The sequence below is a fragment of the Myotis myotis genome, unplaced genomic scaffold (assembly GCF_014108235.1).
Source record: "Myotis myotis isolate mMyoMyo1 unplaced genomic scaffold, mMyoMyo1.p scaffold_m19_p_2, whole genome shotgun sequence".
In the NCBI taxonomy this organism is placed as follows: domain Eukaryota; kingdom Metazoa; phylum Chordata; class Mammalia; order Chiroptera; family Vespertilionidae; genus Myotis; species Myotis myotis.
The window spans coordinates 74,960,817-75,104,995 of NW_023416324.1; the positions used below are offsets into that span (position 1 = coordinate 74,960,817).

At 40.4% G+C, this 144,179-nt stretch overlaps 1 long non-coding RNA gene across 1 annotated transcript; it reads right to left on the reverse strand.

The window, feature by feature from the left end:
• Nucleotides 1-7,349: 7,349 nt before the first annotated feature.
• LOC118676782 lies at nt 7,350-106,837 on the reverse strand. The gene is made up of 5 exons (XR_004974222.1): nt 106,605-106,837; nt 104,706-104,939; nt 12,240-12,283; nt 8,873-8,913; nt 7,350-7,605 (listed from the first exon to the last, which is right to left on the reverse strand). It is a non-coding gene; the product is annotated as an uncharacterized LOC118676782 (long non-coding RNA).
• Between the last annotated feature and the right edge of the window lie 37,342 nt (nt 106,838-144,179).

Sequence of the window (144,179 nt, forward strand, 5' to 3'; positions counted from 1 at the left end):
AGGCTCTCAAGGGAACATTGGTACATTTTCCATGGTGTGCAGAGAGCCACTAAGTATAGAGACATTATACATGGTATGGGAATTGCAGCTCACTCCCATGGAACCCAGGGCTCGCCAACCCCTGCCCCCCCCCCCCCCCGGCCTTCCTAATGTATGTCACAGACTTGTCCTGAGGGAAGGGGTGGGATAGCGTTTCTCAGGAGGTTCTATCCAATTTCCTAGCAATCTCAACACAGGAAAGAGCTCTCTGCAGTCTGCGGCTGTGATAGAAATGCTTCTCACAGATCTCTCGCCCTAGACAAACGAACATCCCGCTAAGCGGAGCTCAGCACATTCCCTGAACAACTCCAAGGATGGGACTGTATGGCAGTGCCCGTGGAGAGCACTTAGTTATCTTTTATTACAGAAGCTGCATACCATGAGTACCCCTCACTGCCCATCAAACACGCCCACCCACATCACTGCCTGCCTCTCCACTTCTCAGGTAATGAGTATGTCCACAACTCTACAGGCGTTAGATGACCAGAACGTCGGTCAGAGCCAAACCACCAAGTTCTCCCACAGTTTGTCCTACATGATAAATACAACTCCTTCTTTTCCAGAAAATCTACTCATTCACAGACTAAAACCAATAAATGGGGGGGGGGGGGGGGGGGGAAGGATAGCAGCCTTACATTTGAACATACAGCAACTTTAATGATAAATTTAACTGTCTAGGCAAAATGGCATTCTCAATTTCTATACTTTTTTTAAGTTTAAAATTTTAAATCACTGTGTAGCAGCATTAATTCTATCAATAGTGTTTTGTTTTCTGCACATAACACAATATTTGCTTATAATTTGATTTTAGAAGTGGAAAGTCCTAAAAGTGAAGACTCGTGCATGCTAATAGCTGCTGTTTATTGAATGAGTGGTAGGTACCAGGCACTATGCTCAGTGTTTTATTGCATTTAATTCCCTCCACCCGATGGAGGGACTACCAGTGTCTCCACTTACAGATGAGTACGTGACTCTACAATAAATAAAACATTTCCGTAGTCAGCAAAGCCAGAGGAGGCTGAGCTGGGATCTGGACAGAAGTCGAGCTGACTCCAAAGCCCGTAACGATTTCTAGAAACTATCCCAGCAGTTATGTATCTTTTATAAGAGAGCAATGTGCTGAAATACCACTTCCACCACCATTTTCAAATAAGAAGAGAGGGAATCTGAATTCTTACTTGGCTTTTACCCTAAGGAAAGTATTTGTGTGGAGTAGTGATGAGTGTGGGGCTTGGAATCTTGTCTCTGATATGAAGTGACAAACTTCTGAATCTCTGAGCACCATGTTCTCGTCCACACAAGAACTCTGACCTTGAAATTGTTGGGGGGGACTAAAGGAAACAGCCTATTAGGCTCAGAGCCTGCTAGCTTTCTTCCTTCTCTCACCTCCTATTCACTTGACTAGGGAAAACAGCCCTTATCATACCACTATGACAGAGGTCCTCACAGAAAAAAATTACTTAAAACATGATTTGAAAAGTGAAAAGGTATGTTCTAGAGAAGCTCTGTTTCTGGTCGTTAACCCTTTGCTGTTTACTGAGTCCTGAAAGAAATGTGACCACTGAAGTCACACCGAGGACCTCCGATTAGGAAAGTGAACCTTTTTGTTATTTGGAAAGCACACTATTCTGGCCCATCTGTTTTACAACTCCACAATGTCTATTTGGCTTGGCTTTATTTTGGTTTTGACTCTTATACTTCCACAGGTCATTATTACACACCCATGAAGTGCTCAGGCCTGTAGGGAATTTTTTTTATTATTATTATTCTGAAGATCAGATTCCTACCCTTAAGAAAGGTATACTATTTTGGTTGAATTTTCTTGAAAGTAACACATATAAAAATCTGTGGATGAATTGATTAATCAGTGCTTGCCAGTGGCTAGGATTGGGAGGAGGGTGTGACTATTAAAAACGTAGCAGAAAGAAGTTCCTTTAGGGTAAGGAAACAGCTCTGTACCCCAATTGTGATGATTACTTGAATGCACCAGGATGATAAAATTTCACAGAAATACAAACACGAGCACACACACACACACACACACCAAAAAAGAATGCGTGTAATAACTGGTAAAAATCCAAAAAAGGTCTCTACTATATCAAGGTCAATTTCCTGGTTTTGATGATCTGCTATGGCAGGGGTGGGGAATGTCCAACCCGTGGGCTATATACAGCCCTCAAAATCATTTGGTCTGGCCCTGCCAAGGCAACCCCAGGGCCAGACTTAACAAAATTCAATAAATCTAGGAGCTTTTTTCATAGCAACATACATTTATATTAAGCGAATTATATTAAGTGAATGATGCTATAAATACCCAAATGGCCCTTGGCAGAGAAAAGGTTTCCAACTCCTGTGCTATGGTTTTGCAAGATTATCTTTCAGGGGAAACTGAGCGAAGGGCACACAGAAACTCTGTACTGTTGTTGCAATTTTTTGCGAGTGAAGCTATTTTAAAATAAACTAGCATTTAAAAACAAAAGCATGAGAAAGATCCGTATAAAATTAAATGGGAAGATCTCTAAGATGCATTGTTAAGCTAAAAAAGGTGGGGCGGGGCGGGGGGGGGGGGGAGTGCACACTGTGTGTAATATGCTACCTTTGGGGTAAAAGCAGGAAGTACAGAATTGCTATCACATTTCCTTGTGCAGCATAAAGAGCCTAGGAAAGGATACATAAGACACTAAGGACGGTGGTTTCCTGTGAGAACTGCACAGGAGGGACTTAGAGATGAGCACAGGATGGAAGGGAGGCTTATATACTTTTGGTTTTGAACCATGTAACTGTGATATTACTTAAACCAAAAAAATAAAAAGACAAAAATAAAAAAATATCGTAACTTAATAAATGATAATATCAATGTAGAAACCTATGTCAAGTTCTTTACTGAACAATTTACATACATTATTTTTAATCCTCAAAAACATATCAAAGTGAATGATCTCTCTTTTTACAGAGACTAAAACCAAGACTTAAGGGAAATTTTTAAACCTTTTGGGTAGGCCTATGGTCTTTACACTAAAATCAACTCCCTTCCTATTTAAGGTTTGCTGAACTATCATGCTGCTTCTTTTTTAAATTAAATTTATTGGGATAACATTACTTAGTAAAATTACACAAGTTTTAAGTGTACAATTCTATGATACATCATCTGTATATTGTATTGTGTGCTCACCATCCAGAGTCTGGTCTCCTTCTGTCACCGTATGTTTGACTACCTTACCTTCTCCATCCTCCTTTCATTCCCCTTCTCCTCCGGTAACCACCCTAATTTGTCTGTTCATTTGTTGCTTTCTGCTTTACATCCCACATCTGAGTGAAATCATATGATTCTTGTCCTTTTCTGCCTACCTACAAGGGAAATGCAAATCAAAACCACAATGAGATACCAGCTCACACCTGTTAAAATAACTGTTATCAATATGATAAGAAATAAGTGTTGGAGAGATTAGAAGAAAAGGGAACAATCACATACTGCTGGTGCGAATGTCAATTGGTTTAGCCTCTATGAAAAACAGTATGGAGGCTCCTCCAAAAATTAAGAATAGAGCTACCATTATGACCCAGAAATCCCTCTTCTGGGTATCTACAGAAACATTTGAAAACACATATTTGTAAAGATATATGTCCCCCTATTTTCATTGCATCATTATTCACTGTAGCCAAGACGTATTAACAAAGTGTTTTTTAATGGATAACCTGATAAAGATGTGGTACATATACAGTGGGGCCTTGACTTAGGAGTTTAATTCATTCCGAGACCGAGCTCGTTAAGGAGCTCGTTAAGGAGCTCATTAAGGAGCTCGTTAACTCAAATTACTCTGTCAACTCAATGAAAAAAATCAGCCAAGAGACAGCTGGTATCTCAAAAAACTCGTTAGTCCGGACACTCGTAAGTCAAGACCCCACTGTACTCTGGAATACTACTTAGCCATAAAAAAATGATGAAATATCACCATTTGCAATAACATGGAAGAGCCTTGAGTGTATCATGCTAAGTGAAATAAGTCAGATGGAAAAGGCTAAGAATTATATGATTTCACCCATGGTGCTTATCTCAGTGCCCTCATGCATGGCTTTTCCTTTGCCCAAAACCACTCACCTCTCTCACTCTACTTTGTCTGCCAGAAAACTCCTATTCAAGCGTTAAAACTAAGTTCTTGCCCAGTAAAGTTTTCTTCAAACCACTTTCCTCACAGAATAAATATTTCTCTTCTTGGTCTTCTATATTTCATACTTGGTTAAGAATATCTTAAAAGTATATAACTGTCTTTAAATCCCCAGCATCTAGCAAAATGCCTGGCAACTATAACTGTTGCTCAACAAATGTTCCTTTAGCTATAGAACACTTCATAAACCTCACCATGAGAATTAAGAGGTCTTCAGAAGAAATAAGACCTGTCATTACAAAGATTCATATTCACTTCACTTGCTAACTACTAAAATGGTAGTCCTATTATTTTTAAACAAAAGTGGCTACAAGAAATTTTGAAAATACCAATTATCTTATATTAAGAGAAATAGCTCAATAATAAGTGGACGTAAGAATATATTCCTTACACACGCTTCAATGCCAAATTTCTGAGTGAGGCTAATTCCTAATACATTTTATAAATTCTTTATGAAATATGAATTCATTAAAAAATAACACCTTTTATTTTAAAATGTATTAAATTTATTAAATTTCTCTAAGCATGGTCTTTTTAATTTCCTTTTCTATGAAATGCATTTGCCTTTAAAGGTGAAATGAAGGACACTGTGTTCAGAAGAAAACTTGGTCCTTTGGTGCTGAACTTCTAAACTTCGTGATCATTGACTATGGCATGGGTTTCTAGAGAGACACACAGAACTGACTTTCAACACTCTGTTATTCTCCTCAAAAAGACTGTCTTGAAGGTGACATTGTCCACGTGGTTCATTAAGTTAAACCAACAATCAAGTGCCAGGTATGGCAGAGTGGTCAAAGATTCCCAAGTTCAAGTCTTGGCTCTCGCAATTCCTGTGTCCTTGATCCAGTTAAGTCCTCTCATTTTCCACATTTGTAAAATGATGTTATATTGGTATCAAATACATCGAGATGCTGGGAAGATTGAATAACTTTTGACACATATAAAGAGCTCAAAACAGTGCCTAATATGTGCCAAGGATTGAATACATATTAACTACTAATATATAACTCTGACATATAGTGTATGCCAAATAAATAGCATTAATTCAAGAAGGAACTTGTCTCTGTTTAATTAAGCTTAAGATATCTGAAAGAATTATTATCTCAGGGTCACTTTAGAAGATAGAGAAAACTTCAAAAACACTAAAAATGTAAGGATAGAATGTATGTCTTCGGCAGTATGTGCTAGCAATACGAGCTGTTAATCCACTTTCTGAGAGATAAGCCTGACTCTCTAGAGAAGAAGACTCACATCCCAAACCCCAAATTGTCTTTGCTTTGAGGACTGATTGACCAGAAAGTTTAATTTTCCCAGATGTTTTGTAGCAACATTTATTTAACAAATATTCCAAAATACAGATCTTGACAATAAAACAGATTTTTTTAAAAAGAAAGTCTATTCCAATGGGGTCTTTACCAGAGAAAGTGGGTCATAATATCTAGTTGGGCACGTTCAAAAGGGTTTTCGTTGCCATTTGTTTAGCTGTCCTCTCGTGCTTTGAGGGGACAGACCCTTCATAACCCAGACCCAACATACTAATTACAATTATGCTATATAAAAGGCTTTCCTTGTTATCAACAATATTTAAGTCTTTATAATCAGTATCAAAATCAGCAACTGGGTGTATTAAATAATCAGCAAAACACCTTTTATTTTCAAGCAATTCAAAAATATTGAAGAACTTGAACAGATATTTGTATTCCCATATTCTTACTGGTATTATTCACAATAGCTAAAAAGGAGTATTATTCTGTCTTAAAAAGGAAATTCTGATACATGCTACATGGATGAACCTTGAGAACATTAAGTGAAATAAGCCAGTCACAAAAAGACAAATACTGTATAATTTCATTTATGATATACCTATTGTAGTCAAATTCACCCAAACTGTATACTCAACATGATTAAAAACGGTGAATTTTGTTATGTATATTTTAATACAATAAAAAAATATTATTGGGCTCCTGCAATACATAACATAGAAAAAGGAGAAACAGGTAGTAGTTACCAATGGACTTGGCGTGAAGGAACAGTTCAGCTAGAAAATTGAGCAAGAGAGACCCTCAAAAACTATCAACACGCCTTTAATTCTCTTTTTAAAATGGGGGGCTCCTCTTTGTTTTAAAGCAGAGATGGGGGGACATTCAGCCCACAGACCGTATAAGGCCCTTGAAATCATTTGGTCTGGCCCTGCCAAGGCATTATGGGTGAAGTAATTAAATGTTTGACCAAATATAGCTAAATTTTTAAGCTGATAATTTTGTATGGCCCACAAATTATGTTATAAATATCCAAATGGCCCTTGGTAGAAAAAAAGTTCCTCACTTCTGCTTTAAAGAGACCTCACTTTAGACTGAAAAAGGTAAAAACAAATCCTCAAAAATAGTTAAAGAGGAAAATATTAAAACTCTACTCATAGTCCAGCTCTCAATCCCAACATTCAAGCTTTGTTTGGTAGCTTGGATATTTTCAGCACAGCAACAGCAAAAATCACAGGAATCAAAGCTCCCATCTCAAAATGGAATTTGAGCCATCCATAATCTTTACTGTCAAAGCAATTCCTAATAAATTTCAGTTAGGTTAATCCCATTAAGATTTAACATTGTTATCCTTTTTAAGTGAAAACACATTTAATTAGTTCATAGGAACGAAGAGGCAGTCTGGTTCTGCCACTTCAATATCCGTTTCTCAGACCCTATGGACATGACATGAATATGGATAGAACTATTTGCTTCTGGTATTTCATTTTTCTTTCTTTCTCTTTCCCTCTCCCTGCAGCCCTACTTATTGAAATTTTACAGTACCTTGCTACCAAAGTGCTTGCAAGGGGAGGGTAGCTCTTCAGAAATAAGAAGATCAGTGAATTATTTCCTGTTACTACCGAATCCTTCATGACACACCTTCAGTAACGCAGATTCAAACAAGGAGCCTTTCTGTAGTGAGCCCCAAAAAGCCAGTCTGCTACAGCTCTGACCATCTATTTATTTTGAAATACTAAATAAAAGCTACCGGGCCAGCTATCTTCATCCCTAGACACTAGTAGGAATATACATTGTAAATTTGATCTCAGAGTTGAACAGGAATAAAAAATAGAAAATGATTTCATGGGCAGAAAGATGGCTAAGACAGCTGAAAAGTCTTGTATTGGTTTTGATAAAGCAGATGCTTTATTATGACAGGTTACATACAAATAGTCATTGTCACAATAAAAAAAATAGAAAATAGAAGGTAGTATGATATACAATTGTTAAAGTTGGGGAGTGCTAGAAATTAGGATGACCAGGATCAGCTTATGGGAAGTCTAGCAGGTCTTTAACTCAATTCATTCATCTGCATGAAATGTATCTACTTGGTAGAGTCAACCCCTTGGCATTTATGTCCTCATCTGATGCAGCATGATCTGGAAGGATAAGCACACAACGTTTCAATAAATTTGAATTACTTTTCTGATTCGTCAAAGGTAAGGTATTTTTAATTTCATTCTAATTATAGGTTTTGCAGGAATTAAAAACAGGTGGCACATGAATATTTGGTATTGCTGGCAACGAGTCTGCATATCAATAGAAAACAAATTTTCTAATCACATAAATCATATATTGTAATCACATGAAAAATAGCTCTTTCAATTTGTCTTAGTGAGAAATGTTTTTTTAAAGCTTTAAGAATCAGAAAACCTCAAGCCCAACACCTCAATAACCTGCTATGCAGTGATGAGTCCATAAGAGGTTTGGGAAATACATCAATGTATATTTATTTTCCTAAAAGGCACATTAAATAGTCAACCGTGACCAATCAGGTTTTAAACGTCTGCTGCCAATTAAGAATAAATTCCTGAATTGATTAAATTTTTCCCATTTTGGAAAATGAAATTGGGTCTTTATTTCTGCCACATCTGCCATCAGCAAGGAGAAGGAAAGGGCATGAAATAAAATAAGCACTGGCATCCAGAAAAACTTACCTCCTCCCCATATTTTTTTATTGGAAAAATAAAATTTGTTTTCCAGTGAGATATTTCATTTTTTTAAAAATCTGTTTCCACTCAAGGCTAGAGTTCTATTTATTTTTAAATGAGGCCCTCGATACCTCCCAAGTGCGACTTAGATTTACATCTGGCTAATCCTCCAAATGCGAGGACCAAGTTCATGCTGTTTATTTCTAATGAGTTCTGTGATTTTTGGATAACACGAGTGAGAGATAGCAAATTAACTACTGCTAGTCAGCAGCAAGCAAGCAAAAGATGTCTTGGGAAGCTAGTGTGAGCAAATCCTACAAGTCAATTTCTAATCACACTTGCCAGAAACTTGGGGGGCGGGGGGAAGGGAGGTGATAAAACCTGCCAAGAAAAACAAGTGGTAGAACTTGTTTCCCTTTCCTTTGTCCATGGAATTTTTCAACACTCAACCAACAAATACAGCTCAATCTTTCCTTTCCATAAGTCGGGACTGCAAGGAAGGCTCTGGTCCCATTGATAGTCTTAGAAAAATTAAAATGCCTCTCACTGCAAAATGTACCCTCAGTCTCTGGAAGTTCCCTTACTGGAGCTGTATCCACTTACATAAAGGGAACTGCAGAGGTGAGGGAGTAGGTCACTTGCAAGCTATAGGCACAAATATATTCCCAGAAGACACGTACAGGGGAGCAGACAAATGGTAGTCAAATCTCCTTACCTAGAGCTGGTCAGCAATATTGCGCAACATGCCTGCACCAGCTGAAAACCAAGCAACAAACAGGTAAAGGAAGAAATGGCAGAAAAAACACTCCCTCATATCCAGTCACTAGTAGCCTGGGGAGCACAGTTCTAAAAGCATTTACTCATGTGCAGGGTAAGACCCAGAGGGTACGCTCTTGCAATGTATGTCCACCTTATTTCTCATCTGAATCCCAAGCCAAACACAAGTCTTAACTAGTGGTTTTGAACCATGGCTATAGTTAGAATCACCTGGCCGAGGCCGGTTTGGCTCGGTGGATGGAGCGTCGGCCTGCGGACTGAAGGGTCCCAGGTTCGATTCCGGTCGGGGGCATGTGCCTGGGTTGCGGGCACATCCCCAATGGGAGATGTGCAGGAGGCAGCTGATCGATGTTTCTCTTTCATCGATGTTTCTAACTCTCTCTCTCTCTCTCCCTTCCTCTCTGTAAAAAATCAATAAAATATATTTAAAAAAAAAAAAAAAGAATCACCTGACAAGCCTGTAAGCCATACTAATGCTGGGATCCACCCCTTTCACCACCCTTGCTACTACCCCTCACACCCCCCCACACACACCCAACTCAAATGAAACTGGAATCTCTGGGAGTCAGACCAAGTGACCAGTGATTTTTAAAAAGCCACCCAGGCGATTCCACGGTGCAGCCAGGATTGAGAACCCCATTAGAAGCATAGGCATGCCTCACTTCATTGCGCTTTGCTTTATTGCACTTCACAGGTGTTTCTTTTTTCACAAATGGAAGGCAAGAACCTACCCAGCAAAAAGTTTTTGACTCGTTTCATTGTGATACTTGCTTTATTGCTGTGGTCTGGAACCAAACCCACAATATATCTGAGGTGTTTCTGAATGATCTTTTAAAAAACAAACCAATTTCTCTAGCAAGTACATTAAATCTCTCATTTCACTCAGTCTGTCCTGTCCCAGAAAGTCCTGGTCCTGACCTCCACCACCAGCCCACACAGGCTTCCAGATTCGGGAGCAGGCTGAGTGGGAGGCCCTCTGCAGTTAGAGGTGGAGGCACACTTGAGACAGGCCCCACCAGGCACAGAAAGCTTGACTCCATCTTGGTAATTAAAAGCAAAAACTCCCCCTTTCTTCTACTCAACACTTCTGACATCAAATGTGTGGGGTTTTTTGACACCAAGCAATTTTCCAATTCAATGCTGACACTCACTGTCCAAAGCCAATACAGACCCCACTGGATAAGGGCTCAGTCCTACAGGATTGCTCCCCACTTCAAATGCCAACAGCAGCCCCACTGGCTAGCTCAGTTGGTTGAGCATCATCCCGTGCACTGAAGGGTTGCCGGTTGGATTCCGGGTTGGGCACATGCTGCTCTGGGAGTGTGCAGAAGGCAGATGGATGTTTCTCTCTCACATCAATGCCTGTCTCTTTCTCTTTCTATTTCTCTTTCTCTCTCTCTCTCTCTCTCTCTCTCTCTCTCTCTCTCTCTCCTCTCTCTCTCTCTCAGCATGTCCTCGGGTGAGGATCAAAATATATATATACACACAAATGCCAACTGGAAGTCCAGATGGTCTTCCTGAACCTCCGACCAACCAGCTGTACTAAATCAGGGATTTCCACAACCCCTCCCTCTAGTTCTATAATCTACTAGAACAGCTCTCAGAATTCAGGAAAACAATTTACTTACCAGACTACTGGCTTATTATAAAGGATAGAACTCAGGAACAGCCAAATAGAGGAGATGCCCAGGGCAAGGCGTGTGGAGCCTCCACGGTCTCTCCAGGAACACCAACCTCCCGTTCAACCCGGAAGCTCTCCAAACTGCTTCTTACAGGGTTTTTATGGTGGCTCATTAAGTGGGCATAATTGATTAAAGCACTGGCCAGTGAGGATTAACTCAGACTCCAGCTCCTCTACCCTTCCTGGAAGTCAGGGCTGAAAAGTTTCAATCCTCTAATCACAGGGTTGGTTCCCATAGCAACTAGACCTCATATTTGGGGGCTTCCAAAAGTCAACCTATTCACATAAACTCAGGTGTGGTTGAAAGGGGCTTATTGTAATTAACAAAAGATGGTCTTCGCACCTTTATCACTACAGAGCTGTGTCAGGAGCTAGGGACAATAACCAAATATTACAACAAAAGGTACTCCTATTGCTCTAAGAAATTATAAGGGTTTTAGGGACTTTAGCCAGGAGCCAGGGACAAAGACCAAAATATATATTTCGTAGTATGTCATAGTAATCCAGGTGTTAAGTATTTTGAGTGTCTCGGGATTATGTGGTTGTGTTTAACACAAAGACAAGTGTAAAAATAGGGTGTGTAGTGAGCATACATTTTGGTTTTCTTTAGGCCAGTGGCTCCTTAACCCTACTGTGCATTAGAATCACCTGGAGGGCTTGTTAAACCACCCCCCAGAATCTCTGATTCAGTCCATCTGGGAGATGGTCCAACTATTTGCATTTCTAACAAGTTTCCTGATAATACAGATGCTACTGATCTCAGGACCACACCTTGGCAATCAGTGCTCTAGACCAGTGGTCAGCAAACTGCGGCTCTCGAGCCACATGTGGCTCTTTGGCCCCTTGAGTGTGGCCACAAAGTTTCAATCGCATTGTACGTGCGCGCACGCACGTGGTATTTTGTGGAAGAGCCACACTCAAGGGGCCGCAGTTTTCCAACCACTGCTCTAGACTGAACTGCTGGCATCTTGAAACATTGGAAATAACAAATGGAGATTTGTTTTCTTTTCCCCAAATTTTATTGAGATGTAATTAGCATATACACTGTATAAGCTTGAAGTGTACCACATAATAATTTGACTTACATACTGTATATTGCAAAACTATTACCACAGTAAGTTAATATCCATCATCCCATATAGGTACAAAAAGGAAGAAAAAGAGGAAAACAATGTGGTTTTTCTTTTCCTTGTGATGAGAACCCTTGAGATCTACTCTCTTCACAACATTCAAGTATACCATAGAGCAGTGCTAACTATAGTCATCATGTTGTCCATTACATCCCTAAGAGATCTGTCTCTACAAAGGGGAGTACTGAACACAAACTGGGTATTTGATTTGAAGGCATTATAGTTAACTATTGTTTTAGATGTGAACATAGTATTATCTTCAAAAAACAAGGAGCCTTACCTTTAAGAGATAAACATTGAAAAAAAAAAAATTTTAACAGGACGGATAGAATTGACATGTGTCATAAACCCAGCCTCCCTCCAGGGAGGCAAGGAGAGAAGAACCGGGGGGAACAGTGACCAGTAGGTTCTTTGGAGAAGACCAGGAAAGAACAACCACCAGGCTGTACCCACAAAGGGAATCCGTGCGAATCTCCATCCAGAAAGTTTCTTACCTGAACATGCTGGGTGTCAATGCTTCTGTAGGCTCCTGAGAGTGCTAGGAGAGAAGAGGAAAGTGAGTCAAAAGTTGTAAGAGTGTACAGAAGGACACAGTAGAGTACGGTTTCAGTACACATCTCCGTCTACCTACAGGCAGTTTTGGAAAATTGTTTGCTTATTAAAGACTGGCCTGGAACTTCACGGCTCTGGAGCCAGATGAGGGACTCACTACAGAATGGTGAGCCGTCCTCTGACCTGGAGAAAACTGGAAGCATCTAGAGATGCAAGGTTTCAGCACCAAGTGCTGCCACTCTTATTCTAAGGCACTGCAAGCTCGTGATTCTCCCTTTCTGGGTCTAGACTTCATTCTCTGGAATGTGAAGTGTTTTAGATATTCTCCATAGTGACTCCCAAAGCTAAGAGGATAGTACGACATTTGGAAAAAAACTGGCTCTAGGATGTAATCAGAAGAAAAGAAAGGGAACTAACACAAATTTATATGCCAGAGCCTAGTTATTTCTGTAGCTTATTTTACGTAACCTCTAAAACGGATTTTATAAAGTTCATCGCAATAGCAACAGAAGGCTATGGACAAAGAGACTGTGGCTGACACTGTGCAGTAACTTGCCCAAGGTCACAGAACTAGCTGCAGCAGAGCCACAGATCAAAGCCAGAAGCTGGCTGATGCTAAGGAAGAAGTAAGCTCCGCCCACTGCACCAGGGCGATTTATATATACAGCTGGTACAGTCACATTAAAGCTGTGGTGAACTTTGACTCCAAGATCTTAACAAGGATTAAGTTTGTTTTCTGTGCCCAGGCTTATCTTTTTTAAAAATTCTGATATTTTGTGAGCATGTATAGGGTATCCAAAAAAAAAAAAAAAATGTATGCACATTTAGCAGCTGATAGCTCAATTGATATTTCTTTTCACATTTAACCCACTGGAATTAATAATTATTCAAAGGGTGTACACATTTTTTGGGACACCCTGTATTTGATTATAAAATAACTGCCCAATAGAATACCCAGCGAAGTTAGCTTATAACAGTTCAACCTTTTTATTCAAAATATTTATATTTGCCTCTCTATAGAATTTTGGGGGGAAAAAGTTGATAACAACAGGTTATGTCTGCATACAAGGATAAAGCTTAGAGGTTTTGCTCTCTCTTAAAATCTGTAGAGGCTAAACCCCCAAATGCTCATTTTCTAAGCACCTGGTTCCAAAGTTCTTGGCAAGTCATGAAAGATTCACCTCCTTCACACAGAGGCCATTTCTTTCTCTAAGGAGAAATCTGTGCCAAGGCCCAGCACTAGACCACATTCCTGTTAGGCCGAGCCAGAGGCACAGCCTCCGTGGATGAGCACATTGCATCAAGCCACTGTCTGGCTCACAGGGGCTCAAGGTCATCTTTCTCTCATATAGGAATTCACATAATTGGCTGTGCACATTCATCCCGTGAATCAGGTGACAAGACAGCCTATTAGATAGATCAGTCCTCTGATCCGGGACACAGCTGCTCTGCTCCCTCCAGGCTCCAAATAAGTCAGCACTATCAACCTCCCCCATTAAGTACGATTAATTGTATGAAATGGAGAGAATGAGCGTGGGTAAATAAAATGGCTGACACACTTTGCACGGCAGAAAACACCGACCGTGCACACTGCGCCAGCTGACTCCCAGGTGCAGATGAGGGCGCTCTGGGAAGCCTGCATTAAATGGTAGCCTCCATTCAGCCAGCCCTACCCCCAACCCAAACTTTTCTCCCGCATCCCACACCGCAGCAGGAGGGCCTCCCTAATTGGAATGTGCTGAGCAGAGGCCTGGAACATGTTTCTGGGCAGCACATACCTCAGAGCATCCTGGATCTCTCTCTCTCTCTCTCATACACACACACCACTCAGATTTCTTAGCTCTTAAAAAATCTAGTGTACAATCAGAAATGTGGTTTTAGAAGTTAAAGTGCATGTTCCTGCAATGGTTTAAAAAACAACCCAGGTGGAGATTGCTTTTATAACACATTTCCCCTTAAGACCGGCGGTAATGACCAGACAACGAAATGACAAAGGTGCCTGGTGAAAGAATCACATTAGCTCGCGGTTCTAAAGGAAGATGGTTGCTCTGAATTTCCCTTTATACACAGCAACTTCAAAAAAAAAACCCTATTTTTTTAGTACATCTTTTTGTAGAGAAGCCTGCGTGACTTTGAAGCCTCGACACAAAACAAACAAGAGTCTTTACAAGTCCTGTCTGACCACCCAGTGAGAATCAAATAGTATTTTTTTTCTCCAGTAGGCCACCCCAGGATACCACGAATAAAAAGGAAAATGAGGAATTCATCATGTAACTGGGATGTATTTTTCTAGTGTAGCTACTACCCTGCTTTAATCTAAATATTATGGTATATTATTCACTAGCAAGGCCAAAGGAGAATGAATTATTTGTTTATTGAGCAGAACTTTTGAAATAGCAGAAAACTGGTGAAAATCAAGGGATCAGTGGAGAAAAGGAGGAGTAGGAACTTTCTTCTCAACGTCCCAAGGCCTGAGCAGGGGTTTCTGAAGTGCTGATGCACAGGATGGTGGAGCCAGGGCTCGGTGCTCTTTACTGCAAACGCCTGGATGGACCTCTCCCAGGCTTAGACCGCAGGAGACATTGGGGAGGTGTTTGCTCAGCATCACAGTTAAGCGCTGAGTTCCATGAAAGTATTCTTACAGCCATAAACATCCTGAAATGTATCCCTCTAATCATGCCCCGTCTCTGCACAAAATCTCCACGTGGGCCTAATAAAGACCAGATCCTGTAGAGCCAGTCTCTGGAGCCTCTCCTTCAAACCCCAGGCTGCCTTCCCAGGCTAAGTTCCTGCTATTACCATGGGGCACCATGCTCCAGGGCCCCTGACACCCCTGGGGCAGGCACTTCCCCCTGGCCCCGCCAGTGCGGAAGGGCTTTTATTCACCTGAGATGCCCCACGACTTCATCGCTTTACCGACTCAACCTTCAAGAGGTAAGGATGAAATGGGATTAACAGACCTCCTCCTGAATCGCAGCTCTGCCGAACAACAGTTGGAGACTTTGGACATTCCCTGCCTCGGTTTCTTCATCTGCTGAATGGAGATAATTTAGCCTATCTCACTGTTGTGAACTTTAAATGAGACAAAGAGGATAATCAACTGATTCTCGTCAACTTAATGTGTCACTTCCCTCCACTCAAATGAAATGCCGCCTTCCCCCAACCCCGAAGCCTTCCTTCCTTAACACTGCAGCTAAAAAGATCTGCCCCTTCTCTAAATTCCCCTCCCCAGTTCACTGCAGTGTGTCTAGTTCCTGGTCACTCCCTAGCTGCATTATTGCTGGCCCTCCAGTTATCAGCACACCTACCAGACTGTGTGCCTTCTGGAGGCAGGACTCGGGTTTCATTCATGCGGGTATTCTTCCCAATGTCTTACACACAATCAAACTGTAAGAATCTCAGAAATCTAGCGTTAATATGACCCTTTATATAACCTAGACAAAACCCATTATTCTATAGATAAGAAAACTGCATCCCTGTGAGACGAATGACCACACTGCTGGTAAGTAAAAGAACCTCTTCCTACCTGACAAACACGAATTGGTGGATGGATGGACGACAGATGGACAAATGGACATATGGACAGACCAGCCAGCAATGAGCTACAGAATCCAAGATACTGTCAGCAATTCAAACTCTGACCCACCCCATATTGGCCACCTCACCGTTCATGCTTTCCTCATCAACTGTAATTCTTCTTAATACCATGTCTTTAAAATCCATGATGAAATCCAGATCAAGGAAATTCACCATGCAAAAGGATTTGTAATAATATGCCTCTTCAACAACAGGAGCTCTTAACATAAAATATTCAAAACTTCCAAATAAACAGCAGCTCACCTTCACCCTGTATAGCTCATTCATGCCCCAACTTTTACTGAAAGCCAATACCATGTGCCAGTCACCCTGTGCCCACAGGAAGCTCACAGACAGACCATCCCTGTGAAGAGCTCACAGTTCCATGTCACTCACTTATTCTTCTCCTCCATTCTGTCCCCTCCATCTGTCCCACCGTTTATTCAGTAATGTGCTGTACCAACATGATAAACCCTATCACAGACATGAAGAGGGAACTATGGGAAGACAGATTGCAAAGCACTTGGCAAACACTTCAGTCTGAAGGTTTTGGATACAGGAGCCCATTTCCCTTCGCTCTAAGGTTCAGGAAGTGTTGCAATCCTCTCAGATGGCAGGTAGCTCCAAAGACTTGGGACATGGGAAGAATTCCCAGGATGCCTCCCTACAGAGCCGCACGAGTGCCAGGAAATGGCCTCTAGTGTTGCTACATGTTCAAAAATGCCCACCTCTCTCCAGACCTCTTAGAACTTTGAAACTGACTGGAAATGCGATGTGCATAGCACACCACATAGAAAATGACGGTGTGGGACTGTTGGGACTGGAGATAAAATGTGAAAGCAAGTTCACAGCCGTTGAAGACAACACACAAAACAAACTGCCATAGCATTGTGCCAGGCATTGTCCTCGTCCTGGCCAGCTTCCAGGGCACGCCCGGGGCATCTAGGGTAATTCAGGGAGGGCTGCCCTGTGGTACGGATCTGTCTGGGATGACTATGAGGATGGTTCAAATGTCACTTCCTCAGAAGTGGCCTCTGACATCCCGTCTAAAACAGTACTTCTGGCAGCATCTCTATCACCACACTCTGCTTTATTTCTCTATAGCAATTACGATGACCAAACATTAAATTATATCCCTTTTTTCATCATTGCCAGTCTCTCCTCCCAAAACATAAGCTTCCTGAGGGTGGTGGCTGTTTTCTTCACGTCTCTATTCCCAATACCTACAACTGTACCTGACACAAAGTAGGTGATCATGAATATCGATCGATGAGTAACTGAGATCCACTTCCCAGATAGAAACGGATGACTGGAGACACGGTGTCATTAACAATGGTTCCTCTTCTCCGATACAACAGCATTGGGTATAAAGTAACACCCAGTGTGAACCTGGCCTCTCTCTACTAAAACCAGAGGTAACTTGGGAAGAAACCCGGAGAATGAAAGAGGTGCTTCTAATACTTACCCTGGGACAGCAGGTGTGCAATGCTAGTGTCCTGGGCAAGCTGAAGTGTAGAGTCACTTTAATCCTGAAGCAAAACCAAATTGGAAGTGGGACACCATTGACTAGAGTCACTGGGCCACTGCAGATGCAAAGGGCACGGCCTGTTGCTGGGAACCAATGGGCTAGAACTGAAAGACGCCCTCCTGCCTATGGCAGCAAGCAAGCTGCCAGGGGTGACATTTTCTATCTGTGGCCACCAGGGCCCCACAGCATGCACAGTGTAGGACAAAGCCAAAAATGTCCTAAGAAAGACTACACTGGGGACAGAGGCAAAAATCAGGTTGGAGGCCTTCACTTTAGCCAAAAGTGTGCTCCTTGATCAACATACAAAGTAAAAAGCCCTCACTGAGCAGAGCTCTGTGAAGCAAATGGGGGAAAAAGAACATTTTTAAAATAGGAATGTCTAAAATCACAGTCATTTTTGCGTGTGAAATACTTTGTGTATCTTTCCTTCCTGTTATTAAATCCTCTTTTCTGCAAAAAATAGAACCAGCAATATACATGCTTTTCAATTCTAAATTAATTTAACTTTTTACAAGTACATTTGTGCAGAGTAGAAGTTCAGTTCAGTTGCAATATACTTTCTGAGAGAAGTTCTTTATTTTTCTTGCTAATTCAAGAATGATTCAACAATATAACAATTGCATACTAGATTCCATTCTCTATCTTTTTCCAAAATGAAAATTTTTCTCAACAAAAATGCTTTTGAATGAATACATTTTTAACAATAATAATGAACTGTGATACTTCTAGAGTTCCTATTCATCCTATAGACAGGGTGGTCTGTTTTCGTGCTTTCCCATCGTATGTGTGGCAAAAGGCAATATGCACATTAGAAAGAGTCGGATTCTCTGTACATAGCAAGCCTCACCTTCCGCACGCCTGAGAAGGCTGATATGAAGTACTCCCACCTGGCCTGAAATGGTCTCCAGCTATGGGAAGGCTAAGAGTGAGATCTTTACAGTACAGCCTAGAGGAGAAACACACACGAAAGAAGTAGTTGAGGAAAAAGGAAAGGGAGGGATGGAAAAAAGGAGATGGAAAGGGACCGAAACAAAAGCCTAAGCAGGGTAGGCAGACAGCAAAGCCAAGATAGAATTCAGCCACAAAACACCCTTTGCACGTTAGTCACAGCAGAGACATCAGACACCTTCCAGCCAGGAGCCAGTTTCCCAGCAGGGGGCCAGGACACTTCTGGAAAATCATTCGAGACATTTTTTTCTTTTTCTTAAAGAACAGCAGCAGCATCTGCCAAAATATGTCCTTGACCTGCCCATCTATCTTTTTCTTCCTCCATATGAACTCTCCCTCCATCTAGCAGGGTGAACAAGCCCCTCTGTTCCTCATGCTACCCCGTTTCAACCATCATCATCAAAGACTTTATGAGGGTTTGCCCACCCGTGGCCCCATGCTCCCCACTATACAAACAGAAGTTAACTGACACAGTGTCATCTTGGAAGGACTTCCCAAAGAGATTACCATTTGGTTTTATAAATTCTACCACCAGAAACACTCAAGGTACATGTCCTATTAACAGCAGGCCTGTGGCTCTGGGTACACATTTTTAAGTCCCTGTAAATCCAAGTGAGTTCTCTCTCACTCAGGCACTGTCTGTCAGTGCAAGCATGAAATAGATTCCTAAACCATGAAACCAAATTTTCTTGAGGAATGCCCTCCTTTCTTCTTGGTCCAAGGCATCGGAGTTGCTTTTGCAGTCCTGAAAAAGTACAGCCTTGCTCAGGACACAGCCAACCAGAGCTCAATAAATATCCGAACCATGTCTGACTCACATTAAGTAATTATGTCCCAGGGTAATTATGCCAGACACATCACTTCACACAGGGAGATGTTCAGGTGCAAAAAATACTAAATGGAAAACAGAAAGGGGCCCTATGGTTTCTGCTTTTCAAGGGCAGAAGAAGCCTTCCTTTCAGGAAATGCATATGTTCAAAGTTCATTTTTCTTCAACACATTTCTATTCCCAGGTTTTAAAATGCCGTGAGCTCGGAATTATCTTAGTCTAGAAAATAAAATTTTCTGGGATTTTTCTTGTGGGGCAGTTCAAATGATAGCAGCACATTTGATATGTTCGGTTTTCCTGAAGATCTGAAGGACTTTCAGAATAATGCATTTTTTTCCCTCTACAAAGGCCATCTGCAAAGCCTAGTCTGCTGAAAAGAATCATTCTGACAGTCTTAATGTATTCTTTTCAGGAAAGCCCTGTTCAGAGAATTCCGCAGAAAAAAACACATCAGTACCCCAGGACAGCAGCAATGTGAATCATTACAGCTTCTTGTAAATAAATGAGGACAAAGTATTTTCAATATAGTCTAGATATTAGATTGAGGGGGGCATGGGAGTGATAATCTTGAATATTATATATTTTTTCACTTTCCCTTGATGGATCAAGATTAAAACAAATATTTGAAAGATCTTCCAATGTTTCAAAGGACATCTCACAGGCAAGGCACTTTCAGAATCCTGCTGGAAGACAAAAATACCCCTAAAGTCGGAAATACAACAGTAGGTCATCACTGTTAACTGAGAACAATAACCACAATAAAAAATAATGACCGTATGATACTAATATACCCACGTACCTTTCATCCAGGACTCAGAATGTTTTATAAACATTCTCTCTTGCTGAGATGACACAACTAGGAAATTCAAATACGAGGAATTTTAATGACTTGTCTGGGGTCACTGGTCAGCTGGAGTGTTAGACCAAAATGCAAATACTTTATAGTGGTCTACTGATCTAAAAGAGTAATCACAAAACTTGTAATTGCGATTTTAGAGTATCCTATTTCAGAACTATTTCCATATCAGTCCTTCCATTAAATTCTGATTTTTCCCCTTTTTCTGTTTCCATTCCCCTCACCGCACCACAGGTATGGTGTAAGAACACTGGGGAAAGTTAATCTCACTGCCTGGAACCTATACTATCTACTATCTATCTATCTATCATTTATCTATCATCTATCTACCTATTATCTATTTATCTATCCTCTATCACTATCTCCTGTATCTGTCCAGCACAGGAAAAAAAGCAAACTTCCTCAAACACTGATTCTATCATATTCTGCTCCTAGACAGGAAGCAAGATTGTTCCCATTGCCTATCAGAATATTTAAATTTCTCATCATCCACCTCATGTTTTGGTCATTTCTCAGCACACACAACACAAAGACATCGGTCCCCAAATGTGCTGTCCCTGCTGTAGTTAATCTGCCTATAAAGCCACTGTATTTTTTCTTGCCTGAGTGATGGAGAGACTAAATTGAAAAGAACCTTGGAGCCCACTTAGTCCAACCCTGCCACTCTCCCCACACAGCCGGCATTATAGACACCCCACTTCTCCTTCACACTTGCAGGGATGAGGAGCTCACCACTCGGAAAAAGAGCGCTCTGTCAGACATTTCAATTATGAGACAAGGCTTATCTGAATTCTGAATTCTTAGTCTTGTATGCCTACTGGTCTGGGCCATCCACCCAACAGGTCCAGTATTGCACCCTAGATTGATCTGTAACAAATCAACTTCTTCTGTAACAAAATGGCCCTTAATCTTCTTGGCTCCAAACACAGTTGCTGCTGCCCTTCAACTATTCCTCACGGGACTGGTTTTGAGACCCTTCACCATCCAATAAAACCCTCTAATTTGGTGCTGCCTAACTGCTACTCATATCCTGTGCAAGGAGAAAATTGTTGTATCTGTACAGCATCTGGGGAAAATAAGACACAGGTTTTGAACAGCAGGCTCAAGCCCCTGCCCAAGGTTGTAGGGATGGATAGAAAGCGTTTTGCTAATTTTTTAAGTTACTCTTAAAATCTGGCACCCAAAATTGAACATATTCTCCGCAGACCACCTAACGTCCTATTTATATCATCAAACTGTTCCCCAATAACTAAAGCCAAGACTCACTTTTCCTCTAGCTGATTACTAAGTGGGTAATATCTGCTTGAACTGAACTTGAGACTTGACATCATGACATTTGATTATATTTACTTTAGGGTTTTCCTAAATTGAGCATCTTATTTCATGTGTGTCAGATTCACTTTCTCAACATGACCACATAAGGGGCTGTATACAATCACCATCGTCATTATGCCTACAAGTGCACAGGGCTGGCTTGGGCACATATAGTAGGGCCTCCTTTAGGTATTTGCAAAACTGATTATGCAGCCTCTGGACCGGAAAGCCATTGCTTAGAGGCCATGGTCTGGTTCAAAAGATATAAACCTCACCTGAAGAGGAAGTTTATCATTCTGCCTGTTTATTCAGGCAGAATCTAAACAATGACACAGACTTGCAGACTGGAAAACTTAGTACAAATAAACGCTTCCAGACAGGTCCAGATTGGGAAGGAGGGCCGCGGATTCCTTATCCTATCTGTGTTATTAGGCCCAGACACTCGTCACTCAAGTTGTAAACACTATTAAATGACACGGCATAGTTTTATTTAAAGCTATGTTTGCTTTCAGATTAGACTTTAACATTTAATAAATTTCCCACCAGAGTAGGGGAAGAGTGGAGAGCATTTTGATTTAAGCTTTACTTCAAGTATGAAACTCAAGCTGTGCTAGTTAAAACAGGCTCTAGTTATAACGCAGCCACATAGTAAGGTCAAGACTCTTGGATTCCCCTAATCCTCTTCCTCTAGGGCTAAAATGCCTGGGAATTCAGTTAATTTACATATTCTTCCTTACCCACAAAGCTGAATCCCAAGGTCCTAGCCAAACTCCCTACTCACTCCTCTGGACTCAAGCCCACGCAGCCCCATACCACCCAGCCCAGAATTCACCTTGGAGAGAGCGAACCTTAAGGTAACCACCCTGCCCCAGAAGCAGAGGCAGGGCCTCCCTTTCCTGCACGTGAGACCTCACTCTTTTCCTTCCCTCTCCCACCTGGCGGTGCAAGTCTGTGGATGTGAAACTCCGATAGATTAATGAGAAGTCAGCACTGGTCCCTCTGGACGCGATCCATTTTTAAGTGAGCTATGAGAACTTGGACAGTTTACAGATCCTGGGAGAGTGAAATATGAGGAGAGAAAGGGAAGCTTGACACATGCAGAGAGACTGATCTCTGGGGCTGGGGAGAAGCTAAGAGAAGAGAAATATTGAGACAGGATGCATAATACAAACCGAATTGACTGATCGTGCCACTGAAGAAGAAAGGCTGGCTTCTCCATTGAAGTTGGAAAGCTGAGTAGTTAATGTAAACTTATAATTTCATGCAAAGAAAAAAAAAAATCTCGTGGCTAAGGGCAGATGAAGGACTTTAGTGCTGCCCTTGAATTCATCTTCACGTTCGTTCCCTCTGCTTGTCCTGTCTATGCACGGTGTTAGGATAAGAGGAAAAGGGAATTTTACATGGAAGGTAAAAGATGAGATTAAAAATAGTTATACTGTGAAACAGACCAAGTTTGCCCTTCCTGCCTTTGTGAATCCCAAGCAGGAAAAAAAGTGATAATTCTGGGATGACCTGGGGGTAAGGGCAGAAGAGGCCTGAGGCAAATCTTTAAAGCAGATCTTCAGGGGGAAATTAAATCCCAACTCTGATTCTATCTCTAAAAACAGAATTCCTCTTCTGTTCCCTAGAAGCCAACATTATCCTCAAGTGCCACCAAACCATGAGTTTGGCCAGTACTGAAGGGTCTACTAATTTTAATTCCATAGTGGTGCCTTTAAAAGTCAGAAGGGTAGATACCCAGCTGGTGTGGCTCAGTGGTTAAGCTTGGACCTATGAACCAGGAGGTCAGAGTTCAATTCCCTGATGGCACATGCCCAGTATGCAGGCTGGATGGGAGGGAAGGGCAGGGCGTGCGTGCAAGAGGCAGCTAGTCAATGGTTTTCTCTCATCATTGATGTTTCTATCTCTCTCTCCCTTCTCTCTTCCTCTCTCTGAAATCACTAAAAACATATTTTTTTAAATGTCAAAATGGTAGAGGGTGTGGAGACAACGAAATTGTTTAGTCCACATTAATATAAGCATTAAGCAACTGGTCAACAAAAATCTCCATCCTGTCTACATTAATATCTGTTTTTTTAAAATCAGTAAATAACATAATTTGAAAGAAATGAAAATAATGCCAGGTTAACACAGAGCGAACCACTGATTTCTTAAAAACATCAGAATTTACTAAATAAAGGCAGTTCCTCTTCATGAGTAAGGAATAAAGAAAAAAAAGAAGAAATCAAAATTATATTAACACTGAAATCTTTCACAGGACCATGACCACGGGTACTGAGAATCTAAAATAGTAATAAAAACAGTTCATGACTCACAGTACTTACGCTGCATCTCTTTCAAATTAACTGATTCTGTAACTGGTTGCATCACCACTGAAATGCAAATGGCTCAGGAAGATAAATGGACCTTGTGTGAGCTGAACCAAAATGGTGAGGCAAAGTTCTTTTGAAACAGTGGGCAGTTGGTATAAGTGCTATATGATAACCCTAAGAGAAATGTCTTCAAGCAGGCCACCTTAGTATGAACTGCTGTCAGTACAAGGATTTTCTGAGAGCGCATAATTCTCAAATTGTCTCCACTCTCTACCAGGACTAAGATTAGCTCCCTCTTCTTGCCTTTCTACAATCTGTTTTTACTGATTATTGTCTACGGGGCCTGGTTTATAATTTTTTATTGTTTTCTACAGAAATCCTCCTTCATGTGTATATCTTGGTGGGGATATCACTTTACATTTAGAAATAAAGCAATCTTTTCTAAATTACTTAGCTACACATCCATGGAAATATCTCCGCTGAGGTAAGCACTTTATAGTTTTCTCAAGTTCCACTATTTAAAAGAAATTAAATTTTTATCTTCTCACTGACCCACTTTAATTTTTTTAAGGCACGGGAGTTGTGCTGTATAGGGTTGCACTGTGCTGTCTAATGATGTCAAACAAAATAAGGCCAAGTGCATTTCAGACAAAAGTATCAGACTTCGCCTGTGTTTTAAACAAAACAAAAAAACAAAAAAAACCCTCTCCCACTAGAATAATTCAAAAGGTAAGATTAGTTCTGTGTATCTCCGAAAGGCTGTATTTCTCAAATCACAAAAGTGACTCTGGTAAATTCCTAAACAGATGACATACACCACATTTCCTTCTCGGCAAGGCCTGCATTGGATTTCCCAATAAATCCATTTTGTTAAAACACTTCTCACTCATTTCAACTTTGGGGCTGAAAATAAAGATAAGATATATTGCTCTTTATTACATGAAAAAAAACAATCTTCAAATCACTTTTACATAATGATGTTTACATAGATTCAAATAAATGAATTTGAAATTTCTGGTTCACTTAGGTAAAATAAAGTAAATCAAAATCATCAGGTTCAGGCAGACCAAGTCATCAAGGTGTTCAGTGTGGTCAAGAAAGCAAGGATTGAATATTCTCTGAAAATAGGACCACGTCTTTTATCAAACCTTCTAGAAGAATGGCTCCAGTCCTATACACAATAAAATAGCAAACTCTGTCTTAATGGAAGATGCCCCGGTGGGCAGGCTTCCTCAGACCTTCAAGACACTAAACATCCCCAGGAAGCCTGCTGGCTCTGAGAGCCTAGGGAGGGATGTGCTCCCTCCGCGACTAGGGAGAGCCATTAGGGAGCAAGAGCCTCCTGGGAGTGAAGACAGAGATGAAGGGCAATGGACCATCTAAAGCAGATTCCTCCTTACAGAGAACGGCCTATAGGCCTGCCCAAGCCACAGAGGACTGTGGGGCAGCCCATAGAATGCTTTGTCTTGTCACTGTGTGTGGACCTGTGAAGACAGAAAAAATTTTGTCCTTCTGGGGTGCTGTTCACTTCAGATTTTCTATTTGAAAAATGTTACATGCCATATCTAATCCATACACACAAGGCCCCCTAGGACTTGTGGAATTCTTTAAATAAATCAACTAAATCAAATATTAAACGCCTTCTCTGACTCTAATTTAATTGGGAGAACTGGTCAGTTCTGCTGCATTTTTTAAAAAGAAACTCCTTGAATAAGTTATGATGCATCCATTCCATTCCATCAAGTACCACACTGCCATCTGGAAGAAGGAGGAAGATCTAGATGTTTTGGCATGGAAAGATAATCGTAGTATAATATATGGGCATGTGGGGGAAAGGCAAGTGTCACAAGAAGAGGATGAGCCACCCACATACACCCAGCGTGCCTTACATGGTAAGTGGGTGTAAACATTTAGAGGGGGGGAGGGAGGGAGGGAGGGGAGATGGATGGATGATGTTTTAAACAACTGCTTTATAAGTTGAATAACTGGTTCTCCTGTGAACAATTTGAAGTGTGAATTTGGTCAGTAGTGGAAGAAAAATAGTATGACTGAACACTGCATTGCAAACACTCCTTCACAAACAAGTTTAACCTGCTCAGCGTACCATTTCTTTACAATTGACAAAAAGATTCTTCTTTATTTTTTACTTATTCTATGACACAAGTAGAAGAGCTGGGGGTCTTCTCCCCTTTCTGGCCCCTCGACACTATAATTCTTAGGCAATTTTCCCATACAAACTAATTTTCAAAATTCATCCGAAGAATTTTTTCAGACCAGCACATTCCAGAAAGAAACAGGAATTTAGTCCTGCTTCTTTATAAGCATTTAAAATAGGAAAGCCCAGGCCCCCTGGCCCACAGGAACTCAAAATCACAGTTTTATGTCGTTTCCATTGTAGGCCCTAAAGCAATTCTGAGGAGAAAAAGAAAATAAATAACCTCTAAGTAGGTGCTCTGAGTTGGGTGAGAAGGGAAGTGGACAAACCTTATTTCTCTTCTCATCAATCAGAACTTGCAGCTTGTCTAACAAGATAAATAGTCATAAAAGTACCCCAAGTATCTCCCTTCCAAAAAGGTGTTGGCTATAAACAAATAAAATATTTATAGGGTCTTAAAATTCATATTATTTCCATTTTTGCTCTCTTGGTAGCAACAATTTTGAGACACTTAGTCTTCATTATCGGAACAATAACCACCCATCTGAACAGCTAACACACAATCCTTTGCCAATATTTAGTGAATAAATTATGCTGGATCATTTTACACTAGAGTTATGCCAACGTCATTGATCATTTCTTCTTTTTCTCATCCTCTCATTAAAATAACAAAATTTTACTTAGACAAACTCTTAGTTCTAATGTTTACTTATCTTCTGGAAGGTACGTATTTTCTTTTAAAACAAGCCTTTTCTTACACTAAACTTGTAGCACTTTGCCAGAATCCCCAGTTTCAGTGCTATCTCACTTTTAACTGTTCGGAATCCTACCTATCTTTCAAGGACCAGCTTAAATTATACCTTACTCCCTAACAAGGCTCCCTGACCCTGAGCACCCTTTTAGAGGAATTCCTGTTTTATTGGTGTTATCTGTTATTTTGGCACTTAACTATAAACTCTTTTATCCATAACTTCAATGCTTTAAGTATCCAAGGATTGTCTTTCCATTTGACTCTAGGTTCCACAGTTTCTGGAAGGAGCAACTATCTTTTTTTCCTTTCTTTTCTTACCACATACCAGGCATTAAGCCAACACTTCTTCAATGAATGAGTGAATGAAAAAAAATATAATGATCACACACCATGCCTTTTGAAAACGAGCTTTGGATTTAACCATCCATGTGTTAAGGTGATTTTCCCACAGATGTTCCAAAGTCCCTTTAAATCAACCAGCTAATTAAAAGGAGTAATGACTAGTATGTTTAAAAAACGATATAAAATAAATGCAAAAGATTGTTATATGTTAATATAGTGCATTTAGAAATATAACCATCAAATATAATGCAGTAATACTCATGTTGTAGGATAGGCTTTTGGTTTTGTATTTTTAGAGTTCCATAGTTGGAGGTGATACAACTTAATGCAATATATATTTAACTACACAAAAAAACTGCACATCTCCTTAAAGTGCCACATGTCCCAAACAGGAACTTTGGGCCCAAACAGAGGAGTTGCTGCTTTGATTTTCCTTAGCTTGAGTGAGGCTAGCGTCTTCCAGAGCTTCCCAACAGGTAGCTATCCGATGTTTATAGGTGTGCTTCAATGTTTATCTGTGTGCTTCCATACTGATCCCTCAGTCTTGGCTGCCAGAGGCCTGAGTGGCCGGAGCTCTGGGAACAGCTGAAGCTGCTAAGCCAGCCATCTTTGCCCACATACAACCTTATCCACTCACTCCTGCACTCTTACAAATACTTTCTGTGTGCCATCATGCGGAAAACATGAGAGGCTCCCATTTTGCCACGGGCTGGTTGGTACCTGTGCCTTTCCTCTTGGCATAAATGGTCAAAGTCATCAAAGCCTGCTATACTATGAAACAAAACACTACAGACTGCTGCAAGACAGAGACATATACACAGAGAGCTAGCCAAAGGGCTTAGGACTTGAGAATATCCTGCACAAGTGTATTTGTTGTGAGGAAAATAAGTATTAGAATAGCTAATCCCAGGTCTCTCTTGGGAAGGAAATTGCCTTTATTTAGGAAATATGTTTATGAGCCACTTAGGGCAAGAGGAGACAAGAGGAGGCTAGTTGACTTGCAAAACCCAGAGTCTGTGGATAAAGGATAGCCAGTAAGTTGTTAAAGAAAAGGGATGTTTACTATGAATTTTAAATTACTGTGATTCGAAACTCCCTCCATAACACCATTTTCATTAAAATGCCTAACCTCAGAATGCTTTGTATAATTTTCTTTTTCTGTGAAAATCATGGAAAGGAGCCTGAAGCTCATGCCTGAGTTTGTGCAGAGAGAAGAGGAAAGCTCTGGAAGGGGTGAGATAAATGAGATTAAGACTTTAGTAGGATAAGGAGCTCAAAACAAGAAATGGCCAGAAGGTCCCTGGAAATTCAAAGACATCTTGACAGGGGGTGATATGGAAAGTGGGTTCAAACTTTTCAAAATCTACGGAAGAAGGATACGAGGAAATCTTAACTAAATCTTAAGAAGCAAGTCAACAGCTATTCTGGGAGCTACAAAGTAATAGATGAAGATATGATGTAAATGAACGTGCAGTAAGAGATGTGGTTGGTGATATAGGATGTTCCTATCATGCATATAAGTGTGCATATTATAAAAATGAGGCTAAATTTAGCTCCAGACAACCTCCTTTTAAATAGGCTCCCTTGGCTCCTCAAATTTAAAATTTTCTAAAGTCCAGATGTGACTTTTTTGTCTGTGTTTGCTGTAAGGTCTGTAAGGTCACCAATTACCCAGATGCCTACCCTCAGAGCACTGTAAAAAGCCCATACTACTGAGTTTGCTTGTCTACCAACATAATGACAAATGAATAAACACTTGCTTGTCAAAGGTGTAATAGTTCATAAAATTATCCCATTATTAATCATGGAAACGGCCTCTACCTTCATGCACACTGGGTTAGCATATGGATTTGATCTTCTCATATAACTAAGAAATTACTATTCGTGACCTATACATTCTAAGTTGCTTTTCCAATCTGGTACTGAATTATTCCCATTTTCTCAACATAAGCAAAGTGCTCAATGATTGGCATGTGGCAGACAGCTGAGCATAGACAGAGCCAGTTTCCTGTCTAGTCCATGATCCCAAGCTTTGTCCATCACACAACTGAGAAGGCTGTGTTCTAATCTTCTTGCAAGTGCGGGTGGTTTACAAAGACATTCATCTCATCAATGTGTTCAAGCTGGGCTTTCTCTTCTGGGGTTTAAAACCAAGGTAAAAAAAAAAATATATATATATATATATATATATATATATGTGTGTGTGTGTGTGTGTGTGTGTGTGTGTGTGTGTTCCAGAAACAAATTAAGCACAGAAAATTTTGACTGGAGTAAAATATTTCTTGGTACCTGTATTTTTAGAGTTCTCCAAGAAGAAAATCTTTTGCTAAATTACTCTATTGTCTGATCCTGCTAAACTCAACCACAGCTGGTGGTGTCGAAATCTAGCAGTGAAGTAGTTAAAAGCTCTACCTCCATCTTTAATTATGTATAAAATGAATTTTAGAATGCAGACTTAGAGTGTTCACAGAGCTATGGAATAATCTACAAGTCTAAGAAACCCTACTTCCTAATTGACACAGTAGTTTTTAATTGTATTTTCATAGTGTTTAGCAAAAACATTCAGATTGTTATTTGTTTTTTCAAAGGCTTATCATATGAAGTTATAATTAAAGAAATCAACTGAGATCTATTTAGAACAGATTTTTTTCTCCCTGAAAAGTCACTCATCCTCACATTTGGAAAACACAATGATGATTTTCAGAGCATGGGCACATTTGAAAACTTTTCTAAAGGAAAGAAACCTATTTGTGATAACATGTTCCTTCTTAGATAAATATGTCAGTCATATCACTGGATATATTGGATTCCATGGCTTTTCAGGTGTGTTTTTTTAAAGTGTCTTATACACCCTATATTGTACTAAATCTGGAATTTGCATGCAGACAAATGGAAGCCATCTTGAAAAGTACAAGAAATAAATTACTTCTGTAGAAAAAGGAATTATAGAACACAGCTATGCAGAAAACAATAGCTATAGGCAGAAAAAAATGACAAGACATATAGCAGCTCATTAAAAATTCAGAGGATATTGGAAAAGGCAAATTTAACTCTCCCACCTTCACTAAATATGCTGAAGGATGTTTGACAAATACAACATACATAGTGTGTGCTATGAAATTTAAAAACTCACAAATTCTATCATCCTCCGTCTCTGCTTCTTTACAGAATTGAAGAGCTGAATGCAATCATTTACTAAAAGCTTATCTAGACAGGGATTAAAGGCAATATAGATAACTAGGGAAAATATTGGTTAATGTGGCATCAAAGGCTCAAAGCTGACATTCTGAGTTACCGACATGCCTGCAGGTAGTGAAGTATAGACATTTTTATGTTTACCTGGCCACATTCCCAAAGGGTTTGAGCTAGCTAAACTGCTCTAGGACCATCATAAAGCCATGGGTATTTAGATATACCAAGATCTTCACCATTCTTCTGGTCCAGCCCTTTGTTTCCTGGCAAATAAATACAGTCCCTTGCTAAGAGAAAACTCAGACCTGGAGCATTAAGGTAACTTTTACTCCTGACAGCACTGCCCACCTCCTCCTCCCCCACCCCAGCCCCCACCACCCAGGCAACTCTTCTGCCATCACCCATTCATATTTCCCTCTCGTGCACAATGGGCCCAGGATGAAGAAAAGGTCACAGCCCCAGAATACAAAAGCTCAGTGTCATTCAACACATAGAGGGAATACAGTGTCTAGGGCACCAAAAGAGAATAAAGAAGCACAAACTGACCCCTACCCTGAGGAAGTGTGATGGTGAGCATTTTAAAAATGCTTTAACACTGACAGAGAAATATACCAAGAGTCATTGATGGAGAGCAAATGGAGTAAGAGTGCTCAGGAAATGCAGAGCAAAGCAGTGGTCGGGGTCAGTGCTTCTAACCAGGAAGGACTCCCAGGCCAGGATTTATTGGAAAAGCAAGGAAAGTCACTCACAGGGTGAGGAAAGACTTGTGCAAGGGGAGAACTGGGAAAAATTGAATTTTCCAGGATGTACATTAAATAGCTGATGTGATCAGGACACAGTTCCTCAAAGCTTCACAGACAGCTCCAAACTGACCTTCAGTAGTACAAACATGGTAATCATCCCGTGGGTCCCAGTGCACTTAGCATCAAATCCTTACCCCTCACCCCTCACCCTCACTCTCACCCCTTACCCTTCCCTACAGACCCTACAGACCTCCCAGCCAGTCTCTCTCCCACTCCTCAGCAATCACACTGGCCTTCGTGGGATCCCTCACTCCAAACTCTTTCCTGTCTTGAGGCCTTTGCTCTGCCTCTTCCCCCACCTCAAATGCCCTTCCCTCTGAAGGTCACAGGACAGCATCTTCTTGCGGTTCAGACCACAGTTTACATCCTAGGCCTTGTCACAGACGCCTCACCTGACCTCCTGGCAGCAGCACCACCCTAGAGCCTCCCGAGGGCTCTACGTTAATTCTCTGCACAGCCCCACCTGGTATCTCAATATTTTATTATTGAAATGAGTTCAGTCCATCTCCATTAGCCACAGCTTTTCCACTGACTAACTTGCTAAAATTTATTTGTAATCCTCAAATCAATACTCCTGACGCTTTCGTGTTCACTCGTGGACAAGTAAAGAGCAGAGGAAACTTTTGAGTTGCCCAACACACGCGTTCACAGCTGAAGTCCCACAAGGTGATGCTCTGCTTCCGTGTGTCAGCTCATCCCATCAACAGTGTCTTTCTGTGGTCTAGTTAGTGCCCATTTCCCACATTTTTGTGCTTTTTGTCTGTGATTTTACTGTTTAGAATGCCCCCAAGGGTGGTGCTGGAAAGGGCAGGAAGGCTATGGGTGCCTTAGAGAAAAAAATACACATGTCGGATAAGCTCGCTTAGCCGTGAGTTACAGTGCTGCTGGCCATGAGCTGAATGTAAAGTCAACAATATATATTAACTAAATTAACAAAAACACACATGTAAAAAAGGTATGTGTTGTTCAGTTGACAAAAATGTGACCAGAGACTCACAGGAACCTAACCCTGTATTTCCCTTAGGAGCAATGGTTCCATATCCACTAATTCAGCGTTCACAGTGATTTTAAAGAGCAAATTTACCCCCAAATAACAAGAATTAAATGCATTTCTTTTTAACGTACGTACCGTATGCATTTTTGGAGTTCTCAAAGGCATCTTGCTAAATTCATCTATTTTGCTCCTGCTAAACCAGACAATGGCTGGCAACAACAAAAGTAGCAGAAAATGATTGAAAGCTTCACTTTTGCCCTTATTTAGGTTTCAAATAAATTTGTGCACACAGATGAAGTGGGTTTACACAGTTATGGCATAATTTATTTTCCCCTTCAAGCAGGAACCATGTATGTCTTGTCCAGGGCAGGATCACCATGCCTAGCACAAAGCGAGCTCTCATTAAAATTTTAACGAATAAAAAAATACTTCACATCAAACAAACCCCTATATCTTATAAGTGGGCTCATTAAAAATCTAATGAATGAAATATTCAAACAAAATCCTATTTCTTATACTTATTTCCATTGCAAAAATAGATAGCATGTCTGAGGTACTAAATTCTTGCACCCACTTAACTTGGATGGGATAAAAATTTGGAAGCAACTATGCCATAGTGAAAAGATCAACAACTTCAACAACAGTGACTTGAAGTTAAACTCTAACTCTAAATTCCTACCTGCATGAGGTTGGATAGTTCATTTCAACTCTCAGCCTCATTTTTCTTGTGCTCAGCAAGCATTGTTTAATAACAGGGCTACATCCTGAGAAAGGCATTGTGAGGTATTTCGTCACTGTATGATCATCACAGAGTGCACTTACACAAACCTAGATGGTACAGTCCACTACACACCGAGGTCAGATGGTACAGCCTATTGATCTTAGGCTACAAACCTGCACAGCATGTTGCTGTACTGAATAGTGTAGGCAACTGTAACACAACGATAAGTATTTGTGTAACTAAACATAGACAAGGTGCAGTAAAAATAGATTATAAAAGATTTAAACAGTGGCACACCTGTGCGGGGCATTTACCATGAATGGAGCTTTTATAGGACTGGAAGCGGCTCTGGGTGAATCAGTGAGTGAAAGTGAAGGCCTAGGACATCATGTGCACTACCGTAGACTTTATAAACACTGTCCCACAAGCCCTCCCCCTGCTTCCTTCTGACAGGGTCGGAAATAAAACATCAAAGCTGTCCATGCTGCTCCATGAACAGGGATGTGGGCTGGTCTTATTGGAACTATCGAGGAGAAACTGGCTGGGTCAGGCCCAGATCACCACAATAGTGACTGGCAGAGGGAGGGAAAGGTGGCTGGAGGATCGGTAGGAATAAGAAATTGAGATGGAGACATAAAGGAACATAGAAGATTGTCATGACAATGTGGTTTTGGCTACTGCATGTTGGAACACTGGTCAGATTATGGAACTTTGCGGTATTCCATAAAAAAGAAAGAAAAAGAAAAAGAGAGTGTTTAACATGGAAAGGGTGTAGAACTGAGGATGCAATATTTTGACTTTGGGAAATTTGTTTTTTGGTTCCATTAACCCTATCTGACACAAGGGGCTCTCTTTGGCATTGGTTAGATGGGAGAAATAAAACTTATCTATGCTTCATATCATTATAAGCACAGAGGCAGGCAGGCTCCACACTGTCAGGGAAAGCTTTTACTGAAGTGGCAGTGGCCTCTAATACTTGTTAAGGTGGGTCCTGGGGACCTGTGCCCTTGCACAGGATCTTAGGTCCTCACCAAAGTTTATAGAAGTGTACTCCGAAGACCATCATGCTAGATTTGGGAGGACTGTAGCACCATCTGCATATGTAGTGCTGGGGACGCAGGCTCCTCTGTGCTGAAACAGGTCAGTGGCTGACTGAATGGGACATAATCTATGCACTCAAAATTGGCTTCTATGAATGAGAGGGAATCTATTGCCAAACCTCATAGATACTGCTCCCATCGGAGAAAAAGAAATTTCCCCCGAATCACAAATCCTTCCATTTCTTACAGGAAACTCAGCTCCATTGTGATCTTATGAGACCACCATGGCATACATGATCTATTGTTGACCAAAACATTGTTATGTAGCACATGACTGTATAGAATAGAATACCCCCTTCAGCACATGGTTGGGATAGACAACAGTGATAATGCACACACAATTTCTAGCACGTTGTTTCACACACAACAGATACTGAATAAATACCATCCCTTCAAGTTTGCATGGAATCATGAGCCATTCAGACTAGCATGGCCAGAGGGAAAGAAATGAAGTCTTCTTTGATACCGCAGCAAGAGAAGAGGGTTAGGCGGCCATCCTAACTTTTGTGGATGAACCCCTCAGGTCTACTTTCAAAAGAGGTGCCTGTTGTCAGGAGTGGGGGGCTCCTCTCAGGAAGTCACAGAAGTTACAACCATGCAAACCTACCTTCCCGCTTACCCAAGGAACTAGAAAAAATGGTGTGAATCCACAGCCTACACTTTTTAAAAAATATATTTTTATTGATTTCGGAGAGGAAGGGAGAGGGAGAGAGAGAAATAGAAACATTAATGATGAGAGAGAATCATTGATTGGCTAGCTCCTGCATGCCCCACACTGGGGATTGAGCCTGCAACCCAGGCATGTGGCCTTGACTGGGATCAAACCCAAAAAGAACCCTTCAGTCCACAGGCCAATGCTTTATCCACTGAGCCAAACCATCCAGGACCACAGCCTACACTTTTTTAATTTGCATTTTTTATTGTGGTAAAATTTACAAAACATACAGTCTACCATTTTAACCATTTTTTTAAGGGCCCCTCTTTCTTAAGCAATCACTGACAAGGGCTGCACTGAGATACGCATGCATGAGATCTGGCCTTCAGTATATGATGTGATGGGATATAATACTCCTTGCTTAGATCTATGATTCCTAGCCCATTCCCCACCACTGTCCAATGAATGTGTCAGTCGAGAAATTGACATTTTCCTGAAACGTAGCTTGTATTCCTCATTCTTGAAACTTCATTCACTTTCTGAATTAAAGGAGATGACAGTTAAAAAAAACATTTGTAAGTTGTTTTGTAAATCAGTGACTAACCACTAATACATTTTGGGGATGAATCTCTATTTTACATGATGTACCTAGATTTCATAATTGGCATGAGTAAAGTGAGTTTTTTAAGTTTCTCTGGGCCTATTTCTTTTTCTTTAACGTGAAAGAGTTGAATGACCTCTAAGACCCATTTCAGATCTCATACATGATATCACAGGGACTACTATATACCACACTCTCTACACACAGAGTAATGTGGCTTCAACAGGACAGAGCAAAACATTGCACGCTTATCGTCTCACACATTCTCAAGCAAAGCATATCACGCAGCATATAACTGCCACTGAAATAGCTGCAAGAAAAACAAACACCATTTCCCTGACCTCACACAACCTCATTTTGTAAACATTATGAACACTGGTCTTCGCTAAGCTGTTTAAAGCAGTAAGACTTAAGCTGACTGATAAAGCTTGCTTGTGTCATTTCAATTAGACTTTTAAAAAACAAAAAGACGTTTGCTGAACTTCCTGGCAGATAAATGTAGGAAAGCTGAGCAAGGAGCTTCCCTTCGTTGATGAACCAGGCAGGCCATGGCTTTGGGTCTCTTGCGTGGGACTTCTGATGTGAGAATAATTTGGCCATGACCTAATGAGATCCACACAGATATTCCTCTAAATTCCTCTTTATGTTGCCCACCATTTGTCTCACATGATCTTTGAAAGTAAGTATCGTGTTCAATTGTTCGATGTTGCTCGCATATTTGTCTGGTTCTGTGGCATTTCAAGAACCACCTTATTAGCAATGTCACCCACTGAATGTGGCTCACAAACTCACACTCCATACTTTTCACTCTGTGAGGGATGTCCAAACCCATTCTGTCAGAGACACTTTATTCCAGATACCCACCACATAGCTGGCATTTCCAGCATATAAAGGAATCCTCCACTTGTAGACATGATAGAAATGCTGTTAAAATCTTAATATTTTGGCCCTGGCTGGTTTGGCTCAGTGGATAGAATGCCAGCCTGTGGATTGAAGGGTCCCTGGTTCGATTCCCGGTCAGAGCACATGCCTGGGTTGCAGACTTGATCCCCACATCAATGATTCTCTCTTATCATTGATGTTTCTATGTCTCTCTCCCTCTCCCTTCTTCTCTCTAAAATCAATAAAAATATGTTTTTTTCTAAAAATCTTAATGTATTGGATTTCTGATTCTATGTATGAAGCATTAAACACAACAAGAAATAAAAAGAGAAGGAAGAGAAGAAGAAGAAGGTAGAAAGGGAGGAAGAAGAAAGGAAATAACAAAAAATTTTATATAATAAAAGCCTAATATGCAAATTGACAGAACGGCAGAACAACCGGTCACTATGATGCACACTGACCACCAGGTGGCAGATGCTCAATGCAGGAACTGCCCCCCAGTCCGCAGGCCTCAGGCCAGCCAAGGCAGGTGCCAGCAGGAGCCCTCCTGATCGCCCCGCCAGTCGCCCCACAGATCGGCCCTGATCGCCGCCAGGCCTAGGTACCCTACCCATGCACGAATTTCGTGCACCGGGCCTCCAGTAGAAAATAAATAAAATGGAAGATTTATACCCAATCATATCGATAATTACATTAAATACAAATGATTTAAACATTCCAATTAAAAGAGCAAGAAAAACGTACAAATAATATCATATTTGTGAAATACTTAATTCTTTCTTCTGAATTCATCTATTTAAATTAATAAGTTTGTTCATGAAAAGTGTTCATAAGAAAGTGAGCTGACAAGCCACAAGTTAGAAAGGATATCTTTAAAGCACATAAACACTAGTACCTAGAATATATAAAGAGCTCCTCAAAGAAAACCTACAGGCCAATAGAAAAAGCGACAAAAGATACAAACATGCATTTTGCAGAAGAGAAATACAAATGGTCAATACGCTATGTAAAGATGCATAATCTAACTAATTATTCTAAAATGCAATGAAACCATGAGAAACTATGCTCATCACAATATCAAAGGTAAGTTAGTGTTGATGTCAAATAATAGGAATATTTATTTACTACTCATGAGTGTTGGTTACTTCTTAGAAAACATTTGGGAATATCCCAGAGAAACACCAGGACATATTCAAGAATGTCCACCGCAGTATTATTTGCAATGACCAAAGCTGCAAGCAACCTGTTTTACTTTAGTTTCTGTCTGAAACAGAGGTAAGGGCATTTAGAAAGAAAAATAAACAGGAAAGCTGGAATGACTGGAGGGAGGTGGGTAGACCCCAACTCTCAAGAGTCACTGGTTCAGAGCTGCTCCCATGGGCAGGTCTAGTCTGCTGCCCTGAGCACAGGCCCTGAGCTTGGGCTGCGGGGAGAAGGGGGAAGAGTCCTCAGGCACAGACACAGATAGCAGCATCTGGAAGCTGGTGAGAGCACCAAGAAAGACGCGACAGTCACCGAGAGAATCTGCTCCGTAACTAAAACCCAAATATCTGGTGATAGAAAGTGGATAAGCTGTGGTACATTCATACAAAATAGTAGTTGACAGTAGTAAGAATCAAAGTACTATGGCCGCACACATCACAAAAAAAAGATAATGTTGATCAAAAGAAAAGTAAGTTGTAATAGAGTAGATACAATTCAATTTCATTTATTTGAAGATTTTAAACATATAAAATAAGGCTTTATTATTAAACATACAATATTTTTCAGGGAAGGGGAGGGAATGTCTGGCCCGAGGGCCGTATAAGGCCTGAGAAATCATTTGGTCTGGCCCTGCCAAGGCAACTGCGTGCAGAACTCGAAATTCAATAAATCTAGTTTTTTTCATAGCAACATACGTTTATATTAAGTGGCTTATATTAAGCGAATGATGCTGTAAATATCCAAATGGTCCTTGGTAGAAAAAAGGTTCCCCACCCCTGATCTAGGGATACACATGTGAGGTGAAACTATGAAGAAACACTAGAAACTGATAAAAGCCAGGATACTAAATTATTTACAATATATTGGGACTTAATGTGTTTATAATAATCACAATAACATTTTTAGTTTGAAAACAAATTTTAATTGAAAAGGAAAAACTGTATCTGGCTCAAGCGAGGGGGTCGGGGGGACAAGATAGCTATTGTTCCACTGAGCTGGACGGTGGACACACAGGTGGGCAGTGCACTACTTTCTTATAGAAATATGTGTATGCTTTTTACATATAAAATGTTTCAAAAAGTAATACTGAGATATATGATATTATAATGTTCACTTCACTATATCTGAGTGGAAGGATATGGATTTTCTTTTCTCCCTTTTACTTTTTCATATTTCCTACAATAAATATATATTCCTTTCACATTAATGAAACACTGTGAACTCGGTCGTGTACCCCCTAACCCTCTATTTCCCAATCCCAGATCTACCGCCTTACACACATAGCCAATCTAGAAAAGGACAGCAATCAGTTCCTTGATTCCCTATTGTCGTTATTAATTTATACAGAGATCCCAGTTTGTTAATTCCACTATAAATTTACATTTGCCCACAGGCACTGAAGTCAGAAAAAAAAAGTAGGCCAATTCTAAAAGAAATCATCTGGTGGGCAATTACAAACTTGATAAAAATTGAAGGGAAGAGAGAATCAGAACACTACAGGTTAAATTCTATCATAAATTTCATATCATTGTTTCCTCCTCTCATGAAGGGATTTTGAATCAGGTTACATCAAACATTGCTCAAAACAGTTGAGGTATTTAAAATATATTAAGAGAATCTGTTTATAATGCTCATAATAATTTGTATTCTGAAAGACAAAACTGAAAAAGAGAATAATCTCCATAACTTCTGAATATGGGAAGATAGAAGCTCCGAAATGTTGGAAATCACTTGCTTGGGTATTCACCAAATGCCTTGTATAGTTTGTCAAAGCATAAAAAAACTAAAATCATTGCTGCTGGCTCTCAGAAGTTACATCCATCATAGAATACCGGTTCCACTATTTTAATGCAAATTTATAATCAATATCAACCATCCTATCAATGCTAACACAGAATAAATGCTTTTCACGTGTTAGAAAAATTGACTACTATATTCTCCACTGGAATCCAGTATATTTGTGATACCCTAAGATGTATTTGTTCATTCGATTAGCAGAATCATGTTTTGATGATGCTCTAGTTAGTATGTCTTCCTTTAGGATTCCACAATCATTAAGGTTTATGTATTCATAATCTGAGAGGCCGACGTGAATAGGCTGGAGGGCCCCAGGAGCACTTAAAAGCTAGATGGGAAGAAAAGTGCTGCTCAAATAGCTTTTGCAGAGCAACAGACCGTGAACCTCCTTTGTGAGCTCAGATAAGCTTGGACTGAAGGGGGCTCCCATTACTCCCACGAACCCAAGCTGCACTGTCTGACTCTATGGGTTTCCAGTCTTGACCCCTGGCAGCCCATTCCATTGACCCTGTTCTATTAGCAGAACTGCGGATAACAAAGGTTGTATGGGAATGTCCCCTGCCCAACATTGTTGATCTCAATCCAAAACACTCTTTTTTAAATTATTTTTTTTCAATTACAGCTGACATACAATATTATATTAGGTATACGACATGGGGATTAGACATTTATGTAACTTACGAAGTGATCACCCCATAAGTCTAGTACCCATGTGATAAACTTGTGAGTGGCAGGACAGGCTTTGCACCAAAAAATGAATAGATGATGGAGAAGAGAAGGTGGGAAAAGGGTAGAGGCCCTGCAGATTCTGAGGCATGACCGTGTGTATGGTAACTGCATATCATTTACAAAAGCAGCATGCACATAATGCTAAGAGTCTGAACTCAGAAAAATCCTGAAACCCACAAAGGCTGAAAGATTAAATATTAGAGTCACTCACAAAAACAACCAGTAGATTTTTTTTTCCTAAGCATTTTACTAAAACTCTGGTCCATGTATTACTTTCTGGTTAATAAAAGAAGACAGGAAAACTGTTTTCTGGTTTTCCAATATAAAAAGCCAACTTCAAAAGAGTTTTATAAGTATCTTAAGGTAGTATTGTCACCCAGACAATTTCAAAAGGCCTCTACAAACCACTCTCAGATAACTAATCTGCTATCTGGCCACTCTTATGAGAAAACATTTTTAAAGAGTCCATAAACAATCATTATCTTTAAACAGCATCCTTAAAAACTAAACACATCCGGAATAACATAGATTTGTTTTTCATTTTTATCTCCCTCAGACTCTACTTCAGACCTCCTTCTCAACCTTTCTAATAATTAAAAAAAGAAGTCTTTAAACCAAAAGCTAGCAACGAAACAAGTATTACAATAGATTCAAGAAAAATTCACTTTGCAAAAATGGGTTTGAAATAAAATGTATCTTTGCATTTAGAGAAAAGGCAAAGAGACAATAAGAGGATAGAAACCTAAATGAAGAAAATCGTTACATAATCATTTACTTTTCCATTTTAATTAAACTTGAATTCCAAATGATGCTGAGTTTATTAACAAGATAATTCTTTATAAGGCACTACTGAGCAGGCTCCATAAGACTTTTATGGTTTGTCAATATCAAATGCTGGAGCGTAATCTAAGAATTGAGTGAGTCAATAAAATAAAAGGCGATCACAATACGCCTACACAGTCGTCACCTGAGAACTCCTTTGCAGAGTGAAAAGGGGGTTTCCAGTTACTTTCAGCATCACCAATGAAAGCAAAACCTTCAGCCCTGAATATCCCATTTGCTCCTCAGTCAACCTCACATCCATTCTCCAACCAACAGACAAGAGGCAGCTCCCTGATGCAGAGTATGCATTTTGAGAAATGAAATTAGAATTTTTATAAGTGGAAAATAGTCACAGATCACATAAATACTGATCCGTATCAGATAATCAAAATAAAGTGTGAATCACCAAATTCAAAATTCACTGTAGCCCACTGAATTCTATTCCCTACCTGCTATTTATTCATTTTCTTCCAGGCTAAGACCTTTACTAAACCATAGTGGGAGGATTCCTGACTTCCAAAGTCCTGAAGCAAATGTTAACCTATTTAGGTTAAGTGCAAAGGAGTGAGTGTGTGAGTGTGTGTGATGTGTGTAGATGGGGAGAGAGGGTTGAGGGGGTGTGCAGGAAGAAGCAGGGTATATTGAAAAGAAATTCCTCCGAATTCAACATGAGAAATTTGGAAATTCAGGAGGCAGTCCAACCTACTCTGAAGTATCACTTGAGTCAGAACATGTCTGAAACACTTATCTTGGAATTCCCCATATTCTTGAATAAAATATAAATTTAAGATGGCAGAAATTAAAAAATCTGAGAATTATAACCCAATTTTCAGCACTGCAAAGCTGGGTCATGCTTTACTTCTTCTAGCAATCTATTATTTTAATTCAATATTTACAAAAAAGGAAAGTGAATCAACTAGCACAACTCAACATTCTGAAATGTTTAGAGAGAAAGAGTCCTGTCAAGTAGGAAAATAGCCCTGCATGGGCTTTCTCCTCTGAAATTACATTCATGCTGACCTCTCCTCTTCTATAGAGGAACTTGACCCCCGCAGGCCAGAATCCAGTTCACTGAATATGTGAATAATTCCCACTGTGTGGGCGTTAATGCAAATCTGGCAACTGCTACAACCATTTACACTAACACCGTCTTTTACACAACTGCTATTACTTGTGCTAAATTCCCAGCTGTCACGTCTACATTTTTTTCTAAGATAATAATCCCCCTAGTTGAGTAGTGGAAGGACGATGGCAGAACCACGAAGTGCAGAGGGCACTGAAGGTTGAATAAGCCCATTGTCTGCTTTTGAACAAGAGGGCTGTATTCACGAGGAAACCAGAGTACAAACTAGATTAAAACAAAGACTTAAAATTCAGAAACGAGTCAAAAGCAGCTGAAAACCCACCCAATTTTTTAAACTACAATTTCCATGCTTGCCATAATTTTATTTGTTTCTATTACAAAATTTTAAAAAATGTGGAGATGATACAAATATATGGGGACAGCTCTTTTGGATATAAGAATTACTTCGTTTTCTCCGTTTCTCATGAACATTTAAAATGCCTCTTGGGTAAGTAGAATCGCCTTCCTATTTTAAAAACATCTCAAGTAAAATTGGAGATTAGTCAATTTATTAAGCACTTGATTTTGCACACCTCAATCAAAACTAGAAATCATAGTAAAAGAATATACAATATTCATTCTTTTGGGGAAGGCTTGTCTATAAAGGATGCATAAGATTCAACCAAGCAAAACTGTGGGGAAAGGGGAATGGCATTCTAGGCTCAGGGCCTAGCAGTGCAAAGGACCTGTGGTAGAAAAGAAGACCAATGAGTCCTGAATAGGGTGGAGAAGAAAATGAAATAAGGTGTGTAGGTTGGCCCAGGCCAGAGCACAAGGATGGGGCAGGCTATGTTCTACCCGAGCCCTACATATCCAAAAAAAAAGGCGTCTTTATTACACCAAAATAAAAGTACACATAAGCAACGCACATTTGAAGCTTCACCTTGAGAAGTTTCAGAGTAAAAGTAACTAATAACTCCCTGCAGGATAGACTTTCATGCCCGTAAAGACAGTGATCATCTTTCTCACATATCTTTTCTTTTCCATGATGAAACAGCTCCAGATTCTTCAATTGCCCACTGGTAACCCAGTCGTAATAGTCTAGTGGTGAACACATGGATTTGGATTAAAGAAATTTGAGACCTGATCCTAGACTTACTGGATCCATGATTTTAGGGATATCATTTATATTATCGAGAAAGGTTGCCCAAATCCATCCAATACAGAAGAGTCTGCTGCACTCCATATCTCAGAGAATTACTGTAAGGTTCAAATGAGCTAAGAGATGTAGGAAATCTAAACAAAACCAGGTATTGTTAGTAGGGAGTATTGGTGATGATGATAACAATACTTATTACTATTATAATATGGCCTCCTAACGGACAAATAGGAATGTCAATACGTTGCCAGTTGTCCACATCCCTAGAGTGTCCAGAACTGAATGCAGTATTTGAAAAGTAGGTTGTCACAGGGGGGAAATTACAACTATGTGAGGTGATAGACATTAACTTACTGTGGTAATCATTTTACAATTTGTACATCCTCAAATCATTATGTTGTACACCTTAAACTTAGACAATGTTATATGTCAATTATATTTCAATAAAACTTGATAAAAACCTCAGCAATGATCAATCTTTTAGCATGATGCTCTATCCTTCTCTGGACCTCCCCATTAAATAGTTTTCAATGAAAAGGACACATATGTAATAACTTACTCAATAAAGAAATTTTTAAAAAAGTAGTTAACAGAGCAACATTGAAAGTAAATGTCCTGATAATAACAGGTGGGTTTTTTGTTTTCTGTGTCAGAAACTGCTAAATGTCAACAAATATTTAAAAATAAAAGTTTGTACCAATACAAAGCACTTTTTGATGTACCTTTCTTTTTTTAAAATATATTTTATTGATTCTTCACAGAGAGGAAGGGAGAGGGACAGAGAGTTAGAAACATTGATGAGAGAGAAACATCAATCAGCTGACTCCTGCACACTCCCTACTGGGGATGTGCCCGCAACCAAGGTACATGCCCCTGACCGGAATTGAACCTGGGACCCCTCAGTCAGCAGGTTGACGCTCTATCCACTGAGCCAAACCAGTCAGGGCTTGATGTACCTTTCTGATTATAAACTATTTCAGGTTAAGTAAGTCAAATGAACTTGCTATCTAGAAGACATAAATATACTGCAGCATAATGCATTACTATAAAAGATAAAGGATCATTTCAGAAGGACAGAAATGTTGTCTTAATTATCTCTGTATCACTAGAATCTAGTGCTAACATCTGAAATATAATAGGCAAGAAATAAATTGATGGTTGCTTGAATGCACATGTGATGTGTGAGTTGTCATATAAAAGCACAGAAAACACAAAACAACTTTCTATTATAAAATAAAAAGTATAAATATAAAAAATAAATATTATATTAAGGATGTTCAAATAATAGTGATAGCTGACATTAATAAGTGCATTTACATGGCCCTAGATCAGCCGTGGGCAAACTACGGCCCGCGGGCCGGATCCGGCCCATTTGAAATGAATAAAACTAAAAAAAAAAAAAAGACCCTACCCTTTTATGTAATGATGTTTACTTTGAATTTATATTAGTTCACACAAACACTCCATCCATGCTTTTGTTCCGGCCCTCCGGTCCAGTTTAAGAACCCATTGTGGCCCTCGAGTCAAAAAGTTTGCCCACCCCTGCCCTAGACACTATTCTCAATGTTTCATGCAGATCATTTCAGGTAGTAACTAATGCCTGGACAGTGGGGTGGGGTGTTGGGGAAGATGTCACGGGAAAAGTGGTGAGTTTTTGTGGATAACTTGTCCATCACAGTTTTTAAGAAGGTAATGTTTACCTTCTTCATCTTCAGCTAGCCAAATCATTCCCCCAGTGGGAATTTTAAGGATAACTTCATAAACTACCAAGTGAGTTCTAAAAAAAAAAAACCTAGGTTGGTACCTGTGCAATCAAATACATGATAACCGAGTTTAAAATGGTTCATCTTATCTTGAGTATATTTCACCACAGAACAATATGGAGATGGTGGATTTAAAGTTACATTTAATAAAATTGCCTTGCCTTCCTTCACTAATGGAGGTGGGCCATTCTGCAACATCCAGCAGCAACAACTCTGGGACTCACCAGGGTTTAGAAGCAAACTTGAGAGATTTGCCTAAACCATGCAAATCCATCGCACTCAGTAAAAAAGCAATTCCGCAGCCCACCTCTGAGGGACATGCCAATGCTTAACAGCTTTCCCAGCCTGTGAGGCAAGCCATTTTTGAACACAAAGAGGTGGGCATGAGTTTCCAGAAAGCAAAATAGTCTGTAAGTTAAAAGCAAACATTGAGCCAACACTTGAAAGTAGAAGACAATATTAAGAAATGACAGCAATACCAAGACTTACTATCAGAGAGAGAAGCAGTTCCAAGAACTGTTTAATCTGTTAAACTGATACCCAACTATTCAACTATACTCAGAACTTAATTTGATCATACCCTGATCTCCCTCTACATTTTAATTAAGATTAATTGAGCATGCAAATGAATTTTGAGCATAATATCCTAGAGTGAACAAGACTGGAAAGAATGGGAATAGGTCCACCAGAGAAGGAAACAGGAAAGTCAATCCTTGGGGACTCTTTGATCCTTAAGGTGAAAGCACCAGAAAGGTGACTAAGGCGAGTGGGGTTAAGAAGTCAGCTGGAAACACTTTCCATTTAGACTCTTCCTTGGAAGTGTGCCCATTCATGGTGACTGGTGACGGCAAGGGAATGCAGCAAGTGCGAGCAGGACTTTAATAGTGTTCTCTTTCTCAACTCTAACCAGCAGTCCTCCAGCTTCTGCATTCTGGTGTCATTCCTTTTTTAAAAAAAAAAAAAATGCAGTCGTGACTCACACTTGTTACCTAGGATATCCCTAGATTCTAATTTGCCTAATTTCATAGAGCTTGTCATTCACCACTTTGCAATCTTTTAGGTCCTTTTCTTCCTGTTTACACTGCCCTTCCTTTTCCTTGATTACTGAATTTGTGTGAATATATATGCGTATAAAACTACTATATGTATATTCATGCAATCTAAGATGGAATCGTATTCTAGTGTTTTAAAGTTAGGTAAACGCAACATTAAGTACCAGGTCTGCAGACTGCTAAACTGAAATATTTTTACTAGTTCAGTGACTGAATCATCACAATTACAATTATTTTCAAATTTTAAATATCCTTAATTTTCCAGGATTTTTCCCAAACTCATTATTTTCTACCATCATTATAGTTGTGAGCTCTCATAAGATCCATCTGTAAGTCACAGGCTCTTCTAACCAACATCAACCACAGGCCATTTATTTCTAAGAAAAACCTCAGTTAATATTTATTTTATTCATTAGTTCAAGTGGTAGAGCTAAGATATAATACTCAGAAGCCAAACTCTGCAATCTACAGAGAAACGATTTTATATCCATACAACTGCTTCCTGCCAGTGGATTCTGGAGTACAGCCTTGGGAATTTCAATGACCGATTTACCCAGGGAAAGAAAGCTTATTTTTAGTAAGTAGGGAAAGAAAATGTTGATTTAACTTATTTCAGTGCCTGTGAATCTACTTTGGAAAGGAGAGGCAGAGTTTGATTAATTAGATTAGCAAATTCAGTAAGTTGTTTATTCAGTCGGGCGAATCAATGTTTCCCTGAGTTCAGTTTAGCTTTATTTTATGCTTTCAAATCTATCCAGTAGGTGAGATGTGGAAAGCCAAAAGCTATTCTATCCCACAGCTCTTTCAAATATCTTTTCACATGTTAATTTGATCTTTTTGTGATTGGAGGCAAACATCTTTCACAGTCCTTCTCTCTCCTCGTCCATCCCCCCAACGCCAACACATGAATACACCCATGTAGATGACAGAAAATTAGAGGTAGTAGAAAAACTGACTATACTGCTAGGTTCCTATGTTTTATGCATCTCAATTTTTAGTATTTCTCCTTTCCTGCTGGCTTTAGTTTTACATTTTCTTTCCACACCAAATTAAAATCCAAAAGGAAATAAGGAGCTTTCTCAATTAATGAAAGCACATGTTAAGATTATTAGAAAAGACTTAATAGAGCAAATTGCTTTATTTTTTTAATAGTTGCTACATTTCTCAAATGTTGGCTAGATTTTCTTCCTTCATTCTTTTAATGCCCTGGTTTAGGAAGTTCCTTTCATCTTGACTTGCTACATAAAATCATTCCTGAATCATTTGTTACTGAGCTTCACAGGAGTACAGCTGTTCAAACAAAGTACTTGCCTAGGAAAAGCCTGGGAAGACCCAGGAAGGTAATCAAATTAAAATTCCAACTATACATTCTTTTCAGGGAGTGCAGACAACTTGGATATTTTATATTTGAAAGGTTTTAAAATAAAAAAGACAAGCTCTGCAGCACCATAGACTACATTTTTCCCATTAATGACCCGGATGACATGTTCAGACGGAGATAAACTTAATTCAGCAACAAATCAAATATACTTCTCTAGAAGAGATTATTTTATTTTAATTTAAAAAAAATTTTTGAAGATCTGAGGAGTGGGGAGCTTGAGATTCTAATAGTGGGGGCCAAGGGAGCTTATCTGTCTCAATGTGACGGGCATAAGCAATGAGAGCTGGTGGCCTGGACACAGGAGTGTTGGATGGCTTCTGATAAACACCGGATTCCACTATTTATCAACTAAAGGCGGAACTGCAGTGCTTTTATTCAAAGGCTGCAAGAATCACCTTCTCCAGGAAAGCTGACATCTCTCTAGTTCTCTGAAGAAGATTTTCAGATCACAGTCTCCCTCCAGCTAATGAGCCATATTCGATTGGCCTTGAAATTCAAAAGCAAACAGAGACCAATCAAAATTGGAGTATGTTCACCCTTTTGAATTTATTCCTTTTGTGTCTCCAATGCATCTATACTGGCTGAGCTAGCAGAGAATGTCTTAGATCAAACAGTTTAATACTTTTTAAATTACACTAAAATTAATGTCCACCCCCCTCATCTCCAACCCCCATACATAAGCATTATGTTTCTCAGCTGAAGGAAGAACATCCTCTTTTTACCAGCTGCCCAAGACCACCACCTCCAGGCAGTCACCAAGTCCATTTAAAATCTAACTCCTAAATATCTTCGGACTCCATCCACTTTTCAGCATTTCTAAAGCCAGACTCTTAGTTAGGGCTACTGTTATTTTCCAACTAAATTACGGAAGAAGCCACCCAGCTGTCTTCACCCCACACACTGCCAGTGGTTCTCAGCCTTGGCTGCACATTAGAATCACCTGGGAATCTTTCTAAAATCCTGATTTCTGGGCCTCATCCTCCGGAAATTCTGTTTCTTTGTTATGGGGTAAGGCCACAACGTTAGTAACAAAGACAGAATTTCCGGAGGATGAGGCCCAGAAATCAGGACTTTAAAAAGATTCCCAGGCGATTCTAATGTGCAGCCAGGTGGAGAACCACTGGGCTAGATAGACTGATCTTTCTAGGAAGTAAATCTCCTATTGGCATTAGAATGAATTCCAAACACCTGAAAATAACAGCTCAACGCCTGATCAGGTTCCATGCAATGCTCTGGCCCAATTCAATGTCTCTGCTTCCACCTCATATGCTACAGTGAAAGCAGGCTTTGGGGTACACTCTTATAAAAGGCCTGCAACACCCTCCCTGGGCCATCATTCCTCTCCCTCTCTCCCTTCCATTGACTCACTCTTGCTCTTCACTAAGTCTCTGTTTAGATATCACTTTCTCCAAGAAGTCGTTCACCTAAATCTGGGCTACGTAACCCACCTGTCCCGTCCTGTGCCACCCCAGTTCTATACTGAAAGAGCATTTCTCAGGTTACACTCCAATGCCATTATTATTTGTTCACACACCCTAGAATGGAAACTCCATGAAGACAAGGGAAGAACCTGCCGAGTTCATCATCAAATTCCCAATGCCAGTGCCTAGCAGAGTGCCTGGCACTTTGTTAGTATTCACAATAAGTGTCTACTAAATAAGTACATTAATTAATTAATTAATGACAGTTTTCACTCAAAGAGTTCCTGAAGTCCCCGTGGCCAGTATTTTTCTGAAAATGGGCTCCAAAGGGGGTCTTTAAAAAAAAGTTTCCTAAAATTTAACCTATAAAAGCAGCATTTTCTAGTTGCTCAATGAATATTTGTTATTGGAATTGGATAAAGGAATGAACAGGGCAACAAATGAACAAGGCTACTAAGTGTATAACAAAGTGGGTGGTTTGTGTTTTTTTTTTACTAAAACTACTTCTCAGATACTAGATAGGGGCCAGAACATGGAAATCCAGTCCATGCAGGTTACACAGGGACTGGGTCTAAGTGGTTTTCTTACTCCACCAAGTGCAAGGCGACCTGGATTGGATATTTTAATTGTTTGCTGTCACTCTGATTTCATTCACACTACTGGCCACTACCCTTTGGCATCAGCCTCAGTTTAGAAAGAACAGCACTGGTGGGACATTAGTCTCATTTATGTCTCCAAGTCAAATGCTGAAATGAGAAACCCTTCAAGTTCACATTTTTCCACTTAATTCTAAGCAAGCAAATAAACTTATATTCAAGAGGATATCCCCACTCTCTCTAATGACTCTGTGCTAATTTAGTCACTCTGCTCTACTGAATTTTGTTTAAGCTTCCCTAATAATTTGTTGGCGTGTGATGAAATAGCTACTCCGGCCAATTGCAGTCCCTATTTACTCTTTACCCCAGGCAAGAACTGAGATCTGGGTGTAGATCTTCATTATAAAAATAATAAATAAATAAAACTGGTAGTTAGAACCTACTTTCACCTATTCAAAAGCACCTAGTGCTATAAGCAAAAATCCAAACTACTCTGCAGGAAGGGAGTGGGGGGCAAGGGGAGACCCATCTAGATCTCTACACACCACCTGTCATCTCATTCCCACCCAGCCTTCCAGGCCCTCGAATCCTACACCCCAGGCACACCATTCAGCGGTCTCCAAACCTCCCTTTGTGTTTTGCACAGGCTCTTCTCTCTGCTTGAAATATCTCCATTCCAGTCTCATTCCTCATCCTGTCCGTGCGCCTGGCACATCCTCCCTACTCCCAAGCAGAATCAATTAGTGCCTCCTTTGTCCTTCCTTGCCTCACCTCTCTCAGGCCACTTAACACATTAGATATTGCAATTAATATTTATGCATCTATCTTCCCTACCAAGTTGAGAGCTGCTTGTAAGAAGATACCACATCTTACTCATATTTAGGTCAACGGTGCATGAAATAATACCTAGCATATGGTAGTCGACGAATGGCTATTTAATGAATGAATCTGCTTCATCCCTGCCTGTAACTGAGGCCATATATTAAAATTATCAGAATCTGAATGTAATTCCATCCATTATGATTCTATACATCATAAACATCAATGAAAAAACAAAAAAAAATCAAGGACTACAATTTACTTGCTATAGAGATGTAGAGTGAGTTACAGACTAATTATCATAATGACAAGCAAATGGCTCAGCTCCTGACAACATCACCTTGAATTGCTGTTCCAACTTGATCACGAGTTGGAAACAATTCAAAAGAGAATGTTTAGAGATTTTAACTGACGCTAGCTATCTGGCCTTTTTAATATTTGCTCTATCTGCTGAATACCAATATGCTTGGCTTGCTTTGGTAGGAAAAGAACTACCGAGTTGTGTTAGAAAAGATCCCTGACTTTAATTTAAGGGCTTTTCAGCCTGGTAAACAAACTGAGGCACCATAAGGTATTACTTACAGATGCCATGTGCGTGGTGTAAACAGGGGGTGATTGGCCTTTACAGGAGGATGTTTGTGGCCTTTTTTATATAATGCTGGTAGCCTGGTACATGTGGTCTAAGATGACCACTGACTCCTTTTAGGCCAGGGTTTGCGCAAGTTTAGCTGCAGTTGTCTCCATGGCAATCAGGGGCTGGAGAGTTAAGGTGCCTCTACCATGAAGAGAAAGGAGGTTAAGAAGGCCTTGCAACTCTTCCAGGTTTTCCTTCCATGCTAGGCGCTTTATCCTGGAGATGCCTTGGGGAAATAGTCTAAATCCAATAAGCTTCAGGATAAAGCTCTGACCCAAACCTCATCTCCTCCCAGAAAATCTCTAATGAGTACTGGCCTCTCCCACTCCCAGAGCCAATTATTTACTCACACACAGGAGTTACTGGGATATGGTTTCTGCCTTCAAGAATCTCCGTCCTTCATTCTCAAGGTCTAATGTAACTGTAAATATTTACCTTTATTTGTCTTCATTGCACTTGTTATTGTAAATTCTCATAGTCTATGTTCTAAGTTAAAAAAAACCTAAGCTCTTAATTACGCTAATATTTGTCTACTAGTCCCATTTCTCGTCAATCCAACATCCCCATGATCCACACTGTCAAACTAATGCTCTCTCTTTGCCTCCTATAATGTGTCCCAATATGTATTTGCTTGTAATCTAGAAATATCTAAATTTCCTACCAAGTCTCATACAACCTCAAAAGACCGCCTTTCTCTTTCACAACTAGCCAGTGCCCAAAGCCAAGTAACATTCAAAATTACTTTTGATATTTCAGAACAAAGGATTCAAACCAGGAGTTCAGGCATAAATTCATGATTTGAAAATATATGAAAAACATCTCCTGTGCATATGAATATATTGGATCTTTTTCTTGGGGGGAGTTTTCATTGCTTTCAAGCCATTCTCACAGGGGCCTATGAGACACACACACACACACACACACACACACACACACACACACACTCCTAAATATATGAAATCCTGCTAGCTTCAATGAAGAAAACATCTTTGTATACAAAGATGACACAATTTCCATTTGTCTAATAAATTATGTCAAAATCTTTCCATGCTTTTTAATTGAAAATGTGATGAAAAGCTCCACATCATAGGTGAGTGCAGGAGCACAAAGATCTGTGAGAAGAGGCAGCAAAGGAAGAGAGCAAGCCCCCCAATAACATATGCCTGAAAAACTTGAATCATGGGAAAGATAAGCAAAACAGAAGCAGGTCATTGTGACTTGACATTTAGAAATAAGCAACATTTTATTCCTCCTGACCTATAAATCACCCTCCAGTCCTGATTTTCATCACTACCCTACAAAAGGTTACTGAACTGCCTCAGCATTTCTAAATACTACAATATAGCTAGAGAACATCATTGTGTCTGTCACATAATCTCTTTAAAAATATTTTATTGATTGATTTGGTGTTAGAGAGAGAGGAAGAAGAGATTTGTTGTTCCATTTATTTATGCATTCATTGGTTGGTTCTTATATGTGCCCTGACCGGGGGATTGAACCTGCAATCTTGGTGTATTGGGACAACATAATAAACCAACTGAGCTACCTGGCCAGGGCCTGTCATATAATCTCTTAAAACTAACATTGGAAAACAATATTAAGAACAAAATGTCTACATTTCTTTCCACAAATTAACTAGGAAAATGTATGCCTAACAATAAAGGGGTATAATATTCCGTGGAAAGAAGTGCTTGGGTTTTAAAAAATAAATACATAAGGCTGAAACAGGTCTTTACCTACAACATAATTTATATGGCATTGGGTGCCTCAAAATAGGAATATGCATGAGAAAACCCCATTTTAAATTTGTCCTGCACTTTGATCTGACAGAACCAGGGGTGATTTATTTGCTTTCATTGTTATAATTCTCCAACATCCTTTTCTGAATGAATCCAGATGGAAATGTCTCTCTTCTGGATTCTGTTATTTGCTGCTGCAGTTTCCATCTGTGGTGTTAAGAGCCAGCCCTTATTTTATCCGGGACACCAAGCAACCTTCCTTTCTTCACACTCCTTGGTGTCTTCTCAACAGCTCCACATGGAAATAAATCTCTGGGTTGCTTCAAATACATCCAACACTTCTTCCCTATTATTTATGTTGGTGACAAACTCTTTCTCACCAACTGTCTAGGGTCACTCAGAGGCACTTGATTTGAAAAAGCACCCGGCTTCTCATCCAATATTTTGGTAGCTCGACAGCTCCCCACTTCAGCTCTGCCAGAGTTAGCACATTGTGAAGCGGAATGAAGTTCTTACGTTTCATCTGAGATTGTCTTTAACATCCATATGCTTAAGTTGCTTCCACATGGATTCTCAAGTCTAAAGAACATTAATATCAGCAACAATCCTGGAAAAATGGATGTTGCTTTTTCAAAATCCTGAGCAGTGCTGTCACAGAATAGACACAATCCCAGATCTGCATTTATAATCACTGAGACCTCTGCTTAAGTCTCTTAACCTCTCGGAACCTCACTTTCCTCATCGGTCACGTGGGGAGCAGACCGCCTTCCTCACCGGGGTATAATTATATGTTATAACGTATGTGAAGGGCTCAGCAGAGACACTGGCTGCTCCAAAGCCAGTCCTTGCAAGTGTCAGGTGTTTGTTCTGACAGCAAAGTCTTAATTATCTGTGAACATTATTAGCATGAAATTTTTGTGCATTTTTTATGGGAATCAAAATAATTCACATTTTTTAAAAGCAAGCTGTTCGAAAATATCAAGAGCTTATATGACAAGCCCCTGGTCTGGAGGGACAGTGAACTCTTCCTGCTCATTCCTTCTCCGGGTCTTGTTTGGTCTCCCCCCTCTCTCTGTAAATTAAAATAGCACATGGGAGAAGGTTCTGTAAACACTATTTATCTAGCAAGGCTACTACTGATAAGGGCCCTAGATGAAGTCCTAGGGCAAACTGGTTGCTACGCCTAATCTCTTGAAAAGACTGATTAAAGATTCAAGTTGTGGCGGCCATGTGAGAAACACACATGTGGTTTGAAAAGATCTGAATTCCATTGTGCTGTTCTTGGTGAAAATCCATGCAGAGCAAGGGAGCTGACACATTCAATACAGCATATGAGCCTCCATTGTATGTAAGGCCCTCCAGGTATTTTAAGCACCAGAATGAAACTACAAATAAAAACAAACAAAACCCCACTATCCGTCCATACTCCATCCTGCCAATAAAATAAAATAAAATAGATTCTTTTTTTTTAAGTAAGTCTGTTGTAAGATGATTGTGGAATTATTTAGACCATTCAGCAAGATTTTTCACTAAGCTACAATGCAAAAGATTTTTTTTGTCATTGTCCAACACAAACAATTGAAGAAACTCAGCCCAGCGAAACATCCCCAGGAGAAACAATCTGAAATTTAATTAGTGAATAATGGAAGCAATTTAAATACAATTCCAGGCATTTTTTAAAGTAATATTTGAATAGACATCTGCTGCATCTACTAAGTGTTTGGGCAAAGCACAAGAATCCTTGATCTGAATGCAATGCCCAAGGTTATGAACAAGACTATCTGCTGTCAGGCCAGGACCCACAATTTAAAACAAATCTCCAGAAATCAACCTTCTCCTGCTCAACATCTACCCTACCCCCACCAAATACAGAGAGCTAGGTAGATGAAGAAAGGAAACATTAGTCCCAGTCTGAAGTGCAGTATAAGGTAAACAGAAAGGATTTAAGGATAATTGCCCTAAGCTGGTATTCTGACCCCTAATTCCCTCTGCTCTATGACCACTTCAATTTTCTCCTTTATGAAATGGGAATATTAATGTCCCCTTCCCAAAAGTTTTGAATATTAAATGAAACTATAGTCAGACACTATACAAATGTTGGTTGAAGTATTGAAGAAATAGAGAATACAAATCAAATTAGTGCTATATCACTACTGTACTTTCTGCCATAAGAATTTTATTATTTCAGCTTTATAGATTTACTCATATATACAAAAGTTTGACCACACAGAGTTTCAGTTTTGCAAGATGGAAAGAGATGCAGAGATGGATGGTAGTAACTGTTGAACATATGAATGTTCTTAATGCCACTGAGCTGCGCACTTAAAAACAAAATGGCAGATAAATTTTATAGTATGTGCATTTCAACACAATTTTTTTTTTAAATTCCTTAAAAGTATTTAAAGAGTATAAGCTTTTGGAAGCAGAAAAGAAATCGTCTTCCTTTAATCTTTAATTTGGTCAATTGAAGCAAACTGGGCTCTCTCCTCTTTTGGGACATAGATTAAACTGGTAATAATTCAAAATAATCAGGTGAAGGGAGAATGTGTAATGTAGAGAAGGTCCATATTACACAATGGTTTACCGTGAAACAATTTTTCTTTACATACTCTGTTTTAAATTAAGGTGTTAATAATGCTGTAGAATAATTATTTAATCCAGTTCAAAATGGAGCATATCATAATAGTAAAGAGGACTATCAGAGCCTTTACAATATAACAATTAACGGAGACACTTATAAGTTAATGTTAAACTGAAGGATTCTTTCATCTGAGACTCTCCTGCCTTCATGTGAAATTTCAAACTCTGAAAGTCATTAGAAAAGACATTTTAAATTGGTTAGAATTGCCCACTAATGTCTAAATGATCACAAATTACAGTTTTGTAAAATCATCTATAAATTTTTTTTAAGTTCCAGGTAAAATGATATAATAATAAAGTATCTGAGACTTTTCATTCCCAGCTTCCTATAAAATACTCATGAAAACATACCATACCAAGAGAGGGGGTAAATCTTCTCATGGGGAACAAAAACAGGATGCAAGCATGACTACATCTGGAGAAATTTTCTACCCTTGCACTGACTGTGGCTCGATTCAGAAACATAATTTTGCAATCCACCTCCCTAGTTACAGTGTGGGGAATGGAAGTTAAAGGTCTTCATTGATAGCAACTGAGAAAGAAACTACATTATCCTGAGAAAATGGACAAGTTGGTGACCCAACTTTGCACTTCTCGGATTTCCTTTTTTCATGCCTAATAATACTATTAGAACTACCCAGCGGATTGTTTTCAAAGCCCGAGACCTATTTCTTACAAGGCGAACCACACAAGATAGTGAAACAAACAGTAGACGGAGACAAAAGAGAAATACTAGCTCAAACTAAAACATGGAGGTAGATGGCAGAGAAATGTTTCTTGAACATTCTTTTACCTTAGTAGGACCTCGAGACTATTTTGCCTTAGTCATCCAATTTTCAAAGCTGCAATCCCATTGCAAATGTCTCCTATACCTAACCCTAAGCCTGGACTGGAATGAGCATCCATGCATTCCTTAGAAGAGTGAATGAGGCCCGCACACACACACACAAAGAAATAGCACTTAGTAAATACATTGCCAGACATCATAAATTGGGCTCATTACAATGCAGGTTGAGCTGCCCTGCAATTTCAGAAAAGAAAAAGGGATTTTGCCAGAGTCCAAGGGAACTGTGAGTGCAATGGGGAATCCAACATCAAGTCAGTATAGATGCCTGAGTCCCAAGTGTAGGAGGAGACAAGATCAGGTATCTGTAGCAAGATGTGACAGGAGAAAGAAAACGTGTTGCCGCCATCATCGCTCCACTGAGCTCCAAGTCTTAGGGCAGGTGCCTCAGAGAAGTTTCCATCTTGCAAAGACTGCTGGGAGGAAGAGATATGTGTGGTTATAGGATTTCAAACCTCTTAAATTTTGGCTTTAAGATCTCCAAAATCCTACCGGTTTGTAAAAAAAACTATCTTTGTTCCAGAAAGATCAGCCAAATAGGCAGTTTAATTATGCAAAGGCCTCTTATGAAATGAAGGTTATGACAAGGCCATGGCTGTAAAACCTCGGCAGAATTTCATCTCGGCAGGCTCTGTGAAATCTGGAGAAATGCTTCTTGTCTAAGAGCAGAGTTGGACAATACAGTTCCTACAAAAGGCTCTGTGGAATGGTAAATCCGTTTGAGCTGTGGTTTGTAGAAGATCAGAAGCAGAGACACAAATATCTGGAGAGAAGATATGAAAGCTCTGTCTTCATGTGCTGATGGAGGAAGGGCCATAGGTGAAGCCCTACCTAAATGAAACTATGGTTATCTTACCTAATTAATTTCAACTTGAAGCAACGACCAGATATTAAACTACTGAAGTGGTTCTTAATCTTTTAGGGAGACCACTTTCCTATTTTGTTAAAAGTTGTGGTGCTGCTCTTCAGAAGGCGGCATACACCCACAGTTCCATGGGGTACGTGGTCACTGAAAGCCTGTGTACACAAAGCTAAACACGTAGTATGGAATGGTTGTTTGGTGGAGCTGTCAGTTAAGCTAATAACACTCTAGGTAACTGTGGCATGTCTTTTGATGGAAATGAGTATTTCTTCATCAGTCATCCTTGGAAAGGTAGATCCTAAAAGGGGAAATAAAGTTGAGAAAGAAACTCCCATTTTTCTCCAATTCTAGTGAGATTTTGGCCTGGCCTCTCAAGAGTCTAGAATGACTTACTAGTATAGGTGCCCACGAATGGTAGAGAATACTAACTCCACCCCCATGAAAGGCAGCCAGAGCCTGGGTGATCTGGGCTTATGTGTCCCTAAAATAATCAAGCCTCTCAGTTGTAAATTATTCTCTGTACTGCAATTTTATTGTATTACCCTAAAAATTTAATAATGTCATGTCAAAATGTTATAGCCCCAATTTAGAAATCATTGAGGAACTATGTTTGGAAGGGTCTATGACCAAGCTCGGACTAGAGCAGCCGTGGGCAAACTACGGCCCGCGGGCCGGATCCGGCCAGTTTGAAATGAATAAAACTGAAAAAAAAAAGACCGTACCCTTTTATGTAATGATGTTTACTTTGAATTTATATTAGTTCACACAAACACTCCATCCATGCTTTTGTTCCGGCCCTCCGGTCCAGTTTAAGAACCCATTGTGAACTCAATACTTTATGTAGCAAATATTAACTACTGCCCATATTTATAAAATTGTTCAGATTTAAAATATTGTTAATATTAATAAAGTTAGTGTAATTCTTTTTTTTTTTTATAGAGAATCTTTTTTTTTTTTTTTTAAATATATTTTATTAATTTTTTACAGAGAGGAAGGGAGAGAGATAGAGAGTTAGAAACATCGATGAGGAGAAACATCGATCAGCTGCCTCCTGCACATCTCCTACTGGGGATATGCCCGCAACCCAGGTACATGCCCTTGACCGGAATCGAACCTGGGACCTTTCAGTCCGCAGGCCGACGCTCTATCCACTGAGCCAAACCGGTTTCGGCAAGTTAGTGTAATTCTTAAAAAAACCCATCAAATTTAAATATGACTTTTACATTGTCTAGGAGCATTTTCTATGTATTCTATTTCTTTTCTGCACTTTTCTTCATCTTCCTTCAAGATTAATTTTTACTTAGAATCAGAGTTTTTCTAGTTCTTTTTTTTTTTTTAATAGAGTCAAAGAGAAATAAACCAATCATACTCAAAAAAAAAAAAAAGAACCCATTGTGGCCCTCGAGTCAAAAAAGTTTGCCCACCCCTGTACTAGAGTAACATAGGAGAAAGCAGCCCCTTGTTAAAGCCAACACAGTGATAGTGGCTATAAACCGTGGGACCCTGGCCAACAATGGCACTGACAGAAAAAGGCAGATAGATGTGCAGGGAACCACCCAACAGACACAAAAAGCCATGAGTTCTTACATCCTTCAACAGAAGAATGAAGGAAAAAGAGAACCATCACGGAGGCAAAGGACTTCTGTTCCCAGAACAGGGCTACAGGCCCAGTGGACTTCAGGTTGACCTGTGAATGGGATCCCACCTGGCATCAGAATGGGGGTCCTTGGAATACAGGAGGAAAGCTGGAGGAGAACAAAAGGCTAAAGATCCCATGGAAAGTAAATACAAATCCAGAAAGCCTTAGAATAAGTAAGAGAATCTAGGAGCTGGATGTTGTGGGGGAAGAACATACAGACCTAATAAAAGAAAACAAATAAAATTATAAATAAAATAACTATGTGTTTACATTTGTGTTAAGTAAATTAATATTATCTAATATATAATTTCATGGTAAAAGTTTGGTTCTTTTCCCAGCTTTATTGAGATGTGACTGACATACAATATTGTATAAGTTTATGTATACAGTGTGATGATTTGATACACATACATATTGCAAAACAATTCGTGGTAAAATTTAAAATCTTAATTCAGCAATGGTTTTCTGCATAAATTTCAATTCTCAAAAGTAAACCAGTACCATAGAAGAAATTCAGAAATGTATAAAGTAATTTACCCCAACAAAAACACTCAAATGCCTGTTTGGTGTTTTTTTTTTCAATTTTCAAGGACCGTGCCATATAAATTGCTATAGAACTTTTTTTTAAAAAAGGAATTCTCTAAAAAGATGCAACAGCAATACATAAGTTATACCTACACCTGTATTGCAGAGCGTAAAATAAAAATATAAATATGAAGGGTAAGCCAGTGCTTTTGTTCTTCTGAGTTGCCTTGGAGTCATCATGATAACCTAAAATGAGATTACAGAATGGAATTTTTTAAAGCATCAAATTTCTGAACATACCAACCCTCATAAATACCTACATTCCTTAACCTCTCATGAATGTACTTCACTCTGTTAGTATAGCTGAGATATGTAGTAACTGAACCACAGCTAGCTTAGACACAACGGCTATACTCATATTTCCACTGCATCCTATCCTTTTACTTCAGGTAAGTCTGGGATGTGTATTTAGTTCCAAAGTCTTTGATAAAATGCTTTGCCATTCAATGTTTTAAATGTAAATAAACCACTGCATCATGTATTGATTTCATTTCAGATGCAGTTTCTCCAATGACTTAAAAATAGTAAAGTCTCTATTACATGTCATTCTCTCAAAGATCATTTGCTTGGAGAGGAAAAAGTAGTCAAAAGTGTGATGGATTTTCTTCTTCTGTGGATACGGGGCAACTGCTGTTGATAGATCTATGTAGCTGAAGCATTCTCAAGTGAAAGAAATAATAATGGGCCATCACATCGTTCCACATTGTGGTTGCTACAAGGTTTGGATTGGCAGAGACTAGGCTGAAAAAACAACCTTGTGACTAATAACCTGATTTCTGTCTCTTTTTAGTGGCTTAAACGCTAGTTCCCATAAATATTATACATTCCACACAAATTCTATAAGAAAGAATTATGGAATTGCAAGCTGGAAAGAATCTTCAGTGCACCTCCTGATTTTACAGATTAGAAAACTAAGGCTCAAAAGGCTGACAACTTTTATTTTGTCTACTGAGCTATTGGGGCCACAATAAGAGACATTTAGTAGTGGTTGTAAAAATGCCTAGAACTTTCCATTTCCTCCACGCTGTCTGCATTAGACTAAGAAAGAGGAACAATTGGTAAAGGGACCCACAAATCATTCCATTTCAAAATATAGTAACACATACACCACAGACAACAAACAGTCCCTAGTTTCACATGATTAAAAATTTAGGGCTTAATTCAGAAAGATTTTTAGACCCACACTCTTAAAGAATTCTTTATGGGTTTCTGATGAAGCTGATACTATGATATAAATTATTTATCCACCCTCACCAGCTCAACATCAGTGGGCACTGCAGGCAGGAAGGAAGGCGACAGTTAGAAATGGGGGAGGCGTGCATTTACCCTGAACTCTGTCACAGTATCTGGGGGGGGCAACAAGCCAGTTTCTAAGCATCTGTTCTTGGACTTAAGTGACTGCCTCCTAGTCTCACAGAAAAATACTTACTCTTCTTAGTGAGGCTTCCACTTGCTTCAAAAAGAAGGGATTATTACCCAACATGATAAAATGGAATGCTGCTACCCTTATTTTTCACATTTTTAACTCTGGATATTATGTAATTGCAAACCTCAGTGGCTCACCAATTATTAGATGAGGTGAAAAAAAAAAAAATAAGCATGTAGGGCTTTATCGCACAAAACCAGGTGAAAATAAAATTGTGAACCAGATCTTGAACAAATATATCTGAATGCCAGGGCCTTGTTTAATTCACCTTCATTATTAATAAGATTTACAGGGAATTTGGATGAATTAAAAGCCACAAAAGGGAAAAAAACTTACTCAAAAATTATATATTGTGCTTCACAAGAACATTTAAATATGTGGTCTTACAATTTATCCCTAAGATTAACAATAAACACTTTTAATTCAGCACACTCATAGTAAGTTACTCTATTTTAAACTATGAGTGTGCATCCACACATAGTCACATACACACATGTACACATAAAAGGAATTAGGTCAGTGGTTCTCAACCTTCCTAATGCCACGACCCTTTAATACAGTTCCTCATGTCATGGTGACCCCCAACCGTAAAATTATTTTCGTTGCTACTTCATAACTGTAATTTTGCTACTGTTATGAATCGTAATGTAAATATCTGATATGCAGGATGTATTATCATTGTTACAAATTGAACATAATTAAAGCATAGTGATTAATCACAAAAACAATATGTAATTATATATGTGTTTTCCGATGGTCTTAGGCGACCCCTGTGAAAGGGTCGTTCGACCCTTAAAGGGTTGCAACCCACAGTTTGAGAACCGCTGAATTAGGTCACCATTCCTAGAATGTAAACTATGGTTTTTCCATAAAATGAAGACAAAGTTGCTTTGACATCATTCACCAAAATCTAAGTGCTGAAGCTTTTCACCCGAAATACCTCTATTTATCCTATTGCTAATCTGCCATTGAACTGTGGTAAGCAATTTAATTCTGCATTTTTATTACCCTCTACTTTATACCCCCTCAGGGTGAGATGCCTATAGGGTCCTCTCAGCCTGCAGAGGGGCCAGTTGTCAGTCCTCCTGGTCATACAATCCAGCTATGTGCTAGACCTCCAGGAATACAATAAAGTGCAGTCTTCCTCCCACTGTTTAAGCTGTTTTAATAATAAAAAGTAGAAGTGGGTGTGTGGGAGGGAGGTAGAAGGTAAAAGAAAAAGAAGAGAGAAAGGAAAGGGAAGAAGAAGAAGAGCAGGAGGTCACAGAAAAGTATAGAGAGGGGTGAGCTGTTCAAACTCAAGATGGCAACACTGGTGAGGGGAATACCATACCCGCCTCATCCACAGTTTCTCTTTTCATGATTTCAGTTACCCATGGTCAACCACAGTCTGAAAATATTACATGAAAAATTCCAGAAATAAACAATTCATAAGTTTTAAATTTCACATCATTCTGAGTAGTGTGATGAAATCTCAACCAATACCTCTCCATCCCACCCAGGCATTAAATTACCTCTTTGTTGAGCTCATGGTATAAGCTCCCCACCTATTACTTGGTAGAACCTTGGTTATCAGAGAGAGAGAGGGAGACCACATTCGCATAACCTTTATTATAGTTTATTTTTATAATTGCTCTGTTATTATGAGTTATTATTGTTAATCTCTTACTGCACCTAACTTATAAATTTGATCATAAGTATGTATGTATAGGAAAAACATAATATACGTAGGGTTTGGTACTATCCGCAGTTTCAGGCATCCACTGGGGGTCCTGGAATGTATCCTTCATGGATAAGGGGGGGGGGGGGCGCTACTATAATCCCAGGAAAGAGAGGAAGAAAAGTGCAAGGAAAGACACCCAGATGAGTAGGGCTGAGCAGTCAAAGGGGAGGCGTCACAGCCCAGCAGGCGGTGCGGGAGATTAGTACCAAGGGAGAAGGAAGAAAGGTGCAAGAATATTCATCTCCCCCCAAAAAAGTGGTATCCACTGGAGATCAATCAAAGCATTAAGAACACACACAGACTTACAGAAAACTACCCTCCAAGAGGTTTCTCCCATTTGCTGAAAACCAATTTGTAAGCTCAAGTTCAGTCATTGTATATATAAGTAAAGAAGGGCATAGAAAATTCCGGGTGATTTTTATTGATGGTCAAATACATCTTTCCTGATATCCAAATAAAAATAAAACTCTGCTTCTAAAACCTCTGATATTCTTTCAAATGTAAAGCTTAAAAGAAGCAATAGTAGAGAAGAGTGGAGTCCGGATCCAGGACTCGGAGCTTCAGCCACCCATGCGGGCAGGTGACTTCATCCCCAAAGCTCCAGGGTCTGGGTGAGCTAACACTGAGCAACATAGGCAGGTGGAATGCTCTTCCATCGACACTAATTCATCTAAAAGGCCACCCTGTGTGGAGAACTTGAACTCTTACTATACTTTTTCCACATAGATTTTTCCAGCCATCACACTCTAAAATAAAAAATGTAACAGCTTGCAACCACTGCAATATACTTAAGATGTAATAATGGAAAATGAGATGTTATTGATTGGAGAGGGAGGAGAAGTAACCACAATGGTGTCATCAAGTCAGAGAAAGAAAGAAATTAACAGATGAATTCTTCAAGACTGAGATTTGGTTGCCACCCACTACAGATGGCAGAGTTCTGAGGAGCAGTCCCCAGACAAAACGAGCTGTACATTCAATATGTGAGACAGCTCTCAAAAGAATACTCCACATCCTTTCAATCATAGGGGAATTCCACATGCTAGAGTACATCACTACTAAAAGCGTATGTGCTGGATCCATTCTGTTCGGCAATAACGCATACAAACACTCAACTGTGTCTTACAATTGTGAGCAAGGCATTTTCCCTTTTATTCCCAATGAAACCATCAAAGTGGACAATGGAGACACAATTTTGTAAATGCTTAAATAAAACAGTGTGTTTTTAAAGGGGTAATATTAGAAGTGGCATGCCATAATGAGTCTAATATTGAACGTGGCATGCCATGCCCTCAAAAAGAAGGCGCTCAACTATTACTAAATTAAAAGCAAAGCACCTCTCTGTTCTTTGACTTTACACCCAAAGAGTAGGGATGAAAACTTGAGAGATGCCTGTAGAATAGGGACAAATACTGACAAATACTCTCTTGGGAAGTGTTTTCTGCTAGTGATTCTTGCCATTTTATTAGTTTGTCAAAACATGCAACTTATCAAGCGGATAGCTAGCTCCACATTGTATTACAGCAATGCAGTAAATTGAGATAATATCAGACTCTGAATTCTTAAAAGAAAAACAATACCTTTAGGAAGGATGATTACTGAAAATTATATCATCCTTTTTTTAAAATTATTTTTTAAATATTTAGATTTAAGTTCCAAGGTTTTCTTCCCAGAGTAAAATAAATTACCTTTTCTTGACAACAGGTTAATACGTTTGTATCTATGAAAACTGACTTGATGGTTGGCCAGGGATTCAAGAAAACAAAGGTTTTTTCCCCCAAGCAAGCCCTATGTGAAGACACAATCGCGGCCCAGGCAAGTGTGTATCCAATCATTCAAGGAAGAAGTAGGAAACAGTACTGTTTGAGAGAACTTTAAAATTCTGCTATTTCAGCTCTTGCCCTCACTTAGAGCGCGGCATGACCGATTTTATGAGCATCTTGTAGGAGTGTAGGATGTGTAGTAGCAGATGGCGACTTGCTTTGGACCAAAGAGCATTTGTTGGAGTCAAAGTGACCTGGGCTAGCCTTGAATCTAGCTGTGGCCCCTGGGCAGGTTATCTAAACCTCAAATGTGGCGTTTCCACATCTTCCTCACAGGGTTGTGCTAAGCAGTGAGTGAAAGCAGTACCTTGCCCAGAGACTGGCAAAAAAAGGAGTAACTCATAAATGGAATGTCTTATCATAAGCTTACTTCCCCTGGAGAAGAATAAGTTAATTTTGTGAGTACCCTAAGGTGCGGGTGGCTGCCTTACTCATACCCGCTGCTCCCAAGCCCAGGAGAGTGCCTAACACATAACTGAGATTCAGTCGATGTTTGCTGCACTGTGAATAAACGTTCCCCAAAGGCCCTGTCTCCGATTTTCCCATAAGGCGCTCAGTTCTCTGATGCTGAGCCGATCTGTTTCAGGCTCAACAACTGAAAAGGTGAGCCTGCGGATTCCTAAGGAGCTGCGGTGGCAGGTATTTCCGGTTGTCTTCCTGAAGGGGCACTGCCTCTCTCTATGATGTCTCCAGGCTGGAGAGGTTTCCTCTGCCACCATCCCGGGCTGCACATGTGTGGATGTGCAATGCACTGGAGAAAGACATTGCATTAACTGAGGCCAATGTCAACACAGGCAGAGTCAGTGTGCAAAATTACAGGCCAAAGTACTTTAAAACACAGAAAGGCATTTCTGGTGCCAATGAGTAGTTTCAGCCTCAGAGGGAGTGACTACGGCCAGAAGCCTTTTTCTATCTTTGTCTAAACTAGACAGGGGCAGTGCCAGGCTTGCGGTCACCCTGCGAGAATCCCCCTTACCAGCAGCTTCAAAGGGCACTCGGAAACTCAATCAAAAGAGCCAAAGGAAAATGCCACCTTTGGAAACTGACTTCAGTACTTTCTCAATAGCAGACTCTTTTCTGTTAGTTAGTTCACTCTGGAAAGAGAATTGTCACTGTTTCTGGAGGGAGCCACTCCAGATAGAATGAAGGAAACCCGTAATACTCTTTTAGTGAAACAGACAGCAAATCCTGCCCCAACACTGTCAGCAGGCATGCACTCCACAACAGGGCCTTAAGCTCTGACTACACACCAGTGATGCTTTAGATCAGGGGTCCTCAAACTTTTTAAACAGGGGGCCAGTTCACTGTCCCTCAGACCGTTGGAGGGCCGGACTATAGTTTTAAAAAAAAAAAACTATGAACAAATTCCTATGCACACTGCACATATCTTATTTTGAAGTAAAAAAACAAAACAGGAACAAATACAATATCTGTATTTGCATGTGGCCCGCGGGCCATAGTTTGAGGACCCCTGCTTTAGATAATGGGACGCTGCAATCCACAAAACAGGCATCTGCCTTGCTTCACCTTTCACCCTTGACCCATTCAGCTTTCCACAAAGATGCCCTTTCCCTACATGGGCCCGCCATCCTTCACAAATCTGACCTCTCCACATCTGACTCCGGAATGTGTAGTTTGCCAAAGAACAAAAGGCTCCCTTCTGTTCACTGGAACACAGTCTGCAGTTCTGTAAGGAGAAGCTCACTTCTGGGGTTTTGCATGGAATTAGACATGACCTCCCAGGGCAGCCCCCACGCTGATGGAGGCACAACCCCCTCCCATCCACCTTACCAGCCTGGCGACACCTCTTCAGCCCCAAAGCTTCACTTTCCCTGTTTTCTCTTTGACCTCTGCCCTTCTTTCTCCTGTGCCAATTGACAAGAATGTCTTCTTTGTATTATCTATATATTCCAGGGTTCTTTTCAGTGGGGGAAAGAGTTCAGGAATTTGGGATGGAGAAGGGATGGTCTTTTCATTTCCCCTCCCCTCATTCAACAAGCATCTGAGTATCTGCCTAATTCATTCGACCGCAGCCATCTGTGCTTCAATGGAAGGCACTGTTTCACAGATAATGGACAGGGTGCATTCTCTTAAATAGTTTATAGCATAGTTGGAGTGACAGCATACAACGGCGCTCTAAGACACTGTACCAAAGCCGTTGCTCCATATTACTTTCTTAGAGGTGGATCCTATCCCCCTTAACCAAGAATATTGAGAAATATGCACTTAGTTTCATGTGAACACCCTTCAGCTCCTATTCAGTGTGAAGTCTGTAAACCATGCAGATGCTTCCTGTCAAAGGGCACCAGGGTTGCACTTCAGGGTAAGGCGCCTCCATCAGGAGACCATTGCGCTCGTTAAGTCTACTATCCACCAGGGCTGCACTCAGTTAGCAGTGCTTATTCTAATTCTTGTAGTTATTTATCAATTCCCAGACTTTCACCCCTGGAAGTTGCAAATCACATTTTTAAAAAGGCATCCCTGTGGGGTGATTGTGGGGTGGGGGCGGGGGGGGTGGGGGGAGGGGGTGAGGGAGGAGGGGTGGAAGAGAGTATAGGGGAGATAAATGGTGATGGGGGAAAAAATTTTAAAGTCATCCCCGCCTTATGCAAAGCTACCAGTAGCTAAAAGGAGACATCTGAAGGAAGGAGAAAAGAGCCACACCATGCATTTATAAGGTGAGCATTTTCAAAAGAGACCCCTAACAACCCTGTAGCAATCTAAGTGAGGAAGAGGAGATGGTAAGGGACATAAATGGTGACTCAGGGTCAACAGGAAACCTTGCCCAGAAAATAAAATGTCTTGAGTGACAACCCAGTACTCACATTCTTCTTATGGTTTCACCTAGCCTATCTTGCCAAAAAGGTTCTGTCTGCCAAAATGCCTTCCCTTTGATGGAATAGCCAGCAGAATTAACACCAAAAAAAAAGTCATGTGTATCATCACAGACAGCAATAAAAAAATACAGTCCCCAGGTTGACATCACATGCTTCATTTTTTTGGTATATAAACACAAACAAACAAGGCATCCAGTACTTTGGGCAAGGGATCCAAAGAACTTGAAAATTACAAATGCAGAAATGTCCTACAGTGTATTTAAATAAGGCCTGCAGCCCACCGGCTGCGAGTTTAACATGCTTGTCACACTATACTCCCATAAAATGCCAATTTTCTTACCATAAATACAAATAATATACAGTCCTTAAAAATCAATTCCAGAAATATAATGATGTCGATACCAATGATAATTCTTGTTATGTAACACTACCTTTTAGATGCATGTTTGGTCCTGGTTCTAAAAATAAATCCCTTACACACTATCCCAAAAATGTTAGAAAATTTCTCTCGGTCTCCAAACTTAGCTCTTTTCCCCTTAATGTTACAGCACACTTAACATGTAGAATTTAAACATTGAAAGAAACAGGTTATTCCAAGACGGCTCATGTGGCATTTTAGTAATTGTGATCTTGCAAGTTCAGAACAAGCTGTTAGGTGTTTTGAGTGCAAAAGGATGGGGGCATTACGCCCCATTTAATCCTTCTCACTGGGGTGAACTTCAGTAAAGGCCACTCCTGGGTGTTTGTACCCCTTTTAATTTCCCTCCTGTACCTGTGCAGACAACTCCCCGATAGCATTTGTGGTTTGTTGGTGGGATTACTTTATCTACCCTAAGTCAATTTTCATTTCCAGTTATACTCTTACTTTAGCTAGAACTACCCATATATTAGTCTTTCATTATAAAATAATGCCCAGCTTTCAGACTCTCGCTCTATTTTGGTACATCCTTTTAAAGTAAAATGCATGCCATTAAAATACATTTGTTCCATTGAGTCAGATTTTTAGACTCATTATGATGCTCATTGTTGACACAATAGCTCCTTCAGATACACAACAATCTGTCATAAAAGAGCCATGCTTGGATGGGTGACAAAAGTGTTTTGCAAAGGCTGTCTTCTCAATGCAGTTGCTGTCAACGACATATATTAATATCGTCCCAGTTAAAGAGTATTTATTCTAAAAAGTGCAGACCATTTAAATAGAAAATGACTTCATGAGCTATTTCTGCAAGTTCAGTTAACTTCTGAAAAGAGCGTTATTAGATATGCTCAGTGGTAGAAATGAAAAACTAATAGAAGTTCATAATCCTGAGCACCCCCCCCCCCAGGAGCACATTCTCTGCTCAATTTGACTGTGACAGGGATTCCAAAAGTCATTAATTTTCCATTCTTTCTCATAATCAATAAGCATTGCAGATTTCAACTTAAGTGAACTCGTTTCTTGTATCAGTAGAAAGGAAACACCTATGTGAAAACGCTACCAACTTCAAAACACTAAAGTTGGGTCATTTGTTACAAAAATAAACCTTAAAATAAAAATGTGTTCTCCCACTCAGAAGTGTTAAAACATGCATCTAAAATAGAGGGGTGACATATCCTTCCAAGTGAGGTCATACTTTATTCTTAATCACACTTGATAGACTTGGGGCACAAGCTAATATTCTGAACAATAAAATTGCCAAATTGAAAGAGTAGAAAACACAGAATATATTTCCAAATTTTCTTAACATTTTATTTGCTATGCTACCATTTAAATTCTGATTTCCCTCTCTCTAGACCACAAATTGTGAGGCTAAAATATTATTGTAAGGGTTCATTATCCTATATAATAAAAGCCTAGTATGCTGTGCTCTGTTGACCATTCAACCAATCAAAGTATAATATGCTGAGGCTGCTCAACCACTTGCTATGATGTGCACTGACCACCAGGGGGTAGAAAGTCGACCAGTCAACCAGTCACTATGACGTGCACTGACTACCAGGAGCAGATGCCCTGACAGGTAGGTTAGCTTGCTGCTGGGATCCGGCCAATCAGGACTGAGCAAAACTGGCCAGACACACCTTGGAGCCCTCCCTCAGTCCCTCCCCGGCTGGCCAACCTCCCATGTCCCTCCCCAGCCCTGATCGTGCACTGGTGGGGTCCCTCAGCCTGGCCTGCACCTTCTCGCAATCCAGACTGAGTAACACCCCCTCCACGCCCCCCCCCCCCCCGTGAACAAATTTCATGCACCGGGCCTCTAGCATATTTATAAAGATAGAACTAGAAAGAACTATAGAGAAAAACAAAGTCCAGAAAGGTCAAGTGATTTACCCAAGATCACACAACCAGCTGATGACAAAGCAGACACCAGAGTTTAATGTTTCTGTATCCCTTATTCAAAGATCACTGCACTACATAAAACCTGCTTGCTGTCTTAAAAATCAATATGGAAGAGCAGGCAGTTAGTATCACCCTCAAAAAGATAAAATAGGAAACTAAAAGTAGTATTAAGGCCATATGTATACTTTGTGCCTAATAGTTATACAAGCTTTCAAAAGAAGTCCAAAAATGGTATACATCTCAATGAAATTGTTACATTTTTGTGATGCTTATCACAATAACATCATCAAGTATAAAATACCTAGGAATTAACAAGAAAGATTCAGGGCCTATACAAATCTTTATCTAAAAAACATAAAAGAATGCTGTGAATAATGACTCATTACTGGATGAGAAGAATGGCTAATTTAAAAATATCGAATTTCTCCTCAATAGGTCCAATATCATCCCACTCAAAATCACAAGAACATTCTTGTTGGACCTTAACAAGAGTGAGAAAGCCATTTGGAAGATTAAGAGAGGAGGAAAGGCCAGGTATTTCTTCCTAACAGAATAAAGTGGAAAAAAAATATTGATACTATACAGTTTTAAAAATCTATAAAGCTGCAAGTCTTAAAATACTGGCTCAAGATGAGATAGAATGGCATTGGAAGAGTATGGAAAGTCCACATACAAAATATCTTAATATATGAGGCAGAGAGTAATTTAAATCAGAAAGAAAAATTGTGCAATTTCTGGGACAATTGATCACTACTAGAAAAATCATGTTAGATTTCTATTCTAAATAATATAGCAAAATAAGTTATATGTGAGTTAAAGACTCAAATGTAGAAGTAAAACAATAAGGGAAAAAAGTCAAATATAGCAATTTTGAAAAGGGTTTTATAATACCAAAGAGAGAATCCATGAACAAAAAGAGTAATCACTCTGAGCATATAAAAATACAAAAAAATTTATACCAGAAAATACCATGAATTTTAAAATATGTAGGGAAAATTGTTGCAATATGACTAACAAAATGATACTTCCCTAAATATGTGAAGATTATGTACAATCAATAATGAAAAGAATGTACAAATAGAAAATTGTACAAAGGACACATCTGGTAATTGAAAGACTAATATAGTAATGAATAAATGTTTGAGCTCAATGGTAATCAGAGAAATGCAAATTAAAGCAATTTAATACCATTTTTCATCAACAAACTGGCCCAAAAAATTACAGAAATATTCAGAGTTGATGAAGGCACAGAAAAAAACAAGCATTCTCATACACAACTTACGGGGGGGGGGGGTGGTCATGAGCAAGTACGTGTCAACATTTGGTAAGGCTATGTATCAAGTGCTGTAAAAATACATGCTATCGACCCAGCTATTCAATTATAGGAATTTCCTCTAAGGAAGTGATTGCAAAGATATATCTATCAGGCTTTTCATTGCAGCATCATTTACACAGTAAGAATTTAAAAATAAATAAACCACACAAAAAAACTAAATGTCCAATAAGAGGGAACTTATTAATTAAATGTTTACCATTAATGTCTATATGATGTAGTAATGACCACTAAAATTTGCTTATAAAAAAAATTTCTTATGCCTTGGGAAAATATTATTTGTATATATTTTTTTCTCAATGTGACTGAATACCCCAAAATACCAACTATAAACTATAGCCCTTCCAGGGTGATGGAATTATCAGTGCTATTTATTGTATTTATTAGATTTATCCCAAATATCCAAATTTTTCACAATTAACACTATTAATTTTCCAAAAGATTAAGCTCCTAATGGGCATTAAAATATACTAATATATCAAGATATTAAAATTAAAATGTCAATATATTAATAATTAAAATGTGAACAGTTGATCAAATTTCCACATGGACATACTCTAAGGACTTGACTTGGGAGGGGAAGGGAAAAAGTCAAACCCAGGACAATCTCTTTCCCCGCCCTCCCCAATATCTTTTCAAAACCTTTTATAATGAAAAATGTCAAGTACAAACAAAAGTAGAAAGAAAGGTAAAATGAATTAACATGGACCCATCACTCATTTTCAACATTTAGCCACTTGTACTCCCCCTTGGAAGCAAATCCCAGATCATTCATTTTCATAAATATTTCAGTGTGTATCTTTAAAAGATAGGACTCTGTTGTTCTTTAAACATAATCAAAGTAACATTGTATAATAAGAATAATTCATAATAATCCCTCAATACCCTTAAATATCCAGCCAGTGTTCAAATTATCCCAACTGTCTGCTAAATGTTTTGTTTTAAATGTGTTCAAATCAGAATCCAAATAGGGTCTACACATTTATGTAAATTTTTTAATCTATAGGTTCCCCCTCCACCTCTTTTTTCTCCTCCTTGCAATTTCTTTGTTGAAATAATCCAAGTTGTTCTGCTATAGAATTTTCCAAGATCTGTACTTTACTTATTGCATCTCCATGGTGATGTGGGTAGTACATTCCTCTGTCCCTCCCATTTCCTGAAAATATGGTATGCTAGTCAGGCCTAGAAGCTTGGTCAGATTCAGGTTTGATTTTTTGACAAGTTTACCAAATAGTGATATTGTATTCTTCCAGTAATCACATAATTTCTGCTTATCTCTCTTTTTGTGATGTTAACAGCTACTGATGATTATTGCCTGGACACATAATTCATTAAGGACTTCAAAAAGCTGGTTCCTATCACTCCTACTCATGTGTTAGCTAGAACACTCCTACAGAGAAACTTCCCTTCCTGTGTTATTCAGTTGCTTTGAGATAGATTATATAGCAAAGTGAGAATAAATATTTGATTTTTTTCCTTTACTTTTGCAAAATAATGAGAACAGAGTGATCCTTATAAAGTGCAAATCTGATCACAGCACTCCTAAACCTCCCATACAACCATTAATATGCTAACCACTGCTCTTAAAGAACAGCAGCATCAATGAAGCCTGCTAGGCCATGAACAGTCTAATCATGACCTGCCTTCCCAGGTTTACCTTTTCTGGAAAGCTCTGTGGTCCAGCACACCATGTTCCCTCCCACCACACAGCCTTTGCCCAGGCCATTTTCTCACTCTGAGATGCTTTCCTTTCTGCCCCACCGCCTGGCTCTGGTGCATCCCTCTTCATCCTTCAGCTATCTATCAAGTGCTACTTTCTTTGGGGAGCCTTCCCAGCCCCCAAATCCAGGCCAGGCTTATTTGTCACATGCTTCTTTGTTTCGAAGCATTTATCTCAATTGGTAACTAAACACTGTTTTATGTGATTCCTTAATCACTGTCTGCTCCTCACCTGCAACTCTAAGCCTATTGGAGCAGTCTGCTTGTCTGTTTTGGGCCACACTTACCCAGCCCAAGTGCCTAGCTCTGTGCCAGGCACTCTACAGTTTTCCAATAATTATATGTGGAAAGAATGAATGAATGAGTGTGTTTGGGTTCTAATGTTATTTGCTATCCTCATTCATTTACTGGTCAGAACACCTAACTTTATTGGGCATCATGCCAGGTACCAGGAATTTTGTCTTGATCACAATCTAATCTAGGAAGTGGACAAGTAAACAGACAACTCCAAGGCAGTGTTTACAACTCAGTCACACAGGAGAGCTGAGCACCTGGGCAGATGTGACAACAGGACACATTGAAATGAAAGCAGCATTCCTGTCAGGTAGGAGGCAGTATTAGATTGCCTTTTTAACACAGCTGGACCCAACTGAATGAGGACATAGGGACCAGAATGGTTATTTTAAAAAGACATTTAGTTCAGCTCATTAAGACAAGTTTCTCTTCCCATAACTCAAAGGTTTAAAGCTTGTGCCCACAACATGAGTTCTCAGAAGCAATTGAAGATAGAATTATCTGGCCATAAATATACAACACAGATTAAGATCTTGAGACAAATGGAATGCCAAGAGGGGTATTTTTTAAACTATTGCCTTCACAAGGCTAGAGAAAAACATATAATGAATTTTCTCAGTGATTTAGACCAAATATAATTGCTAAGCCACTAATAGTAGCATAAAACATATTGTAAATCATCAACACAAGCTACTGGGTATAACAAATCATTTCATTAGCATAGATATTCTTCTTGTAGAAATCTAGCTCCACTGGAATTTAGAGTTATGATTGCAGAGCTATGATTAAATTGTGTAAAATTGTTCTTCTATACTCTCTTCCTTCCACAATACTTAGGACGTTCAAGGTAGGGACACCTTATGTATCTTTATATCCCCAGTACTTATTCCAACTACTTTGCATAGAGTAAGAGCTCAGCAACCATACACTAAATGAATGAGTGACTTCAGATAGAAAACTTTTAAATAATTCAGAAAAAATGGTAGGTATAAATAAGGAGACCATAAATTTATTGCCCAACTGGGTCCATAAATTTATTATCCAAACTTCTTAAGAGTGAATGAGGATTCTGTTATTAAGTGTAAACCTAGACTCCCCTAGCAAATCAACTCCTTCACCTTAGCAATAAAGAACCAAAATTTGCAGAAAAATCAATTCATTACCTACTTGAGACTTAGAAGAGTTTTGGGGACATGAGGGATGGTTCAATGGACATGATTACTTTAAACAACTTCACAAATGAAGATATTTGAATGATCAAAACAGATAACAAGATAGTCAAGCATATTTGTCATCAGGGAAATCCTATATAATAAAAGGGTAATATGCAAATAGACCAAACAGCAGAACAACTGAACAACCAATCAAAGCATAATATGCTAATGATATGCTAAGGCTGCTCAACCACTCACTATGACTTGCACTGACCATCAGGAGGCAGATGCTCCAACCAGTAGGTTAGCTTGCTGCTGAGGTCCAGCAGATCAAGACTGAGCAAGATGGGCCAGACATGCCCTGGAGCCCTCCCATGGTCTCCCTCAGCCTGGCCTGCGCCCTCTCACAATGCAGGACCCTTCGAGGGGTGTCGGAGAGCCGGTTTCAGCCCTATTCGGCAGGCCACTCCCCTTGGGAAGGCACCAGACTCAGGGCTCATGGCTGGTGTGCACTGCTGCTACAGCGCGAGCCTCTCCCAATTGGGACTGATTGGGTGCGAGCCTGTGGCAGGCAGAGTGGGGCCAGGATGAGTGGGAGCAGCAGGTAGGAGCTGCAGGCAGCGTTGGACTGCGGGTTCCAGTCCGATCCCTGCAGGCCACCCAGAGGGATCCCACTGTGCACAAATTTGTGCACTGGGCCTCTAGTCTCTATATATAAAAGCCCAGAAACCAGAACAGCAGAATGACCAGAATGATCGGTGGCTATGACATGCACTGCGGCAGCCAACCAGCCTGATCTAGGCCCCAATCAGCCCCCAACACCCTGATCGTGGGCAGGGCTGGCCACCAACCACCCTCAACCCCTCTTTCCCCCCCCCCCCGGCCCAGCCCAATGGGCCCCCATCAGGGCAGGCCGGCAGGACCCCACCTGTGCACGAATTCGTGCACCGGGCCTCTAGTTTAAAATAAAATCCCAAAGAGATCCCACTACTCACCCAAGAGAATGGCTAAAATCTAAAAATTGATGATGGTAGTAGCAAGTATTAGCAAAGCTATGGTAATAAGCAGAACTCTCATATACTGACGGAAGTGTAAACTGATACAAGCATTTTTAGAAAACTGACAGTGTCACTGTTGTAATTAGCCAGTTTTTAATATTAATCATAGAAAAAGGGCAAAGGGAAGGCCAGACATTATAAGCATGGTCATCTGGGAAGCCTCACCAGGAAGCTGCAACTTCATGCTCCCCAGGGAACCAAGGGGCCATTCCCCGCAAATCCCTGGGGGAAATGATCCAACAAAGGGCAAGATGGACGCATGCGAAGTAAAGTCTAAAGTCTGGTGATGTAGGGAAATCACTGGCCTGTCAGTATAACCTATAAAAAATCTAATTGGCTATAGGGGGTGGAGCCACTTAAACTCCTGAAATCTGAGAAGGTTAAATTCTGCAGGCAAAGGAATATTCTCTCTCTCTCTCTCTCTCTCTCTCTCTCTCTCTCTCTCTCTCTCTCTCTCTCTCTCATCTCGTTCCTCTTGCTTTGCTCCCTTCACAGCCATGAGTTCCTAGAAGCCACATGGCCTGTGGCCATGTGGACCCACACACAATGGACTGCAGCTGGGCCACAAGCTAAGCTAGCCTAATGCTGGACTGGACTGTGAAAATATGGAGCAGAGGCTCTGGACAGTGGCTTGAATCCTAGCTCTGCTGAAGACAGAATGGGACATTTTTTTTGGCCAGATGGAAAAAGATGGGGCCATGGGAAATCAGGGGTTTAATTCTACAGATGTAAAACTTGCCCTAACCGGTTTGGCTCAGTGGAGAGCGTCGGCCTGCGGACTGAAGGGTCCCGAGTTCGATTCCGGTCAAGGGCATGTACCTTGGTTGCGGGCACATCCCCAGTAGGGGGTGTGCAGGAGGCAGCTGATCGATGTTTCTCTCTCATCGATGTTTCTGGCTCTCTATCCCTCTCCCTTCCTCTCTGTAAAAAATCAATAAAATATATATTATAAAAAAAAAACTTTCCACGATACTTCATCCTCCCATGAGGGCCTTTGGGAATTCTTACTCCAGCAGCACTCCAAGAAGCCCACTTCCACCAGCAACAGGTGAGGCACAGAGAGCACCCCATCATCAAAGGTTAATATATGCTATAGCCCAGCAACTCTATCTCACAAAAGAACTACACACATATGTTCAAGAAGTGACATTTTTAAGAATGTGCAGAACAGTGCTATTCATAACAGTCAAAAACTGGAAATGACCCAACGTCCACTAACAGTAGAATAAACACAGTGTGGCATACTCAAACAACTGAAAACTGTACAGCAATGAAAATAAAGAAACTACTGCTACCTCAGCAACATGGCTGAATCTCACAAAAAAAGGTTGAGCAAAAGAAGTCAAATACAATAGAGTACATAGTGTATGATTCCATTTATAGTAATGGAAAACAGTAGAAAACTCCTATCTATGGCAATAAAAGTATTGACATTAGTTACCCTTGGGAAGAACAGTAACTTAGAAAGGGATGCCTGGCTGGCATGGCTCAGTGATTGAGAGTCGACCTATGAACCTATGATTCGATTCCAGGTCAGGGCACATGCCCAGGTTACAGGCTTGATCCCTAGTGTTGGGTGTGCAGGAGGCAACCGATCAATGATTCTCTCTCGTCATTGATATGTCTATCTCTCTCTCCCTCTCTCTTCCTCTCTGAAATAAAAAAATATATATTTTTTTAAAGTACAGAAGAGGAGCTTACTTTGTGATAATTCATTAAATCGTACACTTAAGATTGGTGTTCTTTTTTTATGTATATTATTCTTAACAAAATTTATGAACAAATATATCCAAGAGAAGATATTCTCATGCCTTCTTCTTCTCCAAAGAATTCTTAATTCAGCAGGCATGCTGAGAAAAATAATCCATTGACTTCAGAACTATCTGCAAAGGCTCAGATGACAGGTATTCAATAAATGTTTGATGATGATGATGTTCCTTAAATAAGGAGTGACCAATATTTTCTCCTTCAAATATTTTCTATTTTATTCACTGTTTCATTCAATACCAGGCCAATAAAGTTTACCAGAAAATAAGAAGTCACCCCATGATAACCACTGTAATAGAATTTTATAATTTGTTGAGAAATCCTGAAAGCAATGTTCAGATAATTAGCACAGAAGAGTTAAAGAGAAATCACTGAAAATTCTCGACTTCTTAGATCCTTGAAAGAACAGTTGAAAGAAATGAGCAAAGAAGTATGCGTGTTAATATCAAGTGTAAATATTTGTTATGGGTTGAAGTGTGTCCCCCAAAATTCATATGTTGAAGTCCTAACTCCCAGGACCTCAGAATGTGACTGTATTTGGAGAGAGGGCCTTTCAGAAGTAATTAAGTTTAAATGAGGCCATTAGTGTGGGCCCTGATTCAGTATGACTGGTGTTCTTATAGGAAGAGGAAATTGGAACACAGATACATACAGAGAAGAAGATGTTGAAGAGAAGACAGCCATCTATAAGCCAAGGAGAGGGGCACTGAATAGACCCTTTCTTTACAGCCTCAGAAGAAACCAACCTTACCAACACCTTGATCTCGGATTTCCAACTTCCAGACTATAAGATAATATATTTCAATTGTTTGAGTCACCAGTTTGTGGTACTTCGTTAGAGCAAAGGAATACACCATTCATCATGGAAAGCTCCGAAACCTCAACACACTTAAGAGTTGCTGTCCCAGCCCTAACCGGTTTGGCTCAGTGGATAGAGCATCGGCCTGCGGACTGAAAGGTCCCAGGTTCAATTCTGGAAAAGGGCATATACCTTGGTTGTGGGCACATAAAAATGGAGTTGCTGTTCCATGCTGTCGTGTGTGTGTGTGTGTGTGTGTGTGTGTGTGTGTGTGTGTGTCGACTGTAAGCTCCTCTAAGGCCGGGGCTGCATCTACATTATTTATCACTTTCACTTATCAAGCCATCTTTTGGAGGTATATGTTCTCTACTTTTATTTTTTTGTTTGTCTGAAACACTAATTTATATTCCTCTCTCAAGGCCCACTTTTGTCTCATTCTCTCTTTGTGTCTGTGACCCAGAAAGCAGAGAAATGAGAAAAGGTCCTCCTGTTTCTAGAAACAATGGGTATGAGCAGTGACTGTCATGAAAACACAAAGAAAACTTCCTTCCAGAAGATAAATGAATAGGGGTTTTACCTTCCCACTAAAAAGAGAAACTGAAGAGGGAAAAAAGTCACAAAGACAGAAATAAGAGGATTATACTAGGAAGTAGAGTGCTGCCGTGAGGAATACGGAAGCGCTGATGTAACCTTCCACAAACATCATTTATCTGCACAGGAGGGCAAAGATCCTGGTCCCACTGTGAGCATCCCTTGTCTCCTGGTTCTACTTTTACCACAGAAAATGAGAAAATCCTTCCTCAAATGTACGTGTGGCCACGCATAGTATAGAATTAGTTCAACTGCACTTATAGCAAACCTTCCAGAAATGATTTACAACAATTTGTCTGGATTAACCTTTTGATAAAACATAAATTTGTCTAAATTCAAAGCACTTTAAAGAGGTGCAGAGGTCCATTTTTATTATACAAATGCTGTATCAACAACGTGATGGAGGCCAAAAATAGCGATGCTGAGAATAGCAGCTGCTTGGCTGGACAGCATCTTTAGTGCTATAAAGCAGAAGCTTGGCATTTTGGCATGGGAAGAAGTGATTCACAACTGCATCTTCCTTGGTTAGTCCTAGAAATGCCAAGCCTGTAATTAAGGAGGGACCCTTGAAGCTACACACACCCAGTATGCAATGGCCAAGGAGTCTACATCGCAGCATTCTAAAATGTTTGCAGACATATGTTTTTAATATTCAATAGCCACTATCTGTAGAATTAGAGGCTATCAGACATTCCTAGAAACCATCCACTATAACACAGAAGAGTCGAAATTGCTTAGGAGATAAAAGCTTTCAGTGTTGGAAGTAGTTCAGGTATACTCAATTACTTGTACTTTCTAACACTGGCCAATAGCCCACACCCATACTGTCCTTTCTTAAAAGCCGGGGGGAGGGGTAAAACCACCCTGTTATTCTGGATATTTGTTTGCATAGATTACTTTGCCAATGTGGTTTTTAAGATTAAATATATAATTAAATTTTGTATAACCAAATAGTAATCAAAAGTAATCCAGTGCTCCTGCTAATAGAGTTTCTATTTCAGGAACACAGACTGTCTATGCCAGACGACAAAGGTCGTAAGGGCTGAGTTGCCTTCTAGGAGCCAGGGTCTCCCTGAAGGCACTACTATGCCGTGTGGTGGCCCTTCTATGCCTGTAAGAAGCCCTAATAATTAATGGAGTTTGAGTGCTTTGTTTTTACTGCATGCAGTGATAGCTACAAAAACGTTAGCACATTGGAATGCACTTATAGGATATTCAACATTTGTAAGCCATTTTATTGCAAGTCTCCGGTGCTCAAAAAGGTAAGTACCTGACCAGTTCTTCCATGATAAACTGTAGCAGGGGTGGAGACCCTTTTTTCTGCCAAGGGCATTTGGATATTTATAACATCATTCGAGGGCCATACAAAATTATGAACTTAAAAATTAGCCTGCTTGGGCGGAAAGGGCTGGCAACTGAGGACGCGGTTGTCTTTTTCAATCGGGAGGGAGTCACAAGCCCCTGGCTGCTCTGAACTCCAGTTCCAGGCAAGTCTCAGGGGACCCAGACTCATACGGGGAGAAACTGGGCTGTCTGGCATCAGGCGGAACTCGAGGGCGGCTTTCTCTCAGAGGTGCTTGCAGTGACACTGAGACCCGGGACCTCTTAGGGCAGGACTGAGGATCAGGCATAGCTGTTTGCTCCGCCCTGTTGATTCTCTGAGACCCCGCCCCACCCAAGCTGCTGCAGAGGCTTTTGCATATGAATGCCCTGGCCCTTTGCAATCTGAAAATTACCTAACAAACTGCAGCTGGGCCAGACAGACCCAGAACTTCCAAAAGAAGGCCCAAGGCCCCACAGCAGCTGCATTGCTTCACAGCTGGGCCTCATCTGGGCACCTCCAAATCCTAAACAAAGAAGAGGAATCTGCAGATCTCTCCATAGCTCCTCCTGGGTAGCCTCAGGCAGAGTCTAAATTAGCACCTCCTTAGAGATCCAAGTGCCAGTGTACCCAGTGGTCAGAGTGGGACCATCCAGATTACAAATACTCAGATCCATAAGGGACACACTCAGGGGGCAGACTCAGTGAGCACCAAAGCTCCACTGAAGCAAGTCTTGCCCCAGAAGGGTGTCTCCAGCATAGAAGTTCTCCCACCATAGACACAGCTGATTCTCACAGCCAGTTGGCCTGGAGGTCAATTCCTCCCAGTGATACCAACTACAATCAAGGCTTAAACACAACAAGACTGTGCACACAGCCCACAAAGGGGTGCACCAAGAGTGTCCACCTCAGGTCATTGGGAAGGCTGAGCCACTGGGCGCTATAGGACACCTAGCATAGAAAGCCACTCTATCAACACAGGGAAGCAGCCAAAATGCGGAGGCAAAGAAACAGGTCACAAATGACAGAAATGGAGGAAAGCAAACTACTGGATATAGAGTTCAAAACCACAGTTATAAGGTTTTTCAAGAATTTTCTAGAAACCACCAATAAATTTAGTAAGACCCTCAATAAGTCTAGTGAGACCCTCGAGGATATGAAAAAGGACCAACTAGAAATTAAGCATACACTGAAATAAAGATTATACAGATCCAACAGCAGACTATAGGATCACAAGAATCAAGTCAAAGATTTGAAGTACGAAGAAGCAAAAAACACCCAACCGGAAAAGCAAAAAGAAAAAAGAATCCAAAAATATGAAGATAGTGTAAGGAGCCTCTGGGACAACTTCAAGAGTACCAACATCCAAATTATGGGGGTGCCAGAAGAAAAGAGCGAGCAAGATATTGAAAACCTAGTTGAAGAAATAATGACATAAAACTTCCCCTACCTGGTGAAAGAAATAGACTTACAAGTCCAGGAAGCACAGAGAACCCCAAACAAAAGGAATCCAAAGAGGACCACACCAAGACACATCATAATTAAAATGCCAAGAGCAAAAGACAAAGAGAGAATCTTAAAAGCGGCAAGAGAAAAACAGTTAGTTACCTACAAGGGAGTACCCATATGATTGTCAGCTGATTTCTCAAAAGAAACTATGCAGGCCAGAAGGGAGTGGCAAGAAATATTTAAAGTGATGAATAGCAAGAACCTTCAACCAAGGTTACTTTATCCAGCAAACCTATCATTCAGAATTCAAGGTCAGATAAAGAGCTTCACAGATAAGAAAAAGCTAAAGGAGTTCATCACCACCAAACCAGTATTATATGAACTGCTGAAAGGAATAGGAGGAGGAGGAGGAGGAGGAGGAGGAGGGGGAGGAGGAGGAGCTGGAGGAGGAGGAGAGGGAGAGGGAGAGGGAGAGGGAGAGGGAGAGGGAGAGGGAGAGGGAGAAGGAGAAGGAGAAGGAGAAGGAGAAGGAGAAGGAGAAGGAGAAGGAGAAGGAGAAGGAGAAGGAGAAGGAGAAGGTAAAGATAAAAATTATGAACAATAAATACATATCTATCAACAAGTGAATCTAAAAATCAAGTGAATAAAAAATCTGATGAACAGAATAAACTGGTGAATATAATAGAATCCGGGGCATAGAAAGGGAGTGGACTGACAATTCTCGGGGGTAAAGGGGTGTGGGGGCGGGAAGAGACTGGACAAAAATTGTACACCTATGGATGAGGAGAGTGGGGGGGGGGATAATGGCAGAGGGTGGAGTGGAAACCGGGTGGAGAGGAGCTATGGGGGGAAGAAAGAGGAACAACTGTAATAATCTGAACAATAAATATTAAAAAAATAATAATAATAAAAATAAAATAAAAAAGAAGAAACTTTAAAAAAATAAAAAATAAAAATAAAATAAAAATTAGCCTGCTATAATTAGTCAAACATTTCATTAACTCACCCCAATGCCTTGGCAGGGACAGACCAAATGATTTCTCGGGCTTTATACGGCCCATGGGCTGGATGTTCCCCACCCCTGAGAGGAACCAAGCCTTTCAGGGAAATTTCAACTCACTAATCAGAAATATTACCCAATGCCCCAGTTGCTGGGGTCCTTCTGTGGGCACTGATATGATTGGGCAGTGAAAAGAGGCTCTCTTTTCCTCCCTGGAAACTTGAATGTTGGCTGCCATCATGAACAACTCAATAAATATCTGAATTAAGATGTTCATGACCAACAGACTACTCCAACAGAAACAAATGGTCATCAATGCCCTTCACCCTGGGAAGGAAACAGTACCTAAGACAGATTTCAGGGAAAACTAACCAACATGTACAAGACCACCCCAAGATGTTATCTTTGTGTTTAGATTCAGAACCCATTTTGATGGTGTCAAGACCACTGGCTTTGGCATGATTTATGATTCCTTGGATTAGGCAGAGAAAAATGAACTCAAACATCAACTTGCAAGACATGGCCTGTATGAGAAGAAGACCCCAAGAAAACAGCAAAAGGAACACAAGAGCAAAAGGAAAAGTCAGGGGGACTGCAAGGGCCAATGTTGGTGCTGGTAAAAGTGAGCTAAGGATTGGACAACAGAGAAATAAAAATTCCTCAGGGACTTTACGAGGTAATTGTGCAGATTTTTCATTAGAAGATTAATAAATTAAGAACTTATAAAAACAACCTGATGGCCCTAGCCAGTTTGGCTCAGTGAATAGAGCGTCGGCCTATGGACTAATGGGTCCCAGGTTTGATTCTGGCCAAGGGCACATGCCCGGCTTGCAGGCTCTATCCCCCCCAGTAGGGGGCATGCAGGAGGCAGCCAATCAATGATTCTCTCTCATCATTGATATTTCTATCTCTCTATCCCTCTCCTTTACTCTCTGAAATCAATTTTAAAAGTATTTAAAAAAACAACAACCTGATGCCCTGGCCAGTGTGGCTCAGTTAGTTGAGTGCTGTCCCATGCACTGAAAGGTCACTAGTTTGATTCCTGGTCAGGGCACATACCCAGGTTCCAAGTTCGATCCCTGATCAGGGTGCATTTGGGAGGCAACCAATCAAAGTTTCTCTCTCACGTCTATGTGTTTTTCTCTTTCTCTCTTTCTCTCTCTCTCTCTCTCTCTCTCTCTCTCTCTCTCTCTCTCCCTTCCACTCTCTCTTTAGTCAGTAAAAATATATTTGATAAAAAACTGCTTCCACTTTCCCTTGGATGATCATGCAAATCACAAAGGCAAGAAGGGGCACAGTCTGCATAGTAGGGTCAAGCCCTATAACTAACCCATTTGGCAAATCACTCAGCTATGGTGGAAAGAACCAGTCACCTCTCTCAAATCCAAGAAGCTGTTCCAGAATGAACCATTTCTGAGAGTGACAAGCAATGTTAATAACATCAACTGAAATGCTTTCATAGCTCATCACCAGTAGTAAATAAATTGGCCCTTGTCTCATTTCAAAGAAAAATATTTGAAATCTGTGTTAAATCTCTTTAGCCACCCTACTATTAGGGCTTTTGAAGCAAACTTTTAAGAGCAAGTAAATAAAACTTTATTGGCTCAATAAAAACTGATGTCCAGGGCTCTATACTCACAGTTACTATTGTTAAATTATGAAATACACCAGGTATCCCTAAATATTCAACAACATCATTTAGAATAAAAAGTGAATCTTTAATCCAGAGTCAGTAATCACAAAATGAAAACAAAAGCTCTCTAGAAAAGTAATTGAGATACAGTTTCTCATTAGCTTAAAGGAAATTATCTTATCCCAGGATTTCCTGCTAACCCATCAGTTAAAATATTTCATACAATAAATATTTCCTGGGTTTGAAAATATTGGCTAGACCTGCCTCTTGCTTCCTTGATGAAAGGTGTCTTATCAAATGATTAAGAGCTTAGGCCAACAGAGGAAAATTACTCTATTCCCAGCAACTGTCCTAACAGAGTTAAAACAAAGGTTTAAAAAGCACAATCTCAAAATGGGACAGTAGTTCACATATCTTAGGTTTCCTTTTTTTTAATGTTGGTTCATATGCCATTTAATTTTTTGCACTATCTAGTATGAGTAGCCGAATACTAAGTATAAAAATAAATCTGAATACCCACCCATTCCACTTTGTTGTTTTTTTATTATTTTTATTTTTATTGAATTTATTGGAGTGACATTGGTTAATAAAATTATATAGGTTTCAGGTATACAATTCTATAATATATCATCTGTATATTGTATTGTGTGTTCACCACCCCAAGCCCCTTAGATTTCTTTACAAACAAAGTTAATGAAACACTAGATTTTTATGTAGACAGAGAAAAACAAATATTTTTATTTTCAAGTCACCACCTCTTCTTTCTCCTTTTCCCCCTAAATAAACTAGCTCACTTTTCCTAAGCTAGATATGATATCTATCACTTTGTAACTGCTTCCTGACGCAGAGAAACACTACAGAGTGATTATCTTATTTCCACAGGAGGGAAAATATGCGCCCACCTCATCCACCCTCAACACTACAGGGATACAACTTGTTCCAGAAGTTCTACACAGATAAAGTGCAGTGCAAAACCAGACAGACGTTATCCACTGTCAGAGAACAGTTTCCAACATTTCCATTAAGGACCACTAGGTCAAAGTCAAGATCAGAAAATATGTCCAATGCCCTTAATCTCACAGCAAATGGTCCCTCAGACTGATCTCTCTCAAAAGAAATACATTAGGTTTGCCAACTTTCACCTATTAAAAACTAAACCAAATATATGGCTTTTACAACCAATGATTCAGAGAAAAGGGAAAGCATTGCATTCATAGTGATCTAGACTCACCATCATTAGTACCCAAATATTTTCACAGCAACATTTTATTTTTTATGTTTGTATTGATTTTAGAGCAAGAGGAAGGGAGAGGGAGGGAGAGAGAAACATCAATGTGAGAGAGAAATATTGATCAGTTGCCTCCTGCATGCACCCTGACCAGGGACCAAACCCACAGCCTGGGTATGTGCCTTGACCGTGAATTGAACTGGTGACCTTTCAGTACATGAGACGGTGCTCAACCAACCAAGCTGCACTGGCCAGGGTTTCACAGCAACATTTTGAGAAAGCCTAAGAGGGGCTCCATTTTCTCCATTTAAATGAACGTTTGTTTCAACTAAATAGTTATCTGTGTTACGCAACATAAAATATACAAGGGCCAGTTTTGTGAATTTTTGTGTATTTTTTTTCAATTTACATAAGGATGAAAACAAGAAAAAGAATTCTATTTATTTACTTATTTGAAAATATAATATTTAGCTAAAGTATCTTGCTTTTACTAAGGCATTTTAGAGCTCTGTTTTCAACCACAGAGTTAACAATTCTTTTCCAAAGTATAACTGTATATGAGCCAAAGTTTGATACAACCCAAACAAAGGTTTTTTTAAAAATGGGAAATAGAAGAATCTTAATCAACACCAGCCTCAATAATTATAACATTCTCACTAAGTCTGTCATGGTTTTGTCAAGTATTATTGAAATTATAAATTCTTCCCTTGATAAGTATTTTTCTGCCAACAATTAAAGGAGGATAAAACACTGTTTAATTAATATTGAAAGCAACAGCAAACTGACTTTGGATTCCCAAGAACAGACATCTGGTGGTCACCCACTTTTATCACAAAGATCATCACACTTATTATCAATGATCACAAGTCCATAAAGACACTTAAGTTATACAAAATTTTTTAGCAAGTGTAAGAGGAAGTCTATATACTCCATACAATTTATCCTATGTAATAAAGAGGTAATATGCAAATTGACCCTCACTCCATCGTGCTGTCACAAGATGGCTGCGCCCACAGCGGAGGCGAGGGTCCCATAACGAGCCGTAAGGAGCGATCAGCAGGGACCTGAGGCTGCGTGGCACCGGGCCAGGGCAGGGGACCTGAGGCTTCACCCCCCCACCAGGCGGGGCTTGATGGGGGACCTCAGGCCTCACCACCCCCCGCCCCGGCGCTGGGCCGGGAGACCTGAGGCCATGCCCTCTGCCCCAGTGCCAGGCTAGAGGACCTGAGGCCACACACCTGGCCCAGCGGGGCTTAACAGGGGACCTCAGGCAGCACCCCCCACCCGGGCACCAGGGGACCTGAGGCTGTGCCCCGCACCTAGCACTGGGCCGGGGGATGAGGCTGCACCACCCGCCAGCGGGGCTTGACGGGGGATGTGAGGTTGCGCCTCCCACCCAGTGGGGCTTGATGGGGGCCCTGAGGCTGTGCCCCCCACCTGGCAGTGCTTGATGGGGTTGGGGCTGGCCAGGTCTAGATCTCGCCCAATGGGGGTGGGGCCGGCTGGGTCTGGGTCTCTCATGATTTTGAGGTGCACCCGGGTGGGTGGGGACTTGGCTCTGGGTCCCAGGCGTGCCCCAGACTCTGACAGGAGGAAGATTTTCATATACATTTTACTAATTTGCTTTCATCTCTAACACTTCTATTATAGAGAAAGGGCAAATAGCAATATTAAAATATTTCCTCTAATTAATGCCCTTTTAATGTGCACGAATTTCATGCACCAGGCCACTAGTATTATTTATAAACAGAAAAACAAGTATTCGACCAAGCTTAGATGGTAGGACTGGAAAAAAAAAATTTAGCTAATATCTCCAATGATTTCTTATTTGTTTCATCCTTACCCAAAGCAAGGTAAACAAACAATGGTTCAGAACAATTTTCTATCATAAATTTCATATTCCCCAAATTTATAAAAGCAGCAGAGGGTGAAAAAGGCCTTAGGAAGAATGATCAGCCTAGCTGTATCTGTAATCAATTTTCTATCATAATCACCTTTCCCCACTAGACCATAGATATTGGCTTGATATTGGTATATGTTTAATGGAAATGCACTAATGGAGTGTGCAAATTCAGTTCATAGAAAGTTAACTAAGGCCCTAGTTAGTTTGGCTCAGTGGATAGAGCGTCAGCCTGCAGACCAAAGGGTCCCAGTTTCAATTCCAGTCAAGGACACATGCCCAGGTTGTGGGCTCGATCCCCAATAGGAGGCATGCAGGAGGCAGCCAATCAGTGATTCTCTCTCATCATTGATGTTTTTATCTCTCTCTCCCTTCCTCTCTGATATCAATAAAAAATATATTTATAAAAAGTTAACTAAGGGTCTCCCAAGTTTGCCTACATGTAAATGCTAGTCTTGTATTCCTTGACACCTTCCACACCCCCTTATACAGGAGCTGCCTGAAACAGCCCATGTTGAACTGATTTTTTTAAACGTCAATTATCTTATTTTCATCAATAATCACATCAAGTTCTTAACACAAGGAGAGCTGACTTTGGGGGAAAAACATTATGAAAAGATTAGCAAATATAGGAGAGAATCACCCACTTTTTTCCAGAGTTTTGGATGCAAAATAAAATACTAACTAAGAACTAATTCCAGCTAACAATGAGAACTGAGTGTTTCAGCATTAAACCCTTTGCAAAGGTTATTGCTATACATTGAAGCAAATCTATCCCATTTTACGGAAGAGGAAGCTGAGGCCTAAGAGAAGATAAGTAACTTGCCCCACAATAGGAGAGGAGAAAAATCTAAATCCTGGATTAATGGAAGCTTGATCATAGTCCCTAAAATTTAGAGGGTATTACATATCTCTAAGTGATGAATTTTTATTTTATCAATTTCGTTTCAGTTGCATAGCTGATATGATTTTTGTACCAGTCCACTGACAGGATTATACAGTGGGGCCATGACTTACGAGTGTCCCAACTAACGAGTTTTTCAAGATATGAGCCGTCTCTCGGCCGATTGTTTGCTTTGAGTTGCGAGCTAAAATTCAGGTTACGAGCCAGCTTCAGATACCCCACCGCTAGCTGGCGCAGCGAACGTCACAGTGAACGCCACAACATCAGCCCAGCATCATGTGTCATTTTAATGGTGAAAATTGATTTGACATACAAGTAATCTGAGTTACAAGCTCCGTCACGGAACGAATTAAACTCGTAAGTCAAGGCCCCACTATACATGTATCCTACTCAATAGCTTATAAAGAATAATGTTTTAAAATAGGAGCCTCCAGGAGGTACAAACATGCGCTCTCCAATATGGTAGCCCCTAGCCACATGTGGCTTTTGAGCACTTAAAATGAGGCTAGGCCAAATTGGGATGTGCGCTGAGTCGAAGATACACACAGGATTTTAGAGACTAAAGAATGTAAAATATATCATTAATAATTTTTATTTTGATCACATGTTGAAATTATATTTCAATACTTTGAGTTAAATAAAATATATCACTATAAATAATTTACTGTGGCTACTAAAAAGTTAAAATTACATACGTGGCTTACTTTTGTGACTCTCATCCTATTTCTCTTGGCAAGCACTGGAAAGTGTTAGGAACACTCTTCTGTGCTCTTCCTCACCACAAGAGGAGTTACAACACTGATGTGAGCCCAGGACACCTAAACTGCTAGTTAAGGCTTTGATAACATTAAAACTTGTGGGTTTTAATCATTATTCAATGACTAATTCATTCAGTCAAATAATTATTTATTGAGCAACTGCTATGTCTCCGGTAAAATAATACCATGTCTGGTACATGGGCCTGTCTCTTTTATAGTGAACCTTTTAGGTAAGATCTCAATCACACCACTTAATACTTTGGTGATGTGGCTGTAGCCATTAGCAGTAAGAACTACAGATGCTCCTCGATCCATCAGGTTATGTCTCAGTAAACCCATGGTAAACTGAAATATCATAAGTCAAAAATGTATTTATGACTCCTAACCTACCAAACATGGTAGCTTAGCCTTGCCTACCTTAAACATGCCCAGAACACTTACATTAGCCTACAATTGGAGCAGTGTAGTTTCATCAATCTTCTTCTTCCCACCTGAAGCAGGAGACACTAATGGGCATTTTGCAGACATGATGGGATGTGAAAACACAGAACACAATATCCAAACAATACTGGCAACACAGTAGAATATCAATTGTACTATTTCTGAATGTGTGTCAATTTTGCACCATCTCAAAGTCAAAAAATCTTAGGTCAAAACATCGTAAGTCAGGGACTATCTGTAAATGATATCTTCAGAACATATTTAAAATATGACAGAGAGATAAGGGGACGGTGTCAACAACAATCCAAGGATTTCATTAATTAGGCATATGAGGTGGGTTGTCTTAAAGTTAACAGTGTCTAATGTCAATTTCAACCTTAATCAAAAGATATGGTAATCATGCAAATACAAGTTCAATTCAATGGGGGGAGGAGGTTAAATGTTCTAGCAATTTATTTTAACTCCTACTTGTTTTACAAAGGAACAGATCTTAGAGGAATGGTCTAGAGGAGACTATGTTTCCCTGTGAGAGAAAAACAAAATGCCCATAAGAAATGCCATAATATTGGAAAGAATAATGTTCACCACCAGGCCAGTCTACTGAGCCAGGATTCCAGATTATTTTATGCAGCTTCTATGTAAAAACAAACGTTATGTTTCCCATAGAACACGATCCTGCAGTTCCCAGTCAGCTAGTCCCAGATAATGCACTAAGGGTTCTGCTTGAGTAAGAATCAAGCTCATAGTTTCAAAATTGCATTTCATGGAAGATTTGAGCAGAAGACATTTTGTGTTTGATCCAGAAATCCCAGTACACTGTCATTTAGATACTGTCAGTGGAAAGAAGAGAAAGGAAGCAGCCAGGTCGTGCTAATTAAGATGTCAAACCACTGCCTGGAATGACTCACTTTTCTTGTTCTGCTAGATAAAGTCTTCTTAGTGGTATTAATATCCCAGCAAAGCAGAGGAATTGTTACATTAAAAGGTGGCATAAATCTAAGCTTCAAGATGCAATAAACTCATGAGAGAGTAAGCCTCGGGGGCATTAATTTCATCTTTCACAAATGAATACCCAGATCTTGCTGGTCTCACTTCTCTTCGAATAAAATTTTAAATACAAATCTTCAAGCTCTGAATTGCTAGACGTGTGAAGAAGTCAGTTCGAGCACTCAAGGAGTTGAGTGCCTGCTATGTGCAGAACTCTGCATACCGAGTACTGGCCAAGTACAGAGGATACCTCGACTGGCCCTCAGAGACTACATACCTGTGTTAGTGTCTTAGGGCTGCTGTGACAAATCATCACAAACTCCATGGCTTAAAACTACAGAAACGTATTCTCTCATGATCTGAAGGCCAGATGTCCAGAGTCAAGGTGTCGACAGGCCTTCAGAGGCTCTGGGACAAGCATGTCAAACTTGTGGCCCGCAGGCCGCATGCCTTGTTTATTTGGCCTGTGTTCGCCTTTGAGTTTGACGTGCTTGCTCTGGGGAAGAATCCGTTCTTGTCTCTTCTGGCTTGTGGTGGCTGCTGGGATTCCTTGGCATGTGGCCCCATCACTCCAATCTCCATCATCATGTTCACATCACCATCCGCACTGCTCTGTAGGGATGATCCCCTCTCTTCTACATCTCTCTTATAAGGTCACTTGTGATTGGATTTAGGGCCCAAGGGTAATTTCCATGTCAAGATTCTTAATTTAATCACACAGGCAAAGACCAGTTTCCTTAATTGATAACATTTAGTTTTCACATATTAGGACCTAATCTCTTTGGGGTGCCACCATTCATCCCTAGACACCTCGTCTCCTTGGGGAGGCAGAGCGATCAGGGATGAAACTGGACTGACTGAAATCCAGCAAAGCTGCCTAAGTAGGTGCTAAACGGTGTGGCATAAAAAAAGCCTTCAGAGAACGTGGTCTCTATTGCCTGAGTCGGGACTGGATGAGGCTCTCCTGACTTCTCTCAGATGCTCTCAAATGATTTTGTGCGCTTCTGAAGGGCCACTCTCAGCCCAACAGTATTTATCTTTCTAGCTGCTCTTCATAGCCTTCTGCCTACATTGTCTTCGTTTTACTGCACTCTTTCACATTGCTGTTCCCCCTCATTATGATCCTATGTGTTTTGTTTTTTTATTGTTATTGTCATTGTTTGTGTTGGGCCAGTCTTTTCAGGGCTGATGTGAGCTACTACCTTACATGACGTGAGAGACACAGAAAGGTTTCTGCTGCACCAATTCTTACACTGCAGGTCACGTCACAATGTCTACAGTCCTTCAAATTTCTTCTTTGGACTAAAGCTCACCATTTAAATTCAAATATTATTTTGCAGCAGATTACACATTTAATTGTGAAGTTACTGAATTTTCATGAAAGAAATCTTTAGAATCATTATTTCCAAAATAAATCTTTGTCCAAAGATTTGCTCTGTGAGGTTTGTTAATGAATGTTCTGTCTCCAAAAACAAATAAAATTAACACACACACACACACACACACACACACAGAAGGGACAATGATTCCATATTCAAGAAGTTACAGAAAAAAACCTCTGACCACCAGGTATCTCAGGGAACTTAGAGAGCCTGGTGAGCCTACAAAAGGGACCTGAGCCTAGTTTGTAGAGTTCCCAAAACGTATTTATACACAGACACCGTTTTTCTTCTTAAAATATGTGATGGCAGGAATCATGTCCATTTTGTTTAACTTTGTATCCCCAGCATCCAATCCAGTCCTGACACATAATAGGTGCTCAATGATATCTGAATGAGTGGGTGCATAGTAAGTAGGTAAATGGATGGATCAGTGGGTGGATGGTTTGGTGGATGGTTGGATGGATAGATGGATGGATGGATGGATAGAATAATATTTTGAAAGCTTCAATGGCTTTTGTAGACCAAGAAAAAGAAAGAGGACAAAAGGAAGGAGAGAACATGGCAACGGGAGGGAAGGGGATTGAGAGGATGGAAACTATAGACTGGCGCAGTCAAATTTCCTATACCCGGCAATTTTGCTCAGGGCCAGTTCTGATCAGTAAGTTAATATTAGAGAATATTTACAGGTTCTTTATGCCATATCTTTGATGGAGAGGCAGTGCTATGAATTGAATGTACCCCAAAATCCATACGTTGAAGCCCTAATCTCCAATCTAATCTAATAAAATACAAACATGCAAATAGACCATACCTTTGCTACCCCTTAAGCCACACCCACCAGCCAATCAGAGCAACTATATGCAAATTAACCCAACCAAGATGGCGGCTGGCAGCCACAGAGCTGGAGCAAGCAGGAGGCTTGGTTACTCCAGTGATGGAGGAAGCCAAGCTTCCCACCTGCCGCAGCTGGCTCTGAGCTCCACTGAAGGCAACAAAGTTTCAATTATAGAAGGTAAATAAATCCCAGAATAAAAAAAAAAGAAAAAAAGGAGAGGCTGGGAGCTTCTATCACCGGGGTTGCTTGGCCAGCCTGAAAATGGCCCTCAGCCCCTCACCCAGACTGGCCAGGCACCCCAGTGGGGATCCCCATCCTGAAGGGGGTGTGACCAGCTGCAAACAGCCATCAGCCCCTCACCCAGGCTGGCCAGGCACCCCAGTGGGGACCCCCATCCTGAAGGGGGTGTGACCAGCTGCAAACAGCCATCAGCCCCTCACCCAGGCTGGCCAGGCACCCCAGTGGGGACCCCCACCCTGAAGGGGGTATGACCAGCCTGCAAGCACCCATCAGCCTCTCACCCAGGCTCGCCAGGCACCCCAGCAGGACACCAACCCCGATCCGGGACACCCTTCAGGGCAAACCAGCCAGCCTCCACCTGTGCACCAGGCCTCTATCCTATATAATAAAAGGGTAATATGCAAACTGACCCTAACAGCAGGACGACTGGGAATGACTGGTCACTATGACACACACTGACCACCAGGAGGCAGACGCTCGATGCAGGAGCTGCCCCCTGGTGGTCAGTGCGCTCCCACAGGGGGAGCTCTGCTCAGCCACAAGCCAGGCTGACGGCTGCCAGTACAGCAGTGGTGGTGGGAGCCTCTCCCACCTCCTCGGCAACACTAAGAATGTCAAACTGCAGCTTAGGCCTGCTCCCCGCTAGCAAGTGGACATCCCCCAAGGGCTCCCGGGCTGCCAGAGGGATGTCTGATTGCCAACTTAGGCCCAATCCCCCAGGGAGCGGGCCTAAGCCAGCAAGTGGTCATCCCCCGAGGGGTCCCAGACTGTGAGAGGGCACAGGCCGGGCTGAGGGACACCCCCCCCCCCCCCAGTGCACAAATTTTTGTGTACCAGGCCTCTAGTGTGATTATATTTGGAGGTAGAGCCTTTGAGAGATAATTGGGCTTGAGGAAGATCATGAGGGTAGAGTCCCCATGATGGGATAAGTGCTCTTATAAGGGGGTGAAGAAAGCATATCTCTTGATATCTCTCTCTCTCTCTTCTTTCCTACCTCCCTCCCTTTCCTAAGTGAGGATACAGTAAGAAGGCAGCTGTCTACAAACCATGAAGAGGAACCTGCCCATGCCTTGTTATTGGATTTCCAAGCCTCCAGAACTATGAGAAATGTTTGTTGTGTAAGCCACACAGTCTTCAATATTTTTTTATAGCTGCCCAAGCCAACCAAGATTGGCAGCATGGCACAGCGTTAGTCAGACACACCTGGGCCCACTTCCAGCTTCACCATTAACAACTTCCATTATTTCACCTATAAAGTGTGGACAGCAATCCTACTTTACGGAGTTGTTGAAGAGCCACGTGTAGGAATCCCTGAAGAGTTCCTTTCACATATACTTTTATCTCCCAAGCAATTTGCAAAGTGCTTTATAGAAGCAATGACTTAGAAATATTAATTCATTGATGTATTGCTCCCTATAAGTGTTTCTTTCCTCCCTCCCTTTCTTCTTTCCATTCATTGTCCTGTTTCCACTAGGTAATACAGTCACATAGTTCAAAGTTCAAAAGATACACCAAAAATACCTTGAAAATTCTCCTTTTTTCCACTGGACCCAAGCATCCAGTTCCCCTTTACAGCTGCTTGTAAATTAGGCTCAGAATTAAATATTGCTCATGGTGGGTTTAAGCAACTCAAAACAAAATGCCCTACTCTTATTCATCGCTCCAGAAGGTCTCCCAGCAAGGCTAAACTGTTTTAGCCAGTTTGTTACAATTCTTATGTGGATTAATCAAACAGTCTAGTTAATAAAGAATAAGCACATATATTATTCATCCATCACCAGTTTTTCCAAGAATCGGAATACTAAGCTATATTAGGCATAAAATGGAACTCAGCACAGCTTAAATTCCTCGTAGATGACTGAGAGGCTCTGCATTTCACCATACTTCAGGGATGTCGTTGGTATCGGAATCAATGCAATGTCCCGAAGAAGGTTAGAAGTGATAGCAAAGGAAGAGTTCATTTTTTGGAAATTTGTTGGGTGAATTATTTTTTACTAACATGTTAGTATCCAATATTAATCCATAAGCACAGGAGGTTGAACCTGAGACCACTGTGGTTGGCCAGCACCCACTGAAACTGGCAAGCTCTGAGAATAGAAATGTAAAGAAGATGTGAATCAAGTACAAGAAGGCACTGCAGATTAGGACCAGACAGAGTTAACGCCAGCAACAAAACAACCTGGGGAACACAAAAGACCCGGATATGCAAAGAGGTACTATTTGAATCTGCACACCAAGTCCTGGGATTTGCATAACAAGTTGAAACAGTAGGTAAATCATGACTTACATTGATGCAGAACTGAAAGTCAGACAATAAGATGGGACCACTGATGCTCAGACTCTGCGACCCTTTTATGGGCCTCTGGATCGACTCCTATGTTCCAAAGATGATCTGACTAACAAGCCAGAGTTAGTCCAGCCAATTTCTGGCTTTGGGAGCCTCAGCAGGCACAAGCCCTGTGAACTCAGAAGACCACACCACAGAACAAGAATCTGGCATGAGGATAATGAAAACATGATGCATCCTGTTCCTATTTGCGTGCAACCCAAATACACTCATATCCACTTAGCTAGAAACCTACACAATATATTTAGGTATAGTAGTTTCATCATTGCAGTCAAGTGAGATTTTTTTTTTTTAATTTGGCTGCAGAATCAGCCAGAATTCAACAGAAATTTCTAAAGAAAAACATTCTATGAACTTTCACCCAAATTCCCACGCTGAGACAAATGCTAAAATTTTATTATGCTAGACCCAAGGTTTATTTATCCCAATGACAGAGTGACAAGAAGTGAATTTTATTTATTATTTGAACTATACCCTATAAAAAAATAAAAGAAGCTGAAAGCGTATGCTAGCAACTTTTGTTACATTACCATCTCTTTTTTCCAATTGTAAGGGCCAACCAAATACAATAGGAAGTATTTTATCAGGGTTGTCACATGTGCCAACCCCTAGTGGGCTCTCCATTCCACACTGATCTACCACTAGGAACTAATATCCTGGGTGTACTAATGCAGTGTGATATTTTTCCAGAGGAAGGGGGCAGACAAGAAGGGACAGCCTTCAGACTGTCAGTTTGTGGTGAGGGCTAAAGAGAAAGAGGAGTGGAAACATGGAGTCACCACACAAGGCCAGAGAGCCAAGGTTGCCCAGCTTTGGGTGTTTAAGTTTTTAGACTTCTTTCTTCTACATATTACTTGCACCCAATGAAAGGATCTCAATGTGAATGGATCTCAATTATGCACTCTATTAGCTTAGCTCACTCACTGTAATATTGAGGGTTCACCCTTCAATCCAAACAGGAGCTGTGAAGCCATAAACCCAGGCCAAAATGAGTCTCAGAAACAAAAAAATGAGGGCCACAAAAAGTGGAGGCAATGTAAAGTTTGGTGTTGAGTTTTGAGGGAGCTTCACAGTCTCTTCTTCATTCCAGGTCAGTATTGAAAAGCAGCAACTCAGGAAATCTCCCAGCTAGATACTTAGTCCACCGGAAGGCCAAGTTCAAAGGAGGTATACTCAGATGCAGGGGAAAGGAAGCAAAACATGTGCATCTGGGCCAAGTTCTGATCTAGGTTTTTAGAGAAGACATCCCATACCCTCTTTTGGAATGGCAAGATCCAGAAGGCTAGTAAGACCCAATCCTGGGATGGAGGAAAGAAGGCATGGACCAGGTCAATCAGGCCTAACGCTGACCTAAGCCCAATGGAAAAGGACAAGAGAGTCCCTAAAAGCTCATTACAGTCTAGAGCAGCTGCTCACCAAGTAGACTGCCCAGAATAGGAGCTAGAATTACGAATAAAGGGCATGTCAAGTCCCTTCAGATAGATAGGTAGGATGATAGATAGGCAGATCGATAGATGATAGATAGATAGATAGATAGATAGATAGATAGATAGATAGATAGATAGACAGATGGATAGGTAGGTAGACAGATGGATAGGTAGATAGATAGTTAGACCTAAGCTCAGGGACAAAGCAAAGTAAAGTCACAGGGAGGTCTTCTATTCAGAGTTTCAATTCAGTAATTGTAAGTCTGCCCAAAGCTTCCTTGCACATCTGACTCAAAGGAATAATGAGATGAAAAGATGATCCAAAAATCTTTTTTTTTTTTTTTTTTTTTGCTATAGAGTGGGGATTCTATGAATATTGTTATGTATCATCCTCTGGGAGTTTCTTACAAAGAATGATAGCATCCCATTGAAACCTAAGAAGTAAAACTCTTGAACACTGACTTGTTTCACCATCATGCAGCCTCTCAACTGTTCCTAGCAGCACAATCTCTTAGGAATCTAAAACACCAGCAGAGCTGACCATCCTCTTTTGAAGTATGATCAAAAGTGTGGGTCTCAAATATATTTTCAGAATAAGAATAAATCATATCAACCTGAAAGGAGAAAAACTATCACTTTGAGTAGGAACTCTTCAGGGAACATTCTCTCATCCTCCTCCACATTGCTGGTCCCTAATTAATGGATTTGCATTGTTCCACTGACTAGTCCGATTTCTTGGGCCAGGTACTTCTCTGAATTCCAGTTTCCTTACCTGTAATGCTGAGAATGTTATGAATACTTACTGCTTGGGATTCAAGTAAGAATCAAGTAAGAAGATGTATAAGTAATCGCTGCACAAATGTCAGAGGTTTCTGTAATAGTTATTTCTTCTCTGAGAAATAGAACACTGAACTATCAATCTTAAGATGTATACTTCATTCCCACTAAGACTAATAAAAGAAACTTAAATTTCTCTTCTCTTCTTGGTTTTCTCTATCTCTGGAATGAAATTACCCATTATGAGAGAACTACTAGGAGTTGTTTGGATATTTTTTAAGTTATTGCTTAGTTCAAATTATTAGTATTAAAATGACAGTTACAAATTTCTAGGTATCATAGTCTATACTGGTACCTACTCTAAGATTTGAAGAAAAAAAAAAACAAAGTAGTTTTAAGAGTAGGAATGTCACAGAAAACAATTTTAAATATAATTCCTGCCCCCCAATTCTCTGTAACTATTGCTTAAATTATCAGAATTATCTATGGATGCATTCTAATTACCAAAAAATTTGCTTCAGATTTTCAGAGACTTTCAAGCATGAGTCATTTGAAACTCCATCATTCTGCTGAAATAAACATGCTGATCTACATGTTCTGGATCTTACAACAGAGGGTAGCGTCCATATCCTACACATATAGTGGATTTATGTATCCTTATGTATGTTATACCTCGCAATAAAAAATATATATATTTAAAAGGAGTCAATAAAAGAATAAGGTAGAACTATGAGAATAGAGCCCTGTTGATTTTTTTTCCATCCAAGCTCAAATAATTTTGTCAAGTTGTCCAACACTTAACACTGTCTAAATATCTTTCTATATCTTACGGATTGGTGGCTGTTCATTTACACTTAACCAAGGTTATAAAAAACTATAACTAGGAAGCCAAAAAAGTTACATTTCACTTCACCAGAAAGGAATGCTGGGGCTTAACAACTACCCGCAGAGTCACTCACCAGGGCTGTGCTTGTTTTGCTATTCGTTTGGACAGATTAATTTTCAGAAATTCTTAATGTGATAAGCAGAGAATAACCTGAATTTCAATAGAATGGCTTACTTCTGTTCGAGTATGTGGCTACCTTTTAAACCATAATTGCCATATAAATACAGCACTTGGCTCTCTTTTGTATGTTTAAATTAATAATACGTCCTAAGCCTGACACAGGGACATATGCTGACTCTGTGGGTTACCTACTTAAGAACCAAACTCCTTCAATTTTGTTCTGACACTGGGCACCCATGGGCATTTTGGGCCAGGGTGTTGGTTGATCAGTCTAAGCCTCTCAGAGTAATCTCATTTCCCTTGTTACTGTACTGTCTAGATTATGTCATAGGCTTCTGTAGTTATCCGGGGAAGACTTCTTTTGGAGGTTTTACTCACTCTTAGAAAGATATGAGGCCAGGATTTGGAGAAACTGGAACCCTCATACATTATGAGTGGAACCCTCAAACCTGGAAAACAGTTTGGCAGTTTCTTGAAAAGTTTAATTTACCATACAATACAGCGATTTGTCTCCTACATATCTACCTCAGAGAAATGAAAATACATGTCCATGAAAAAAGTTATGCAAAAATATTCACAACAGCATTATTCATGATAGCTTAGAAATGGAAACAACCCACATGTCTGTCATCTGGTGAACAGAAAAGCAACACGTAACACATCCATATAATGGAACACTACGCAGGGAATAAAAGGAACAAGCTACTGATTCATGCTACTGCATGGATGAGCAGAAACTTTATAGTAAGAGAAAAAAGGCAGACCAAAAAAAAAAACCCACTCTTGCACAATTCCATTTATGTATGAAAAAGTCCAGGGAAAACAACTCCATAGAGAGAGAAAGTACATTAGTGGTTGCCTGAGTCCAGTGGGTGAGAACCGAAATTAACTGCAAATGGGCACCGGAGATATTTTGGGGGTGATAGAAAGTTCTAAAAGTGGCGAAGGTTGCACAACTTTGTATATTTACCCAAAGAAATCATTGAATAGAGTACATTTAAAAGAAATAATATATGTATATAAATATATGGCAAAGATTCAACCCTTTCTGGCTTCCTATCCTGGGTTCCCAAGTGGAGACACGCTGCTTGAGGCTGCAGCTCAAGACCAGAAGGAGAAAGTCAGCTAACCAGGAACCATGACATTGCTGAGCCACTAAATTGGCCAGTCCTGGAACAGTCCCATTCCAGGTTTCTTTAACATGAAGCCAAAGAATAAGATAAAATAAAAGTCCTTACTTTCTAAGCCACTTGGTTAAGAATTCTCTTACTTGATGCCAAAAGGTCCTGATTGACATAGACTAGAAACAATAGACTAGAAATGGCCAACAGAGTTTCTTCAGTGGTATTCAATCCACGTGCACATATACTTTTAAAGGGAGAGTAGAATTTTGAAAATATACCTGCTATAGATTGAATGTTTGTATGCTCCCAAAATTCATCAAAATCCTTACGTTCAAAACTAATTTCCAATATGATGGCATTTGGAGGTGGGACCTTTGGGCAATGGGTAGGTCACCAGAGTGTCACTCTCTTGAGTGGGATTAGTGCCCTTATAGAAGAGACCACAGAGAGCTCCCTTGGCCCTTCCACCATGTGAGGGCACTGCAGGAAGACAGCTGTTTATGGACCAGGAAGCAGGCTCTCACCAGACACTGAATCTGCCAGCACTCAGCCTCCAGCACCATCAGAAGTAAATTTTTGTTGTTTCTAAGCCACCTAGCCTATGCTACTTGTTTACAGCAGCCTGAACTAAGATAGTGCGTTTGTGATGATGTACTTATGTCCAGGCATCTCTAACACATTGTGTATAACTACCATATATGACATGATGGACACTGTGTGTAACTATCTTATGTGACATGAGAGACATTTAAGATGACACCTGGTAGTTTTATTGAAACCATATTTCAATCCAACCTTGAACTAGCATCACTCTGGCCTATCTTTCATCCACTCTCCTTAAAGTTCAACATGAATCATATGACTTAGGCATCCCAAATGCATTCCAGTTTTCATCCCATGTTTCATCCCTCCATGTTTTTGCATATATTTCCCAAGCCTAGACTTTGGCCACCTGTTAAAATGCATCTTTTAAATCCTTTTGAAGTGTCCCCTGACTCCAAAAGGTAATCACTCCCTTCCCTGATATAATCCCATACTTTGTACACACCACCATTATCACCTCTATCCCCCATATTGGAATTGGTTTTATTATTACTATCCCTGCCGGAGTCCATTCATTGTCTTCACTAGCTGAGTTTAGACAGAGACCCCCCAAAAGCTAGTAACCTTTGAAGTTTTAGCAAAGGTCAGAACTGTGCATCACCCAGTTAATTTAGGTAATAATAGTTGAAGCATCCCCACCTTAGTTCCCTTAATTCCTTAGATACTTATGTAGATCCTTGTTGATTATTGTTAATCAGATACTCTGCCTACTCCCAGAAATCTATTGATGAACTAATCAGATACTTTGTCTATTCCTGGAAATTGTTTGTTGATCTGTGTGTCATTGAAACCTCCTTACCCTAAGGGCTACTCCAGATCAATAAAAGATTGGAGCGGCCTGAGCATAGGAGGAAGTCCTTCGGGACTTGCCCGCCTGGTCCCCCAATATTGCAAAATTATCTCGTGTCTTTTTCTCTCATTTGTTGTGCGGCTCCTCTTTCAGATACCGAACCCTACTCCATGCAGAACGTGGAGGGAGTCTTACTCGACAATCCCTCCTGTCGTGAATGACAAAGGGTTTGAAATTAAATAAGCTCTACCTCCTATTTGGGTGACTTTGGACAAATCACTTTACTTCTGAGTATTAATTTCTTCTTCTATAAGATAAACATAGACACTATCATCCCATCTCTCTTAGACTCTAAGATAACATATGGGAAAGCATTTTATCAATTAGAAAGTCATGACTAATTTTAGTTAAGACTAGATAAGATTCTCTAAAGTTATGTAATGAACCACACAAATTAGGAAAAAGATATAATCTCTCATCATCTACCAAAAGTACTCTAGCCAAGACTACCAATGAGCATTGATCTCCCATATGCTTAAAACCAAAGATCTTTCTTAATAGTCATCTGGCTCAATCTATCAGCAGCACTTGACACAGAGGATCTTTCTTCCTCCTGAAGACACTGGGCTTCAACTTCCCACTATTCTTTACCTGCCCTTTCTCATCTTCCCCACTTCTAAACCTGGAGGGCCCCAAGGCTTAGTATCTAGACCTCCTGTCTTTCTATACTCATTCCCTTAGTGATCTCATCTAGGCTCACGGCTTTAAAGAGCATTTAATTTCTTCCAGCTCACTAATTCGTATCTCTAGATTTCTTCCCTGAAAACCAGACTTGTGTATTAACCTGTCTAGATGCTTAAAATATATCTTAATATTAATGTGTCCAAACTGAGCTCTGGTCTCTTGCACCCCAAGACCCCATTTCATCTCAGTTAATGGGCATTCTGTCTATTTAGGTGCTCATACCAAAAGTCTCAGAATCATACTTGACTTTGCTTCTTTCTTTCATAATTCCTATCCACTTCTCCAGAAAATCCTCCAGCCAAAATATCTTCAGAATTCAACCCCTTCTCACTACCTCCATGCTACTTTTTCCCTCATCCAAGTAGCCGTCACCTCTCACTTGATAGCTGAAATAGCTCCCTAAATGATCTTCCTGTTTCTGTCCTTGTCCACTCTGATTATCTCAATCCACCAGCCAGAGCCACCATGTTACAACATGACTTATATCACAACAATCATTGTTTAAACCTCCAATGGAATCCCCTATCCCTGAGTGAAAAATCCAAAGTCCTCACAATGGCCTTTAAAGATCCATGTGATTGCTCACCATATTCCTATTTCCTCTATGACCACATGTCTTACCACCGTCCCTTTTGCTCATTCCACTCCAGCCAATGTGCCCTCCTTGCTTTTCCATTGATTTACTAGGCACATGCCATGCCTCTTCCTGAATGTTCTTCTACCCAATATCTCTTAGCTAATTCATTCACTTCTCTCATGGCATTCCTGAAGTGTCACCTGCTTCATGAAGTCATCACTGGCCATCCCTCTGAAAATTGCAACTCCTTCCCTTCCACTCCCTATCTCCCTTTCCTGCTTTATTTATTTAATAGTAGTTGCTGCCTTTTAACATATATTTTATTGTCACTAGTAAAAGCTCCAAGAGTGCAGGGATTTTTAGTTCTTGTGCATCCTCAGTGCGTAGAACAAGTCCCAGCACATAGAAGCCACTAAATAAATATTATTTAAAAGAAAGAATAAGGAAAAAGTGATTAAACAGAGTTGGTTTCATAGTTTCATGATATATGTTTCTAGACAATGATAAGCAGAACTACCATCAAAGTACGTAGAAATGATTGGAATTTTAAAATCATCAAATTTGAGGCTATGAAGAAGAAATCAATGTGAATTTGGGAACACCTATTATACCTAAACAAACTCATAGCAAATAATTAAGTAGAAATGGTACTCAAAATATAGCAAAATATTCAGGTGATCACCTCCTAGACTTAATATAAAGTTCAAAGACAATAAGTGCTTTTTTATTTACTTATTAAATGCTTAGTATGTATTGTATTCATCATTTTTAGATGGCACATATGAATGTTTAGATTTGCTTCCTATGTAAATTAAGTGCAAATACTTTGGTAGATTGTTCTGATTTCAGTAATTCAAATTAATCCACATCACTGAGCAGTTTTAAATAACCAAGACTGTAAAATTTGGTATTTACAGTAAAGTTATTAAGCATATTTGGTTATAATTTAAGAATTAGCATCACATATCAAAATATAAAGGAATTTATCACTTTAAAATCTATAATTACAAATCATTATATTAGTAGGTGCTATACTAATAATATAATCTTCTGATTAAAATACATGTGGTCCACAAACAAAGTTTTAGATACATCTGGGGGGGAAATATTTTTTCATTTAAACATTAACTGATTTCATATTTTTCTTCTTAACATTTCCGGACAACTCTTCGCTGGTAGATTACAAATGAGAAGAAGCAATACCTTAACATTCCCATCAGAAACTTCCTAAGGGTAAATGAATATAATTTTCATCAAACTAAATAATCACTCAGAGAAGGCAATGTATCTTGCTAAATTACAAATCTAGAAAATGAAAACCCAGGACTTAAACTTCATTTCACGATGATAATGCTAGTCTTCTAAGTGTTGTTTATACTAACTGTGAGTTTTCTATTTAAATAAAGACCATTCTATAAAACCAATATCAGAAAATGTGTTCAATAGTTTTTCATTTCCTCATCAAGAAACCACTGAATCGCCACTTTATACGATAGCTGAAAAGTGAATAACAAAAATTTTAAAACTATATCTAAACCTACTCATCATGGATAACATTGAAAATAGAGAAATCAAGTAAATCCATTCTAGAAACTTGCTATTATCTCAATTCACAGAAATTTCTATAAGGAAACAGAAGGACTCAAAATCCCAAGATGAAGCTACGACCTTCAGCAACATGCTTACACTTGAGCTATGTTACATGATCTCAAAACAGCCAGCCAGAACCACCATGTGACAACACTAATTACATCAGAGCAATCATTGTTTAACCCCCCCAATGGAATCTTCTACCCCTGAGTGAAAACTCCCAAGTCTTCACAATGGCCTTTAAGGATCCATGTGAATTGCTCACCATAGTCCCATTTCCTCTTTGACCACATCTCCTACCACATGCTTACACTTCATAAATGTTTGTCAAAGTGAATTAATCCACGCTTAACCGGATAAAAGACTTGAACTGAACCTATTTTCAGAGAAAAACATTTAAATATGTAAAAAATTCTATCCAAATTGACTTCGAATATTTCAGTGAATATTTTTGGTTAATGTGGCTTGAAATCTGTAAGGCAGTCAACAAAGAAAGTTGAGAGTACCAAAATGTCACTAATTTATTCCAAAAGGCAATGATCATACCTTTTATTATATGACTAGAGATACTTAGCCCTCTCTTACGTTTTTTTCTTACATATACTCTTTTGAAAATGAGATAAGTGTTATGATCCCCACTTACAAGTCAGGAGACTGAGACCCAAGGAAGCCACGTACCCTGGCAAATGGATCATGGTAAGTAGTTGCCTTGGCTGGGATTCAAATTCAGGTCTTTTTATCCCAAAGTCTATTTCTAAACCTCGGGGCCTAACTCTGGATGGCCATTAGAACAAATTCAAACATACTCACTTTAGACATTTGTAGGCAAAACACTTGAGGAGAAATAATACTGCACTATCTACCCCCCCAAAAAAATATTCCAGCAGATAAACTTCTGTTGAAAACATTTGAAGAACTCTGACATTTCCATACAGCACACTTTGCCAAAAGTATACTTTACAGAAAATGTAAAACATATTTCCTCAACTAATATTCCAAGTTATGAATTCACACAAAATAATTATTAACACGCATGAAATTATCCACCTCAGTAACTCTATTGTTCAATAATTTAAAAAGAAACTTCACAAGGGAGGATGCACCTTAATTATAGGAGTAATGAGCAAATCACATAATCTTAAAGGTAAAATATGTCTTAAAGTTTCTTTTCCTTAATCTTCATTTTATAGTTGATAAGTTAAAGTTCAAGAAGATTAAGTAGCTTGCCCAAGTTTATACAACTAAAAAGAAATCCTAATAGTTTTTTACTTGTAATAGGGTATAAGTATTTCTGGTTCTTAATTGTCTTCTTTTACCAGACCTGAACATTTGTCAAAGTAATATATTAATGATAGTTGCCATCTATACCATTTAAAATATCCTTTAAATTGAGTCATTTTGAGAATCAAATCTTACAACTTCAATCATTTCAAAGTAACGTATTTTAAACAAAAGAAAACTCTCACTTTCCATGGCAAACAAGGAAAGTTAAACAAGGAAAGTAAATACTGCATCGAAACACTTATATTACCAACAGTATTTATGTGAACTTTTAATTGCTTTCTCATAGGGGTAGACAAAAATGAATTGTAAGACTTAGAAGTGGGACTAGAAGACTCTTAATGAATGTTATAAAAACTTGATGTATTCCATTAAGACTAAACATACTCACAGGCTCTTTGCTATTACACTGTCAAGTTTTCATTCTGTGAGAACTTGTACTTAATATTGACTCCCAGTTATTAGGAATTCATTTACTTCTGGTTAGTTTTGGATTTTGTTTACCAGAATGAAATATCAAAAGTGAAAAAAAATAATAATGCAAACCCCCAAAGTTCTGCTAACGTAGAAACAACGCTACCATATTTAAAGACAAAACCAATCATAGACAAAATAAGGCATTTGCATATTGGACCCATCATTGTTATACAACTTTCCTTAGTGACAACATAATCCACATTCATTTGTGTGCTAATGGTGAAGAGCACATTGTAAAACTGATAAAATTTCATCGAAAGTACTCGAATCCTCATTCCAAATGAAAAAGAACCTACCAACACCAGTTCAAAACAAGGGAATCTGAAGTCATAAATCACTGTGATCAGGCAAAACTCAAAATAACTAGGCCAGGCTCTAATGGCATTAGCACCAGCCCCAGAATGAAGCACTTGTGGGCATTTAAAAAGAAAAGTACCTTTCAGGTGGAGAATTCCCAGTGATCACGTTGCAGTAATCCACATAGGGAAGGCAGCCTAGAAATTCCAACGTTTTAACTTTTAAGTAACTCCAAACAAAGAAGTGTGATAACTTTTCCTCCAGCATCGGCGTGACGTTGTGTTGGTACTTCCATAACGTTCACTGATAGGAAGATCCCGAAGGAGCAATGCACTGCGTGATGCTTTCTAGATGCTGATAATAATAATTACACCTGTACAATTAAAGTTAATTAATGTTAGCTTCCAGGTCATTCAACACAGTTTCTTTAAAAAATGTAACCGTACAATTATATTTCAGTCTTTGACATGAAAATTCAAAACTACATAGTTCTGGCGCTTGAATCCTTTCTGGCTGCAAGTTTTAAATAATGGGTACTTCTCTACAAAAGCATGACTTTAAGAAGTTAAAATAGACTGTGTTTGGATGTTTCATTTATCACGTCTAAGTGCAAAGGTGGGGAAGTCCAAGGCTGTGAGGAAAGCTCTGGTTCTAGGGTGGGGACAGGAGAGGAAAGTGGAGCTGGTAATAAATTACCTTGGTGTTTGGAATGATCGCATTAAACATACCTGAAGGTAATGACCTAAATTTGCATTGTCGGATTCAAGAAGCCTGTTCCGCACATTCCCAATATTTCAACCCATCCTAAAAGCTAAACCATACTACATTTGCCCCCTTTCAACAAACTCCCAACTGCTGTCCCTGAATGTTTTTTTCTATTTACCAAGTGACAGGACCAATAAACAACTTTTGTGGGAAAGCGAGAAATCGCTGAAAGAAATTTCATATAAAGTGGAGATGTTTACTAGCTGCAGAGTGGTTGCTTCATCTGAGCAAGAACCAACCTGGAAACACTGCAAAGGGAGGCTACTTGGAAACAAAGTTACTGAGTCTCCCTTTGCCTATAAACACGGAGGAGATTGCGCTGCCCCGGCCCCCGCAGGAGCAGCCACAGCCATCCCTCCTTGGGGCGGGCGTGGCAGATAGAAACAAAAGGTTAAAACACAAAAGGCGGGCGGAGGGCAGGGTCTGGGGATCTTCCAGGACTCACGTTCTACTTTCAGTTCAAACACATTGAAATGGAGGGGGACGACGGAGGGGAGTAAGAGAGCTGGTGACGGGTCCCAAGGACAGCATAGGTTATTCTGGGTGGGTGGGTGGTGAAACTCAGGGGCGCAGGGGATGGCCGACTCTAACTAGTGGTCCAGGCCCCATCCCTCCATCCTTGCATCTCTGACAGTCTGGAACCTGTGGCTTCCCCCACCTACCCCAGCCCCAAATAAATCTTCCCAGAACTCTTACCTGTTTGCTCTAACCCCTGGACCACAAACACAAGAGTCCACACCCTTCCAACCCAAATCTTTTCTGCATTCTATTGTTTCAGCTTTGGCATTGTGCGTTAGATCTCCTGGCGCTCCGCAGACAGTTAAGTTATAAAACGGTGAGAAAGGACCCTCCCCCGCGCCCCCCCCCCCCAACACCAGCTCCGTATCTTTTTCTTTTGCATGACAAAGTCTGGGCGAGGTGGGGGTGAGACTGGACAGACCCCATCCATTTCAGCGCGTTTTCCCCGGTGTGCGCGCAACTGGGGGAAGGCGAGGCAATGCCCCCTTGTTTGCTATTCCCTTCCTCCCACCCTCCAGCACCTCATAGAAAGAGGCACTTGAGATAAATGCCTGCTTGGCTTCTGCCTATTAAAAATGAACAAATAAAACCATCTCTGCAAGTTCGTTAAAGAACAAAAGAGAAGGGTGCGCGGAAAGGAGGCACAACTTTCCAGCCAAACTTCGTCACTGGACGACGACTCTGTCCTCCAAGGGCGGGGAGCCGGGCGCATGAAGGAGAAGAGAGGTAAACAAGACAACAGTCTTCCACTCACCTTCCTCCCACTTGGTCACAATTTTCAGAGACGTTCCCCTGTTGCAGTCCGAGAGGCGCGCGGACACTTTCGTGTGGCCTGACAGCGCAGAAAGTCGTGGCGGCAAAGTTGTGAGAGGGAGATACCCGGGCGTCCGGGGCGAGGGGAGGAGAGTTCATCAGAGTTCCCCCCTTTGTTCCCAGTCCCGGAGCAGACAAAGAGGCGGCGAGCGGCGGCAGGTTCTCCCTCTCACCCCTTCTTCCTCTCCCCTCCCCTCCTTCCCTCCCTCCCCGCCCCCTCCCTCCCCGCATCTCCCGCCCAGCTCTCGAATCTCCGAGACGCTGGGGCCGCGCAGTCCCCAGCTCCACGCCATTCGACCCGACCCAATCCTCCCACCACCTCGCTCCAACTTTCCCCGGAGATGCCGGTCCCGGTCCCCTCCCTCCGCACCGCCTCCTCCCGAACCCGCTCAAGTCTGCGAAGGGGAATCTCCAAAATCATTGTTTCCGGGAGATGCGCCTCTTTGTTCGCACTTTCCCTGCCAATCAACGTGAACAATCCACTTTGGCATCGAGTTTCCGTCAGTTTTTCATCATCCCACTAGACAAAATGCGAAGGGCAGAGGGTCAACCCCAGAAGATACAGGCGGTTTACACGATCAGAGGTGTGGCGCACCCCAGGCTTTCCATCCTTGTTCTTCCCCCCGCATTCACCCCTCCACCCAGCACACCGAAACAACCCAGAGGGGTTCCAGGCGTTGGAACGCACTCCTCCCCCCGCGCACCCCACCACGCAGTCCCTTGGGAGAGCCCGCTCCTCCTCGGGACAAAGCCCAGCTCCAGGGTACCTGTTGCTGCTGGCGCTGCGCAGCTCGGTCCAGGGACTGGAGAGCGGATCCCCACCTGGACGTCGCGCCCACCTCTCAGCCTCAGATTTGCCTGAGCCTCGATCCGCGACGGCAACGCTCTGGATGGCCCCACGTTCCTTCTGACCCTGGAGCCAAGCGCTCCTCTCCTGCTTCCTTCCCTACGCCACTGCCTTGTCCTCACCCCAAATATCTGACTCTGGGCCCCTGGCCGCCTCCCATCCGGTACCCCTGGCGCGGCCCAGGCGAGCATCCCCTCTTTCCGTCCCCTCCCTCAGCGCCGGGGAAATCAGGTGACCGGACCAGGGACAGCTACAGACCCTTCCTCAGGTCTCTTACCAGTCGTTCCCCGAACTTCAGAATTGGGGACCCTACCCACACCTCCCCCCCATCTTTAGACCCTCATCCCGAGTGCGGCCCACAGCACTGGCTCTCTGAGTGACTCAGAGCAGCGCTAATAGTTCTTGTATGAACATCTCACTAGAATTGAAAAGGAAGAAAGCCGAGACGTGGGGAAAATAGGAGAGAATGGGGACCCGAGTGGGGAAACAGTTTGTAGGGCAAAGGAAAAACCCAACTTCCCAAAGCAAATACCCACCCTCCAGGAGGTACCGCAGAGCGCACCTTCGCTTAAACCCTCTTTCTCATCCTAGACGTGGGATCTTGGTGGGATGGTGAAGTTTGGGGTAATGGGTTGGGGTAGAGGAAGGAGGTTTGGGGCCTTGGGAGCAGTGCCAGGGTAGGGGTGGGGGTGGGGGAGATGCCAGAAGGAGGAGGTGGGGAGGAAGCAAAGAGCCCCTGCTGGGTCCGGAATGTCGCGGCTGGCGGTCCCCTCTCTCGCCTGGCGACTCCTGGCCAGGTCAGTCCCCCAGCGCAGAACAAAGGAGCCGCGAGGAGGGCTTCTGTCCTCGCCTCCGGAGATAGCCCCAGCCCTGAGCTCCGCTTGCGAGAGCCCACTCCTCGCTCAGAAACTTTGCAACCAACTTCTCCCGGAGTGAGCGCGCGGGGCGCGGGGTACAGAAGGACAAACGGGGTCTACCGCATCCCGAGACCAGAGATGCCCGCTAGCTCGTCCTCCAGCCGGCCGGCCGGGCGACCCCTGGTGCAGGGGTAGGGGGCCACGCGCTCTCCCCGCTCCCTTAGAAGAACGAAACGAGTTTCTTTAGTTTGGCCGCGCGCAGCGCTGGGCAGCGGGGTCGGGAGAAACAGGCGGCAAACAGAAGCGGGCGTGGGGAAGGATCAGGGCAGCGATTCGGACCTGGGTGTCAGGCTCCGTGCGGCAGTGAGCGCGCGTGGGAGCCGCGCCCGTCGGGCCGGGTTCCTGCGCGCGCGTCCCGCCCTCCGATCTCGGCGAGCAGCTGCCAGGCCTCGGTTGGAGTCCGGACGCCCGGCCCGCCTCCGTGAGCTTGAGCCTTCTCAGCTGCGGGACCCAGGCACCTGCGCCCCTCTTCCTGGAGCCCTGGGTCTCCTGGGCAGCTACTCACCTATTGGAAGCCCAGAAGCCTCATCTTGGGTTAGGGATCCTGAACGCACCACACCAACCACAAAGACAAAACAGCCCCCACCCACTCTCGTCTGGCACATTTTCCTCTTTGTTTAATTATGACTTCCAGAATTCTCTGTTGAGGAGAACTGTACCCTCCCCCAAACAAAACCTCACTTTCCCCTATCCTCAGGGATCTGCTTTCTAGTCAATTTTATTCTGCTACCTCTGGAAAATACTCGAGGTTAGGGTCAATCAACCAAGAGCCGCTAACTTAATAATACTCACTACTCCACTTCCTGATGTAGTATACTAATTGAACCTTAAAACATTATCAAACCTTTGACAATATCTACTGCTTGTTTCTCTTTTCTTAAGGAATGAGGAGTAAGGCCCATCTGCTAGGTGAAAAGTCCAGGTGGCTTGAAGAAGGCTTTCTCCCTGCTTCCTGAGACACACCTGCCAGCTGCCCGAGGCACCTCCCTTTCCCAGCCAGCTTGTGAACAAAGCCACTTCTCCCAGGAACCTTGGTCCTTAGCGGGTCAGAGCTCCCCCACCTCCACTCTCGGGCCACTCTGTGGGTGACCTACCCACTGCTACTTTTTAAAAAGATGGCATCTTTTCTCAGATGCCAACACATTTTAAATATTTCTTCAAAAGTTAACGTCTAGGCTCAACGATGGATGTGTCAGAGAAAATGGGCTTAGAAGCCCAACTACCGGCACTGGCAATGTTGGAGCCTCACTTGGGGCCGCAACCTCTGTCATTCCTACCCACGGACCAATGGCATCTTATGGTAAGTCTCTCCCCTCTGCTTCTCTGATCAAGAGCTTCTTCGGGCCGCCAGACCCCACTTCACCAGTCCAGGGGTGCTGGCTGAAAATGCCAGGTAGTTTCCGGCTTCAAGGAATCGAGGATGGGAGTGGGTTTAAAATTTCCCTAGCCCAGCTGGGTTGGCTCAGAGGTTGAGTGTCGACCTATGAACCAGGAGGTCATGGTTCGATTCCCGTCAAGGCATATGCCCGGGTTGCGGGCTTGATCCCCAGTGTGGGGCGTGCAGGAGGCAGCCTACCAATGATTTTCTCTCATCATTGTTGCTTCTCTCTCTCTCTCTCTCTCTCTCTCTCTCTCTCTCTCTCTCTCTCTCCTCCCTTTCTCTCTGAAATCAATAAAATAAATAAATTAAAATAAAATCTCCCCAGATTCCCTACCTATAGGTAGGACTATACAGGCAAAGTTCATTACCTTGCACTTCACAGCTCTTGCCTTTATTTTTACAAAGTGAAGGCAAGACCCTCCACCAGCAAAATGGTTAAGACGCACTTTACTGTGTTGGCCTGGAACTGATCCTACAATAAAGCCAGTGTGCTTGTATTCAGTTGTATTCTACACGGTATCCCAGAGGTCCCCAACTTAGAGCCTCGGTTGCCTACAGCAGTAGCCTGCTCTTTAAGGAACCTCGTGTTGGTCTCTTCCTTACCTGTCTCAGTCTCCTTCCGGTGTTTTCTGAGATCACATCCTAGTCAGACTACAGTATTTGCCCTCCATTCCTGGTCTCACCATCCGCTTCTGGGAAACTCAACCTGAAACCTCTCACATATGTGCTTTCTAAAGGGAGGGATCTGTTCTATTGGGAGACTGCAGTTATGAGGTCAGATTTCCCCTAGAAAGGATGTTATTTCTGTAATGAAGAAAGTTTGAATTATCTAGTTCATTTTCTATGAAATCGTTTAAAATTAGATATTTTACTGAATAAAGTACAGAAGCAACCGTACGTTGAGTTGTATCTCATGTGTGACATTTTTGTACACAAATTCATAACAATGCCAGCAAACAGCAGTGAAGCTGCAAATAGGACTAGGATCACCTAAAATGAGTTAGAAGTAACATACTGGGCTTTGATTGAGCCTCCGATGAGAATGGAAGAGGATGATAAACAACACATCTCATACAAAGCCCTGGTGTGACCTCGTCAATACTATTTTCAGTGAGACATCCTACAGTGCTCTTCACCAAACTTCTCAGTGTAAATTGACCTGGTATTGCAACATAGTTTTATATAATATATGAAATTATATATTAAATTGTATTCTCCTTAGTCACCATTGTGAATAAGTCATCAAGTGTTCACATAATTATAAGCCCCTAATACCACCCCCTAGCTCTAGAACCTTCCTTGTCTTAGGTTGCTTCCACTGATGTTTTTCTGAAGATCTCGCTGTGGTAGTCAGTCATGTTGTTCACCAAATTTTTGTTGTTCTCCCTCTGGATTCGTGGTTGGAATGCAATTCCCTACTCCTCTTGAATCAGATGTGGCCATGTGATTCGTTCTGGCCAATGAAATGTGAGCAGAAATTATATGTTTCTTCCATGTGGCAGCTTTAAGAGCCAGTGTGTGATTTCATGTGCTACACTGCTGGAGAGAGTTGCTGGTTTAGTCGGGTACCAGAGTGAGCCCCCCAGCCAAACCTCAGTGGTCAGTTAGTGTGAACAAAAAATAACCCTTTCTTGTCATAAGCCACTGAGATTTTAGGGTTGTTTATAATCACAGCCTAATCTGCTGGTTCTCACTTGTTCAGATACTCTCAGTCATTTATCTTTCCATAGTTATAGCTCTGGTTTCCTTACGGGTTTTATATCTTGGAAAGTATATGCAGTAGCTCACATGAACTTCTCACTGTATTTTCTAGCTGGACCTCAGCTAGAAATGGTACTGTGCTGGGTAAATTGTTTTCTTTATGAAAGATTGGTTTGTTTTCTTATTCCAGAAGGAGAAGGACCAGGAGGAGGAGGAGGAGGAGAAGGAGGAGGAGGAGGAGGAGGAGGAGGAGGAGGAGGAGGAGGAGGAGGAGAGGAAGAAGGAGGAGGAGGAGGAGAAGAAGAAGAAGGAGGAGGAGGAGAAGGAGAAGGAGAAGGAGAAGGAGAAGGAGAAGGAGAAAGAAGGAGAAGGAGAAGGAGAAGGAGGAGAAGGAGAAGGAGAAGGAGAAGGAGAAGGAGAAGGAGAAGGAGAAGGAGAAGGAGAAGGAGAAGGAGAAGGAGAAGGAGAAGGAGAAGACTACCAAAAGATTATTGAGGGGTAGTATTTTGTGGAGTCTGATATACTTCATTTTTACATCTGCATCTGCCATAGAAAGAGTTAACTCTTCCTAGTCTTTGTCATTGGCTTACCAACTTTCAGGGCCTCTTCAACCAATATCTTAAGTTCAGTGAGTCTTTATCATACTACTTTTTTAAAATTACAATTGACATGTGATTTTTTTTTTATATTAGTTTCAGGTGTACAGCATAGTGGTTAGAAAATCATATACTTTACAAAGTGTTCCCCCTGATACTTCCAGTACTCGCCTGGCCCCATACACAGTTGAAAGGTTAACATAGTTATTATAATTTTTTAAAAAAATTTATTTATTGATTTTAGAGAGACGAAGGGAGAGAGAGACATAATTTTATTGTTTCACTTATTTTCAAGCAATCATTGCTTGCTTCTGGTATGTGTCCTGACCAGAGATTGAACCTGAAACCTTGGTGTATGGGATGATGCTCTAACCAAGTGAGCTACCTGGCCAGGGCAAATATTATTGACTACATTCCCTATGCTGTACCCTTCACCTTTTTACATCCAGCCCACAAGCCCCCGCCCCCCAATTCATCAGTGTTTTCTCTTATCTATGAGTCTGTTTCTGTTTTGTTTGGTTGGGGGTTTTTTTGTTCTTCAGATTCCACATATAAGTGAAATCATAGGACATTTGTCTTTCGTTGTCTGACTTATTTCACTTAGCATAATACTCTCTAAGTCCATCCATGTTGTCACAAATGGTAAGATTTCATTCTATTTTATGAATGTATATATATATGTACCACATCTTCTTTATCCAATTGTCTCTTGATGCACACTTAGGTTACTTCCATATCTTGGCTATTGTAAATAACACTGCAATGAACATAGGGGTGCATATATCTTTTTAAATTAGTTGTTTGGATTTCTTCAAATAAATACCCAGAAGTGGAATTGCAGGTCACAAGGTAGTTCTATTTTTAATTTTTGAGGAAACTCCACACTGTTTTCCACAGTGGCTGCACCAATTTGCGATCCCACCAGCAGTGCACGAGGTTCCTTTTTCTTTACCTCCTCCCCAGACTTGTTTGTTGTATCACATTACATTTCAAACTAGATTTCTGTGGACATGACACTTTACCTTTGGTGAAGTTTTTTTTTTATTGGTTTTGCTTACCTAATACAACTGAGAAGTTATCACCTACTTCATAGCATTGTTATGGGGATTAAATGAGATGCACAATAAAGTCCTTAATCAAGGGGATAGACATAATATTGGCTGCCATTCAATTTCAAATACTTCATAGTTTCCCTAACTATTTCTCTGGTCAAAAACATTACTAAGGAGACTTGCCTGTTTTGAAATTGTTTTTATTAATTTCCAAGCAATAATCAATGTATTGTAAAAAAATAAAAAATAAAAAATAAGTTAAGTATAGCAAACAGCTCATCTTTTTTATATGAAAAGTTGAAATCCTGTTTTATTTTTTATTTTTTAAACCAGCCCTACTGATGACTGGTTTTCCTTGTACTCTTATTGTTGCTCCTGTTACTGTTTCTAACTATTTCAATTTCCTAAGGTAACATTCAATCTCCATAATGACCATATAGGGTCCTCTAACTACATAAAGACTCCCCTCCTCCCTCTCCATCTGGATTTCCCATCAATCTGACTCACACTGTACACACTGACAACACTAAACTGTTTGTAGCAATGCTCTCACACTCATGGGCTTTTACTCATGCTGTTCTTTCTGAAAATATTTGTCCCACCTTTTCCTGTTTCTAACTCTTACTCACTTTTCAGATCTTTCTACAACAACGTGTTCAGTAGGAAGCGCTTCCAGAACCCACAGGTTGGACTAGTGTCCCTCCTGAGTCCCACTGCCTGCCTCAGGAGGTAGTGCAATTTTTTAATGAAGAATGTGTATTGTGGAATCCTCAGCTTGGTGTCACCTGGGTCTGCCACTCACTAGCTCTGTGATTGTAATCAAGTCACTTCACCTTTTTTACTTCACTTACCACCTCTAGAACAGCATAAAACTACCTGCATCATCATATTGCATGAATAAAATGTCATCAAACATCTGAAGTGCTTAGCATATAAGCCTGACAATAAAAACTGTAAGCATCTATTAAGTGCTTATTATATCTAGTAGGTGTAAAGAAAGTTAAAATAGTAGATGATGACTTTCATTTTGATTCTCCATTATAAAGGATTGAAACTTCAGGCTCTGACTGGGTAGTTCAGTTGGTGAGAGTATCAGCCCCGTACGCCAAGGTTGTGCCAAGGTTGCAGGTTCTATCACCAGTCAGGGCACATACAAGAATCAACCAATGAATGCATAAAAAAGTGGAACAACAAATTGATGTTTCTCTCTCTCTCTCTCTCTCTCTCTCTCTCTCTCTCTCTCTCTCTCTCTCAATATCTTTTTATCCATTTCAGAGGGAGGAAGGGAGAGAGAGAGAGAGAAATCAATGATGAGAGAGAATCATTGATCGGCTGCCTCCTGCACACCCCACCCCCGACTGTGGATCAAGCCCTGCAACCTGGGCATGTGCCCTGTCCGGGAATCGAACCATGACCTCCTGGTTAATGGATTGATGCTCAACCACTTAGCCACACAGGGCGGGTGCCTGCTTGTGTTTTCTCTCTCTCTCTCTCTTTCTCTCTCTCTCTCTCTCCATTCCTCTTTCTAAAATCAATTTTAAAAATTAATAAAAAAGGATTGGAACTTCAGGAAATGATCTTTCTTTGGGTTGATGGACACTGAAAACAAAAGCAACCCAAACTCCCAAGAGAAAACTGCTGCGCTGTAAAAGTTATACCAGAAACTAGGTTTCCTGGTCAACAGCCCTTCAGTCTTTGTTCAATATACATAGGCCACAGCAGACCATCAGAAGGTTCAGAAAGAGTAAGGAATCCAATGTATTCAGTCCAATGCATGGTGTTTAGTCCAGGCTACAATGGAGTGTGAGGACCTCTCTCCACCCTATGTACTGTATGTGACTGAATAATATAAGGTAACCCCCATTTTGCCAATAAGAAGATTCTTTTAAAAGTTTTTCACCAACTTGAATAGACACACTTTTAGTTCATATGTCTGCTTATTTAATGTGGTTACATATTTGAGTCACATTAATAAATTTAGAAAGAATAATTTGAAAATATTTCTTATTTCTTTCTCTCTTTCTTTTTGCCATTCACAGTTCATGAAACAATTTTGTTTTCTCTTCACACTCACCATTGTCAATACCATAGCCAATATGGTTCACTTATCTCCCTTTATCAGAGCCCATCATCTTTATTTCTATTTAAATTATTTAAAGCACAGCTTCTCTTGAGCACAATGATACTGACACTGGAAATTTTATCCCAACCCACAAATAGTCATTCACATGATATTAAAATCATTCATCCTACAGATGTATAGCTGTGCTAGTGACAATACCACACTTGCTTTACCTTTAAAAAAAATGTATTTACAAAGACAGCAAAACTTGGTGATTATGAAATCATATTCTTAGGAAACAAATTCTTTTTCAAAAAGTCTATAAAATGTTTGTAGCCTCTTTTATTTCCAGTTTGTCAAGTGAAACTAGCTTGAGGTTCAAAGATTGAAGCAAAGTGGCTTCCCTAAGTATAGTGTTTTGTTCCCAGAGTAATTCAGAAACTGAGATATTATATCACAAGAACTTTTGTGTAAGGCAAACTCCTTTGCTGAGGATAATTTTGGGAGAAGCCCCTTACATTTAGGGACATACCGGTACAGATCTGTCCTGTCACAGAACTGCCACATATCACAGGCAGCATGCTCTATATTAGCGAAGGAGAGATCTCACCCAATGCCACCCTCTCTCTCCAACACAGTGCATCAGCCTCCTGCTTGCATTTCTCAATGCATTGCAACTCTTTACGTCCTTTCTTCCCACCTGAACAAAAGATATTCCCATGTCGTTATTCTAGAAGATTTAAACATTTCAAAAACAGGTTTAAATATCTCCTTCTGCTGAGGTTTATTTCCTTCCCCTCTACTCCCTCCAGCACTTTCTGCTTTTGCTCTGCCAGTTCCTATCACATAACCAGCCTCCATTTGTGTTATTACCATGGAGCCTTCCCTGTGGAATCAGGGCTCTATCATTATAGAGTTTTTTGTGAAAGTTTCTCTATTAATTAGCTGGATGGTACTTTTTTAGTAAAATGTACCTCACAACTTTTTAAAAAAATATATTTTATTGATTTTTTACAGAGAGGAAGGGAGAGAGATAGAGAGTTAGACACATTGACAAGAGAGAAACATCAATCAGCTGCCTCCTACACACCCCCCACTGGGGATGTGCCCGCAAGGAAGGTACATGCCCTTGACCAGAATCGAACCTGGGACCCTTCAGTCCACAGGCCGACGCTCTATCCACTGGGCCAAACCGGTTAGGCCATACCTCACAACTTTTTATTACAACTGAAAAGTTCCTAGATGACTACCCTAAGCATAAAGCAGTCCTTCGGGCTAACATGATTACGCAACAGAGATATCTTCAACCTCAAGGGGGGGATCAAGGAATCTGATTCTGTTCTGTGTTAAATGGTATAATTTTGGGGTTTAATTCCTTATTTTCCATTTCATTACATTTATTCCTTATATCTAACTTAGATAAAATTTATAACCCAAAGGCAGCCCAATTTAATAAAAATGGCCTTACCTGTTTTCTTCCAATTTTTCAATACTTGTAGGCTCCACATTCATGTAAGTTGCCATTGCTCTTTATTTCCTGTGGAAATACTTGAGATGATAACAGCCTTAAACAAAAATAGAACTGATGAATATTTTGCTTTGTGGAAATGGGTATTATTAGACTTTCTCCTCTAGGCAAAAAAAAAAAAAGAAAAGAAAAAAAAAAATCAAGGCCATCCTAGTCATAGAAGTTTCTCAGAGAGACTTTTTTTATATCCTCACCCAAGGATATGTTTATTGATTTTAGAGAGAGAGGAAGCAGAAGAGAGAGACAGAGAAAGAAAGACATTGATGTGAGGGAAAAACATGGATCAGATGCCTCCCGTACCCACCCAGACTTGGAATGGAACCCACAACCCAGGTATGTGCCCTAACCGGGAATCAAACCCGCAACCTTTTGGCATGGGGGACAACGCTCCAGTCAACTGAGCCACCGGGCCAGGGTTCAGAGAGGCATTTTTAGTGTAGCTTTGACTTAATCCAGGAAGCTTATCACTAATAAATACAATTAAAAAGCCTAACGGATAAACAAACAAACAAAAAAGAGTCACTTGCTTTCTCTCCTGGGCTTTCCGTTGTATTGCCCTGTGTGTCCATGGTGACACTGATGACACTTTCTCCACCACCATTTGGATGGCGTAGGCCAGCTTGTGTTTTGCATGGGTTATCACCTGCTTTGGGATACTAGGCTCTAAACACTCAGTTTTACTATTCATTTTTCATTTCAGTTTATGTTCGCTCATAAGAGATTTCCTTCAGTTTTATAGTATTTTCTTCTCTCATTATTGATTTGGTTTGCTTTTCATTTGCTGGCAAGCTCAGCCCTCATAAAAAGAGACAGATCCCTTGACCCAGTGCACAGGCAGGAACTCTTATGCCCTTCCCACCTGTAAGAGGAACTACTTGGCCCTCATAACAGCCCTGAACACCTCAGGCCTCATAAATGCCTGGAAGTAGCCTCTGCAGAGCAGACCCTCGCCTGTAAGGAGCTGCGCGCAGCCATCGTCCTGTGTAAACTCGGGCAAAGAGGCAACCATTTGTCTTCTCCTTCAGACCTAGCAACTTTCCCCTGTAATAAATGACTTCATTCCGCAGCTGGAGTTACAGAAGTTAAATTTATAGCTAAGCACAATCCTTTACTCATTACACCACCTTCCAGAAGATTCTCTTTTATTAGCAAAAATCACTTTGGGTCAGCAATAAAGGTGGGGATGTGCTCATACAAAATTACTAAGAATAAGGGTGATGCCTGCCTGGCTGGGGTAGCTCAGTGGTTGAGCCTTCACCTATGAACCAGGAGCTCATGGTTCAATTCCCGGTTAGGGCACATGCCCAGGTTGTGGGCTCAGTCCCCAGTGTGGGACATGCAAGAGGCAGCTGATGATTGATTCTCTCTCATCATTGATGTTTCATCTCTCTCTCCCTCATCCCTCTTCCTCTTCCTCTCTGAAATCAATACAAATACCCCCCAAAATTAAAATAAAATAAGGGTAAGAGTCTAATGTTGGAAATTATTAAATCAAAAGTATTCTATTTTTTTCTCCTAACTTTTAAATAAAATAATAAGACATTTAGCAAGGGTTTTTGTTGTTTTTGCTTTGGGGTTTTGTTTATTTGTTTGTTTGCTTGTTTTGGGGTTGCCATGCCCAGTTTCTTCAAACAAATCAATCCTTGATCCTCTTTTCTTCTTGTTCTACACCTGCCTGTCCATGCTGACCCTATCACTATGGCTCTGAGTGCTGATGACCCCACCCCTGTATATCCAGCCAGGTTATTCTTACTTGAATCAAACACCTATACATCCAACTCTTCACTGGACATTTTTTTGCCCACAAGTCCCACAGATACTTCACACTCAACATCCTAAACTAATTTTACCAGCTTTTTCCCACAATCAGAATCTCTCCCCCATAATCTTTATTCTTATTAGCAGTACTACCATCTAATCAGTTGTGATAGTTAATTTTGTGTCACTTTGACTGAGCTAAGGGATGATGCCCAGATATAGCTGGTGAAACCTTATTTCTGGGTGTGTCTTCGGATGTTTCTGGAACTGACTGGCATTTGAATGGATAGGCTGAGTAAAGAAGATCACCCTCACCACTGTGGGTGGGCATTGTCCAGCATGTTGAGGGCCTAAGGAGAACTAAAAGGCAGAGGAGGGGTGAATTGCTTTCTGCTGAGCTAGGCCATCCATCTTCTCCTGCCCTCAGACATCGGTTCTCCTGGTTCTCAGAACTTTGGATTCAGCTGAATTACACATGGCATTCTTGATTCTCCAGCTTATAGTCAGCAGATCCTCGGACTTCCCAGCTATCTCAGATGATTAAGGAGGCTAAGGAATCTCGTGACATACATACATACACACATACACATACACACACACACACACACACTCCAGAGAACCAGAACCAATACTATCTTAGACCTATTCGACCATTATGTTCTGTTTCTCCAGGAACTCTGGTAAAGGGAACAACAACAAAATATGTAGGAATGCCCTGGCCATCTTACTGATTGGGCATCGTACTGTGATCTAAGGGTTGCCAGTTGGTTTCCTAGTTGGGGCACATGCCCGGGTTGCAGCCTCAATCTCTTATAGGGGCCAGGCAGGAGGCAGCCAGTCCATGATGGATATTTCACTTTCACATCACATCGATGTTTTTTCTACCCCCCTCTCTTTCTAAAAGTCAATTAAAAATATATATTTTTTAAAAATGTAGGAGTTACCCAACCAAACTTTCTCCCTCCCCTCACTCCACACCTAAACACCTAAACAGTCACACACAAAGAACTGTCCTTTTTTACCCAAACTTTCCCCTTCTCCCCTCACTCCATACCTAAACAAATAAACAGTAACAAAGAACTGTTCATTTTATTTCCTTAGCATCTCTGATATCCTTCCCCTCCTGCCCCAGGGCTGCTACTCAATTCATGCTCTCATTATCTCTTAACAAAACAGCTGTAATAGTCTATTGTGGACTCAATGTTTGCATCTTCCTAAAATTTATATGTTGAAGCCCTACCCTCTAAAGTGGTTGTTTTTGGAGATGGGACCACTAAGGAAATAATTAAGGTTGAATGAGGTCATAAGGGTGGGGTCCTGATCTCATAGGATTAGTGTCCTTATAAGAAGAGACATCAGAGAGCTCTCAGTGTCTCTCCACATGCACACATTGGAAAGGCTATATGAGGACACAATGGGAAGGTGGCCATCTGCAAGTCAGTAAGAGAATCCTTACACAGAATAGAATTGGCCAGCCCCTTGGTCTAAAACTTGTGGCCTCCAGATTGTAAGAAAAATAAATGTTCTGTTGTTTGTGAGAAAAATGTTCTGTTGTTTAAGCCACCCAGTCTGTGTTGTTTTGTTATGGTGGCCTGAGCACAGTAATCCAGTCTCCAGTAATGGTCTCCTCCTCTAGTATCACCCAGCATCATGTCCAAATAATTTGAAGCTCTGTTCCCAGAGTGACCTTTATAAAAATGTCACATTATTCCTTTCCTTAAGAAAAAAAACAAATGTATCAATGGCTGCCTCCATTTCCAGAGTCCAAATTTAGTTTTCTCGGTGATCTAGCCTTATCTACTTCCCTCACAATCTTTCCTACCAACTTTCCTTATAAACAGAACACATAACTTTCCACATAAACAGAACATATTTATGTGTTCTCTATTTCATACTAAATATCTCCATTCATACTAAAAATCCTATAGCTCCCTGAATATGCCTATCCTGTGTCCTTCTATGTTACTCTGACCCTCTGACTTTCCCCAAGTCCTAGGACTACTAAAAATCTATTCTTAAAAAAAAAAAAAGTGGGTTTTTTTTGTTTGTTTTGTCTTACTGATTTTTAGAGAGAGAGGAAAGGAGATGGATAGAGATATAGAAACATTGATGAGAGAGAAACATCATCAATCAGCTGCCCCCTACGTGCCCCCTACTGGGGATTGAGCCTGCAACCTGGGCATGAGCCCTGACAGGGAATTGAACTGGTGACCTCTTGGCTCTTGGGTCAATGCTCAACCATGGAGCTGCACCAACCAGGCTAAAGATCTATTCTTTAGTCCGTGTTTCATTCTCATTAGACTCTTCCCTGATCTTCAATGTGCAAGGAATTGAACAATCCCCATGCTTCATACAACCATTGTTCCTAATTCATATCTCTAACCAACACATACTGCTTGGCAGTGTTTATACATGTCTTTCCTACTAGGTCCTGTGCCTCATTTATCACTGCATTTTTAGTGCCTAGCATGCCTGGCACACAACAGGAACTCAATGTTTGCTTAATTGGAAGAATAATGCAAAAAGGCTGGAAAAATATCAGGACAGTATTTTCCCTCCTACTATATCAAAAACATAGGACCTTATTTCATCTTACCTTATCAAAGATGACTTTATCTTACCAGAATTATCTCACCACTCAAATCTGTCAAGATTTGGGTGGGAGGGAGGGGATCTATCTAATAGTTTAGATCCACCAATTCCAAATTCTGTACATTCAACTAAGTTACTGATTTCATAAAGGGATTGAAAAGTCCTGGTGAGAGCCTGAGAAGGGAAATTAAAAGTCTCCCTCTACTTTGAAGTCATTCATTATCTAATTACTTTTACATTTTACCTGCTTCCTTGTCCACCTAATTCTACTACCATCCAATCCACTATAACATTTCCCCTTAACCATATTGGCCTAAGGGTAAGCCTGAAAATAAGAATGTTCCACCCACTGTGTTATGCTTTAATTGGTAAAGTTCTTGCTTCTTCCCCTACTCCCTCCCTTACTGATTCTGATATACACCACCATTTAGCTGAATACCCTTGCATTGATAAAGTTTACTATAAATTCTTTAATACCTTGAAATTGAATTTGAGCTCAAGTTATATTCTATTTCCATTATTTTTACTATATGTGAAATTGAGACTTTGGAACAGATTCCTTATAGAACATATTTGGCCTTATTCATTGGCCTCTACTGAAGGCTATCAAAGAACCATAGACATGAAAGCTATTTTTGTATCTACTGTATCCATGTTTCGAAGGACATTTTCCACTGCATCATACTATGTCCTCTTTATGTGAACCCACCCACAGGAAAAATGTTTCACAGGTTTTAATCTTAGGGATAAATCTGGAAATTAAAGCAGGTTTCCTATTTGCTTTGTTCCTTAGAAATGTAAAGTCCAACTTGCTGTTCTTCTCTAGCATCTCCTCAAGGTGAAAAAGTAAACATCATTGTGCATGTACCCTTATCCCTGGCTTTATTAGTTTAGTTTTTCTACCCAACAAAGTTATTTCAAAAATTCAGTTCACATTTATGTATAACATAACACATGAATCAGGGCATAATTATGCAAGGTGAATGCCTTGATTAGGTGGTAAATTTCAGTGAAGGTGTTTAAGACTGATTAACCCATGATAGATAGCTTTGCAGATTATTTATTTATTTATTTATTTATTTATTTATTTATTTATTTATTGCATTTGCAAGCTATAACAATAAGTATGGCCTGGCTTACTGAAATTATTTTGATCCAATATTTGTATTAACTTCTTTTTATATTCAGGGTATCTAATCTAATAAAAGCAAAACATGCAAATTGACCACACCTCCACTATGCCCCAAGCCACGCCCACCAGCCAATCAGAGCGACTATATGAATATTAACCCAACCAAGATGGCGGCCGGCAGCCACGGAGCTGGAGCAAGCAGGAGGCTTGGTTGCCCCAGGGATGGAGGAAGCCAAACTTCCCGCCTGCCCTGGCCGGCTGTGGCATCCACTCAAGGCAACAAAGTTTCAATTATAGAAGATAAATAAATCCCAGATACCTGCTTCCAGCCAGCCTCCACTGAGAGTTTGGGTGGCTGGGGGCCATGGCCAGCCTGCAAACAGCTATCAGCCCCTCACCCAGGCTGGCCAGGCACCCCAGCGGGACCCCCACTCTGATCCGGGACACCCTTCAGGGCAAACTAGCCGGCCCCCACCCATGCACCAGGCCTCTACCTTATATAATAAAAGGGTAATATGCAAGTTGACCCTAACAGCAGAACAACTGGGAATGACTGGTCACTATGACACACACTGACCACCAGGGGGCAGGTGCTCAATGCAGGAGCTGCCCCCTGGTGGTCAGTGCGCTCCCACAGGGGGAGCTCTGCTCAGCCACAAGCCAGGCTGATGGCTGCCAGTACAGCAGTGGTAGTGGGAGCCTCTCCCGCCTCCTCAGCAGCACTAAGGATGTCCAACTGCAGCTTAGGCCTGCTCCCTGCTGGCAAGTGGACATCCTCCAAGGGCTCCCAGGCTGCCAGAGGGATGTCTGACTGCCAGCTTAAGCCAGCAGGTGGTCATCCCCCAAGGGGTCTCAGACTGCGAGAGGGCACAGGCCGAGTGCACAAATTTTTGTGAATTGGGCCTCTAGTAACTATATAATCCCAAAGTCTTTGTCTAGAAAGTAAAATTTCAATTATCTTGGTGTTGGTCTTACTTTTTATTACTGATTACTTCCAGAAAAGGCAAACATTGATGTGATTGACCATGGTTTTCTTCACTCTTCACACATACCTGTAAAATGAAAGTCCCATTGTCATGAGTCTAAAGAATGTTAACTCAGTACCCAGATGCTCAGGTTCTAGTCCTGCTGATGACTATAGTAAAGCCTTGATCTCTATGTATTTCCACGTTGTCAAATCTGTAAAGCAAAGGTAATGCCTTCTGAGTTCTGCAGATCAATTGAGATAATAGATATAAAAGCACATTGAGAAATATGTAGAATTGTATGATTATTAGGGAATGGCTTTGAGCCAGAAAATATATCATTACCATCTCTACATAATAATACTTCCTATATAAATCTCCTGACTCCTCTTAAGTAGAGAAGGCTACAGGAAGCATAAATATACATCCACATGCAGGTTCACAAGTTAAAAAAAAAAAAAAAAGAAGTGCAGTGCCTTAGCATTTTAGCTATAGAAATAAGGAAGTGAAATGGTTTCTTAGAGAAGCCTGAGATTCAACCAGACAACTTCCACTTTTCTGAGGGGGACTATATTTCCATTGTTTGTATGTATGTATGTATATATTGTTGTGGCAAAATAGAGATAACATAAATCTTACCATTTTAATCCTTTTTAAGTGCACAAAATTCAGTGTGGTTAGGTGGATTGATACTCCTGTGCAACCGTCACTGCTATTCATTTCCAGGACTTGTTCATCATCCCAAACAGAAACTCTTTACCCATTAAACAATAACTCCACATTCAATTTCCACTTTTGAAGATTCCATCTATTGGTCTTTGGCCACACATAGTATTTTTACCCATCACATAGAGGGTTAAACTTCCTTCTGTATAGACTTCTCATTTTCCCTTCCTTGAACAGTTGCTTCTCATCCAGGTAATGGGTTATTTTTGTCCTATGCTACTAATTTTTTTATGTATTTTATTGATTTTTTACAGAGAGGAAGGGAGAGAGATAGAGAGTTAGAAACATCGATGAGAGAGAAACATCGATCCGCTGCCTCCTGCACATCTCCCACTGGGGATATGCCCGCAACCCAGGTACATGCCCTTGACCGGAATCGAACCTGGGACCCCTCAGTCCGCAGGCCGACACTCTATCCACTGAGCCAAACCAGTTTCAGCCTAATTTTTTTTAATACCTAAACTTAAATGTGTTTTTTGCTTGGGTTGATGTTTTGGACATAAGTGAAAATGTAGCATAAGAATTCAGTCCTTAGGTTGGCCCTTTATATGCCCCGCTGGCATACTATTTAACCTCATGACCTGGACTACCAGCACCCCAGGAGGCACTGGCTTTGCTTACTCCATAGTGAAGCTCTGCTTTGACTTTGGTCCTGTCCACTCTGAAGTACATGTGACCTGGGTCACATGGAGAACAAAGTGAAACACTGTGGATAAATCAGTACAAACCCACTTGAAACATAAGTTCATTTATAAAGACTAATGCATTAAACAGAGTTGAATCAATCTCAGGAACAGTCTACTCTTATATTATTTACTCTTGTGCAGCATGAGCTGACAGATAAAAGTTATCTATTAAATGTTTGTTGAAACAAGTTCAGAATAAAACTTTTCTTTTGGACAGATTTGATAGTACTGTCTGAATGTATACAAAGCTAGGAACTATGACATAAATATCATGGGGGACAAGTATTCACTATGCCCCAGCCAGTGTGGTTCGGTTGGAGCATCTTCCTGTACACCAAAAGGTAGCGGGTTCGATTTCAGGTCAGGGCACATACCCAGGGTGTGGGTTTGATCTTTGGTCAGGGCACGTGTGGTTTTTACTATGATGTTATTATATGCCAGATAATGGTGATATCTTACCACTTATGATTTAATGTAATCTTTACATTAGCCCAGAAAGGTAGGCAATAGTAATCATGTTCTTGGAGAGGCTACATTTGTTCAAGCTTATAGACTAATAAGAAATAAACCTAGAATTCAAACCCAGACATAGTTCACTCCAATTCTCATCTATTTTTCATTGCTATATTGAGATTACTAAAACCATTCTAAGTATAAACTGACAGTATCTTATTTAATCTTTTTTTGTTCTGTGAAATGGGTAGTTGAACACTGAGCCCTAGACCGAAATCTATGTGATGAAATATGTAGAAAAGTTAGCAAAATGGATGGTGAATTAGAAAATTCAGAAATCTCCCAGCGGGGGTTGCTCAGTGGTTGAACATCGACCTATGATCCAGCAGGGCCTATGATCCAGTCAGGGCCCATGCTCAGGTTACAAGCTCGACCCCTGGTAGGGGGCATGCAGGAGGCAACTGATCAATGATTCTCTCTCATCACTGATGTTTTTATCTCTCTCTCCCTCTTCCTTCCTCTATGAAATCAATAAAAATGTTTATTTTTAAAGAAAATTCTGAAATGATCTGAGAAACTTCAAACAAGTACCACTCAGACGTCCTTTGGAGCCTCTATCTTCAAGCTTGATATATTTCACTACCATTCTAGGAAGTGGTACCACTTATTAACATTTAATATTAAAGGGTTCTGCACCCTTTGTTGGTGTTTTTCAAGATTTACTTCAATGTAGTTGCTAAATATCTTCCATATTCTAGGGAGAAACAATTCCCGAGGCTCTGTAATTTATAATGGAAGACTATTAACAAGATTTCCTGAGAACCAACCTGTAATAATAATATTGTCATAATTTAGATACACTGGCTTTAAAAAGAAGCTGGTGATTAAAAATAATTTTAGCACATATAATATAGAATATGGGCTTAAGGTATATTAAAAAACAAGTGAGTTTTAAGCTTTTACAATATATGTTTTAGAAAACCATTATTGAAAATATACACTGAGTGGCCATATTATTATGACCACCTGACGTTTGTAGGCAAATTAGCTATAATTTCGTGCTGAAGTTGCTAAAGGGCCAGACCATTATAAATAGGGAAGCAAGTTGTTTACCACGACAGTAGAAGTGATTTTTTTTCTGAAGATATGGGTAAACAACGCGATTTAACAGCCTTTGAACGTTGGATGATTGTTGGTGCTCAGAGGCATGGAGCGAGTATCAGCAAAACAGCAGAAGGCCTGTTCGAACACATTTGCTGTCTGCAGTTACCAAGATAAAACGCCTCTAATTCACACAGGAACACAAGGATTGGACAGTCAAACATTGGAAAAAAGTCATGTGCTCCAATGAATCACGTTTCCAAGTGCACCATGCAGATGGCAGAGTGAGAATTTGGCGGAAACAGCATGAAAGCATGCACCCACATGCATGAATACAACCCTTCAAGTTGGTGGGGGCAGTGTTATGGTTTGGGGCATGCTTTCCTGGCATGATTTGGGCCCTTTAATTCGTGTGGAACAAGGTCTGAATAGCAAAACATACCTAAGTATCGTTGCTGATCAAGTTCATCCTATCGTATTAATGGCGTATTCCAATGGAGATGGCTTCTTCCAACAAGACAATGCGCCATGCCACAGTGCTCGTATTGTGCAGGAGTGCTTTCAAGAACATGAGGGAGACTTTACCTTGCTTAGGTGGCCCCCACAATCACCAGATCTCAACCCAATTGAGCATTTGTGAGACAAAGTTAAAAGAGCCATCAGGCAGCTGGTTCCACAACCATCAAATCTCACAGAACTGGACAGTGCTATTCATCAGGCATGGTGTCAGATTCCTTGCATCACCTTTCAACATCTTGTGGAGTCAATGCCAAGAAGAATCTTGCCGCAGTATTGAAGGCAAAAGGAGGCCCAACGAAGTACTGGTGTAGTGGTCATAATAATCTGGCCACTCAGTATATATATCCCACATTCAAAGGCTGTTAAATCGCGTTGTTTACCCATATCTTCAGAAAAAAAATCACTTCTACTGTCATGGTAAACAACCTGCTTCCCTATTTATAATGGTCTGGCCCTCTAGCAACTTCAGCGCAAAATTATAGCTAATTTGCCTACAAACATCAGGTAGTCATAATAATCTGGCCACTCAGTGAATAGTTAATTGAAGAAATAGAAGACTCTATTAAGTACCTATTGTCACTATTACATCAGTTGAAAATGTCTGGACTTCCCTGACAGTAGAAAATACAACATTGAACATAGAACCCTAAAAATTTATGGACTTAAAAGATATGAATACATTTGCTCACAAAGTTTTACAAAGAATTAATCAGTATGCTTGTGGTTTCATACAAGACAAATAAATATTCATGCAATTTTTTAAAATGATCTTTGTATTTATAAGGAAATTCTGTGGATGTGCAGTTAAGGGTGTGTCAAATATAACTTACCTTTCATTGTATTTTCACCTGCAGGAACTATAAAGACTAAGCAGCCACAGCCCTTTTGAAAAGATGTATCATTGTGCCCTGCTTGCTCTTGCAAAACCTTTTCCTCATAAATGTTTCTTTTAACTTATAAATCTGGAATTCTTCCTTATCGGAGATAAATGCCTTTCTTCCATTAAGGATTTAACCCCCTGGCCAGTGTTCTCAGTGATTAGAGCACTGGCCTAAGCACCGAAGCGTCAAGAGTTCAATTCCCCATCCAGGGCATGTACCTGGATTGCAGGTTTGACTCTGGTGGGGTTGGGGCGGGAGTCAACCAACTGATATGTCTCTCTCACATTGATGTTTCTCTCTCTCTCTTTTTCACTCTCTCTCTCCTCCTCCGTCCTCCCTTCTACAAATTAATGAAAAACCATCCTTGTTAACAACAACAAAAAAAAATTCTGAGATTTTAAACCCATTTCTCCCCATTCATTATAACCCGTACCTCTATCTGTGCATGGCATGGAGCAGACCATCGAGGACCCCACAGTCACTGCAGCATTTCACAGCTCAGGGGATTACACAATCACTACGCACAAGGAACCATGGAAAATCACTCCGCAGTGGCCGCAATGGCAACCTGTGTCACAAATAGAGGATATCAAAATTTCAACAATATAGAAGACTGGGCTACCAACCTGATATTAGATGCCCCTTTCCCATCACATTCCAAACACTTAGAAACATTGCATTCAGATGCACTTGAAAGAAAAAGGGAAACTCCTAGGTGCCAGAGAGAACTTCGAACGGAGCAGTAAAAATATAACCCCAAAACACAAGGACTCAGAAAAACAGCACACACCAAAAGAGGCCCTAGTGCACAGGGCTTTGTTGTGCTATGACAGCGGATGTGATCCTTTCCATGCAATGCAGTAGCTACCGCTGATCCCGGCACACACCTGCCGGTACTATGAAAGAGAAGGCAAAAGAACTCCCCTCTCCCACTAAGGGACACACCAGAGAAGTTTTTCAGCAGCCCACAGATCTGGTGTGTAAAGTCTTATGAGAAACCAAAATGCCAAGACTGTCCACATTTTTATTATCTATTGTCTCAGGTATTTCACAAAATTAACACAGACTGGGTGACTCAAATAACAAATATTTATATCTCCGGTTCTGGGGGCTGGAAGTCCAAGATCAAGGTACCATCAAGTTCGGTGTCTGTTGAGAGTCACTTCCTGGTTCACAGACAGCCATCTTCTCGCTGAGTCCTCATGTCATGAAGAGTGAGAAAGAAAGCTCTGGTGCCTCTTTTATAAAGGCACTATTATGAGGGCCCCAACCTCATAATTTAACTACTTCCAAAAGGCCCCACCTCCAAATACCATCACTTTGGGGTGGTGTTAGAATTTCAATGTGTGAATTTTGGGGGACAAAAACATTCAGTCCATAACACTCATATGATTCCAAGCTGAGAAATGAACATAAAATGGGTGCCAACTCAGTGAAAACCCTGGGACTGTGGCATAAACAATCACAAACACTCTTTTTATTTTAAATTAAATGTATTGTGGTGACATTGGTTAATGGCAAGCACTCTTTAGAGATGCTCACAAACCACGCACACTGAACTCTCACAGACAATACATGAGCTCCTTGCTAAACATGAGCTCACCAACGAAAAGAGGCTATAAATTGAGACGGTCTAACATAAAACTATAAAAGAAGGAACTGCAACCAGAAAGAACAAATGGAACAGTAAGGGGGAAAATAGGCAGATTGGAAAATAATCATATAGAATTTATAAAAATGAAATATTATGGTTGGATGCCTTGGTTTGAGTTTTCCCAGAAGCAGACTCTCACACAAAAATGCCAGACCTGGCAGTTTATTAGAGAAGTGCATGGAACGACAGGAAAGTGAAAAAGTGATGCCAGCAGGGAAAGGCAGCCAATAAAGGACATGCTGCTAAGCCAGCTTCCAAAGCAGGCTGCTCAGCTCAAGCACAAGCAGAACCACTAAAATGTGGTGCAGAAGATAAGTCTGAGAATTATCCCACCTGAGCGGCGAGGGAGTTGAGTATTTAAACAGCAATTTTGGCCCTAACTGGTTTGGCTCAGTGGATAGAGCGTCGGCCTGAGGACTAAAGGGTCCCAGGTTCGATTCCGGTCAAGGGCATGTACCTTCGTTGTGGGCACATCCCCAGTAGGGGGTGTGCAGGAGGCAGCTGATCGATGTATCTCTCTCATCGATGTTTCTAACTCTCTATCCCCCTCCCTTCCTCTCTGTGAAAAACCCAATAAAATATATTTTAAAAATAAATAAAAATAAAATAAACAGCAATTTTGGAGTTATGTAAAGTGGTCCAGGGGAAGGGATGCTTATTTTCAACCTTTCCAGCTTGCTGGTACAAATAAAAAATACTGGCAGTTGAAAGTCTGCCAAAAAAACTGCAAGGTCCTAGGGAGAGCATGGGCCACTGACACTGCACTTAGGTAAGGAGCAGATGGGAACACAGCTAAAGATGGACATTATAACCTGGAAAAACACACCAAAGGAGAGACCCTAGAATGAAACAGGAAAATAAAAATAAAATAGGTGAAAGAGAAACAAAAAGATTTAGAGGCAAAAATGAGAAAGATATTATTCATTAAATAATTGTCTAAAAGAAAATATAGAGAGAAATGAGAGAGGCAAGATATATATTATATAAATTATATATTTATAAGCTTATAAATATACTATAGGCCCGGTGCATGGATTCGTGCACCGGTGGGGTCCCTTGGCCTGGCCTGTACCCTCTCGCAATCCAGGACCCCTTGGGGGATGTCTGATAGCTGGTTTGGGCCTGATCCCCACAGGCCCTATCCAGACAGGAGGGAGCCCAATCCTGTGTGTTGAATGTCTGTCCCCTGGTGGTCAGTGTGCATCATAGCCACCTGTTGACCGGTTATTCGGTCACTTAGGCTTTTATATATATAGATAGATAGATAGATTTTATATGTAACTATATATTTATATAAATAACTGTTATAAGTACCTGAGAATTAGTTTTGATGAAAGACATGAATCAACAGATTGAAGAATCAAGTTCTCGAAATTAAATAAAAATAAGCCCAGACACAACAAAGTGGGGGAAGGAGAAGTATTAAAGTAACCAGAGGAAATAGCATAAATATGTATACACAAAGTAATGACAATAAGAGGAATAGCAAACTTCTCATTAGCAATAATATAGGCCAAAGAACTAAAAGAAATAACACATCAAAGTGCTCAGGGAAAGTAATATAGAATACTCAGTTTAACTATTATTCAAGAATGAGGTAGCATAAAGACATTTAATACTTTTTATTACTTATTATTGATTTCAGAGAAGAAACGAGAAGGAGAGAGAGATAGCAATATAAATGATTAGAAAAAAACCATTGATCAGCTGCTTCCTGCATGCCCCCCAATGAGGATCAAGCCCACAACCTGGGCATGTGCCCCAACTGGAATCGAACCATGACCTCCTGGTTCATATGTCAAAGCTCAAACACTGAGCCATGCTAGTCAGGCAAAAGCTGAATCTTCCATAAACAATTCCTAAATTTTAAAAAGTGAGCAAGCTTCTCACTTCCTTTTATAAAACTATATTGCTTTAATATCAGAATTGATAAAGGACAGTGTAAGAAAGGAAAACAATAGTTCAATCTCATTTCTTAAAATAGATCTATAATTCCTAATGAAATATTAGAAGATTTAATTTTCCACTGTATTTTAAATAGTGGTGACAGGGTGTACTTGAAGAATACATGAATCATTTAGCATTAGAAAAATCTGTTAAAGTTATTTAACAAAAAAAAGAGAAATAATTATCAATATTTTTTAACAATTTCAGGAAAACAGTTACTAAAATTGTAGATCCATTCATGATAAAATCAAACAATTTAGCAAATTAGGAATGAATTGGTCCTTCCTTAACATGATAAAGTATATCTCTAAAAAAACCCCACAAAATTATAGCTAATATCATACTTACGATAACATGTCAGAAGCTTTTTCTTAATTGTCAGGGAAAAAAAAGATGAAATAGTGATATCACAGTTTCTTTTTAAGGAAATTCTGCATCAAAAGATCAAAAAAAATACTGAGGACATGGAATTTGATCTTGGCATCCACTACTATCAATACAAGAGGATGAATGGCTACATGAGACATCATCAGTGCCTTTGTATTGGAGAGTCCCTTGCTAAACACTAATGGGGAGATGAAGGCTTGGGCCAACAGAAGCCACGATAATGAAAATAGGTAGCTCCTCACCTCTTTGTTTAAAATTATGAATATTTGGGTCTCAGAAAATGAGACTGGAGAGAGAGGAGAGGATGGGAGAGCATTATTGGTAGAGGTCAACACCCATATTTAGAAAGGAACAAAGGATCTTTGGACCAGGTGTTCTTAACATTCCATTCTAAGATATTTGACCTTTCTTGACTAAGTCTCTGCCATTATAAAATACTGGAGGCCTGATGCACGGATTCGTGCACTGGTGGGATCCTTTGGCATGGCCTGTGAGGATTGAGCCGAAACCAGTAGTCCAACACCGCCTGCTGCTCCTGCCTGCTGCTCCTGCACATACTGGCCCCACTGCGCCTGCCATGGGCTCGCACCCAGTCAGTCCCAATTAGGAGAGGTTTGCACCACTGCAGCAGTGCTTGCCAGCCAATAGCCCTGCGTCTGGTGCCCATTGGTCAGCTGAGCAGCGCTCCCCCTGTGGGAGTGCAATGACCACCAGCTCCTGCGTTGAGCATCTGCCCCCTGGTTGTCATTGTGCATCATAGTGACTGGTTGACCGATCATTCCTATCATTCAGTTGTAATGGTCACTTAGGCTTTTATATAGATGGATAGATTCAGTAGGACTTCTACATATGGTAATGTTTTCTGGGATTGATATTTTTAAATGGAACTTGAAAAAAAAGAATAAATTCCCTACCTGGCTCAACATGATGCAGAGAAGGGAAAACATTAAGAACATTTTCAAATATAAAATAACTCAGCAGAGAAGGGAGCCCAGACAAGACAGACCATGATAACTTACGACCTCTGAGAAGACACGAAAATATGACACATTGTAGATTAGCTGATATGGCTCAGTGGTTGAGCGTGAACCCATGATCCAAGAGGTCACTGGTTCAATTCCCAGTCAGGGCACATGCCCACGTTGCTGTGGGCTCCATCCCCAGTGGGGAGCGTGCTAGAGGCAGCCAGTTGATGTTTCTATCTCTCTGTCCCTCTCACTTCCTCTTGCTCTAAAAAAAGAATCAATAAAAACACTTTTTAAAAAATCTGACACATTATATATCAAGGAACAGAGAGTAAGGTTTCCAGCAATTTTAGGGAAACTTTAAGGATCTAGAAAACCATGGTGCTGTAGCAGCAAAAGATTCTAGAAAAAAATTGCAAAGTAAATATAAAAAAATTTACAATCCAATTCCTACTGATTGTGAGGTTGATTAGTTACATAATCTGTTGCTTGGTTACATGCACACCACGAAAAGGGAAATTTTTGAAACGTGTTTAAAAGATTCCACTGTAAGCACTAGAATTCATTTATAGAGAAAGTTCTTTTCTCTTATGCTTTTGAAATATTTCGTCTGAGGGGAAACTGTCTAGAGAATATGAAAGATGAAAAGGGAAAACAATTTCTTTTGGGACTTCTAATTTCACAGTGACTAAATATTTTATACAAGATATACCTGTGCAGTCAAACTAATGTCAAAGTATAAATTAGTTATCTCCAAAAGTGAATTCCACAGTAATCATTTTGCTTGAATACCGAATAACTGAAGGATATTAATATGAATTACAAATAGTTCTCATTATGGTCAGAAGAGACTATTGTTATGTTGCTATTTTTAGCATTCAAATCCATAATTCTATAAAATTAGATTATAACAGTAGAAGTATCAGCTTTATTTAAATCAACTTTAGCAATATAAATATTCTAGAGTTATAGCAAGTGTTTAAATAAACTGTTTTTTAAATTATTGCCCAAATATGGAGGATATGCTGGTTCCATATACTGTGTTCCTATTATTTATGAAATCTGATCATTTACTAACATAACTTTTCTGTTTATACTTTGTTTAACTTCTCTGTCAATGTTGCATTGTGTTTTGTTTTGTTGTGTGTGTGTGTGTGTGTGTGCAATAAATAGTATTGCTACATCAATAAGCCCATTGCTTATTATCATCTACATATATATAAAAGCCCAGTGACTGTTAAGGCGGAATGACAGAAATGACCAGAACAACCATTCGCTATGACATGCACTGACCACCAAGGGGCAGACGCTCAATGCAGGAGCTGCCCCTGGTGTTCAGTGCACTCCCACAGCGGGAGCGCCACTCAGCCAGAAGCCAGGTTCATGGCTGGTGAGCACAGTGATGGTGATGGGAGCCTCTCCTGCCTCCACCGCAGTGCTAAGAAGCAGCAAGCCAAGTGGTAAGGAGTGAGCAGGCAGGCGGTAAGGAGCAAGCAAGTGGGGTGGTTAGGAGTGAGGGGTCCCAGATTGCAAGAGGGCGCAGGCCAGGCTGAGGGACCCCCCCACCCCCATGCACGAATTTTGTGAATCGTACCTCTAGTATTTTTATAATATAAAATAAAATGTTTAGTTTTTTAGCCTAGATTTTCTGGTATGTTGTTGTAGTTTTATTCCAGAATATTCCTAATACAGCTGGAAAAAAATTTCTTCCATTAACACAGCTAATAAAAGTTATCTTGAACAGAGAAACCAAGATGGGAGCATAAGTAAACACTGGAAATTGCTGCCTCCAACAACTTCAAAAATACAACAAAAAGACAAAACGGACATCATCCAGAACTACAGGAAGGCTGGCTGAGTGGAAATTCTACAACTAGAAGGAAAGAGAAAAGCACACTGAGACTCAGAGGAGCTGTGGAGGTGGAGTGCAGAGGTACGGAGGCTCGAGCGCGTGCGCAGAAAGGGGCTGGCACCTGAGGATGCAGCTGTCTTTTTGAATCAGGAGTGAGTCACAAGCTCCCGACTGCTCTGAACTCCAGTTCCGAGAAGTCTCTGGGGACCCAGGACTCATACAGGGAGAAACTGGACTGTCTGGCAGCAGGCAGAACTCGGAACTTGAGGGCAGCTTTCCCTCAGAGGTGCTTGCAGCAATTACGCGGACACTGAGACACGGGGCCCCTTAGGGCAGGGCTGAGGATCAGCCATAGCTGCTTGCTCCGCCCTATTGATTCCCTGAGACCCCGCCTCACCCAGGCTGTGGCAGAGGCTTTTGCATATGAATGCCCCGGCCCTTTGCAATCTGAAAGTTACCTAACAAATTGAAGCTGGGCCAGGCAGACCGAGAAATTCAAGAGAAGGCCCAAGGCCCCACAGCATCTTGCATTGCTTCATAGCTGGGCCTCATCTGGGCACCTCCAAATTCCAAAAAAGGAAGGGGAATCTGCAGATCTCTTCATAGCTCCTGCTGGGTAGCCTCAGGCAGAGGCTAAATTAGCACCTCCTTAGAGATCAAAGAGCCAGTGTATCCAGTGGTCAGAGTGGGACCATCCAGAGTACAACTCCTCAGATCAATAAGGGACACACTCAGGGGGCAGACTCAGTGAGCATCAAAGCCCCACTGAAGCAAGTCTTGCCCCAGAAGGGTGTCTCCAGCACAGAAGTTCTCCCACCATAGACACAGCTGATTCTCACAGCCAACTGGCCTGGAGGTCAATTCCTCCCATTGATACCTACAACAATCAAGGCGTAACTACAACAAGACTGTGCACAAAGCCCACAAAGGGGTGAACCAAGAGTGTCTACCTCAGGTAATTGGGGAGGCTGAGCCACTGGGCCCTACAGGACACCTAGCACACAAAGCCACTCTGCCAACACAGGGAAGCATAAAAAATGTGGAGACAAGGAAACAGGTCACAAATGACAGAAATGGAGGAAAGCAAACGACTGGATATAGAGTTCAAAACCATGGTTATAAGGTTTTTCGAGAATTTTCTGGAAACCGCCAATAAATTTAGTGAGATCCTGGAGGATATGAAAAAAGACCAACTAGAAGTTAAGCATACACTGACTGAAATAAAGAATAATATATAGAGATCCAACAGCAGACAAGAGGATCCCAAGAATCAAGTCAAAGATTTGAAATACAAAGAAACAAAAAATACACAACTGGAAAAGAAAAAATAAAAAAGAATCCAAAAATATGAAGATAGTGTAAGGAGCCTCTGGGACAACTTCAAGCGTACCAACATCTGAATTATAGGGGTGCCAGAAGAAGAGAGAGGGCAAGATATTGAAAACCTAGTTGAAGAAATAATGACAGCAAACTTCCCTTACCTGGTGAAAGAAATAGACTTACAAGTCCAGGAAGTGCAGAGAACCCCAAACAAAAGGAATCCAAAGAGGACCACACCAAGACACATCATGATTAAAATGCCAAGAGCAAAAGACAAAGAGAGAATCTTAAAAGCAGCAAGAGAAAAACAGTTAGTTACCTACAAGGGAGTACCCATACGACTGTCAGCTGATTTCTCAACAGAAACTATGCAGGCCAGAAAAGAGTGGCAAGAAATATTTAAAGTGATGAATAGCAAGAACCTACAGCCAAGATTACTTTATCCAGCAAAGTTATCATTCAGAATTGAAGGTCAGATAAAGATCTTCACAGATAAGAAAAAACTAAAGGAGTTCATCACCACCAAATAGCATTATATGAAATGCTGAAAGGTATTCTTTAAGAAGAAGAAGAAAAAGGTAAAGATAAAAATTATGAACAGCAAATACATATCTATCAACAAGTGAATCTAAAAATCAAGTGAATAAAAAATCTGATGAACAGAGTAAACTAGTGAATATAATAGAACCAGGGGCATGGAAAGGGAGTGGACTGACAATTCTTGGGGGGAAAAGGGTGAGGGGTGGGCAGGAAGAGACTGGACAAAAATCGTACACCTATGGATGAGGACAGTGGGAGGGGTAAGGGCAGAGGGTGGGGTGGGAACTGGGTGGAGGAGAGCTATGGGGGGGAAAAAGAGGGACAACTGTAATAATCTGAACAATAAGGACTTAATTTTAAAAAAAAGTTAAGTCATTCTTCCTATCACATGTAAACCACTAAGTTAGTCACAGTTTCTGTACTAAAGTTCTTTCCAATAAATATGGACTTTCCATGCAACAAGGAATCACATAAAATAAATACCTTATGATGATGAGTGAAGTGACTTTTATATAAATGTCTGAAATGCATTACTGTGATTTTTTAGAAGAGCAAGCAACCAGCACTTTCTTCTCATGTAAATCTTTCAGGAATTTGTTCCCTTTCTCATTTCTCCTGCATTAAGTCAACTGAGTAGCACTTTAAAGTCTTCCCAAACTGCAATCACTAATAAAGGATGATAATCTTGATGTTGCAAAATGCTCCTGACTCAGTGTTCATGATCAGTGAAAAATCCAAATATCAATTTAAGTCTCAATAAATTCATCATTGCCACTAAACCATGATATTTTCTACACTTTATCATTGAATACATCATCTCATAGTTCAATCCTCCTGACAGCTAATCCCTCTGTGGCAACCTTACAAGATAGACCTTGAATGGCATCTCTTCCTACCAGCAGTTACACAGAAAATACTGAAAAAACTCAAGAGTTATTGGACTTCCCACAAGAATGTGTGTCGAATTAAACTAATTTGGGAAAACACAAGAACAACAACAACAACAAAAGAATGTACCTAGAGGAATACAGGTTTAAACTGACTTTAGGCAAAGACTTTGCTTCCTGGTATCTCCAAATCCCATTCCCCATCACTTTGCCTAGATGCCCTTAGTTTGACACTGCAGTTTGAGCTCCTTATCTAAGGCCAGTAATCATGGTGTCATACAATCCACTTTGCGTCTGCCTTCCTCCTTAGTGGAGCAGGCAAACAAATGCATTTCTCCCGGAACTGGATCAGACAACCCTTTCAAAATAACCAGATGAATCATGCCTACTTCATATCCTGAACAAATCTAGGTCTACTTCCAACCGTCTATCAGCAATAACCAGAAAATCATGAGCCCTCTTGTTTCAATCCCAGAGGATAATTTAAATTCCATGCCAATGAAATAGACACAACAAAACAACAACAACACTTAAATCTCTAGCTCTGTAGCCTTCATCTACTAAAAATATTTAGAAGAACTCATAAATTAATCTTTAAAAAATAACGGATTACTTACGGTGTTTTTTTTTTCTTAAGCTCTAAGCTCTTTCACCATTATTTGGATAGAAGTACTGGAAAAGTAACAATATATTGAATTTTCTAATAGCTATTCCTTTTCTCAGTTTGGGGATTCATACAACAGAAAAATAAAACCTATGTAAATGAAGAAGAATATAGAAAACCAATATAATTACTGTGATTATATATTAAATTTATCTCTGATTTTCCCAGAAAAAAAACAACAAAAAAACAAAAACAACCCATGAGGTATATATAACAGAATGTGTTATGTAACTCTCCTTGTCTGATTGAAAGAATCAAAGGAAGCGTATCCGTTCTTAAGAAGAAAATCTTTTCCTGGAACTAAATTCCAAAGAAAAGCTTTACAGATCTATATCCAAAGAGATTTTGAACTATATAGAGGACAATATCAACAGTCATTGACAATTTCTTAGTAAACTTTTATAGGCCTCATTTTTTAGTAACTTAATAAGAGAAGCAAGGGCTTGAACTTGTTTGGGAATGGAGAGGAAAGAATAACAAGAATTAGTAGTGACTATTTGGAAATAGGATTTGAAAAAGGAGGCATTGCAATTGATCCATCCTTAAATACTGACCTTGCCCCAGTCTGTACCCTTTCTCTAGGCCAGTGTTACTCAGAATGTGGTCCATGGACTGACTGTCAGTCTCAAACTGTTAGCAGTATGCAAAAAAGCCAGTTCTGAAATTGAGAGTAGAAATTTGACAGAATTATTTTATGAGGGTTGAATCTAATAATTTAAAATTTAAGTTTGTCCTTTGATGTCTTTTTTACTTTTACTTTCCTAGTAATTAATTGTTATCATATTTTATAAAAGCATCCTGCAGTGAACTGAAAGTTTAGGAAACAAAACTTGTCCTTTACCACAGAGAAATACTACTCGAGATAGACCTCTGGTTCTCCAGCTTCAGTTGCCATTTACCATCCTCATGATCCTGCCTTATGCAAATGCCTACTTGAGATGTTAGTCTAATCCCAATGGGTTGCCTGTGTCCACATATACCCAATGTTTTCAAATCTTAACTCTATCTGGTCCTGGGCCTAACTTTGTCACTTATTCAAAGCTTTCTTTAAAGAAAAGCCCTTTTTACAAAATAAATTTATTTAAAAATAATACTATATTACCACCATATGCACTTTATCTAAACTTTTTTTTGAGAAGGATAATATATTTACTCAAACATATAAATTCCACTGTTTGACTTTGTAAACAGAAAATAACTATAAAAGCAAATACTATGAAAACAAAGAAATGCTACCCAATTCAAAAAATGAATAATGATCTTCAAGCAATGACAAAGCTAATAGATTTGCAAAAGTGCACACATGAAAATAAGAAAAAACATTTTCATTCTAATCAGTCAATTGAAAATGAATACTGTGTTCAGCTCAATATTTCATAGTTCAAAACAAAGATGAGCTGAATATCCAAAAGGTATGGTAATGATCTTCTCAAGAAAGGTTAAATACTGAGAATTAATTCCTAATCAAAATGATATAGGTGCTGCCCAGCCATTGAGTGGCTCAATATGTAGTTAAGCATTGACCTATGAACCAGGAGGTCATGGTATAGGAGGCAGCCAATCAATGATTCTCTCTCATCATTGATGTTTCTATCTCTCCCTCTCGCTTCCTCTCTCTGAAATCAATAAAAACATATTTTTTAAAACAAGTGTTTTAAAATTATTTTCTCCAATGGCCTTCTGAATGGACTTCCAAATTTTCTGAATGGGACAGGAAATTTGGTAAAAGTAAGACAGTGATCTCCAAAGGGTTTCTTTCCCCCGAGTCATTGCCATCTGGTTTGGGAAAATATTTATGAAGACCTGCTATCAAGTGGCTTCCTCATAATTTTGCAAATGTTTTAACCAGTTATTCTGATGAAATTTCTGAGAAACTACAAGTTTTTCAATAAGCATTGTCAGCTGAATGAATTTAATATCAGAACTTGTCCCTAGGATCCTAAGTTTCTCATGTCTTATGCATGAAAAATATAACCCCTATCATTTATTGCACTGAATATGGCCAGGTCTTTTGCTTAGTGCCAGAAAGACATAGATACAAATATAGAGGTAGATACAGATAGAGATCTGACATCTGTATATAATCTCAATTTATGTATATATTATATATAATGTGATTTTACATATCGATATATGAAATGAGATTATATGTGTAAATGGTTTCTCCCCACGTCCTGCGTGGTTCAGGGTTCAGGATCTGGAAGAGGGCTGCACGCAAATGAAAGAGACAAGACAAGAAATAATAATTTGGAAATAGCCAAACCGGTTTGGCTCAGTGGATAGAGCATCGATCTGCGGACTGAAGGGTCCCAGGTTCGATTCCGGTCAAGGGCATGTACCTTGGTTGTGGGCACATCCCCAGTAGGAGGTGTGCAGTAGGCAGCTGGTCAATGTTTCTCTAATCGATGTTTCTAACTCTCTATCTCTCTCCCTTCCTCTCTGTAAAAAATCAATAAAATATATATTTAAAAATAATAATAATAATTTGGAAATATTGGGGGGCCAGGCAGGCAAGTCCAACTCAAGGGGAAGGACTTCCACTGGTGCTCAGGCCTCACCAACCTTTTATTTGTTTGGGATCCACCCATAGCCCTTAGGCAGGCAATTTCCAGTAACAGGCAGACCAGCCCATCAGCAAGGATTTACATAATAATAAATGGGGAAGTTCTTCAGCTACCATTGTCTGGACTAACAGTGGGTGCACAGCTCTGACCTTTGCCAGGGCTTCAAGGATCACCAGCCTTCCAGGTTCCTTGTCCATACCTCTCTGCTAGTGAAGACAATAGGCAGCTTCCCACAATTATATATTATATATTCAATGATATTATATAATACTAGAGGCCTGGTACACGAAATTCGTGCATGGGATGGGTGGGGGGTACCTCAGCCCAGCCTGCACCCTCTCCAATCCGAACCTCTCGGGGAATGTCTGACTGCCAGTTTAGGCTCGATCCCACAGCCTAAACAGGAAGTTGGACATCCCTCTTGCAATCCAGGACTGCTGGCTCCTAACCACTTGCCTGCCTGCCTGCCTGATTGCCCCTAACTGCCTCTGCTTGCTGGCCTGGTCACCCCCTAACTGGTCCCCTGCAGGCCTGATTGCTCAAAACTGCCTCTGCCTCGGCCCCCGCCACCATGGCTTTGTCTGGAAGTAAGTCAGACATCCAGAAGCTGTCGGTTGACCCGGTCTAATTAGCATAATACCCTTTTATTAGAATAGATAGAATAGATACCATATATATGTAATATATATAAAATCTCATTTTATTCTCTCTCACTGGAAATTCTTGTCTCAAAGAGATGTACTGAGCTTATTCATTCAATAATCAACCAACATTTGTTGATTATTTACTGTATGCCAGCAATCATTCTAGGCATTGAAATAACAAAGACAAACAGAATAAACATAGTCAGATCACTTATGCCCTAGCAATGGCTGAGGCAAGAATGAACAGTATAATCTCTGATAGTAATAAGCTATAAAGGAAGTAAGTTATGTACCAGAGATGTGTTTAGGGGAAGTGAGTTATGTACCAGATAAGTATTAGGAGCTGGTCGGGGAGAGGAGTAGGGGTTGTTTAAGCAGGGTTTGGTCTGTGAAGGGACATTTGAGCTGATATCTGAAAGGCATAAGAAACAGCTATTGCAAAGTCCTTAAGACAAGAACAAGCTTGGCACACTCAGGGAAAACAGAGAAATCGGAATGGGGAACAATTATATTCAATGTCAAATAAGGCTTTTAGCTATGCTTAAGTTTTTGGAAGTTATACTCTGCAATGGAAAGAAAAATTGTAGGGTTTTAATTAGGAGAGCAACATTAACCTGATTTCATTTCAAAGATATCATGTCGGGTGCTCTATGAAGAATAGTGTCTAAATGGCAAAAGAAGGAAAGGACACAAAATTCAAAGCTTGTACCTTAGCCCAGCAAGAAGTGATGGTGGCCTGGACCACAGTGGTAGTGGAGAGTAGATGGATTTGGGGACAGAGTTGGCAGGCCTTGCTGCTGAGTGTGGGAAGATTCATTGTGTATGAGAAGAAGCAGGAAAGACTCCTTCATTTGATATGAGAAGATTTCCTCTGGTTTCATAGCTAGTAAGTGACAGAGCTCAATTTAAATCCAATGTCTGGTTCCAGAGCTACTCCTCACTGCATTCTTTCTTTTGGTGGCTGCTGAATTGAAACCCAAGGCTACAGTCCTCCATCTTCCCCAACCACTTTATCCCAAGCTCCCAGCGTTGGACCTTGCTGTAGCCTGAGCTGTACTCAAGCCCTGGCCCTCAAGTCTGAGGTTACAGATTCTCAGAGAAACCAGAGAGGAAGATGTCTGGGCTCTTGTTTGAGGACCTGCAAAGGGAACAACCACTGAAGGGCTGGTGTCAGAGAAACTCCACCCTTTCCTGTCCCCATTCTTTTTTTTTTAATTTTGTTTTATTGCTTAAAGTATTACAAAGAGTATTACATATGTCTCCTTTTTGTTTTTCTCCCCTTGACCTTCTCCTGGCCTCCCCTACTCCCCAGTGTCTTGTGTCCATTAGTTATGCTAATATGCATGCATACAAGTCCTTCGGTTGATCTCTTACCCCACCCCTCCGGCCTTGCCACTGTACTTTGACAGTCTGTTCGATGCTGCTCTGCCTCTGTATCTATTTTTGTTCATCAGTTTATAATGGTCTTAATTATCCATAAATAAGTGACATCATGTGGTATTTTTCTTTCATTGACTGACTTATTTCACTTAGCAAAATGCTCTCCAGTTCCATCAATGCTGTTGCAAATGGTAAGAATTCCTTCTTTTTAACAGCAGCATACTATTCCATTGTGTAGATGTACCACAGTTTTCTAATCCATTCATCTGCTGATGGGCACTTAGGCTGTTTCCAGATCTTAGCTATTGTAAATTGTGCTGCAATAAACATAGGGGCGCATATATCCTTTCTGATTGGTGTTTTTGTTTACTTGGGATATATTCCTGGAAGTGGGAACACTGGGTCAAATGGGAGTTCCATTTTTAACTTTTTGAGGAAATTCCATACTGTCTTCTATAGTGGCTGCACCAGTCTGCATTCCCATCAGCAGTGCATGAGTGTTCCTTTTTCTCCGCATCCTCTCCAGCACTTGTCATTTGTTGATTTGTTGATTTGTTGACGATAGCCATTCTGACAGGTGTGAGGTGGTACCTCATTGTTGTTCTGATTTGCATTTCTTGGATGATTAGTGACATTGAGCATGTTTTCATAAGTGTCTTGGCTTTCTGAATGTCCTCTTTTGAAAAGTGTCTATTTAGGTCCTTTGCCCATTTTTCGATTGGATTGTTTATCTTCCTTTTGTTAAGTTGTATGAGTTCCCTATAAATGTTGGAGATTAAACCCTTATCAGTGATAACATTGGCAAATATGTTCTCTCATGCAGTGGGCTTTCTTGTTGTTTTCTTGATGGTTTCTTTTGCTGTGCAGAAGCTTTTTATTTTGATGTAGTTCCATTTGTTTAATTTCTCTTTAGTTTCCAATGCCCTAGGAGCTGTAGCAATGAAGAAATTGCTTCGGCATATGTCTGAGATTTTGTTGCCTTTGGATTCTTCTAGTATTTTTATGGTTTCCCGTCTTACATTTAAGTCCTTTATCCATTTTGAGTTTATTTTTGTGTATGGTGTAAATTGGTGGTCTAGTTTTATTTTTTTGCATGTATCTGTCCAATTTTCTGAACACCATTTCTTGAAGAGACTCTCTTGACTCCACTGTATGTTCTTGCTTCCTTTGACAAATATTAATTGAGCATATTGGTTCCAGTCAATTTCTGGGTTTTCTATTCTATTCCATTGATCTATATGTCTGTTTTTGTGCCAGTACCAGGCAGTTTTGAGAACAGTTGCTTTGTAATACAGCTTGATATCTGGTATTGAGATCCCACCTACTTTGTTCTTCTTTCTCAGGATCGCTGCAGATATTCAGGGTCTTTTTTTATTCCAGATGAATTTTTGGAGAGTTTGTTCTAGGTCTGTGAAATATGCCATTGGTATTTTAATGGGGAGTGATTGAATTTATAGATTGCTTTGGGTACTATGGACATGTTAATGATGTTGATTCTACCAATCCATGAACATGGTATGTTCTTCCATCTGTTTATGTCTTCCTCTATCTCTTTTATCAATGTCCTGTAGTTTTCTGAGTAGCGGTCTTTTACTTCTTTAGTTAAGTTTATTCCTAGATATCTTAATTTTTTTGGTGTGATGGTAAATGGGATTGCTTTTTTAGTCTCTCTTTCTCTAAGTTCACTATTGGTGTATAGAAATGCCATAGATTTCTTGGCGTTAATTTTGTATCCTGCTACATTGCCAAATTCATTTATTAAGTCTAATACTTTTCTGATGGAGTCGTTAGGGTTTTTTATGTATAATATCATGT